This window comes from Labrus mixtus, chromosome 20, assembly GCF_963584025.1.
Source record: "Labrus mixtus chromosome 20, fLabMix1.1, whole genome shotgun sequence".
In the NCBI taxonomy this organism is placed as follows: Eukaryota; Metazoa; Chordata; class Actinopteri; order Labriformes; family Labridae; genus Labrus; species Labrus mixtus.
The window spans coordinates 10,802,058-10,924,766 of NC_083631.1; the positions used below are offsets into that span (position 1 = coordinate 10,802,058).

A 122,709-nucleotide genomic window follows, 5' to 3' on the forward strand; every position below is an offset into this window, starting at 1 on the left:
ACAAGCAAGGATCTAGAAAGGAGAAAACAACGTCAGAGGACGTTTAAGGACTGCAGGTCACTGAAAGTGAAGTCATTTTGAGCCTTTTTTTTTAAAGATCCTTATACCTAAAGATTATAACCATTATAACCTTATAACTACATCTGATGTCAAAAATAAATGTATGAAGCCATTATCCATATCCCCTCTTCATTTATCATGTTTTTTTACAGCATCATATCAATAGAAAGGTTAAGTATTGACACTGTGGAGCAGGTCTGGGTCATAATGCGTGTTTGGTTCCGTCTGCATTGGAGTTGATAGGTTTTTACTTTATTCAATGTGTGTGCTTCCACTGGCTCCGCTGTGCTGCGTCTCCAGAGCCCTCCGTGGCAGACGTACAAGGCCTCAGTTTTTGCCAGATGTCGGCTCATCAATTTACCACGGAACAGATCAATCGAGTAAAAGAGTGGCAGGCAAAAGTAAAAGTCAAAAAGCCAACGAGACACAGGGATTATATACACAGAAAATCAGGGGATAACGAGACACAGCAGGTCAGGAAAGAACAAGGCGGGAAAGCATGAGAAGCAGCATCTGTAAGAATGACACAAAGATATGTACAAAATAAAACAGGAAATTACTATAATCATGGACAGAAACAAAACATGGCATTAGGTTACTTTATGGGATGAGTCAGAAATGAGTGAAGATTCTCCTTCAATTAAGTGAACCAAACATTAATTAGTGAATCGGTGCAAAAAAATGTTTTTTTAATCTCTCAATTTCAAATAAGTGAAATTCGTTTTTTTTCTTCTTTAAATAAAATAAAGCTGAAAAAATGTTAACCATTTTTTACAACTATATATCCAATATAAAGGGTGTTTTCTGATAAAGTGCTACAGTCCACTGTTGTGAGGAGGAATATACTTTACGTTTGAAAATATTTCAGGTGCCCTTTGAAAATACAAGTGCATAATACTGATTAATGTATCTTTTTTTACATGAAAACTAAAAATACCTGCCTTCCTGTGTTCCAATGACTACACAGAGTACAGTGCAGTCAGGAGAGTATTCACACATCTCTAGAATGTAAGCACCGTCTGACATCTTATGGACATAAACTGTAATTACAGTCTGCAGTTTGCAAATCTGCAAAGCGAAGACAGCAATAAATGTTCAAAATGATCAATACGTGCTGATCGGTACTGTTCCATCAAAGCCAGGCCCTGATAACATCCATAGCCACCACTCTAACTCTCCTGCTTTATCTATCATTACATTTCTGAAGCAATTTGCTTTAGGACTATCATGAATATTTGAGGTCAAAATGTTTATTACTGACTATGGAACACCAGTTTATAGTACTAAAATACTCAGATATTCAATACCAATACAAAAGTATGTTTATATATGCAAAAGTTTTAATAATATTTTTTAATAAAGAAACGGTATTTCAAATGATACTAAATACTGAAATATTTTTGCATAAAGGTTGTACTTTCATTTTTCTTTAAGCAAAACCAACAGGAAACAAACTGTGTACATGTTGTCCTGTATGCATGGCAAGAGCCTGGACGATGTTATCAGGCATTTGATCACGGATGTGTCTAGGTCGTCGCTCCATTTAAATATACAAAATAAACATTGTGGTTGCTGAGATATTCAAATACATTAAAACAATACTGCCCGTCCATTGTTATCAAATGGCGTCGTGCTGTATCCAAGCAACTTGCGGTGTCATGATAGTATGTCCTATTTCTCTTCAGAGCCCACATGAACCCACTCACGCACTACAGCTGTACCACACAGGTGACTTCAATTAAATCTATAGGTGCTCAGTGCTTATAGGCTTTGGTGTGGAGATTGGGATCAATCGATCAATCTTTATTTGTAATTCACCAATTCATAACAAATGTTGTCTCAAGACACTTAAGATACTAAAGTCCTTACTCATTACTATATTACAAAGACCCAACAGCACTAAGCTACAGCACCCAGGAAGTCACAATTTTGGTGAAATGAGCCCGTATTCCAGGCGGCCCTGTCAACCCCCATTCTTTGCCTGTTGAACTTATGTGATCGACAATAGCGGGACAGTCTAGCCTTTGGTACTGGTCTACTAAGACACTCCTTGTGTAAAGCACGTAAAGAGTTGGCCAGTCACCCTGAGGGCCTCTGGAGCCCTGATGTAACGCTCTAACAGGGCAAAGTTGACCATCTCTGCCTCTGCTCTGCCTCCTCCTGTGGGGATAAGAAAAGAAAAGCTCAATATTTAAGATGTGACTCAAGAGCGACCCCTTAGGATAAAGGCTGAATTGGGACGTAGCGCTACACTCCTCCTGTCATAAGGTCCAAACCTGCAAAGCTCCCCGTGGACTGACAGAGCAATTCCCCCACTTGCCCTTGCAGATGTCACTGCCAATGAACACACCATCTTAAATGACAGTCATCACTTGTTTTACTCTGTACATCTGCAAAGACCTACATCTTAAATTGCTCAGTGGACATCAAAAAATCAGAGAGACTTATCTATATTTAAATTAACCCACACTCTCCAAAGTTGTCTGTAAAGTATCAAATGAAGCCAGAGTCCAAAAAGAGTTACAGAAAAGTTTTGGCTCGGATATTTTCTTGCTGGTGGCTTTGTCTCTTATATACATGTTGCAGATGCAAAAACTTACTTCTCTAAAAAAGATGAAAATATAATTTGCAGTTCAGGCCAACATTCAAATAGATACAAATCATTTGTATCAAAATCCAAAATGGGCCCCCATCATTTGTCAAATATGCAAAGTAAGGCTTTGCATCCTCACCGGTCAAAAAGTTTGCAAAAATGTTCATGAAGGTGCACCACAGGGATGGTTGTTTAAAAACAGGAAGATATTTGTTTTTAAGTTGTTTTTTTTCTTCAAAGAGAAGATCCGTCAAAACTGTTAACAATCTATGTGGATAACGACTGTTCAGTTTATTCACTATTTTCAAACTTTATATGCAAATCATGATTGAAAAATACTAATGAAATGTTTATAAACTGTTTTTAAAGTTGGTACAGGAACTTCTAAAAGAAGGAGTGAAATGTTGAAATGATACCATATACATGTATGGGCGATGTACGCTGGTAGATACAAACCAGACTTTAAATTAGAAAGCAAAGGTCATATTTAAAAAAAACAAACAAACATGAAACTGTGTTATTTTAGCTCTGATAAAGAAGAGCAATAAATTAATTTTCCAAAATATGTATACATGTCTGCCCATTTAAGTTAGGCTATATAATAGCATTTTTCTGATTTTGTTTTTCTGATCCATGTCCTCGTAAAAGCATAATTAAGGAAATAGACAACATGTTTGAAGCTTTATTTCACTGCAGTTTTCAGGTTTTCCATCCCCTAAAAACATCTTTAAAATGCCCCACATGCCTTCAGCCAAAAAAGAGAAACCAGGCTTTATAAATCCTTCTTTTTTATTTCAAAATTGATCAGCATACATTCAAATTATACAACATACATTCCAATAATGTAGCATTCATGTTGATATTTAAAAACTGATATTTGCTGTTGCTATGTAGCAAAATCCAAATGATGATTTTTCTCAGTATAAACACAGTTATCATTTAATTCTTCATTAACTGGCCTTGTGTTACAGGTTGTAGCATTGTTTTCTATTTGACATAATCTCTGGTAAAGTAGACAGTGTGTAAAGCCGGTTTACAAAGTGTAGTGTTCTTAAGAAATAAATCATAAACATTCATATATAGTATCTATAAGACAGATTTAAATGTAGTTAAATACATTTGTAATGTCACTCAATAACTCTGATTGCACAAAATTTGACATGAACTGTTGTCAATGATGAGGCAGATTTTGTGAGATAAAGGCATAGCCTTTCACTCCTCAAAAGGCCATACGTAGCAGAAAGGCTCTAGTGATTAAAATGATCTTCTTAAACCTTTGGCATTTGCAGTTAGTCCCTCCTGGATTTTATTCTGCAGTAAAGGATCATGGAGACAGCCATGGCGCATATCTGAGGAGAAAATACAATTCAGGGAAAAGTTCATGAACAAACTGTAGGAACTAAAATGTAACTGTTCATGGCTAAAAGAACAAAAGAACAGATGCTGTGTCATGATATGATGTGACATATTATTTGAACATTAGTTTTTATTTAACCATTTAATACATTAATCATTTTACTTCTACTACTACTTCCCCTCATACTACTAATATGAATAATAATAACTTATAATGATAATAATAGTAGGTATTAGTAATATCTACAATGTTACTGCAATGCAGGTTTAACTGTAACAAGATTTGTAGTTCAAGAGTAACAGTGAAATAAAATAAGGTTTATGTGTAAGTGAGACTTTGCTAATTAGCTAATGGAATATTATTGTTTAGTTTGTCGACAGAAAAAAATCGAGAATGTGGTAAATGAGATTTGTGACAATTTACAGACAGCTAATCGCAGTAATATCAATGCAGACGTGGGGTAAGACATGATGATAAACAATGAGGTCAATAGAGAAGAGGACTGTCCCAGATGTCCAGTTTATATAAGTTAGCTTTGTATATTAAAGATGTTACCTCTGTCCTGTGTTGTTTTCTATTGGCTTATGTTGACCACCTCTTGGAAAAAAGCTGCTATTTGACATGCAGGAATTGTGTCTTGCAATTTTCCTAGTAGCCTATGATAAATGCACTTCATATAGCCTACTTATCTTGAATTGTGACCTTTTGTGCTTAGAGCTACACTGTCTGATAGATATGCTTTTCGTTGTTGATTTCTAATTTGTGTTTGCATTTGATTTTTTCAAGCTTATGTAAGGAAATCATTATTCTTGCAGTCAAGCCCCATCAAAGCGCCCCTTAATGTAATTCTACAAATCTTCTTCCAGATAAACTTTCATTATCACAGTCTGTCATGCATGTCAAGAAGCTTAATTAGTATAAATCCAAATGATTTCCTCTCTCTAACACTTATCCACATCCAAGAGGATGGGGCAAAATGTCTTACCTCCAGAGCTGCAATTCCCAGGGCCACTCCCACTATAACAACTGTGTTTTCATCAATGAGCTGCTTGATCTTTGGGAAGCAGCCTGTGATCGTCTGAGGAAAACAAAGAGTAGAGGTCAAAAAGTAGGATCATGTATCAATTAAATATGGTTTTGTTTTTTATTTAATTTTTTTCTTCTACTTCCTTAGCCCATACCGTGGCACTGTCAGCTAGTGATTGATTACATGGGTTTTCTGTGCCAGGACAGCACAGTGGTGGGTACTGCTTGTCATGTTCGATGTAATACGGAGAGCCCACAAAGTCTGAGGAGTTGTAGAATCCACAACATTTTAACTAATGTGGACAGAAAGAGAATCAATGTTACACAGAGCATCAGTAAAATTGTTCAATCACATTTGTATATGTTCAGCAGCAAGTTCATACAGTGCTCATGGTGGTGTCCCACAGTCCTGTGATGTCAGCATTTTGTCCATAGTCCTTCTTGATGTTCTTGACTGCTGCTGTGCCAAACTTGGTAAACAACTCATCTGCCTGAAATGCAAGCATACAGTAACTCAAGTATCAAAGAGCCTTAAGGCAGCGCTCGTCAATTTAATCCAGCAATCAACACACTGTATAGGATGTTCCTCAGGTAACTTACCAAAGGTCTGAATACCAAGATCACCACTGCTCCAGCAATTTCTGCTATGAAGACCACCAGGACTATGATAAAAAACTGAGAAATTTGGAAAGTGATTTTTAACACCATTTCAGCTAAGGAAAACGTGTTTAATTTATTTCACTGTATAAATCCTAAAAAAAATCTTTAGCCCTCTTTAAAGTAGAAGACAACAACCTACCAGCAGTAGCATACACTTGCTCTCTTTGACTGCTCCACAGCAACCTAGAAAGCCAATGACGAGCAGCAGCGCTCCTATTGCAATCAGCAGGTAGCCCACATTTAGCACCTGACTGAGCTCTTCTGGTGCATCTTCAATCTTGCCGAGGAAGCTCAGGATGGAGCCGCTGTCCACTTTTACCCAGATCCCAACACCCAGGATGGCAGCACCTGCCAACTGAGGAAGAGTGAGCAGGGAAAGAAAAAACAGCGAATGGAACATTTTAGGGGATTCAATGAAATCTACATTTATTTTAACAGTATGGTCAGTCATTTTAACACAGAGGTCTAATCAGCCTGCAAAAACATGAATGGACATTTGGCAGGGATAGTCTTGAAAGAGACAACATTCATCATTGGGATTGAAGGGTCTGGCATATTAAGGCCTCTCGGCTTCTATTTTTGACAATACTTTAGTCAAACAAGACAAAAACTCTGCTGATGCACATCACTTAGATGGAACCTTTAATTAATATTTCCAATGATTCATTTCCACTAGGGATAGCAGCGTTGTATAAATAAGCCATTTGACTTACTATGGAGAAGAGAGTGGGATTATTCTTAAGTGAGTAAGTAAAAATAACTTTTGACCTTAACATTGTTGTCCTAATTTAAAAAAAAAAAAAAAAAGAATTGACAAATTGAATGAGGCTGACATTTTTGGAGTAGCAATCATGAAATACCTTTCATAATCTTACACTTCAGCCCCCTCCGTCCTTCGTTAGAGCAAAACTGGTCACCCGATGGGCTTCTGGCCCATGAAAGTCCAAGAATGTAAGAATGTCATTTAACTGAATACATTTGACTAGGATGGGCCCTTGACCCTACCTACACCCGGTTAATCAATTTGAGTCTGTATGGAACTAATATCTGACAACAGTTTTGATATCGATTTGTCCCTAATTTTGGTAAGTAAAAAATAAATCAATAAATTGGTATTGGTATAAAATAATTCAACTCTGAATTTTCAGATACTTAGAATCAATATCAGGGAAATGCCCCATTCCTTGCATGTTTATAAACTTCTGGCTGTTGATGCACATCTGGAATAAAATTGAAAAGTGACTTAGTTTTCTTTTGAAGAAAAGTGTCTCCCAATTAAGCTTTAAACTTACAAAAATAACGCCGTTAAAAAAAACCATCATGGTTTTGAGGAATCCAAAGCATCCCATTTTTCCTGGCGACTGTTGTACCTTTAGAGGAAAAAAGGAAAATACACGGTTAACATTGGGCAGCCATTGGAACTACTGTTCAGAACTCAGATGTGAGTTTAACTGCTGTGTTCATTAACTGTTTTTGTTCTTGTTTTGTTTATTAGGATCCCCATTAGATGCAGAATTTCTGCAGCTATTCTTCCTGGGGTCCGCAACAACCATTACAGTGTGACTGTGTCGTCTTACAACTTAAAAACCAACATAACACTCATTAACATACACAACATTCAATATGCAGCTTACATCCTAACACATAACATTACATTAGAAAACATGAACACACTGAACACAATGACAGGGTGAGGACAGCTTCTAACAAATAATGATAATCAATTGTTCATTTCATGGCAGTGGCATTTGAACCTGTTCAGTTCCTCTGTACTCATCCTACTGATGAATTGAAAGAATACATGTAAATATGTATAGGCCTACATGTACCTTCAAAATGCATCTGCCTAATTATATACACACATAAATAAATATGCAAATACAACAATCAAACAATTGCAGGAGGAAAATACATCTAATAAAATATGTAACTTGTTGTACGGCAATAGATGATATTACTCTGTCAAAAGATACTGCTTTAATAAAAATTAGAATTTAGTTTTATTGTTTTCTTGGGTTATGTAACTTGGCAGTGAGTTCCATTCCTGCATTGCTCAAAACATAACTGTTCGTTTAGTTCAGTTCGTTCTTGCTTTAGGTAAAATGAAGGTTGCTCCTGTTGCATGCCTGGTTGAGTAGTTATGAGTTGCTGAAGTAAACTTTACATTTTTAAACAAAATAAGTGGGATCTTTGTTACAATAATGTTTCTGATAAATGTACAAAAGTGAGTTTCGTAGTCTGTTTTTACCAAATAACCAAGACAAACAGCTATGCACTGCAACCTCATTTGTTCTGTATTTACAATGGAGTGCACTCATGCGGCCCTGTTTTGTACCTGTTAGACCAACTGAACAATTTCCACACATGTATTTGGGGGCTCAATGTTTGGTTGGAGTTAGTAACTGCACCCTCCGTGACAATGAACAAATGAACTGTGGGATTTTTCTGTTTCCTCTTTGAGATGGGAGCGAGCAGGAGAGTGAAAACACCTGCCACTTTCCCAACCACTCACCTTTTGTTAGCTTTATAACTTATCTTTCTCAAACACTCATGAGCCTTTCATTTCGACTCCAAGGACATTTGCTGTACACTTATCACCTTCCATGGAACCTAGGTAAGGGCTTTTGTTTAGAATTAATGGGAGAGGTGACAACTGTGATAGGGTGCCTCTGTGTTTTTTCTATACACAGCATATCACTGAGCCATCTGTATGCAAAGGAACCAAACCCAGAAAGTTATAGATTTAATGATGAGGTGGACAAAAAGGCACAGACACAAATGCAGTATACTAACAAACAAACATGTATTTGCAAATGTTTATTTGCATAGAAAATTCTGTGGCAAGCTGACACCCATGACTCTGGAATGAAATAGACTTTGAGGTGATAATACTAAGGACCAGTGGAACCACAGCACAACACATCAGCCAATGAATATGTTTTCTTGTTGACACATACACAGCTCTTTCTTGCAAAAGTTTGCTTGCACAAAAACAAGAACATTTGTCTTACTTCATCAAACACAGGAACACACACACATCACTTGTATCCTATCTCCACATCTTCTTCTCCCACCCCTTTTTTTACAACCCACTGTTCTGGAGTCACTTCAAGACTGTCACTACCAAATGTGTGTGAATGTGTGTGAATGTGTGTTGCTAGATAGGGAACAGTGCCCTTTGTGTGATGTTACAAAACAGACAAATTGTTATTCGCAACAACAATGACTGAGCTTTTTGAGAATTGGGATATCCCTCGTGGCCTCTCCTTACTAGTATTACATTTCTTTTGATTGCAGCTTTAACAGTGGTCCTATTTTTCTAACACCTTCCATAAACATATCAGACAAACACCTAACAGGAAGTGGCTTTTCAGTTTATTAAGCCCACCTTTGCTGTGTAAGTAGAGCTGTGAGACATCATGTTAATCATATATTCAGAGACCCTCCATAAACAGAACAAGCCGTTGCCTAGACTCCCAAAAAGTCCCTCAGCCGTTTCACTCCTCCAAGCTTTTCTCACTTCCTGGTCAGTGACTGCACTCTGTAACTGAGATGTTATCCTCGTGACATATTAACACCTAGAGTCACATGCATTATCTCAAATTGTCAAGAAATTATACAGGTTGCACTTCCGTTATGTCTTAGAAAAGATGTTTGACAAAGTCTTGTTTGGAAGGAACGCACTTAAAGGTGTACAATAAATAAAAACAGTCAACAGTTACACGGTTAGTAATTGTTGTTCTAGAATTTAAAAAGGAAAAAACCCTTCATTGTCTCCACCTTATGAACTTCCATCCAAGACACAGACAAATCTCAAAGGGCCCAATTGAGCAGAATAATTACAGGCAGGTCTAAGGAGACAAAGGATCATTGTTTGATAGATCTTTCCGTATGTTGATACGCCCATTCAAAAATGACCAACATACCTAAAACTCACATTTCAAGCCTATACCACCAAAGTTTAAATCAGTCAGTCTAAAAGAAGCATTTGCTTACCTCTCACAGGAAATATCCAGGGACGTGCTCTGAGGCTGGCCGGCTAAGAGTCCCTACCTTCACTCTGGTGATGGAGGCTGTTGCTGTGGGAGCAGACCGGCTGTGAGATAACAAGAGTACAGGGGTGTATTATTCTTCCACACTCTTGTACTGGAAACTGATAAACAATATATCCTCTGTCTCCCACTTCCTCTGTCACAGCCTCTCTGTTCGATATGAAGAGCTTCTAAGGGACTTTTTCTGCTTTCTGCTTTTATTTTTGGGCTACCAGCTGGTTATAAGTGCTGGAAAGGGAGGGTGGAGGGGGGGGGAGAGAAGGTGGGCGTGACCAGAGCTGCTCAGTAATTACAATTATCACCATGGAGTTAGGCTGGCTGTCCATGGGGGAGGGGGAGGGGGAGGGGACGAGAGAGAGAGAGAGAGAGAGAGAGAGAGAGAGATCACCTGTGTGCAGTCACACCTGCACTTTGTTTCCAGGTGTTTATAGAAACAGAGTTTGTCAATATTACAAATCCATGTCAGTACTTATGATTGTTGTCGTTCTGAAGAGAGAGCGTCGACAAATATCTGATCCACATTCTTTATTATTAACTTTTAATCTACTAAGTAAAATTCTTGGATGGTTCCTGAACTTTTAGTTTTGTGGAATGTGTTTTTGATACAATTAAAAGGCATCAAGTAATTTCTGTGATTTTCTTGTCTTTGAATTTAGAGCATTTTTTTTTTACCCGCTGGGCAATGTAGAAATGCATTAACTTCATTTTTGTATTAAAGAAATGATTACCCAACATGCACTATAGGAGTGCCTTTTAGTCTCATTGTGTTTTGGGGGTTTTATGACCTTAAACATCACAGTTTGGCCTGGTTTTGGAGCTAATCTTAGCCCAACTAATCAAGCTCTGTGTGCTCTTTACTTGCACCAAACAACCTACAGACTACGTAAGCAACCAGATGTTGAATATGGAGAATTTTGCAGCTAAAGAGACCGATAATTCCCTCGTGAATTAATGGAGACCTAAATGGTAAACGGACTTCAGCTTGTTTTACACATTTCTAATTGTCTGACTACTCAAAGCGCTTTTACACCGCAGGTCACATTTACCCATTCACACCACATTCACAACCTAATGGCAGAGGCTGCTATGTAAAGTGTCCATCAGTATTAACTAAACCCATTCATACACATGCACTCACCACCGCCTAAGCACCGGGAGCAACTTAGGGTTAAGTGTCTTGCCCAAGGACACATCTTCATGTGGAAGCATGACCTGGGGATCAACCTTCCTTTTGAGAGATGACCAAGTAGTGGATCTGGGCCTTGAATGAATGAATGAATATATTTGACACACTGTATATGGTAATATCCATTGTTGCATTAACAAAAATACATAACTTAATAAAAGACAATAACGCAGGTGTCAGAGTCACAGAAAGGTCCCTTTACTGGGGCTTTCTCTCATTGTACACTGCCCTCAGCAATATTTTTGAAAATTAAGATGTTTACATTTCTAGTTTAAAACATTTTCATTGCCGATTTTTCACATGGGCATTACTACTGCTGAGCTGAATTTGAGCAACCATGAGCACACAAGCTGTGCTTGCAGTGTTTTTACATAGCATGGTAAGGTAAAAGGAGAGGTTTATTTGGATGACGTGTTGAAGAGGTGCGTACTAGTGCAAACCACAATAGGGTAGAATGCTCGCTTTGATGATTACCCACACGAACAATAAGAATTCAAAATGCTGCAGAGTCTTCTTGTTTACATGCAAACACAGACAATATTCAAGTCAGCAACAAGTCTGAATAAAATATAAAATTCTTATTTACTTTTCTGTCATTTTTCTTGTTTTTTTTTGCACCCATTCAATAACTACATTTCAGTCAGGGCTTTGAGATATTCAGGTGGAGGGGTCTGTGTGATTTGTTTGTTGGCTGTAAGTAAGCTTTGTCAACATCTGTTTGAGCTGGGAGGCTGGTATTTTCTCCTTTTTTCCCTTTATATTATTCATAGCTGCAATTCAATGCAATATGGAACACTGTGTCATCAATGGGTTGAATGCTGCTCAAACTTTGGCCTCATATTTCCCTCATTGGACACTGTGTCAACTGCTTTATCTGAACGTCATGTTACTTAAACAGATGGACATCGCTAATGTCAGTCCAAAAGACGCAAGTGGGTTTGATGATTAACAGGAGAGGAACACTGATCACTCAGATCATTTGGAGCAATAACATTTTAATTATAGCTTCTATGAATAGGCATGGAAAGGGTCATTGTAAAAAAAAATCAAAACATACAAATTTTATATAAATAGCTGTTATCATTTCTTTGTAGCCTGAAGTCAAACTGTTTTCTCTCCAAGCCAAACCTTTATACAAACATTCAGAAACCATTTTATCGTCCAACACTTTGAAAGGGTGCCGTATCTGTGAAGTCATTCAATGACTGTGTGTCACGACACTTATGCTATTCATGCCTTTTCTTACTAATTATGCACACCCACACTTTGTCACAAGCACACATCCTTAAGTTATGTAAGACTCAAGTACACGCTGCATATTATTAATCATTCATATCAAACAAATGTCCTTTAGAAAATCTATACAATACAAATATGAGTCATTTTCACATACTTAAGTGAGTCATCAGTAAACGGAGGTGACAGGAGAAAGAAAAAAGTGCATTTGCCTAAAACTAAAACACCCACCAGAACAACATAGCAAGGGACACAAGAAGAACTTAAATGAGCTTTCCTGAGAAATTGTCACATAAAACTCACAGGACTTTTTTTTTTTTTTTATCTGGGCCTGTGAGTCAGGACTCAGTTAGTGGAAAATGTAACATCCAGGCAGCTCTCTTGGCTCTCCAACAGACGCAACACAAATTTAAAGAGACTGAAATGGAAGGGCCAACTTCTCATATTTAGCCACAGCACTGGCTAAATATGAGAAGTGAAATATGAGATCATCTTTCTTTTTGGTGTACAGATGGACTACAACAATACACCGGCTGCATTCACACTGCAAGCCTTTTAAATCAAGGCACAGCTGTTTTCATGGTGTTCAAAATGGATTTGTTAAATTGATAATACTTTATGAAGACCGTTTACTTGACCATTTACTAATAACCATCAATATTTCTGAAATGACCCACTTCATTAGGAGTAAATAATAATATTAACTTAATCACTGCATGAAAAGAAAAAAGATAAATCTACATTTTGAGAGTTTAGAGCTGTAGTTAGAACACGTTTTATTCACTTTGATGATGAAAGAGTGAGAAGACTCTGATTTGCTCATAAAAGCTATTTAGCTGTCACACTCATACAAGCAATAAATTATGTCTTATTTTCAACAGTATGTATGTATTTGTTTGTGACATGAAAAGGCTTTAAGGATGTAAACTAACCACTGTGTTTGTGTACACAGCGTTATCTTTAATAAGAAGCTGGGCTTGCCAGAATCTAACTTTTTCTGAAGCCCACAAGGAGCAAAACAGAGAACCAATGTTAGTCCATGCTGCTCTAGTAGCATTGTGGACCAGCTCCCACACAGTGGGGAAATTCAACAGAGTGGGCGTGCGATCACAAACAGGACTATCTTATTCTAACAGTAACTATGCAGTTTGAAATGATGTTACCATTGGATATAACATGTGACCTAGTTGACCATGGTGTTTTTCTATCTTGTGTCAGAGCAAGTAAATATAGTTTAATCCATTCTTTATCTTTTTGCTCTCATGATTTTTGTTTTTTTTGGTTTGAAAAGAGTCTTTACACAGAGAGCATCTCTCTATGCATTGCATCCTTCTTCAACATGTATGGAAATCCAAAGCTCAACAGAACAGTGTTTGGAGGAGGGTTTAGGCAAAAGGTCATTGGACACCATAGACAAACAATATGTAAAAAGCATGTTTGGGCACTTGATTCTAAAACAGCTGGTGTCCTGCACTGCTGTCAGACATTGCCATGTATGCATTTATCAACTGCTGGTGTGTTCACAGAGTGATGTTCATATCCTCCTGGACACAAGAAGCAAGACACACACCGCAAAGGAAACTATGTCTCTTCAATGGAGGTCGTCCTTTGGTTTCTGAAGGCCAACCAGTTCTTGTTGGTCTGACTGATGTTAGCTCCTAACACCAGGTCCTATACGTCTCAAGTTGCCTGCTTGTCCGGGTGGCTCTTTAGCTTGTGGAATTTCACACTGTCCAGCTTCTCGAACCTCTTCTCGCAGAACTCACAGGTGAAGTTGTAGTGCGCCTCTGAGGTATGCTTCTTCATGTGCCAATTCAAGGATGCACGCTGGCGACACTGGTAGCCGCAGATTTCACATCTGAAAAGACGAGATGGAGAGAGCACAGAAGAACAGAAAGGGGAAGATCAATGTGTTGATTATTATGGGCCATGTTGTTCATGTTCTTTTAATCCTTGTTCAGTTTAATTTCTGCATGTACATCATGAAATGAACCCAAGTCCAATAACCCAACACTGACACAGTTCAAGTGTCACACACTGGAAATATCAGTCCAACATGCTATGAACAAAAAACTGCAACTTACTGAAGTGGTGTTTCTCCTGTGTGGGTCCGCCTGTGAACCTCCAGGTGATTCTTACGCTTAAAGGATTTTCCACAAGTCTCACAGATGAAATCTCTAACCCCTGAAAACAGACTCTGTTAGATTTTACGGTTTACAAAAAACCTAGATTCATTCATGACAATACGAAACGCGTGTCCTTGTTAGCAGCACACCAGAGTGGATGATCATGTGGCGCTGCAGGTGGTTTGATAGGTAGAACTTTTTTCCACAGCCTGGATGGGGGCAAACTTTTGTTCTCCCTTTCCTGTGAACCAGGTTGACATGATTCTGCAGAGATGAAAGAGGGATTTTTTTTTTAAATCATGAAACAACTGAAACTGAAAAATAAGGCATAATTAAAGAGCTATTGCTCACCTGAAAGCTGCTAATAGCTACATAGACTTGACTGCAGCCCTCATAGGGACAGTGGAACATCTTGAGCATCCCATCTGCCTCAATGACAGGGCCTCGCCTGTTTCTCTTGGACCTGACACTGAATAAACAAACATTGCAGACTTAGTTCACAGTAGCAGTGGATCTGAGTTCAGTAAATCAGTTCAGCTCATTGGCTGACTTACACTTATTAATATCGTAATAGAAATGACCTTCATGTGACTCAAAACCCTCGGAAAGTAGTCAGCGCTAAATGTTTTGATTTCCTGTCGGTTTGTAGTTCTCATGAAAACACTGATTAATGTACATCTTTCAGATAAGACATAAAACTCTTTGTAAGGACCTTGCCATGACCTGGTGTAAAGGACAATGTTTGTTTTAATGTTTTCTGTCTGCTCTATTTAACCTGTATTGTTATGTGTTGTATGTACCTCGAAAAACAAATTTACCTAAGGTAAAAATAAAGAAACCTTAACCTTAAAACTCAGGAAAGCAGTTGTAGAAGTTTAGTGTGGTGCTAAACTGAAAAAAAGTGAAAATAGTCAAAGCTTTGTCTGACTGAGCCAACAAAGCAGCTATTTGACTGACAAAACTCTGTGTCTGTCACAGCCATAAAATTCACCATGTGGAGAATGCGGGGCACCCACCTGCTAAAACTACGCTGCAGCCCTCTGTCACTATCCAGCTCCAAAACATCCACAGCAGGCTGCAGCAGCTGTTTGTCACTCAAGCCTGCAGAGAAAGAGTGCAACAAAAAAAAAAAAGGATTACAAAGTGACTCAAGCAGGTGTTGGATCAATCAATAAGGCACACTCTGAAGGTGAGGACTGGATTTCAGACTTTCAGAACACTAATCTAGTCAGTGAAGACGCTGTACTGAGAGGCCATTACAGCATGGGATCTTATTTTTTTATCTCTTCAGAGGACTCTTCGAGTGATGCTTCGATCACATTCTTCATGTATGCCATGAATTGTTTACTAAGTCTGTTTGCAATACACTCTCTGTCCCTTTTTTTTTTTTTTAATCAGCATGTTTTCCCCCCAGCTTTTAACCATATTAAGTAAAACATGTAAATTCCCCATTATAGGCTCTAAAAGCCAGTTGTTTTATTCATAATACAACAGACATTTTAACATAAGACTAAGTCTGCTCTTTTTGTAAAGTGTCTTGAGAATACATTGTTTATATATTGGTGCAATACAAAGAAGATTGATTGAGCTATAATATTTAACATAGAATTCCCCCTTTTCTTGGGTCCACCTGCAACCAAAAAGATTTATAGAAAACCGCCAATAAAGCCCACACCTAAATGTTAACCTGCAGTCCTATTCTGAGATTCAGTCAGCATGTGCTCTGTTTTGAAAGAGGGTGCAAAAAAATTATGGTGATTATAGTGCACCTGTCATGAAGTCTTCATCCTCTGACGTTCTGAGTTTTGAGTCAGACCCGCAAACCGGGTTGTAGGTGACACCCCCGATCACAGTGCAGGTGACTTCCTCCACATTTCCACCACCCATGTTGAGCTGGATGCCCTCTGAGGTCAGGGTCTCATAACTGGGGCCGGTGATGATAATCAGCTAGAGAGGGAAAAAGATGGCAACTTTTGAGCAAAATACATTTTAAATTACAGATGAGTACTGACAACGCTGCGAGGTACTCCTTCATCTACCTGTGAGCCTTCCAAAGCCGTCCTCTGGTCAGGAATCTCACAGCTGGTCACCATTGTCTGCAGAGTCTGCCGGTCAAACAGCTCGCTCTGCTGCTGTACGGGTGGAGGAACTGGCAGCTCTGGCTGAGCACCCAGTCTGACTGAGCCACTAAAGCTCTTTGATAGCACCGAGCACTCATCTGTCTTCTTCAGTTTATCAGTCAAAGACACCGTATCAGCAGCACAGTCATAACGTTGGGGTAAAGCCCTTAATTCTTCTTCTTCTTCCTCCTCCTCTTCTTCTTCTTCTTCTTCTTCTCCCTCATCTCTGCCTTGCCTCAGATCCTGTGCCTCCTCTGCCTCTTCCTCTGAGGATGCAGAGTGAAACTGTGCTGCAGGGGAGCTTTGCTCTGGTTCCATGACCATCTCCATTTCCCAGGCAGGCTGTCCTGTAAGTGGAACATCCTTGGAGGAAGCTTCCATACTAGGAGGATGGTTAAAAGCTGCAGCATGTTCTAATGGGCTCATGGTGGCAAGTTGCAATTCGGAATCATCCACATTCTTTTCCACGTCTACAGAAAAAAAAAGATCAATAAAGATGCATTGATTATTAAGGGATCCGGAAAGCGACAGATAAACATTTAACTACGCCTACCGAGTGAAACAGTAAAGTTGTCTTCTTGCACCTTTCAAATGACTGTTAGCCTCCTTTTTTCTCCTCCTGCTCACTAAGCCTGCAGCCATAGGCACGTCTGTTTTTGCTGCATCCTCTTCATAACCATCCCCATTCACTTCCTGCTCATGTTCAGAGTCCCCTGACTCCCTCGGAGGAGAGAAAAGGTATTGCACGAATGAGTGGTCTGAGTCGCATTGCCAGATAGCAGTGGTGGAGGAGTTGTGCTGGTGCTCCAGGGCTCTCAGCTGGGGCTCATGAGGGCAGGAGATGGAGTGCTCCTGGTACCAACACACCAGGCTCTGCAGGCTGGACACACGGGCCTTCCTGTCTAGGTGACAACAAAAGTCAGCCAGTGGGAAGACATCAGATGAAGAGCGAAGTTTGATTAGATTTTGTAGGATCTTCATTTATTATTTATTTGTTGTTATTATTGTAACAAAAAATGATAGGACTTTTGCTTTTGTTACTGTGTTTTTTTCAGGATTCAACATTCTCCACAAATTTTATACAAATTTCAAAACAAGACAAACCAACAACAAACAAACAAACAAACAAACAAACAAACAAACAAAAAAGGCATGCACATTCATCTTGGCAGTATCACAGTGCCATGAGTCAGAAGTGCTCAGATCAAAATATGACCTATTTAATGTGTTTTAAAGTTTTGATAAGTCCTCTATTTCAGCCTATCACAGAATTTTAAACATTAACTTACAGTTTTTATAGTCATCACCTGTATGTGCGGTGCTTTACAGAAGTGTAACCAAGAAAGATAGGGAACGGGACCTTTTCATAGAAATTGATTTGGCAAAATGTGACAAAAAAAAAAATAAATTACAACTTTTACTTGCAATCTCAAAACTTCTGACTAAGTGTCTCATTAAATGATTTAACATTAATTTAATTATTTTATTTTTAAACTGATGCTTTCTTATACAGTCAGAATTAGAGAGTTGCTTTTTGAGAACAGTTAAACAATTTCATCTTTAAAGTCCCCCCAGGCTTACATTTCTAAAAAAAAAAACTGCAGTAAGTAAAAAACATTTTCATTTTACCAATCAATAAGAAACTATTTAAATGAACCTTTACAGTTGCTATGGCACACTGATAAAAAGTATTTGAAAAATATTCCCACACCTGTCGATGTCAACTCTTACCTTTTTTCTTTCTCTGTTTTGTAGAGTCTTCTGAAGTTATATTCTTCCTGGTACTGGAAAAAAAAAAAACAATTGGGGAAAAAATGACTCAACAACTACAAATGAATAAAACAACCTGCTCAATCAAACAGACAGTTTACAGGTTAAATCATCTATGTTCACAGACGTGCAGAAGGTACTACCATGTGAAAAATGAAACAAATACAGTGTTGCTTTGGCTCACCTGCAGTCTTCCTGCTGGCATTTGTCTCCATAAGTGGAATTGAGCAGAATCAGATACTCTGCAAGACCAGCATCACTCAGACTGGTCCTCTTCCGGAGCTCACTCCACAGCTTGTGTGACTCTCCGAGGTACACCCGTCTCACGTCGTACTTCTTACGGGACTCAAGCCGCCTCTTGGCTCTGTCGGAGTCTGTTAGCCTCGGTCGTCCTCTGCAGCGCCTCAATCCACATTTCCCATGGTCCCCGGCTTGGTCAGAGTACATGGAGTCTTCTAATTCTGCCAGGCTATCCGCCATCTTGGCACAGACAGCTGATGTTATGGTTCGGCATCCCGGAAGTCGTCATATCTTACGGGAAGCATAAATAATGAAGCCTTCTCTGCTTGTCTGTCAATAGCACTGTTTTTTTTTTTTTTTTTTTAAACATTGTTGACTGAGTGCATACCACAATCGTAAATGCATGGTTTACTTTTATTGAAAAATTAGGAGACATACTTTCCGGATATACAAAAGAACTAAGCGGAACGGTACTCCACATGTAGTCTGTTTTCAAGGACTGAAACAAGATGAACACCACTGTGCAACATGAAAGCGTACGCGGGTAACTGTGCACAGACGAGGGTAACTCCGCTGCTTTAACTCGAAGACATTTGTAGAGAAAACTGTGATGTATGGTACTGTTTGTCATGGCGGATATTTTAGCACTCGTGTTTAGGACGTTCATGTCAAAAACAGGTTTAAAGGAAGACCTCAAAGTCGCGCCTCCATCACCCACAAGCGTCGGCACGCTGTTGCTGGGAGACCACAGCGTCAGCCGCTCTGTGCTGCTTCTCGCGGCCGTGACGGCTGCAGAGACGGGCATGAAAGTGATGTTCTTCACCGCGACACCAATTCAAAGCCTGCCAGCGTCTCTGCAGAAACGTATACCCAGTGTGAGCCCAGAGAGTCTGAAGGTAAAGTTCACTTTACTCACTCTCTGCTTGAGAATTAGTTCCATATTCGCTTATCAACTCAAGGGCTTTTACGTTTTAACTTACTGTTTTCATGGTGAATTTACTATTAACTTACATTTTAGACAACTAAACCATTGATGTGGATTTCCGTTGTTGTCGATATGTTTGATGATGAAGAAATTCGCCGTTGAGACTGACTTGCTTTTAAACAGAATTATTTATTAACAAGATGCAGAATCACTGAACACGTCTGCCCAGGAGAGTCAAGAAGCCAATAATGATCCCCCCCCCCCCGAACATACATTGAGAGTGCCATTTGTACATAATGTCACAGGGCACATGAGGACATCTGTTTCTTGTTCTTGGGTTTCTCTCTGGACTCAGGGGTCCCTTTGTTCACATTCCACTGTGGGGGGATCCTTATCTTAGATTTAGGCATTTCCTGGCAACTCATCACTCATCCTGCCAACAACACCTCTGAGCAAACATTCACACTGAAGGAGACTCCTTTATCAGATACAAATTCTTTACAGATGTGTGCAGTATACAACTTAAAGAGCAGTATAATATCTCTGTCCTAGATATTTAAGACACTTCACCATTATTTGAGAACATTACTTAGCTCGCCAGGTGGCTGACGTTTCTCCCTCACCGGTCACTAGCAATGTCTCATAATTGAATTGCCCCCCGGGGACAAATAAAGTTTTTTGAATTGAATAATGTTTTAGTTATGTTTAAAGTCTTACTTAGGATTTTCAACTGTCCAGGTGTTTTGTAAATCCCTTTTTTTTTTAAATTCAACAACAGCAAGAACATGATTTTCCATTTTTATTTTTTATTTTTTTTTTTTTTTACCATTATTAGTCAGTAAGTGTTATAATCAGAGATGTTTGTGAAAACCAGGGCCCATACATCTGTACCGATGTTTGAAATAACAATTTAGCCATTCCGATTATTAATCAATAATAAATCCGAATAATTCACGACCAGTTAATCCAGTGCTAGAAATGATGACAACAAGTACACTGGATATGTTTTTGTTTCAAAACAGAGACGTTGATCGCTGTTTGCTGGCTATACTGTATCAGATGAAGATAAGGATGCAGAAAATTAATTAGAAAGTATTTTGTTGATCCATTCATGTCAGTCATTTTTAGCAACAAAAACATGCAGGCTCGCTCTTTTCTGACAGTGAAATGTTTTCTTTGTTGTTGATAGAATAAGTCTACTTTTTGTAGTGATGGTTGGTTAAACAAAATACTTATTGATGCAACATTAAACTGGTTGTGATGGCCATTGTCCATTTTTCCTCTGACATTTAAACTGAATAATTTATCACATTTTTACCAGGTACCATAATTTAAAGAGTTTGTGTCACTCAATGCAGTTTTTCTTTTTCGTCTTTTCAAGAAAATCAAGTTTTGCTATCCCTGCAGAGTGGAGGAGCTGCTTCAGCAGTTGGCCAGCCTTCACGAGTCCATCAGCATGTCTCCTACACCTCCCTCACTGATCATAATTGACAGGCTGGAGGGCTACTTGTGCAGTCCTGTAGGCGGCCTCACCACTGGATTTTACCCAGGAGAGCTGTCCTGTGCAGCACACCTCTCTGCATTGCTGTGTGACACTGCTGCCTTCCTCACACAACTCCTGAAACAACGCTCCTCCAGTTCGGCCCCCTGCCGCTTCATAGCCTCCTTTCAGTCAGAAGTGGATACTGGGCAAGCAGGTGGAGAGGCCGCTGCAACAGATCCGATCCTTGATGTCCTTGATCGCTATTTCCAGGTTCGTTGTACTCTGGACAAAGACAGAAGCTATGAAGCTCCAGCAGCTGGACTACAGGAGGTGTGGCACATTTTCCTCTCCGGGACAGGGAACACACAACCCTCTTGTACCACAGACCATAAGGACAGGCTAAGTGAAAACCAAGAGTGGCAGCTGTTAATTTTTCCTGATGGATTAATGGAGTTTAAATTGGTTTGAATATGTTTGCCCCAATCACTTGAGCAGTGGGGGAGTTTCTGAGAGTCATTTTGTTCACGCAGGAACTAGTTTTGTTCTGAAAAGTGCTGATAAGTGTTTGGCATGGCTCAGCATTGTGTTAAAGCAGTTAGCGATTTCTAACAGTAATGCTTCAGTATAATAGAACCTGCTGCTCTTTATCTTGTCAGTTTCTCGTCGTTCCTGCTCAGAGAGCAGTCCTTGCCTTTTCTATGGCTGATATGATACCTCTGGTATTTCATCCAACCTTGTTGTCTTAATACTGATAAAATATGTTTTTATATGCCCTCCACCCTTTCACATATCAGTTAACAGGACCATGGTGGTTGTACATGTACAACATTTAATGAGTTGAAATGTGAAATAAAAAAGTACATAGACACAGGGTAATGGGTTTGTCGTATATTCAACAGTTGCTACAAAAGAAAATTCCAGGGCCCAAAGCAAAGTCTCAGTTTGGGTAAAAAAAAAACTGTTTATAAAAAATAATAAAAAATGTGGATATAATATTATTGTTTGTTCTTTTTCCACATATACATCTTTTTAGTGGTCCTGGCCTTTAGGTGTGGAACTACTGATGCTGAAGTGAGGGAGACATTGGACTTCAATGGCTGATATCAATGTTAAAGTACTGTTACATTGTTTAATAAACAACAAAATCAAATGTACAGAATAACATTTGGGACGACTCTTCAAAATGAAAACAAGGAGTAAAATATAACTACACTCTAATGCAAACTAGTAAAATAATATATGAGGGGAGAAAAAGTCTACGAGAAATCATCACTTGTTGCTGTTTAAATCATGAAAGAATTTGTTAGAGACAATGACTTGGTTGTGAATATATATTTTTTCTGGTGATGCAGTTCGATATCTTTTGACAGTTGAACATTTCCTCCAGCAGCTTGACAGTTTTTGGTAAATGTAAGTCAAACCATAGCAATGTTCATTTGCTGGGGACAATTTTTTTACATTGGACTGATGTAAATGTGGGCGTTTGTATAGCAATACAATGGTGGGGAATAAATTCAGTACCTATGTTTGTTTTAATAGGAACACAGTGCAGAAGTTTTTAACCATGTTACATGTGCAGCAATAGGAATGCACGTGTTCCAGACTGAAATGTTGTGAATCGTTTTAAAATACATTTAGGGTCCTCAGGATTTCACCTACTATCATCATAAAGGTCTAAGTCTGGATTCCTCCCATTCTTTGGTTTAAAGAGATTCCAGTTACCGATTGTTATGAAGCTAGCACTGTAAACTTTGACATTTAAAACTCAGATGGGGAACACGATTCACATGCTGAACATCAAATTCAGCATTGTCAAACCCATTGTCACTATAATGTAAGCATTTATTTAAAAAACAAACAAATCTGTGCTGCCTTCACTCCTCGTTATGGTAAGAGTTCACTTTGTCAAGTTGTGATTACTACAGAGGTGGTCATGGGCACTGATTTCACGATGGACAATATAACAGCATATCCACTGATCTGTGGTCAGGGATTGATGTGATGGGAGACAGGTAGACTGTAAAGTTAGATAAAAAACTAGATTCTGAACCAGATTTTTACATGGAAGTTGAGTTGAACACTATTTACAAGTCAGATAGGAGCAATAAAGATCATTCTTATAACATTTTAATAACATCAGTATAGCCTCACACTGATGCTAGCATGGCTGTAGACAAGGATTAAGCTATATCAGGCTTTGGCTACACGGTCAACACTAAGGCAATGAGTCATTGTTATTTTTGGTCTTTTCTTGAGATTTTCTTAAAAATACAGAAAATATTGAGTATCACCAGTCCTATACTTAAGTATGCTTCTGAATCCTTCGTACACCTTATTTACAGTTGACCTATGATAACATACTGTAGCTTAGGGGTGAATTCACTGCTCTGAACAGAGTTAATTTTTTTAAATTAATTTTTTTAAAGATTTCTTTTGGGCTTTTTGTGCCTTTATGTAGAGATAGGACAGTGGATAGAGTTGGAAATCAGGGCGAGAGAGAGGGGAATGACATGCGGGAAAGGAGCCACAGGCTGAATTCGAACCCGGGCCGGCCGCTTTGAAGACTATAGCCTCCATACATGAGGCACGCGCATTAACCACTGCGCCACCAGTGCCCCGAGAGAGAGAGAGAGAGAGTTAATTGTTTTAAGCCCCAGTCCATGTTCAAACTGTCCAGCCTTACTGCCTCTCAGCTGTCAACATCGTGGAAAGGATGCTGCCTCAACAAGAATGGTCTCACATGAGCAGGGATGTCATTCTTGTAATCATTGGCATAGATAACCATTTTTCCAATGTCATCTGCTCTGCTCATGGGGCTGTAATCCATAGAGACCCCTGAGTCAGCCACTGCCATGTAGGTGCATTCTGCAGGGCCTCTAGGCATCCAGGTATGGTTTGGGTACTCAAAGCTGGACTGCGATGATAGTCGACCTGACCCGGAGCTCTGCTGAACAGATCCCAGGTCAGAATGAGATTGAGAAGACACTGTCTTTCTGGAGGCAAAAAGCGCCTCAAGGGGCGACGCCTCCTCTAGAATGTCATCCAGGTGTTCATTGTTGCTGCAGTTATTGGCACTGAGGGTAACATATGCATCTTGAGATTCCAGAATGGAGGACTGGGAGCTGGGAACTGTGTCCTGTTGGAGCGCCCGTAAACAGTCCATTAGCCAGTGATCATGTGGCGGGGCTCTCCATCCCTCCGTCCCAGCTGAATCAACCATTTCAGCTGTCTCTCTCTTCTCCAGCCTTTTCTTTACATCCATGGTGTGCTTTGCTCCTGTGGTCAAAGCCCTCGAGGCCTTTGGTGGCAGAGGCGGGGAAGGCAGTGAGGGGCACAGGCTCAGCTCTGAGAGGACTTCCAGGGGAGAAGGGCATTCTTCTGAGTTGAAAAAACCTCTAGTCAACCTGAAGCCTCCATTGGACTGGCCCAACCACTCCTGTACACAAAATAACAAAGGATTGTGAACACTGTAGAAATGTCTTTTGTCCTTATTTTATTACAGATAATACTCTTATCATTTCCCAGTAATGCCTTGGTGTTGTCATTTGTGAATAAATAATAAATTGTAATATCTTACAAAGCAAGCCCTTAATTTCTCACAAAATGCCATCTTCAAATTAAGGTCTACTTCATTAGTTCATGTTCATCTTGTGCAAATGTTAGCATGCTAACAAACAAAAAAGTTAACCATACAGCAATATTTTAAACTACTAAAGATCAGTACGCATGTATTTTCACTGTGGTTATGCATGATGTTAATATACGCCTTTGTAGAGCCTCTAGCAAGGCTGTGCAGTTGTCTTGTCTGGCTTACCTCAAAGTCTCCACCATAGACAGTAAAAAGACCTTGGAACTTGCGGTCAGGAGTTGGAATATTTGGCCAAATTTTCTTTGCAAGAAATCTGAAAAAAAAAAATACAGATGCAGAAAGTTCAGTTTCTCTTTTTTTTCATCAAACATTACTGAAAAGTTTCTAGCAGCGGCACATAGAGTGGTAGATCTGCTATTTTGTCCTGCTTTATTTACCTGCGATGGTACAGGAGTATTGTGAGGGACACCACAATGAGGATGAAAGAGATGATGAGAGTCAGGGACACGATGAGTAGGTCAAGTTCTGGTGGAGGCACAGCATGATCATAAAACAATTAACTCTGATCATAAAAAAAATGAATGCAACAGATTGAAAAAAATGAAACCAATGTGTATTGGAATAATACTGTTCTGCAAACTTTCCTCCAAAGGAAGCCGCTTGGAATGAATGCCAAGAAATGTTGCTCGAAGGTCAGGCATTTCTCACACCTTTGTATCCGATATCTGAATCAGTACCTACCTGCAGGCAGTGTTTCCATGTACACAGGATCACTCCAGGCACTCCAAAAGCCGTTGTAGCTAATCCCATCCAGTTTCACACGGACTCGCACCTTGTAATTTGTACTTTGCTGCAAACCTCTCAAGATCATGCTTGAGCTGGCTTTTGCCACATCTACCTGCGAAACAGAACTCAGTTTATCGGTACAGGTCATTGGAGACACCTACCAATCAACAATGAATTATTTAATCAGGCATACCTGCCACACGTGGCTGTCAGCTGTAGCATAGCTGACCTCGTAGATCATGCTGTCATCCATGTACTTCAGAGGGGGGGGCATCCAGCTAACATATAGCTGGCCTTGATGACCTGGGCGGCTTATTGTCACATTAGCTGGAGGGTCTAGAAGAACTACACCGAGAGAGACAAGGAATTGCAATTTGTTTGCCAGGTACAAACACAATTTGGTCCAGACATTCCTCCAATACTGAGCCCAACTAGCGTTCATATGTCAGGTTTGTGTCAAATGGATGATTATGAGGTCAATAGTGAATTAAAAAAAAAAATTATAACACAAAAAAGCTGCAAAATAAGATATACTTTATTAATCCCATTTGGGGATTATAACAATTTTTCACTCTATAGTTGAAAATGCTACACACACATTGGCTGAAATATACACACACATGCACAGGATCCTATGGAGTTGCACTAATGGAGAGATGTCAGAGTGAGGGGACTGCCCAAAGAAAGCGCTCCTGAGCTGGTGTGTGTTTGTGTGTGTGTGTGTGTGTGTGTGTGTGTGTGTGTGTGTGTGTGTGTGTGTGTGTGTGTGTGTGTGCAGTGCTCAGGAAGTGATAAAAAAACAAAACCTTATTGTCATACAGAACCTCTCACTCAGTTCTGTCTTAGTGAGATTTTGTGTCTGCTTACACAGTATGCAGGAAAATAACTTACAGACAAGCTCAACAAGAAGGCTGCGGTTGTGGATCAGAGTTCCCTCTCGGAGAACCTGTATGTCCATTTGGACAAACATCTGGGTTCGGTTCAGATGGCACATGAACAGTCTCTTCCCGCCTGCTGCATGTAGGACTCTCAATGGGCATCTGTTGCTGTGTTCATTTCTACACAGAGCAGAGGAAAACAGAACTCTTGGGCTTAAGAACTGGCTTTGAACTTCAGTATATTGATCATATTGGGCTCCTCAAGGTTTCGTCTTAGACTATGTCCTATCCTAAAAGTGACTTACTGGTAGGTGTATGTGAAAGAGTACTGATCCACAGATCCGGCCCTCTCCTCATCTTCCTCCCAGAAGCATGTGAAGTCTTTCCTGCCCTCAGCAAAGCACTTTGGGTTTTCTGGCACCTCGTTCAGTAGCGTAGACACTGAATAAGTGAAGTTAGGGGAACAGCAGATGAGTGAGCAGGCAGTCAAAACATTTTTTTGACATTCACGCTATGAGTAAGATCTTTTACCTGCTCTTTTGTAATATCAGATAACAAAGAGTAAGGTATTTTACCCACTTTTTGTAAAGTGTCTTCAGATAACATGCGTTATGAAATGGCGCTATACAAATAAAGATTGATTGTTTGATTGATATTGCTATTTAAAAATACATTTATTGAACCAACAGAGAGGGATTTCATCTGTACCTAATGTCTCAAGATATTTGAAGCTTAAATTTTCTGTTTTCTTTTAAATACAGGTAGGCCAAAGCAAGGCCCCCCAAAAAACTTTATCTTACCTTTTCTTTCGAAATATCGTGCGCCATGGACGATTGAAGATGCCAGCATGGCGCAAAATATCACATAAAGTGTCCCAAACCGGCTCGGGTGGTTGCATTTCATCCTTTTTGTCTTCTCTGTAAACAGAAAGACTCTTGCTTTCTGATGTCCGACTGCATACCTAGGAACAAACACGCCACAAACGCTTGTGATGCAGCTCTCGCCTGAGCTTGTTATTTCTTTAGATACCGTGGATAGCGCAACGTGGTTACGCGCCTGCTCGAGAGCGATAAGGTGTGTAGAGACGAGCTGTTTACTTTTTTCCAAAAGTAAGTGAAAAGGAGGTGGGGTTAGAGCAGTCTTAAGAAAGTTTTTGCTCCCTTGCTGATGGGCGGGAATTAAGCGTTCATTGATGTTTACGACTTATTTGAGGACGACTAATGTCGTGCGTAAAAGCGCACAAACGTCCCCCGCCAGCCAGCAAGCCAGTCAGCCATAAAATAATAGATAGATAGATAGATAGATAGATAGATAGATAGATAGATAGATAGATAGATAGATAGATAGATAGAAGTGACAAAATAGTGATTGATTACATAAAAGTAATAATTTTATGTTTCGTTATGCTACTGAGCACCTGCCTCGCAGGTCGCCTGTAGGTCCGAACCAGGAGTTGAGGAGGCATACACCTAACAGGATGCGATTTCAGAAGGTCTGACCTCGGCATGTGGCAGCCCTGAGCCAATTTTCATTTCAATGTTTCGAAGTAACCGAAACCGCAGAGTACTCACACACATAAGAAGCAGTGCTAAACGGTTTCTTATCTTCTAATTTCACCCGCGTGTTTTCTTCGTTTGACCTGCGTTATCAAAGCTGCAGACACGCCTGCTTCTTCAACTCTGATAAGTAGCCGAGGAGGCGTAGCAGCCTCTCCCCCTCAGTTCATATGCAATAAAGCCCCTCTTTGCATCACATGGCGAGGTGAAGACAGCCTGACCACAGAGAAGTGTTTTTTTAATTTTTAGTAAACATAGTTCAGAAAATAGCTTTCAATTATGGAAGATGGAACTTTTGACATCGCCTAGTTAAATACAGCGCCACATATGTACAGTAGCCTATGTGCCAAATAGGTTATAGTTATGAGCAAACCTAACAACATCTCATTCATGGACTGGACTATGAATTCACTACTGTCTGAAACAACCATCATAACAACGTGTTAACCTTTTCCCTCAAAAAGTTAGAAAGTTATAATTCAAATTGTGTAATCTTGTATCAATCTTTATGTAATGTCATTTTTTTTTTAGAATGTTTCACTCAAATTTGGGTCAATCAGTGTGATGCTGCTGTCTTCTTTAAATAACAGAAAGACTGGCCTTATCCCCTGATAGGGGTATCATATTTTAATATAAATCTCAGGACAATGCTTTTCCCAAGGTAACCTAAGGAATCAAATACATTGATTTAGTAAAAAAAAAGATCATATTTAAACAATATGAATTCATATGGATTAAACACAAACATCGAGGATCTGCAGGGAACCCAGGAAAGATCAGGGATAAACTCCAGATTCAGTCAGTTGAAAAGTATTGGGGCCCTGCAAAGAAGAGGTAGTTGTTTTTAACTGACCACTGTGGCAGGATGAGGAGGATGGAGAAACACGCATTGTTGTGGAGGACCATGGCAGAGTGTGGTTTCTCTGTTTTGTCAGATAAAACGTGTAAAAGCCTGATCAGATGTTTTGAGGTTAGGAGGAAGGATGGTCATAAATTGCACTTTAGATGCTGCTGTCACTACACATACAATTCACTCGTGCTGAACCATTGGATTTGCTTTTGAAAAGAGGACACTGATTGGCAATAACACTCTCCCTCTTGTATTGAATATATCCTTTATTTTCATAAACACATTTCAACATATTTGGGTTTATACGATGCATTTATTTTCTTCCAAGTCTTCTCTTTGTACAGTCAGAAACTAAAAAGTGGATCTGGATAAAAAATCCTATTTCCCCGCTTTTTAGAAGCAACCATTCAGAAATTGAACACATCAAACAAATAGACCGCAAATATGGGAAATAACAGACACACCCCAGACACACAGCTCTACATGCTACAGGCTTACTGCTACATCAGCATCAGAGGCAATAGAAGTAATATGTCAGAAGCCAAAATGGTTGGTTCAAAATTCAGAATCAGTGGAAATTTCAGCACACTCAATATATGTTCAAGCAGCAGCTGCCAGTGTAAGCTCATTCAGTGAAACTATCACAGACATCATATCATTGTGATGCCACTGCCATTCAAAAATGCAATCTTTCCTAGTGCATTAAAGACATACTCAATGGTGTAATACATGTGTACTGCCTCCCTTTATTTAACTCCTCCATTATAGTTCAATGTGGTTTAGATGAGATAAGGAGGGCTTTCTGATATCTTAAAAACAGTATCATTTCTCAGCAGCAAACATTGATAGAGATATATGGGACCGCATGCTTCTACAATAGCGGGGAGTCAACTGACCACAAGTTGTGACCTAAACCCGCTGACCTGTACGGAGCAACAGTAGCTTTTGTAACGGCACAGCCTGACTGCTGTCAAGGTGCCAAAGCTTTGGTTGATACAGACAGTCAGAGGCCAGCAAATGCACAGGGATGGTAAATGGCACTGTAGCAACAAATAGGAATTAAAAACATGAAAAGTAGTATAGGTGGAGGTTTACTGTTCAGTTCTGCATGTGGAAAAACAAATGGACAGAAAAAGCTATTCAATATGTAGTGTAATATAACTGACGGAAAAAAAGAACATAATGTGGAGTGAATATAAAACCTATGAGATTTTACATGTACAGTACTGTGGGACATGCGACACAGGCCCTTTAGACTTACATTCTGCAACAGTTCATTGTTTTTCCTGACAGTTAAAACAGCACAGTTGAGGCCCAAATTAATGTTTTTAAGAGATCAGTGTTCCTCCCTTTCTGAGTACACACACACACACACACACACACACACACACACACACACACACACACACACATTCACTAATTAATTATGTCAGAAATAGATTATAGAGATATAATACCAATATGTAAGTACTCTGTTATATTAAGAATAGTACGTTTGCCATGCAGTGTTTTGCCATGTTGCAGTTGCAGGAGCAGTCTCTGTGGGTGTTGTTTGTGTGTGTGTGTGTGTGTGTGTGTGTGTGTGTGTGTGTGTGTGTGTGTGTGTGTGTGTGTGTGTGTGTGTGTGTGTGTGTGTTGTACATGTCACTGGTTAAAGGATGCGTGAAATAAAAAGACTGGCATAGAGGGGTGAGTGAGAACGTAGCAGGAGGCTGGTCATGTAATGTTACCAGTCTTACACAACTTCCTCGTACAGTCACACTCAAAAAGAAAAAACGACAAAGCTAATTATTTACCTTAAGCATCAGTCTGCTGTCTTAGTCGTAGGCATACAGAGAAAAGGGCTCCAAATTGGCCTTGAAACAGTTCTAGATTCTAGATTAGCTCACTCTTCTCATCTCCTTTATAAACCTCAGATTCTTGCAACAAAGAACACATCTTTCAAAGTGGCCCAAGTCCTTGACTTAAAACAAACAGAAAAAGCCAATTAGATTTACTAACAGTTCATATTAAAATTACATTAATTATTGAATTGTTTTAGGAAGAAAATTAACTTGTACCATTGACAAGCTGGGATATCTTAGATATCATGAACCTGTTACAGTACATTAACATTAGCATAATGCAGTTGGATTCAAACTCTCATCTTGCTGATTAAAGCAGATTGTCTAAACTAAAATTATTTTAAATCTATAATTATGATTACTATGATTCATTTTTAAAATGTGAGGGACCTCGTTATGTTGTCGTTATCTGAAAGTGAAACTTGAGAAATCTGGTGTGCTTCACAGTTGCACATGGTTCAAAAAGTTTGGGCACCTCTGTTCTAACCTTAACAAGATAGTGAATACGGTTATTTCCCAAAGTGTTGATTTGTTCCTGTAAGCCTTGCAAAGCATGATGTGCTCTTGTCTGAGACATTCATAATTTCAATGCAGTATAAAACTCGTTTTTCTCTCCCCCTTTCTATTTGACATGAACATGAAGTGTCCTAAATGATCAGACAAGCAAACCTCTCTCTGAGTCCTCCAAAAAATAATATGTTCACAAGCCACCAAAACTTCTTTCTGATTAGTCTCAGGTGAAAACACAACTATCGCTGTGGAAGTGTTGAATACGTATTCTTGGGATTACTTACTAAACAAAATGAAAAAAAAGCTGTTATTCTTTTAAGCTGAACAAATGTTTCATCTTCAGTCCATTTGAATGAGAGTAGGGCAGCAGTGGTCAGGCAGTTGACATCAGAGGTGGACAGAGCAAAAGGCAGGCTTTAGTGTGCTATCAGCTTATCACAGAGCTGATGGGTCGAGACCACAGAAACAGAGTGGGCCTCTTTTAAGTGAAAAATAGAACAGGGGGGTCTTAGGAGGAGAGGGGCCTGGCACCACTGATGAAGATGATCTCAGCTAGCTGTCCTTTGGTTTGTGCTGCACTGAGGGGACAAAACAGAGCTGATTGTGTCCAGAGTGAAGACAAAGGAAGAGGCACTCTCTGTGGTTTAGGCACAGATAAGGTGTTTGTCTTTATGATTATCAGTGCATGTGTTGAGTGTGTGTGTGTGTGTGTGTGTGTGTGTGTGTGTGTGTGTGTTGGGGGCTTGACAAAGGTAAGAAGGAAGGTGGTCTTAGCAGGAACAGCCCCCCTGGCTCTCTGAAGGCAAGTCTTTGAGGCTCTGGCTCCCGTGGTTGGACATGAGGTTTACATCTCCCTCCATGCTTTCATTCATCTTCTCACAGATGATGTCCACCAGACGCTCAAACACCTGCTTCACACAGATGTTGTCCTTAGCGCTGGCTTCAAAGAACTGGAAACCTGAGGGAGAATGCAAATAGCAAATATATGCATAATAAAATAAACACAGATACGGTGCATAAAGGCTAGAAGTTTGCCAATAAGACAAAACCGCATGAGTGAAATAGTTGTTACCTAGCTCCTCTGATAGTCTCTGGCCATCCTCTGTTTGAATGAGCCTGTCATCCTCCAGGTCACACTTGTTACCAACCAGGATCACCTGAGCGTTGTCCCATGAATATGTCTTAATCTGTGTTGCCCTGTAGCACAACAGAATGATCCACAGTCAGTATGATTCGCAGCAGTTTGAAAACAAAAGGATTCTTAAATCACTTTCTCAAAGCATAAATAATAACTAGCTGCTGGTCAACAAAAGTCTCTGATTAAAAAACAATAGTAAATATGCAGTGACTTTGTGTTGGTGTGTGCATAACATCGAACTTTTGGTTTGGTTAAATCTCCAAAATAAAAGCATGTGGCAATCACTTATATTAAATAAGAAGAGAGATGAAAGCTGGATTATTTGAGATCTTGTTACTCTATGTTACATTAAGCAGCAATATTTCCTGGTGTAATTAACCACAGACCAAGGTGTTGATGTCCAACTCACCAGTCCTGAACTGCATTGAAAGAGTCCTGGTTAGTAATGTCATATATGAGCAGGAAGCCCATAGCACCTCTGTAGTATGCTGTAGTGATGGTACGGTAGCGCTCCTGCCCTGCTGTGTCCTGCAGTCACACACACATGCACACAAACACAAAGTATAATTCAATAAAACTATAAAAAAAAAAAAAAAAACAGAAACTCACAAGTAATCTTTCATAAATGAATTTGACCACAGGGGGGCAGTATTGTCAAAACGATGACCAGTTGCTGCACCACATACCTCTTACCGTATTAATGAGCTCTACTACATGTCTACTCCTTAAACACACTCTTTTTTCAAACATACAGCAAAATGCAGATGGATAGTTATTACATACGACATTTCACCACATTTGTCATTTTTAAATTGAAAATCACTTTGTTGTTCTTAGTTGATCTATGAAATAAAATGTCTAAAGAACACTTGTTAAAATGACAGTCTATTTCCATCAGGATGGAAACCCTTGAACAAACTGATTTTGCATTGGTTTGCCTTTGTTAAAAACACTGCATGTTTTAATTCAATTCTATGCTCTTGAAATAAATATACATGCACATGCAAAGTTGATCGTGTCACCTTAGAAACAAAAGGCCAGGACTCGATTGCACCCTGTATAACCTCTACACTTTCTCTCCTTCCAAACCCCAAACGGCTCCCAAACATGATGCTCCATACTAAATCTACCAGAAGATGGCATTCGATAGCAGCTCCTGCCTCAATCATCCCTCATCAATCCAGGACCTCTGTTGTGCGTCAGGCCAGCAAGAAGACAAAAACAGAGATAAGAGAAATTGCAGGCCTCACAGAGGAGGCGTGGCAGCTGTGCGTTGGTGCCTCTTAGACACAGCGAGTTTATCAGAAGCATCTTCTACTAACTCAATGAAGGCTGTGTGTGACGTCACGGACGACAGCTCGCGCAAAAACATCAAACAGGGTTGTTGGTAGAGCAACTCCCCTCCACTCTCAGGGTTACTCTGTAACCTGTCCAAGTCCTTCTTCTTGGCATCGGGGCCCTGTGTATTCCTCACAGCGAGGAGGAGGAGGAGGAGGAGGGGGGGTAGTGGGTTGTCCAGGTAACTGGAGGCCATTGAGGGTTATGAATGTTCCATTACAGCTGGACTGCTCTGTTTGGATGGCCTAAATTGATCCTTCTCACTTAACGGAAAGGGAAAGAGGGCAGTGTGCTTTGCTTCTGTCTGAGAGAGTGAAGGAAAACATTGCATTATTATTCTATTTCTTTTCAGATTTTTTCAGGTGCTATTTTTATATCAATAAAGCCTCAAATATTCCAGATCCATATTTATCTGATCCACACAGAAATGAACAAATATTTGGCAGGGTTGGATGGGATGTTTAACCAAATAGACGGTCTACAGGGTTGCTATAATTAACCCCAGCGGGGAAACAAAAGCTGCTCCCTCATGTTTGTATATGTATAAAGGGAGATGGGGGTGGGGCGGGGGGTTAACTCAGGCTTCTGCACGCTCTGAGACGTCTCTGAACGTGGCGTCACCTGCTGACCCAAAGCAGTGTCCCACTCGCAACAGGATATAATCTACCTGCGTCTGTGCTTGTGGATGTTATTTTTTTTAACCGAGTATGCTAAAGGTGTGTGCCTGTTCAAAGATGAGGAACATATTTCCATGACAGCGACAGGAGGGATGTAAACAACATGTGCGCACAGTGTACATATACTTGATATACTTCATGTTCGCAGCTCAGGGGCCATGTGGGGTTGTTATCAGGCCAGCCTGTTTCCATGACACATAAAGTGGGGCTAGCAGATGGCAGAGTGGAATCATCAATATTACTCTTTGTCTTTGGACCTGGTGAAACCGCTTACCGATGAGGTTCAATGGGAGCTAACACGATTTTAACAGGCAGCCTTTCTCACAGTTGATTATTAACACCACATAAAGGAGTGCTCAGAGACATGCCTGACGGTCCCACACCCTTTAAATACACTCCCACACAAGCGCCGCAGTAAATCCTTGTTACGTCTTTGTCAGATGCTGATAGAGAACTTCCTCTACTTCCTGAGTTTAGGAAATACCATGTTTCTTTGTCAACTCAACAGCACCATCAGTAGTTAGGCTAAGGCTCGGCAAACACCACACAAAGTTTCCGCAGCTGTAAGAATATCAAACACCGCTAACAGTGCATGCCATGTATTACATACACATGTTTAGTTAGGTAAGTGAGTGTGTGCTTTGGTGTAGACTCCTTTCCTGCTGATTCATCTGGGTTGTTCTTTGTGTATAAAAACAGTGGGATACACACTGTTGACTCAAATGAATCATCTGTTTGAGCAGCTTTAACAATGTGTATCAATGGGATTTGTAGTCTACAATGAGGCATGTGGGGGTGGAGAGAAAAGTATGGATACATGTTATGGAGCACATCAACGACATGCATTGTAGTAAATACTTAGGGTTATTGTTTTACTGAGACTATCAGAGCTGTTGATCCGGCTCTCAGGTTTTAGTCTCGCTGTTTCCCTCTGACAGTAGTTTCAAAGCATGGACATGTGTACTCTGCATCTATGTGGCGTCAGAATAATTCTAACAAACATCTCTGAATGTCTATGACAATCTTTTACAATTGTTTTCCGCCTGCAGACTTGACAGACTTTTGGCTCATATACAGCATGGCTTACAAAAGTACATTTCACAAGTTTGGTTGATTTTTGGAAGACTTTTGTTTTTTTTAAATTTACACATCAACAGTTTAATGTGAAAAAGAATCACTTGTGGTGACACACCCAAAATAGTATCTGCTGAAGCTGCAAAGCAAACAGCAAAATAGCATAATTAGCAACCTGTGGAAGTCAGAATAATGTTTAGCAGCTTCAGAGCAACAAACTTTCTTAAGAGACCAGAGCATAATCACAACTTAAAACAAGGACTTATCTATAGGATATTACAGAATTGTGTCTGCTAATGGCTCTGCCAAATCATTGTGTTTCCAGGTCTTGTTTTAGCTTCTTCCTTCTTCCATTGCAATAAATAAATACATAATAACAATAATAATAATAATAATAATAATAATAATGCAGGCGTAAGGTAAGACAATGTATCTTGTTTCTTAACCCTGACCCAATTGACAGGTTGATCCAACCTTCTTTATACATTGACAGTATGTTCAGAAACTACACATTTAGTGCTGGATAAGTGTAGGGAGGAAGGATATGTGTGAAACCATGAGGAAGTAATGCCTTGTGCACTTGAACAATTTAAAGTCTTAACTTGCACAAGGGCCACAACCCACAATTCTAGACATACCATGTCTTTAAAAGGTCTTCTGGTAAAGCCTAAAGGGACTTCTCTGCCAGAAAAGGATTAAAAATGGGCTTGCTTATGTTTTTTCAATCTTTTTTTTAATCAAGCAATAATATCTCAACAAGACTTGCACAAGCATTTTCCCAAAAAGGGAATGGAGTTTACACTAACATTATTTATTGGCCGTATGATTTGGCAGCTGACAACTGATACTTGTTGTATGCCCATTGTTTACCTGCTACAAATGCCAGAGTGGTAATACAATGTAACACAAGAATTGAGAAGCACAGTGATTGCATCTTTGATCCACTCACCCAGATCTGCAACTTGATCCTCTTGTCATTGCGGAACACAGTCTTGACCTTGAAGTCGATGCCCACGGTGCTGACAAAGGCAGAGGTGAAGGAGTCGTCTGCATATCGGAACAGGAAGGAGGTTTTGCCAACACTGCTGTTTCCAATAATCAGCAGCTTGAACATGTAGTCAAAGTTCTGATCGGCGGCGTCCTTCTGGGAGGGTTGCTGCTGGAGCCGGGAGTCATTTGATGCCATCTGGAGAGGGCAAGAGGAAAATGAACGAAAACATTATTCCTGAATGTAGCATTTGGTCGTCAAATGTTTTATTCATATTTTTGACAAACATTTATACGTTCTTTTTGTTTTATAAGTGACTTAAAACAGTTGTAATTATCAAAAAGGTATTCTTTATCTTTAAATTGGAGATTCTTTTTTTTTACATAGACTGAAGATAAATGAGAAAATATCAGAGAATGACTTGGAACATACGTCTCTGAGATCTGCAACTTGTAATAACATTGCCTATATTGCAATGACAACAGGTAGCCCACCTGGTACCAGAAGTACTGTTTTTGATCAACACAGGGGTTTCATTAAACACCTTTCTGTACTCTTTGGTCCTTCCAGTTAACCTCATAGTCACAACCAAACTGACACCAATAGATTAGCTGACAGCCAACTTACAATTATTCTTAATGGCCAAGCATTGCCCGTGTATCAAGGCCTGACAGGTCAGACATTCAAACAGCTGTGATGTTTTGCCATGTTGTCTTTCTTTCTGGTTCTTTGGTCTCACTCCTTCCTCTGAACAACCTCAGCGCAATTTACACTCAGCGAGAAGGAGGGGGATTTATAGGTGCAGGTAGAGGACAGAAGGGGATACGTTTGTACCTGCACACACACACACACACACACTAACATACACACTGGGCAGCCTGTGGTGAGGAGCATTTAAGTTTATTTCTCTTAGCCAATCATTTTTTAATTCCTGGGTTTTATTATTTTATTTCTGGATGGAGATCACTGCTAATACTCTTTTTTGGTATTTTGTTTTACTTGGGTTAGTTATATTTCTTAGGTAGTTTTAGGGGAAGAACCACCAGCTGAAGGAGGGAGAGCAGCAACATTTTTGGGTGTGAAATGGAGAGCAGAGAGGTAGCCAAGTCTATCACTCCAAACAAACACACAGACTCACACAGCTTATCATTCCCAGCATCCAAGCCTGCCTTTATCTGCTGAGACTTGTCTCCGTGGAGACCAGAGTCGGAACCAGTTGCCGGCAAGCGCCGTTAGTGGCCAAAGCCGTGAGTTCACGTAGCGTTTGACCAGCCAGATATCTCCACAGCAAGATGAAGATATCACACAACCAACAGGCTTTATTAAAAAAAAGGCGAGAAGAAGAGGCTCATTAATGGGACATTAGAGAAGCCTTGTCACACCATTAACAGGGTGAAAATCTGTCAAATATCAAAAGAACTGCAGAGGTGTAAGAGGACGGGACGCTGTGAATAATCTACAACAGCTAGATGCTAGATGACGGCATCATTAAGGAAACAAGTAACGCAAACACAATTAGCAATTCATTATTTAATATCATTAATATTTAATGCATACAGCAAAGCTTATATTTTGCTGCAGTCTGTTGAAAACATTGTTTATATGAAACGTATTAAAAATCATGCGCTGTTGGAAACCTCCTGAATTGCTTTGAAAGCAATAACCCAACATATTCAAAAGGGTGACCATCTGCAGGAATCTCAAATGCTGCAGGTCCTTGTTTAAATGCCAACTTTACAACACAACTAAAAGTGTTTCAAGCCTGGTTCAAAACAACTGTTTACAGCTGATTTCCCCATTCAGCAATCTGGGCTGATATGTGTCTGCTAGGTGTCACCTCAGCTAAATCCAGACAGTTTGACAGCTCAGCGTTGTTTGTGGTCCTGGTTCCCTCTGGAGGATTTTTTTTTTAAAATCAAAATTTCAGACTTGTGGATGAATGTGTGGTTATCTGTGTAACAGACTTTCAAAGGCGTCTTTGCTCCTGATTTTCATGCGAGTTCATTCTAGTAGGCCTATTAATCAGTTAACACTTTCAGCACCAACAACCCATGAGATCGGTTAGTTCAGTGGTTGTCACACATTCATTTATTTTTCATGAGTTAAAGGCACAGTATGTATATTTCGCCGCCAGGGGGCTCTCAATCAAAACAAGAACAAAAGATGACGTTGAGGCTGGCGGGGGAATCATGATGTACCGACAATGTATCCAAGTATAATTTAGTTTTTAATAGAGCAGCACATACAGCAACAGTACTGCAGCTTTCAGAGGAAATTCCCTCTTCCTTATGTAGCGCCCTTTGACGTAACATCTGGTGTTTCCACGGCAACGATAAACATGTAGTGTTTTGTCATGGCGGCCGCCGTGACCAGAAAAACTAGCTGATTAGCATAATCTTAGACTAAAAAAAACTTCCATTACTTTTTATTATTATTATTATTATTATTATTATTATTATTAATAATAAAACGTTCAACTCAATCCAAGCAAACTATACAGTTAGCTTTGAATTCATAATGTGCAATACTACCTAAAAGAAATGTTGGTCAGGAGTTGGTTGAATGCAGTGGTGGCTGTTGTAGAAAGGAAGCTAACAGGTTGTCAACAATGTTGTTGTACCTTGAGATATGGCCTGATTTTCACTTTCATTTGCCTTTCAGTTGGGCATCCACCAGAAAGCATACCAACAAGAGTTGTCTGATTTCCAATGTTTTGACAATTTGCAAACCTGGATCACTTTTGAGAACAACATTTGAGTTTCCAATCTGGTATGCGGTCAGAGGAAAGTAGCCAGTGATTAAATATTTAGAATTATTCCGCTTTTTGGTTCAAGTAAAAAGTTACACCTTTCATGGATTTAGAAATATTCGTATACAAGCAGTGACACACATACCGCCCTGCCCACTGAAGATGAGCATGGATGAGGCAAGATTTCCACATTCTGTGCAAACTTGCATGATGCTATATGTTGTAATGAAATGCTGTAGTTCATCAACAGGATAAGAACAATTTCACAACTTGTCAACAACAACCCCTCCAGACACAAACGTGCTCTGTCTGTGTTATATGTTGTGTTCAAGTCTCAAGTCTTTCTAATCTCTTGAGACACCGGCTTTGAAATCACATGATGCCTGTGCTGGGCAGGGGTCTCCAGGGTACATTTTTCTACTTGTAGATCCCATAGCATGATGTTATTTTCTTACTCCAAGGGGTTTGCTCAGTAAAAGCCTGAGGTAACCCAGTCACATGTTGCTCATGGTTGCTGCAGCTCACAATGTCTGCAGGTTAAAATAAGTAGACTGGTACAGTTTGTAAAAACATGTATTGAATGGTGTTCACTTGTTCTCTGAAATGTTATTTAATGATGTGAGTTAAAATAACAAGATTTGTTTGTGATTTGTTTTTACTTAGATACATAATAGAAACTTAAGTTTTCCAAATTCACACTGATAGGAAAACATTTTGCCTATGAAAAATATAAACTAAATTAGGTCAAATATAAGGAACGCAGCCCTATGAGTTCCTTTTGCAAGTCATTGTGGAGCAAAATTGGAGCACAGTCCACATAGCAAAGGTCTTATTTAAACCCAGCTATCCTATCAATGATCAGTGAGTTTCCCCCCTTTAAACCCAATATTTGTGGGTCTTAAAGGAAATATTCTAAAAATTACAACTGACTGTCATTAAAAAAAAAAATCCTTCTTGTGTAATGAAAATATGATGTATGCAAATAGAGCAACGCTGTATAACAAAACAGCATACTGAGCAGCAGCCTTTGTAGGTGGGCCCTCCCAGTACCTGTCATGATATCAGCAGTGAGAGAAGACAAGTAGGCTACTGAGGATGGATGAGAATGAGAGCTCCTTCATGGCACACTGGAGAAGCATTAAGCGCAGTAAAACAAATAAAGGTCATTAGGCTGAGCAGGGCCTGATGATGGACCTGGTCCCTCATCTGTCACTGTTTGACGAGCCAGGAGCCACAGCAGCCTTCCTGACCCGCAGGAAATGACCACTGGGCTGTTTGTTGATTAGTAAGCAGCTGTCACATCAGTTCATCCAAATGATATGATAGACAAGAGAAGAGCTAGGGGTATTTTCAAAACTGAAAAACTTGCAACAAAAAAAGTTGTGACAAAAACCCAATTACAAGGTAGGGTAAACTAAATTCTTTAAAGATAAAGAAACCGTGTTGACCCTGAAGGGCTCCCGGTATGAAGGAAGTGTGAGGCAGGAAATCGGCTGCATTCAACGACTTGAATTCACTTACCTTCTTGAGGAGGAAAGCAAACGTCCACCTCGGTTCTCTTCAACTCTTGGTCAGTGATGATCTAGGCAGCTGTCCTCCGTCCAGCGGTGATGATGTGTCAAGTGTTGTTACCCACAAAAGTAGAGCAAACAACTAAAACATCCCGTTTCGTTCTTGCAACAGCGCCAGCAGCAACACACGCTTTTCCTCCTTCGTCAGCCCCGTGTCGAGTTGAGCGGCTCCCGGATCTCGATTGTATGTTCAAGCTGACACTGTAGTTGGAGCTCCCTCTATGACAGAGTTAATGCGGCAGCTTCTGAAAGCTCTGATGGGGCTGTGCCAGTCAACACAGCTCGAGGAAAGGGCTGTCCAACGTGTGCGCGCACATGAACGCGCGCATGATTCACTTAGTCCTAAAGGTCCCACTACACCTACAATATATAGTTTTTGTTGTTAAAAAAATATATATATAAATATATATATATATATATATATATATATATATATATATAGGGATGAATATGGATCAATTTGGACAGTTAAGCCTAATCATATTATCTTTATATGTAAATACTTACATAACTTGATTGACGTGATTAAAAAAGCAGTTTCTGTGGATATGACATCACTTCCTGTGGTTTGTGTTGAACGTTTGCTGCCTGCTTGTTTGCAATAAAGTTTAGCACGTGTAATTAATCTGATATTTTAATGCTGGTTCCTCTTTTAAATTTCAAATTCAAATGAAATTAAAAAAATACATTATTATTGTGTTTTTAATTCAAAAACAGAATGTGTTTTGAGAGTCACACTTTACCAATTAAAGGTGTGTGTGTGTGTGTGTGTGTGTGTGTGTGTGTGTGTGTGTGTGTGTGTGTGTGTGTGTGTGTGAGAGAGAGAGAGGAAGAGTTAACCATCCTGTATTTAATATTTCTGTCTTTTTTCTTCTGTATAGTGTAGTAGAGCTCTAAAGCTATTTACAATATTATCACATGAGTGGCTATGACATATAAATCATAATAAAAACTGACACAGAAGGTACATTTTCCATGTCCCACTTTACCCTTTTTCACCCTATATTAGCTGTATAACCTAAGTATGCAAAGACTCAACAGTATTATTATTCGTAGTATTATTATTACATCAGTATGGTCACTACTGCAATATTGTCCCTGTCTAGCCCCCCCCCCCCCAACCTCCCACCCCAAATGATCCCAATAAGATACTTCAGGGGGGTAAGGAAGGACATGGTATATGTAGCCACCAGACAGTTACAAATAATTGCATCATCTCTACATTAGAAAGAACTGAATAAAGCAGCTTCAGATTCCTCGACTCATTATTAATTTAACACACCATATTGCTGCAGGGCTGCTCTGCAGTATTATTGGTTTTTACAAATCATGGTCCCTGAATTTGAAGCACTTTATACACAGTTTGTGTGACTGCGGCAATGACTCTTGAATCTCTTTCCCCTTTACCGGTTAGAAAGAGGACCATGGAACTTCTGGTGCAAGCAATACATTTTGTTTCCCTACTTCCTTGTGTTTTACTTTGAACATAGAGACTTGAGGAATTTTAAACTCAGAAGGTTTTCCTCATATCTGGCATATCTGGCTGTGATATACAAGCTGGAGTTTTTACCCAGCAGTCCTACAACTTTCTGAGATCTATGGGTATAATATATATTTCACTTACAATCTCTCCCAGGTCATTCCATTAAGAGGATCAACTTGTTTTTTTGTTAGATAAGGGTTATTTCCTGATGCTACTACAATGAACAACCTGACAAGCCAGCTCTTGACCCAATGCATTCACTGTTGAGACTAACTTCCTTGTGCATTTTTCCAATACTACAAAGACACACATAACAAAAAAACTGTTTGATGGTTTATTCCATAATTTGTCTATTAAGCTAAAAACAAATCAATAAATAAGTCAAGTTTCAATAAATATATAATTTCTGATCACAATAATGGAGTTAACACCTTTAAAAGGACCAGCATTAATTGAATTCATAGGAACATCTCTTCATTTCTAGTCAGTCCCTGCTTTTTATATTGATAGACTACATTATAATCCATTAGTGCTAATGTTGTAGCTGCAATACTGACAGAGCCTCTCTCAGCCTGGAGCAGCCAACACAGCACTGTTCTTTGCATTCAAGGCATGTCCTCTTAACCTGATGTACGTCGCAGGTAAATAAATGAAAACCTGCCTATTCCAAATACAGGCACTTTCTGTTTGGCCTGGGTTCAATCACAAGCCTCTATCACTGAGGATTCAAGGACTTTGTTTCTGAATCAATAAAAACAAGTTTTATTTCAGAGCAAAAATGACAAGAACACAAAAACTGACCAAGGTGTAATGCAATACAACAGCAGATAGTTTAATCACTCAATCAGAACTAAATAAAGAAATAAAACATTGTATCATAACTTTATCAGACTGTAAATATTACAAACCCATTGCAAGCAAAATGTGATGGAACTTGCAGCTAATGAATGTATTTTTGCAAGTGAGACAGTGTGCGTGCACTTTTTAATGGACTAATTACTCTCCTATACTCCTGTTGTAATAGATGTAATTTTATATTTACATTTCGATAAAAGATTTAACAATATCTTCTGAATGAAGTGCAGTGTACTATGCTGCTGATGGACCAGAATATTCTTTTGTCTAAACATCGCCCCCTGCTGGGAATGATAGGACATTGCCCAGACAGCAGGTGAAGTTTGCTGATTACATTTTACCTAAGTATGTTTTCAAAGGAAAGTTTAAAAATAAATGATGTTCAAATAATTGTTAAGTCACATTTTCAAGCGCCAATTAGATACTAATTGACAGGAAGAAGAAAAGTGCTTGAGCAACATAAAAGTGACATTTTTTTCCACAGGTGTAATAAAACTTATGCACGATTTGTATTTACACTTTAATGTTGTCACTTACATAATTAAAGAAAATTATTTTACAGCATTGCAAAATACTGAAATCAACAGAGATGTGTTTCATATTTTGAAACATTTTGTTCTCTAAATAGTGGATAAATTCAAAGCTGTGTAGATCAAATTGGTTGTGGTGCAGATGACTCCGAGCAGATTGCAGAGGTTGGACAGCCCGTGGTAACGGCCAAATGTGCTCTTGTAAGCTCTGTACTTGGGGTCCTGCTCTTTGAGCTTAGCATATGCCTCTCTCTGGGTGCTAAGGCCAATCTGATTCCCCAAGCCATGTTCCTTCTCCACCTCCCTCATTTGGAACATCACCTCAGTGGCTGCTGGGCCAAACCAGCGAGCGTTTAGACCGGCCATGACCAGTGCCACAAAGTACAGAGCCATCTGGAAGACAAGAGAAATTCCTCACTGGAAGACAACATTGTGCTTATTTATGTACAAATTGTGTGATAATGATAAGCGTTTAAAATATTTAGTGCAGTTTGACCTGTAAACTTTCATGCCAGTCCAGCAGATCTCTGGGGTGGTACACAGCATACAGAGCTAAGCTGACACCACTACTCCCCATTAGACAATAGAAATACACAGGGAAAAGCTTACTCTGTACCAGGCCAAAGGTGTGCAGAGGAACCTGCCACACCAATGCAAAACCTGCAAGACAAGGAAGCAGACAAAAAGAGTATAAAAGGCGATACAATAAAAAGATAGAACATAAACTGAACTGTTTGGCCTTCAGCCATCACTCTTCTGTTTGTGTGCCTCATACCTGCTATGAAAGAGACCCAGACCTGCATGCCCCAGGAGAAAGAGAGTGCAAGAAGGTGTAGCACTTTCACCAAGTCTGTAGGCTCCCCCTCCATCACCATTGTGTCACCCTGCAAAAAAACATACATTATCAACATACTTCACCTGCATTATCCATTGACATATGGTTGACTTTGCATGGGGTATGTTTGATATTGGATTTTGTGGTATAGATTATATGCTCTAGTATATTTATCTTGTCTCTCAATTATTAACATTACTTTTATTCTACTTCTTGTGCTGCTGCTCGACAGGTGTAAAGGGTGGTGTCTTAACTGTGTTTTTTATATTATATGTGTTTAGTATAGGAATCATATAACTGATTTCAAAACATTTGACCTCAAGGTACAGGTAAAGGCAATTTAAAAAAAAAAGGTTTTCTGATTTTTACTCCTTTAATAGATAGGTAGGCATTTTATTGTCATTGTATTTAGGAACACAATGCAACTTTGTTAGCAGCAATCCTGTACAGCAGCATATTGATCATATGTATATATGATGAAAGGTTGTGCTAGATTGAAAGAGAGGCAGTGGCTAAAATACACGAGGCATAAATAACACTTTTTTGTTCAGCGGTCACAGTGCAGTGACCGGGTGAATAAATACATTGTTATAATGACTGAATAGATAAACAGTTTTAAAGTGACTGAGTCAATAAATAAACAGTTATAGTGCAGTGACTGAATAAATAGATGGATCCAGGTATCCAGGGTTGGCTCACAATCTGAAAAAGAAGATTTTGCTCGAGCATTTCTTGCTAATAATTTAATATCACAACAAGTTCAAGCTCTGACAAAAAATAGTTTCCAGTGTTAAGTGGTGCACATCTGTTTTAATTTTATGCCTCTGAAATGGTTTGCTGTCTTGACCAGATACCCCTCCATTGCAGAAGAAAGTTAAGTCGATCTTAATACACTGTTATTACTATAAATCGCGTTAAACATGTCAATGATGTGAACCTTTAATCTGAAGTCATGTATCAACTCTATAAACATTTCACCAGGTCATGCTTATATGCAAAAAAAAACAACAACAACAACAACAATGAAATGACATGTTAGATGTGTGTTCTTCCAGCTGTCACTCCTTAAACGATGTGTGGGATAAAAAGAAAACATGGCCACAGAGATAGTGGTCTTGTGTACGTTTTAAGCTGGTGCTTCACATGTGCAGTAGACCTGATAAGATGTGTCTCAAGACTGAGAAAACATTGCACTGCAGACCAGAGGAAACTAAGACTGTAAATATTGAGAAAACGCACTTTTATAAATGAGTCACAATTACAATGCATCCTAAAACCACCACTTATTAACATCATGCAAGAGGGCTGGGTGACCTGTCTGGAGCTACTCTGTCTTTAGCAGTTTATTTAAAGTGTTTACATTTTGTATCTGACATGCTAACCAGTGTTAGCCTCTGAGCAGCTGAGCTACATGAGAGTCATACAAGTTTTATGTTGAATGCGTTAAGCTACTTGTTTCATATTACATATACATGCACGTCTACTAAGTACACGTTACAATGACCTGCACTTACCTCAAGGTCCTTTTCCCGGTTTCTGGAAAAAAAATTAAATGTAGACTACTTTTTGTGACCGGTCCAAAGGTTCAGGCTTCTACTTCCCCTGACATATGAATGATTATTGGCTCCGCCCCTTTGACGAGATGGAAGATTTTCATTCATTAGATGTTTATTTTCGGGCTTTACAATTTGCTCAAGGCGACAGTTTCTATTATTTGTTTGGACTTTGTTACAAAAAAAATCAATTTAATTCAAAGTTATGTAAAATAAGAAAGCGGTAGAGAGTCACTCGATGACAATAGGACTTCTATGAACATATTGGAAATTATATATATTTGTACAAATAAAAAAAAATGGAAATAAAATCTGCCTTTTAGATATAACACACTTTTTGGTTCAACAGTCTGACCTAGTGGCCTGCAGTCTAATTCTGCCTATGAATATCATAGAATCAATCAAACACAATGTGTCAAGGGCTCTTTACACATCTAGATATTTGAAAGTCAAACAATTCCTTGTGCTTTATCAGCTCATGTTTTCGAAAGTGCTTTACACTGAAAATATCCAGTGACGTCATATAGGCCTAGCCCCTTGATTTTTAACCATGAGAACATGACAAAGTGTAAAAGTAGGTAATTATAAGTCAAGTCAAGTCAACTTTATTTATATAGCACATTTATAACAGCCGAGGCAGACCAAAGTGCTGTACAGTAAATCAGGCAAAATACATTACATCCAAAACATCATAAAGACACGTAAAAGCAAAACTTTAAAGTAAATTAAAACACAAAACAATATTAAAAGTTCTAGTAGACACTGCTGCTGTGATAAAACACTCAACTAGAGGTAAAAGCCAAGGAAAAGAAATGGGTTTTTAAAAATGACTTAAACTGCTCAGTTGTGGCAGCAGATCTTATTTTAAATGGTAATTTATTCCAAAGTGTCGGAGCTGCAACAGAAAAGGCTCGATCGCCCCTAGTTTTGAGCCTTGTTTTGGGCACGTCCAGGAGCAGCTGGTTGGAGGACCTTAGTGCTCTGGATGGAGCATGAACATGTAGTAGTTCACTTAGATAAGAATTCAAAACAACGATTGTAATACTTAAGCACAATGCCCTCCAATAATTCCGGCTTACATCTGTAAATATCTTGTTACTGAATTTATATTCAAATAATTTTAACTGTTACTGTTCTGATCTAACCATTTTACTTATATGGGGCATTCTACTGAATTAGTTCAAAGTGCAGTCCCATTACAAAAAAAGGTTGAACCAAACAATTAAGTATTCAGACATGGATATTTACTGAGATTATATTATGATCTATTTAAACCCAGGGCATTAAATGAGAAAATCATCATTTATAGGGTATTTTCTAAGTAGACAGAAGTAGCTGTCCCCAAGACAATCCTGTCTGAAAATCAGTGTGTAACTTTAAAAATTGTCACTACCGAACACACATTCTCTTCAATTAATGGTTAGTAGTTAAATCTCATTATTTTGAAAAAAATGTGTCCAAAAGTCTTAAAAGCAGTGAGTTTCTTTAAGTATCATCATTTCAATCATCTATTTACAGCAAATAAGCAATTGATAAGTAATATTTGTACTATAAATGTTCATGGATGAATATTTTTCTTAAAAAACTAATTATTTTATTGACCACTAAACATTTGTGTGTAATATTCCCAACATCAGGCATGTTATGAGTTAATATTAAGCAATAAGGTTGAGGGAATATTATACAACCTTGCAAAGAAAATACTGGTCACTTCCGAAACACTTAAAAAAAATATATATATTGAGTTATCAACTAAAATGTTATGATACTGATTGGTTAACTGTATGTTCCATCTCATAAATCATTAACTCTGAAATAAATCTGATCAGCGTTTTACATTTTAGAAAGAAAGATTGGACATAGAGTTTGAAGAATTGTATAAATTTAAATTTTAAATTTGTTTAAAAAATCATTTTTATTTATTTTATTGTGGAAACCGTCAATAAAAATTTGTAAAAATAATCTTTACATAAGGGAAGTAAACATAATATTAACAGGTTAACATAATATTGTTTTCATCATAGTTTAATACTATGTTTTGGTAGCGACAAATTTGGGGAGAGGAAAAACATTCCAAAACAGTCTAAAAATACAATATCAAATTTGACTGTTCTTTTACTAGATATGTGTACTTCAGATATGGTACAATATATATAGGGAAATAAATTTGGGAATAAAACTTTAAAAAATTCAAAATATTTCCAACCTGACTTTGAACCAATTCGGTAGAATGGCCCATATATGAGGGAAACTCAAACCTCATATAGTCAAACATGCTATTTACAGTCTCATCATTTTATAAAGGGAAGATATTCTTACAGGTTTCAGGGTATTCATCTTTATGTACACATGTGAAAAGCCCTACATTTTTAGTGTATATTTAATTTTATCTGGATATTTACGATGTTATGCTTTGTTAACAGATTAACCTGAAAATAATTGTTCATTTATGTTTCTGGCTTTTGATAGGAGGTTACATCATTTAAATTGTCTTCTTATTTCCTTGGGAATTCAAAGTGGTCATGAACTAGTAGCTATGGCAATTCAATCTTCAATGCTTCACCTAATGTTTCACAACCATAGCACCATGTAAAATGTTTTTAAGAACATTTGCATGCAACATTGGAAGACAATTTTTTTTTTGTCAAAGTAAGAACAAAATAGAGATTTGGGTCATTGTGTGAAGAGAAAACTTTAAAGTCAATTGATGTATTATTATTTAGTTATTTTATTACATTTTTATTGTTAATCGACTTAGAACAATCTCGCAAAGTAATCATTTCGGTTTACCTGGCCTACCGTCTTGTGTTTATTATGAAGCATCTTCTTCATATGGGCGTTTACTTAAAAAACGAGACACGCTATTGGAGACAAGTCTCCAGGAACGAGCCAATCGCAAACCGGAAAAAAACTCAACCAACGAATCAGAAGCGGCCACAGACGGATGCTGCATCCGGATAAAGTTGAATGCAAAGCATCTTCCATTGCTTTACATCAATTTGGTAAGCTAGATAAATGTCACCTCGTAATACAAATGCTATAAAATGCATGCTTTTAGTGATGTAACGTGCACTTCAGTTTCATTAAAAACCGTAATTTATTAAAAGCAATTTTATCAACTACGCCATTTATGCATCATGCAAGAAGTGATAACGGGTTAGCTTCCTGTCGACTAGCTTAAGCCTTATTGCGCCCCAAGTGCTGATTGTGACTCGGTTTGGCGATAGTTTTCAGCTGCATCCATGAGTCTGTCATTGTACTTCTGGAGGCAAAATGGACTACTATCCAAGAGGAAGAGATGTTACATTATCCAAGAACTGTGTTGGTTTTTCTACAAAGACTTTGCTTCCTGAAGTCACAGTCGTTTCTCACATTATATGGTTATTCCCTTTTATATTTCCCAAATAGTAAATGTTTTCAAGTAATGTAAGGATATGTAAACCACTCAGTGACTTCTTATCATAGGCTGTAGTTTAGTGAAACACCATAGTCTGTAAATATTCTAACTAATACTTAACATTAATTCAGCAGCCACATTTTGGCTGTTTTAAAGAGACCACAGTGACAGTGGTAATTGTTGAACTTTGTTTTTTCTTTCCAGCAGATATACAACATTACTAATGGGGCGCAGAAAGTCAAAGAGGAAGCCACCTCCTAAGAAAAAAATGACGGGCAACCTGGACGTCCAATTCACTTGCCCATTCTGTAATCATGAGAAATCATGTGACGTCAAAATGTAAGTGACTTAAAGTGCATCACGAACGGAAAGAAGTGAATCATGAGCAGTGTAACAACTACTTACTGTTTTCAGGGAAAGAACCAGAAACACAGGGATTATATCATGCAGTGTCTGCTTGGAGGAGTTCCAAACTCCAATAACTTGTATCCTTTTAAACAAAAAAAAACAAAACATTGTATCATCATGTTGGACAAAGAATGTTCTGTTTATTGTGTTTAAGGTTTACACGTATCTCAAAGTTTTGTGATGTAATTCATATAAAGGGCAGCAGTGGTCTGTTTGTGGTTAGAATCCACCAATATGATAATGCATTTTTTAACCCCCCCAACTACTGCTCTAGCATCAACTTAAAAGGAGGACTACACATTCAAGGCTCATTCATCCATGTGAAGTGTACGTACTGTACACTTTTACTAAGTGTAAAAAGAATCAAATGGATTTCTTAGTCATAGAGTTTAGAATTGTGTGTGTGCCTTCTCTTATCCTTAATTTGAATGGACCTTGACCTTTTTTAACAGATCTGTCCGAACCTGTGGATGTTTACAGTGATTGGATCGATGCCTGTGAAGCAGCCAATCAATAGTCATGTTGTCTTGTGAACTGTCTCCCTCTTTTCTCACTGACTCAGTTTATCTCTTGATGGATGATTGTTCCATACAATTAGGTCCTGTTAAGCTTTCATTGTAGTACTATGTTCACAATGGACAGAGTAATTATATTGTTACTGATAGTGCATGACATGCTTAGTTTGACTTTGTTACAGTGTGGTATGCTAAGTATGACATGTTCCCTGGCTGGGCCAGGGGATTTTCATGTTTGGCTGCATCACAGTTCCTATTTGTCATTGTTTCCTTGTTTTTTTTCAGATAAGATCTTTTGCTGTTTTGGTATAATTTTTATAATTTGTTAAAGTTGAACTGTATTCTTGATGTTTTTAACATTCCATGTTAGTATTCTTTTGTGATTGAGGATTAAGAAAATATCCAAGTCTCTTATCTTAAGGTTATTAGGATGAGTTGTATTTAGTACAGTATGACACAAAAGTCACCTTTGTTTAAGTTTTTTATTTTTAGTTTCTTACCCTGTCTCTAGTGCACTGAAACCGTTGGATGACATTTCTTGACTGCCAAAACATTCCGATGTTTCGTTTTTTGTACCAGTTTTATCCGAACTGTTGTATTTTTAGATCACCATCATGCCGTTTTTTATTACACTACTCCTATGTACTTAACACTGACTGTTTCTTTAAGGTAATGACCTTAATGGGAAAATTAAACCAGCATCATATTTTTCTAGTGTTTTATTGCACAAATGTCATGTTTAGTGAAAGGCATGTGGGATGTGTGGGGGGGGTAAAGTTTAAACACTGTTGAAACAATGCCAACACATCAAGGTGAAATGTTACCAAACAGTTACTCAACATAGAGGACATTATTTAAATCAAAGGGAAGAAATTATAAATAAAAACTTTAAAATATAATAATTTCTTTATATTTAAGAGAATAAAAACTTTAGATGTTTTCTTTATTGACCAAACAGTTAATGTACATGCACGTTTACCTCACTAGATGGCACACCGGTACTAATCCTTAATCATTGCTGGAAAGCCTTTGTTGCTAAATAAAAATGAACAGTAGGTGAGCTCCAAGTAACAGGTCAGTTAGTCACATTATCACAAACAAGCTTATGACAGTAATTCAGAGACAGTTACTCTGTATGCTTTACAAAGAAACGCGTGATTCTCCATCTGTTTGTAACTTTGAAATTGTTAAATTCTGCCTTCCAATGTGTTGAAAATGAATCCTGTCACAACAAATAAGGCCTCTGAATTTATCATTACATTACATTCAAGACATTCGGTGGGTTAAAAGTTTGACACAGACGTTCCAAAACAAGAATCTCACCTTGTTTTTGGTATGATTCACTAAGCAATTATTGGTGTAAGGGTCTACTTTAATACTGCCATCTACGTACAGTGGATGGATATTAAGCTTAAGTAAAGTATTTGCAGAATATATTTGAATTATGAAAAGTATGAATACTTATTGCAAAAACATCCTGTTCGTTGTAACACTATCATATATCTTAACTTATAACAATGTTAAAATGTGTTCTATAAACTTTATCTTGTACTATGTAAGTAAGTTGGCAGAATTAAGAGTTACCATCTGAATAACAGTGCTGTCAAGTAAATTATTATTTCAGAATTGTGAACACGATATCTGAGTTAATTTACTTAGTAACATTCCTATTTTGTTAACTTTAAAAAAAAAAAGGGGGGGAAGGACAAAAGGCAAAGTTTGCTAAACGGGAACGGGTAAATATTTCCTAAAGTATCAAAGGCATCAGGACAGAAAACTATTGGGGACAAAGTTAAAACCAATATTTACTCTTTATAAAAGCATCGTCTGAAAGGACTTTTTCTAAAAAACTTAATTTAAAACAAAGAGTTGTTCAGCACACAAAGCGATGAAAACTAGCCCAGTAAAGTGATGTGATGAATCATTTTGTAGCTTGTGAACACGACACATTTGTTATTGCAAAACAAAGCCATGTCCATTAAACGCTACATGTCCTCCTGCATTGTCTGCCTGGGTCACTCTATGGACCAGAAACTGAAATCGTAGGGCCTGTGGAGCTCCAATGTGGACATGGACTCAGTTCCAACTGGGCCAAAGTTCAATAATACCAACCCACTATTGCATCCATTTAAGGAACTTTTGAATTCTGTTTTATCAGTGTTTAGGCTGGATGAGGAGGGTAGAGAGGTGAGGCTGTTAAAAAACTATTGCAGGTATAAAAAGCTGTAAAAAAACAACTCATACATAGTAAAGGAAATGTAGTGGAGTGTTCGGCTATTTTAAGCAGTCATAACATTCTTCAGAGCAATGGTATACAGAAGTAGGCCACTGCATCAAATCTTTGAGGTAATGTGAAACACTTTTTTTCCTTTTAGTTTTGTAAAGACAAGCCATAAATTGTTAGGAGCATGATTAGAAAAAGCTGGGGTATGTTAACATCAAAGTCGTAAAACAGTGTTAAATAAGAGTCTGGAAGGTTTGCTCGTCACAAACACAGTTGTGGTTGGTTGTCTTTTGGCAATCCGTGTTGTCTTAGTCAGAGTACTGGTAGCCATCAAACTCCACCTCACTTCCGTTGTCATAGAAGGTCTCAGTGGGGTTGGTGCAGTACTTGTTGTCAAAGACCTGGCGGGGCAGGCCGTAAGTGGTCATGCCCTGCTGAGAGGCCACTTTGTTGGTGCCCATCTGCAGAGAAATGGTGGTAGTGTCACAGTTCTCCAGCTCCAACTTCTTGTCAAAGATATGCCTCCTGGTCCCTGGGGCTGTCATGCCAGCCTGGAGGACAGAAAGCATCATGAAGGGTTTATGAATTCTTATTCTACAGGTAAACGTATAATTGAAATCAGAGAAAAGGCTAATATAAACAAACCTATGCCCACTCCAAAACCAACAATTGACTGATCTTATGAGGAAGAATTTTTGAATACAGAGTAAGTATCTGGTTCCTTTTTTGTATCCCAATCCATCAGCAGGCCATGTGTTGCCCAAAAGGACATGTTCCCGCTTTGGAACGGAAATGTAATTCTATGTTTCTGTGTGGCAGACGCTTTAAATTTCAATCACCCAGTTAGTTTTTAAGCATGCATCGTTTCTCTGGTTCAGAGTTCGCTGTCTGCATTCTGTGTGTTAAAGGCATTGTTTTTTTTTTTTTGTTCATTAGATTTGTTAGCAGCAAGAAAGTACAGAATAACACCATCCATACTGTGTTTTTATAGTAATCACCTCCATCAATTCATACATATTAATATGTGATGCATCTTTAGATCGGAGCTTTTCTTGAGTGAAACTGAGTAAACCCGTCATTTTAAAGTAAAGTGTCTCCTCACTTGGCTGGCTCCCTTATTGGTGCCCATCTGTAGGCTGATAGTGGATTGGTCTACTGGGTTGTCCATGGCCATCTTGGCATCGTACAGATGGCGTCGTGTGCCGTACGAGGTCATGCCCTTCTGGCTGGCAAGCTTGTTGGTGCCCATCTAGAAATAGAGCAAAGAGCGAGTTAAATAAGTGAAACGGCACACCTGGGATAGTTTGGGAAATCTGTTTGGCATCCTACACACAGCCCAAGGGGTTTCATGTGTTTCAGATTGAATGCAGCTATTTCTGTCTCCCTATCTATCTACCCCTTAACAAGTGAGACAACTCCTTACTGGGAAGACTCTTGGTTAAATAAAGGTTACATAAAGAAACACAGTAGCTGCTGGTTGAGCTGTATGAATGACAGAGAGAAATTTCATTCAGCATGAGTCAAGCAGGAGGCCTAATAGAAATCCACAGGGAAGTGTCAACAAAACATATTTCTTCGATATGCAAGCATAATTACATGAAGAAGATTACATAGGTAAATATTTTTTTGTGCCCTGACCTGCAGGCCTATGATGTTACGTCCCTCCCTGAGCTTCTCTGGAGCGAAGCGACGCTCCTGTTTTTCGGCGTACCTCACACCCAGGTCGTACTTGGAGTGGAACCCTTTGGACTTGGCCTAAGAGAGGGAGTATAGGCACAGAAAAAAAGGTGAAAGGGGGGGTGATAATAGTGTATTTTTCATACCCATATTGTCGTATTAGTCCATGTAACAAAAACATAAAAAACCTCACACAGGACAGCTGATGGCTGCAACATGGGTATACATAACAAGTACTTCACAGTATTGTCAGTACATGATTTAAAGATTCTTTGTTGAATGCACCTGATTCTCTAATTAAGAACAATTCATTAAAGTGTGTGTGCGTGTGTGTGTGAGAATCTGCCCTCACCATTCCAGCCAGAGCGATGAGTGTGCTTTGGACCTGAGTGTGGTTGACATTCTCAAATAGATCGTTGGCCTCAAAGATGTCGTTTGCCCTCAGGCCGTACTCTGTTATGGCACGAACAAAATTCCCAATGTTTTCCAGCTGAGGAAGCAAACAGACGGAGGGAGAAACTCACTGAGAAGTTCATCTATTTGTCATTCATCCTTCATACAGCCCGAGGAGTATCTTGTGTTTCGCATTGAAATCAGCTATTTCTATCGACCTTTTTACTCACTTGACAAGAGCAAGTAGTCAGAAGATAGGCAATACCCGTCAACGGGAAAATGGCTTGTAAAGCGAATTCCCAGTCTTTTGACGGCTCAAAGCGCTTTTACAGTTCATGTCCCATTCACACAACGATAGTATTGGTTAAATGCTATGAAACAATGACCAATTGCCAATCAGCACCATTCGATACACAAGCAATCACACTGCAGTGACATAGTAGCTGGAGAAATTTGGGGTTCAGTTTCTTGCCCAAGGACACTCTGGAATGTGACTGCAGGCGCTGGGATCGAACCCCAAACCTACTGGTCTGTACAGGATACACCAAGCTACCATTAAGACCAGTTAGCTCACTATTACTGAAAATTAGGAACCAGTTTTGCTTAATATAAGGGTCTACCACACAAAGTTGTAAAACCGTAGTTGGTGAGGCCCCCAATCATAAGGTCCCCATATCAACCAGGCTTCTAGCTTGTTATACTTTAAATGTCAAGTGTTGAGCATCACTATATGCACAATGAGGGTATGGAATACTGATTTCAGACCAGCTGTCATTTTATGCACTAATGTTTTAAGCATCAGTCGCTGGTGACCTCTCCAAATATTACACATATGTTTCCAACTGTGCTGCCTTACTGTAAATGTAAATTAAAACACATCCTAAAAAATACCCAACAATTCCTGACGATTCCAGGTTGGTTCTTCTTACCAGTGGCATCTGGTCCGTTAAGGCACCGCCACCACTCCCAGCAGGGAAAATGATATGGTGTAAGGGCAAGGTAAATATTATGTAGTTATTGAGTAAACTGTAAAAAAGGGCTTTGTTAGCCCTGTAAAAATGATAATACAAGTCAAGAGCTGGGCTTCATTAGATATGTCAGCTGCTTCATGGGGTGTTAATAAGCCCTGTATTGTCAAACCCAACCGTTGATAAAACAAAGTTTCACATGCTCTGAAAAAAAGACCTACATATCCAGGCTATCAGGGCTTTGGATATTTTCTTTCCAAAGAGCTTGTTTATTACCTGGTGCCAGTTTTGACCCGAGTTGTTGACCTTTCTCACTGAACCTGGCTGGAGAACATTAATGAGCCTACAAAGAAACAGACACAACATTTCAGATAATTCAATATTTCAAAATGTTTCTGTCCAACGAAATTCCTCTTCGTGTCCATCGACTCACTCGCACAACAGGACACCGTCCTTCAGACTCTCCATGAAGCCGTCCCCGATCCTTTTCCCAGTCACATCCTCGATCCACAGCCTCAGCTCCTCTTCCTTCTGGGGGTCGTACTTCCCCGCAAGCTGAAGTGGGAGCAGAGGTCGGAGGTCAAACATAAGATTGGAAAGCATAGCCTCGCAGATTGAAGACAAAATTCATAAGAAGCATGAAAAACAAATTTTAACAGAAGACCTGTAGATATCCTATGTTATTTAAACGTACAATATGTAGAATGTTATGATTTTACATTAAAATATCTAAATTGACTTAACCTATGTTATATATATATATATATATATACACACGTATTTACTTACATTACCTACAATTTTCTGAAATTTTATATTTTTATATTTGTCTTGTCGTGGCTGCCGACATTACAGAGCTGCCATGACAGACAGAATGTTTATTGTTGCCGTGGAAACACCGGATGTTGTCAGAGACCGCTGCTTTATGTGCTGCTGTGATTAAAAACATCATGTAAACTATGCTTGGTTACATCGTCAGTAATCATATTCTCTTCCTCAGGTCTGTTTCGCCCGTTCGTCTTCACTACGGTCAATGCCGGGAAAAAAAAGTGGAACTGTTACCAAGGTCTAGGGAAGTATAAATTCCACTCCCAGTTTGAAATGTGTCAAAGGAAAATATACTCATTTCCTTAAAGAAAGGGTTAATTAAAAGTTCATTTTTATTATTCAGAACTAAAAGAACATTTTATAAATGTACTCTCTATATTTGTTTTTCACGTCAAGCTAATGTACCTGTCCTGCAAAGACAAAAAGACTGCCAAAGAAATACTGTAGTAGAAAGACATTCACATAAACTGAATAATCGGCTGTAAAGCATACACCATACCACACAACATATGAAGAATATCCTTTAATAAGTAGTTAAAATAGTCAACCCATAAAGTACATTATTACCCCTTTAGATGTGAACAGAAAAATACAGTAAGAATAACGACAGATGGTATAATAACAGTAGAACATGACAACGTAATGTAAAACAGAATACACAGCACTCAAACTTGGAGGTACATGCACATACATATGTCTCTTCTTCATTTAATGTTTGTTCCGTGCCTGATGTTAGGTCATCAGCTACTACTATAAGTTTGATTTCACCAGTTCTTTTCTCATAACCGTTCTGTCTTAGAAAGTCTTCCTGTATAATAAAAAAAAGTATTTGAGATGAGGGCTATGAAGAGAACAGGAAGACATTTCTTAAATTAAAAAAACAATGGACATTCCTGCATGCAGAAACACACTTGGCTTCTCTCTTCTCTCCTTGTATTTCCTTATTGGCACACACACTTTGCCCTTAATACTTTGAATTCCGGCATGGGGTTTTAGGTCTGCTCCCCCCTTGAACACACGCACTGCCACTTTTCCATAATGTTCTGCAGATAAAGTCTTCACAGTCTGGGATCAGTAGCCAATACAAACACATATTTCAAAGTAGCGGGGAAAGCGTAGCTCCCAGTCCATCACACCAAACTTGGGAGAAACAGCTCTAAAAGACACTCCTCCCTCTGACTGTCCTGCCCCCCCACCCTCCACCCCCTCATTGGTCCAGCTCATATTTCTAAATTACTTTCTTTGCCTCTCTCTCCCCCTGGTTTTCCAGAATCTGCCCTTTTACAGAGGGTAGACTATTCAGGCAAAACACGTCTGATAAAGATGGGCCAAGATCGACAAGCCCAGCTTCCACTTGACGTAGTTAAGCTCAGAGGCTGAGCAAGTTGTGTTCATTTTCACATTGTAGAGTTCAGGATCACGGTTAGAGCTGAAAGTGTTCTGAGTTTTCAGAGGGTGTGAAGTTTTATGTAGACTGACGTACTGTGTAGTATTACTGTTACTTGCCATAAAACTTCAATAAAATTGTCCTTAGCACTCACCATCAAAAGCTATAAAATGGCCATTTGTGAAGGAGGATCTTTAATTTAATGCAAGAATATTTTTAAATAGCAGTCTCCGTGGGTACAAATGTCAGTCAACTGACTTTCAAAGCATTATCTAGCTAAAACTCACATACATTAACCACCAGAAAATACTGGTAATAATAGACAACATTAGACTGAAGTGGGCAGAATCTTTTGCTAATGAAGTATACTGTATTATTTATTTTCCAAATAGTTACAATAAAAAAGTGCAAGCAAAATAACAATCAAACATTTTTTTTTTTTTTTTTTACAAACAAAGGCCCTGTGACTGATATTTTATGAAATATCTTGTCTTATACTGATTCATTTAAGGTGTAGGCAGCATTACTTGTTGGACTTCTAGCTGAGTGGTTTCCTATCTATAAGGGAAGAGACCCCTGCAAAGGGCCACGGATAAATCTAAAGACATAGTAGTCATGCTTGGTGGTATAGTCATAAATAAATAAATGTTTCTATGCAACTATATCTTTTTTTATAATGTATTAGGCTTTAATGTCTTATTTTATCTTTGTATTCTTGTGATTTATCGATTGATTTCACCTTCTTTGGCCCCCCATCATACAGCACTGAGCTAAAACAATGTCAGATGTTTGGAGAGGTCTCTTTAGTTGGACTGTTAGCACATGATGGCCCTCATCCAGACACTGTTGTGTTTTAAAGTTAGGATTAGAAACGTTTTTTATCTTATATAATCTGTCAAATGTAAAGGTTGTACAGTACAATGATTGACTCTGAAAACAGTATATAAGGAAAAAGTAAATGGACAATATTTCCATGGAAATACTACTTTACTCCAGAACTTTTGCATTCGTACAAGAATACCTGGTCACAAGAATGTGACCTTTTCTGAAATGTAGCAATTCTACAATTCTTAAATGTATTAAGCAGATGCTTAAGACCAAAGCAAGATCTGAGAGTAAGTACAACACAAGCAAGGATCTAAAAAAGAAGAAAACAGCTTAGTCTGAGGGGACGCAGGTGCTGACAGGGTGTGCATAGTCAAGTAGCTCTCACATGATTAAAGCAAATGCTACTGCATAGTGTATCAGTGCAGAGAAAAGTTATTTTGCAGTGGCAGACAACTCCCCGAGAGTATTAAACATACCGCTGTTTTCATCTGAAATTAAAATTCTTCTTAATGTGCTTGTACTTTCTTCTGTTAAAATTAACATAGTCCCACTTTAGGAATTAGTCAATATGCAGAATCCTCATCAGGTCATTTGCAACACTGCATATTACCATGTGGGGTTAGTCAACAGAGAACAAAAACACATGCTGACAAGTGATAATAGAAAGCTTACACAAACAATGAAATGGTTCTTTGATTGATTGAAAGCTTGCAAATGAATTATGTCAGTCTTCATTTGTACAACACCAATTCACAACAAATGTTATCTCACGACACTTTACAAAACAGTAGAAGTGGAGGAACAAATTGATACAGCATAGTATCGCGATATTTAGTGTGGCGATATTATATTGTCGCATAGCCGGCAAGTTTAGATATTTTTATTATATTAATAGCAAATACGCATGTTTAATTTTTAATTACTGAAGGGGTTGCACAATTAAATTTGAACAGATTGCATTGTTACAAATTCATGTTCAAGTTCCATAAGACTGAAATACCAACAGTTCAGATTGTGAATTTCATGCAGCCTTTCACAGGGTTTTACTTTCATCACAGTCGGTCAGTTTGTGGGCTGGACTCCCATTGTGTAGAATTAAAAAGAATGAAGTGAGACGAACTGACTGAGAATCTTTTTCTTATTTGACAAAACAGTTCTTGATTTAGTTTAAAGGCTGAATATGCGACATTTTACACATAAATGTAGCAGAAATCCAGTATATCCTCTGTAAATAACTCTGTGAGTCATGACTGTCTACAATGAGTGTGACACCCGAGTCCCACTGTCTGTGATGTTTTCCAAGCCATACCTACATCGTGTTTACATGGACGGGACGGCCGGCTGACTCCTCCCCTCATGTATAAAAGTTGTTTAATTGATGGACTAGAGAAAAGAAGAATAACATACTGTACTCACTGCTTATTTGAATGTCACGTAAGCGTTTTTAGATCACGGTAATTTCAGGTAAATTTACATGCAGTGTTAAGATACGAGCATAATAAAGATCGCTAGCATTAGCATGCTAACAACAATGCAGCTCGAGTTGTTTTGGTTTCATGCTCGTGCTAAAGGGCGACATCTACTGGATAAAAAAGTTGCACATTCTTCCTTTAATTTAGTGGACATAATATGCAGTTAAAAAAAGTTTAAAAATTGCAATATATTGTATCGCAATTCTTAGTATATCAAAATTTTTTTTAAATCGCAATGATATCGTATCGTGGCTCAAGTATCATGATATCGTATCGCATCGTGGCTCAAGCATTGTGATATCGTATCGTGATATCGTATCGTGATATCGTATCGTGATATCGTATCGTGATATCGTATCGTGATATCGTATCGTGGCCCAAGTATCGCATCATGGCTCAAGTATCGTGATATTGCATCGTGGCTCAAGCATTGTGATATCGTATCGTGATATCGTATCGTGGCTCAAGTATCGTGATATCGCATCGTGGCTCAAGTATCGTGATATTGCATCGTGGCTCAAGCATTGTGATATCGTATCGTGATATCGTATCGTGGCTCAAGTATCGTGATATCGCATCGTGGCTCAAGTATTGTGTTATTGTATCGTGGCTCAAGTCATGATATCGTATCGTGGCTCAAGTATCGTGATATTGTATCGTGGCTCAAGTCGTGATATCGTATCGTGGCTCAAGTATCGTGATATCGTATCGTGGCTCAAGTTGTGATATCGTATCGTGGCTCAAGTTGTGATATCGTATCGTGGCTCAAGTATCGTGATATCGTATCGTGGCTCAAGTATCGTGATATCGTATCGTGGCTCAAGTTGTGATATCGTATCGTGGCTCAAGTATCGTGATATTGTATTGTGAGGCCTCTGGTGATTCCAACCCCTGCACAAGAGCAGGTAAAAAAAAACTATATTATACTATTTACACAGACCCAACATTAATCCATCATGAGCACGAAGCAAAAATAAGCAAAGTTAGAGTGGCAAGAAAAAAACTGCCTTTTTAGAGGCAGAAACCTTGAGAAGAACCGGACTCATGTTGACCAGCCTGAAACTGTGTTGGGCTTGGTAGGTGGGATAGAGGGAGTTGCTGTCCTTATGCAGTGTGACATGCATCCACTGTGGGAGCTGCCGGCATGTTTTTCTCTCCACCATCCATCTCCTGTCGACCTGCGTTCACTCAGGACGCTGTTTTGTCGCCGGTGACTCTGATGTAAACTGTTTAGAACAAGGACACTTTCTCAAGTTCACAGGCAGAGCCCAGTAACTCCTTAAAAGGCCATAAGACAATGCTCATGAACCTGTCAGTCTTTGTGCTGCATCTCTGCTGTTCTCCAAGATCATGGTGCTGGAACGTAACCATCCCTGCATAACCCATGAAGCTGCTGGAACGTAACCATCCCTGCATGACCCATGAAGCCCTATGGCGCAAATAAAAAAAGATATTTGTTCTAATCTACAGGAAATATACCTTATTTTCTACAAATCCTTGTATACATAATCAATAAGACAATCCACAGATAGCAAAAACACAGCCTGACTATCGGCAATATTCCAAACCTAAGCTCCTGCAGACTGCTGAATAGCAGTAATGAAAGGAATGTTTAGTGTCATAGAGCGCAGTGCACCTCAGTGAGAGATCAAAGCTCTAATGAGAGATGTCACTATTCAGGGGAGAGGCAACACCCCTCTAGGACAATGATGATGATGATGACGACGATGATGATGATGATGATGATCTGGAAAAAGTCACAGGCTGACCTTTCAGACTGTCAGCAGCTCTGACTCATCCCACTGCACACAGTCACTTCTCTCATGAGCAGCAAAGAGTGAAACATTTTTCGGGACTAAATGATTTGACAGTCACTGTACTTTTGAGACTCCCTGTCAGGATGGTGACAATTAAATGTTTAGAAAGTGATATTGTAAAAACTCCTACTTATGCAATATCTGCATTTCTACACATCAGAGATAAATATTGTATCCTGAGTACTGCAATACTTAAATGGTTATTATTTAATGTATGAACAAATCATCACAATATTCTTACTGGATTATTATGCACTACAGAAAATCTGACAACAATATGTGAAGTAGTTAAAAGGTCGCTACAGTTCGACTCAGAGCGACACCAAATGTTGCTTCATACATTTTGTTTGAGTCAAATACCATGAGAAAGCATTCCACTTAATTTGTTCAAACAGCTGATAATACTTCACTCATACTTACAGAATGCAGGGCCTTATCTGACATATTTCTGAACTGCTACAACTACTTTTAAAGATTTATTTTTGGGCTTTTTGTCCTTCAATGGAGAGATAAGAGATCAGGGAGAGAGAGAGAGAGAGTGGGGAATGACATGCGGGAAGGGAGCCACAGGCGGGATTTGAACCTGGGCCGCCCGCTTTGAAGACTATAATCTCCATAAATGGGTCGCGCACTAACCACTGCGCCACCAGCTACAACTACTTTTAACTTATTTATGTAAGTGAAGAAATATCTGAGGATTTCTAATCGTGCCAATGTTGCTATTTTTTATAAATAAATAAACTTAGAGCCGCATCTTCACTCATTATGTCAGCTTAATAAAAGGGTGGATGTAAATCCTAGAGCCCGACCAATTTATCGGCCAGCAGATAACATCGGCCGATATTGGCTTATCCTGTGGTTATGGTTATCGGCTAGTTTTACCGCAGATATGCACAAATTTGACTAAATTTATTGAGCAGTCATATAGCATTTAATTTGAGTTTCATTGCATCATACTATACAGTTTTCCTTTACCAGCAGAGTGTGCTGTATGGATTACCACACGCATTATCACTCTCCAAAAGAGAGCCAAGCGGTGATGCACGTACTGTATGCGCAGCTACTCTCCAGTTCAGTTACCATCGTTGTCTTAGTTGTACTCTTTCCCACAAGTGTTTCATAACTGTAATTGAGGGATCAACACAATACATGTGTACATTTATATCTATCTATCTCTACAGGCTTCATAAATCTAAGAAGGATATCAGCATTAGATTTTTTTTCTCCCAAATATCGATATCGGCATCGGCCCCACAAATCCTGTAATTGCCCCAAAAATCCATTCTGGTTGGGCACTCGTAAGTACTGTGCAAAATGTTAACAGCTACTGTCAAAGCAAGCAGTCAATGCATGACGAGTGCATGTATCCTAAAACCAAGAAAGTGATTCATTTGAACAGTATAGACCTTGTCTCTGTAGCATTAACAAATCAAAGCAAAAGATCACATTATGTTTTTTTTTTTTTACATCTTATACTGCAACCAAATGTGGAATTTATGTTGTGGGCACCTTAAATATACAAATAAAACATTAGGCTAAGCCTTATTTGAAAAGAAAAACGACCTTCATATGCCTCTTGTCCTCACAAACTCACAGAATAGTAACATATCTCGTGTTTTCACCAGTGTTGGTTTACTACTGACAAGGGGATCAATAAAGAAGACACTGGAACATGTGCAGTACAACACAAACTCTCATAACATTCTGATTTTCATTTCTCAAAATGACTTGAGTCACTTTAAGGACTCATTTTCATTCACTTCTCTCACGATCAGAAGTCATGAGTGTGTCGTCGCCACATCTCGATCGATCAAGCAATCTCTATTTGCATTGTGCCAGTTCATAACAAATTGCTATTTCAAGACACTTTACAAGAGAGCAGGTTGAAGACCTTACTCTTTGTTACATTACACATCTGTTTCTGAGGCACAAAACCTGAAGTCACATAGCTGCGTAACACATTCAAAACCTGTTTGATACCTCAACGTTAACAAGGAAAAATAAAACAGTATGCCATGTGTGATGACAGTCAGAGCCATGCAACACACTGGTGATCAGTTTGTTAGTCCTACATGTTACTCAGGTAGGTAAGGTAGGCCTTACCCAGATCTTTCCAGCAACACCCCATACCTTCTCCATATAAGGAACAGCTGTATCATATCAACAACCACTTGACTCACTAGCACTTCCATTAAAAGTAACTCAATTGTTACGTTGATTGTAAAGGGGTTAAAATATTCAAATAGTATTCAAAGCAAATGTCAACATGCTGACTAGCCTCCCTTGACCCTTGACATAGCCTGAGTAAACAATAAAGCAGCCACATCAACTAATTCCCTTTTAACCAGCACAAATGAATGCAAACCTACCTTACTCTTGACCTCTGCAGATAGTCCGAAGGCTGGGCCGCTCCTGAAATGCGTTGACATCCTGCTTTTTTGGTCTATTTACAGTGGAGCTGCTGAGGAGGGCTTTAAAAATGGAGAAAATTGTTACAGCTCTCCGTTCGAGGCAGATGAAGCGCACACACACACACACACACACAAATCCCCGTCAATTCCTTCTGTGTTTTTTTTCCTCTCAATTATTGCAATAGCGCTCGAACCTGATGGTGTGGCTTTAGAACAACCTTCCGACACTTTTCTGATTCTTTTTTAAACTCTTCCCATGTGTGTGCTCTCTGATTTGCCGGAGCCGCCGTCCAATCAGAACACAGCCTCCGCATCGAGGGGAGTGATGTCATCGCTCCGGTATTAGATGTAATCAGTGTCACTTTTTCCACATTCAGGCCAGTCGGGTTTTTTTTTTTGTGTTTTTTTTTGTAAGTTATGTCATTGTCATGTTCAGCTGAATTTCATTTTTCATCATAAGCATTCAACATGAGATGAAAATAATAAAGATGTTCAATTTTTTAACTTAAAAAACAATTAATTTTAGACTACAGCAATCTAAAGAGAAAACGTTTGTTTCTATTATTCAGAGGATAAAAGACCAGCGGAATATATAATTTAAAAAAACAACTCAAAATACTACATTTATGATGAACTACAAAAACAATAACATTATAAACAACAACAACAACATCATCATCATCATCCTCATCATCATCATTTAAAATGTTTTAAAACTAAAAACCCAAAGCATCCCTAAAATCAGCAGGCTTTATTCTCTGGAGACAATGAAGGTCTGTAAAATAAATGTGATGCTATTAGTGTCATTCACATTTTTTAGTCTGATATTGCCGTTTATTTAATCAAATCACACACGTCAGGCTAACAGTGTATTAATATAAGATGTGAGAGAATGGCGTGTAACCACTAGGCTATATGTTTGAATGTTGATCATATCATGAAAGAGCGGCCTTTCATCTGCTGTGCATCGTATATATTGACAAGCTATACTCTGGAGTGCCCCGATGGGAAACAGTGAGGAGGTCCTACTGTATTACTTTAGTGCGTATACTGCCTCTTACCTCACCCCCCCACCCTCAGAAGGCCGATGGATGACAAGGAAAGGAATGCAGCAAAGGGGGCTTGTGCAGCGAGAGTCAGAGGGGGACAGAAAAGGCAGCTCTCTGGACAGCATGCATGGTTCACCAAATGCCCCCTCTTTGTGTGGCAGGCATGCTGATGGATCCAAAGAGGAACATTCTGAAAAGCCAGGGATGGATGAAAGATAGCATGCAAGATTACTGGACATACACTTGTTACCCTGTGTTCACAGGGCTTATAGGACAATAGCCCAGAGAATGATTTTTACACACACAACACACACAGCTGAAAATAATAACTTCAAAGCAATGGTATGCGTGACAGACTATTACTTTCACCAAGTTGCGTTAGCATGCTGCAGCTGTGATGTTTCACTGTAATCCTGGATTCATAGAAACAGGTGAAAAATATGACTCACTTTAACTTTCGGTAGCAATTTGGATATTTTCCCCTCAGTTTCAGGAGTTCAGATTCTGGTTTAAGTTCAGCCTACAGTATCAAAACACACCCCAAACAATCAATTTAGATTTTGATGAATGAGCTGAAGCGGGAGAATGATGTTCATGATGTAGTAGGCCGCATCTTGGATTTGATATTTCAACCACGTGTGTTTTACAGCTACATATGTGACAATTTGTTATATGACAGATACATCTGACAACAGCCAAAAGTTTTTTCAGGGGTGGGGGGCTTTGTTTGCTCTGAGGTTGTCAATATTAGATTTAAAATCATAATAACACACCACTGGATAGTTTACATTAAGGTATTTTGAACATTTGTGTGCAGGCTTGTCCATTATTTAAAAAAGAAAACATGTTAACATGTTGGGCTTATAGCAGAAAAGAGACATTTATCAGTGATACAATTTAAATGGATGTTCATTTTTGATAGCTATGCATAACTTATTTCCGTGTGGGATCGGGGTGGGGGGCTCAGCTTTTCTTAGATTTTCAAGGCAAAACGTTTAGACCCAATTGTTCTACAGGGCAAACCAGTTGGATTGGAAAGAAAAGGACTCAACTTGCAGTTTCAAACTTTAAATTATTTTAAACCTAGAACAATGGAAGTGTTCAACACTTTGCATGACTCATCACTTGGGTTTTCTTGCACTCAATCATATTTTGTATTTTTGTTGAGCACATCAGCTTGAGTAATTTTTGTTGCTGTGTGTTTAATTCATACGTTTTACACCGTCTGTAAGTAAATATAGAAGATTAAAAGGTTTTTGTTCTGTTGTTGATGTTGTTGGATAGGTGCAGCTTGTTCATTTTAAATCTACAGTTTCTCATTCAAAATCTGGCTCAAGCACAGAGACATACTCGTCATACACACGCACGCACATGAGCGCACACACGCGCGCTCACACAAACACACACACACACACACACATACACACACACACACACACACATACTAAGCAAGGGTCACATAAACATTTCACAGAGAGACACGTGGAATTTGGACACTTTATTTGGGCATGATGCGAAAAGGGAAGGGCTTGAAGCGACTGGGAGAGGGAGAGAGATGTAATGTCTTGTGAAAGAGAAATCCCTCACTCTAAAAATAACAGACTACAGTCAGATATTTTCTGTGCGGTTGGCCGTGCTGTTTATGCTTACCCTGAGTTCATGTGACATTTGTGCTAAAAGGCTTCTTCTGGGTACATTTATGATGTCGCAAAATGTCATATATGGAAGCTTTTAATATTCCTCAATAAAAGCACCTCAAAATATCTTGATGGTGTGAAAATGCATGCGATATTGGAGTTGATAGTCTCATTACCCATCCACAAAACCAGAGTGAAAATTACATTTCTTATTATTTGATGAATTTCTTATTATTTAATGAAATATTAATCAACAGCTAATTTTGCTACTTTAACCATTTAACCCAAATTATTACGTTCCCCAAAATGGCTAAGGGGTGAGGGGAGTAACAATACGATAAAACCCAGGGGAAAGAAGGAGGAACAAAATATAAGCAAAGTTTTAAAAGATTTATTAACAAACTAAAGAAAAAGGAGCAACACAAAACAAGCTTCATCCACAAAACAAACAAAATAGAAACAAATCTAATCTTAAATAAATGTCAAAACTAACAGGCAAAATACAACGAGAACAGTAAGGCCTCAATCAAACACAACACTCCTTCCACAGAAGGATTCACTAAAGTTGCTCGACATCAAGACAAAAGCACACACGCAGCCGAATGACCCACTGGCCATAGAGACACAGTGGGCATGGCTGATCATGAAGTCATTGACATAACGCAACAACGACATGTTACAATTGGTGCTTTGTCAGCCGGAGCAGTTCATTGCCAAAAGTAAGAAAGCAAAAAGTTTGGCCATAAAGCTCAACTCCTCAATTTTAACAGATAGGACATGGGTCAAAATACAACTCAAATAAAGTCTACTCAAATGAAGTTCCTGTAATTAAAGTTAGTTATTCTCATGTTGATTTAAATACAAGTGTTCAGATTTCAGTGTTTAGATTTGATTAGTTATGGTATCGTGATTGACAGCTTTGTTGACAATGGTTTGTGATGTCAGTGCCCATCAGGGGAGGGACATTTGGCTTCACTTTTGTACAACATAAGCATGAGGAGGTTTGTTGTCCATCTTTATAGAAATGGTTTGAACAGTTTAGTTTCTTTAGTTACGTTTTGTTTATGATACTGCCCCCTCCTGGTTGTTAAAAAACACAAGCATTTAAGCAATTTCCCACAGAGCTACTTAAGTGTGTTGGGCTACAGACTACTTCTTCTCAGACCCCAAAATGACCTTTGACTTTGTTGCCTTGGACATTATTTTTTTAGCCTTTTAAATGTTAGAGGTGGATGGAGGATACATTGGGTTTTGTTTGCTTAAATACAAATGAGTGAATTAATAGCTGGCAGAGCTTTAAGCTAGTTGCTGTAACTAAACATTTTCAGTGCTGTAAATTAGGCTCTTACATTATGGGTGTTATAATATGAATTTTTCTGAATTGTATTTTCCCATCATCTGTATTTTTCCTAGTTTCTGTTACAACTTTAGTTTAGGTGCAGGAACAATTGACATCTAAAAAAAAATAAATAGCAAGAAAAGTTACGCCTTGTGCGTAATGCAGAACTTACAATCTTCAGCTTACTGTTTTCCTTTGAGCATCAGCAACTCATTTCAAGACATTCTTCACAGACAGTCTTTACAGTAACATAAACAACAGTATGTATAGCCCTCTATGAAGTTCATAAACCCTAAATCAGTTAGAAGCAGTGATGTAGAGCAGGGTATATGCAGGTTTACAGAGTATACGCACGTATTTTTGAGTCTCCATATGGTACACTCACTTCTAAACCCCCTCTGATTTACAATATTCAGTAGATGACTCGTCCTAATCTGTCTCTAAAATAATCATCTAATTGACTAGAATGCGTTCTCTTTTTTTGTGGCAACAAAAGGAACAGAGAACACACATTTTAAAGTGAGATTGCTTATTTAAAAGCGTGTCATTAAATAACAGATTACTTGAATTGCGAAACCAATGTGTCATATAACTTGTTACAAAAAAACAGTAATCCAAGTACAGTAGTGCATTGCTTTGTTATACATTACTCCCAACACTGTTTAGGAGAAAGGAAAAAAAATACTCAAAAAGGTAGTTGTCTCAGCCTATAGCCTGTTGGACAGTTAATGAAAAATGACAGAATCTGCTCCTCTTCTGTGGTTTATGTTAATCTCATAACAATCCCGACTCCGTTAAGCGGTGGAAGTTACAGTAAGTGTTAATGTGAAAATGCAAACGGCACCATTGTTTAGGTGGCCTACATATACAAGTGTAGTGTTACATGTCACTGTTTATAACTGAGGACGTTTATCCTGTGCTGGACGGGACACTATTTTGGGGAAAAAGTCAGAGAATACCCACTCCTTTAGGTACCACTACACCACTGGTTAGAAGGCTATGTGGACTCCATCTTCCAGGGGCTTTGAGGAAAAGATAGAAAACGTGTCACAGTTGTGTACAAATGAAGTGAGAAGGTCTGTGTGAATGTGCAATATAAGTTACCTTATGGTGTTTTATTAGAGTATGTTTTAGTATGAGCTTGTTTCACATTAGAACCCATTAATCCAAACAAAGGAGCAGTTTAACTGTTTGACTAGACTGAGAAATACTGTACTCACATGACACATTAGAGAAAGTATTTCACAGCGAAGGGATAAATCAGCAGACGAGAAATGTTGGATGGCAGGAGAGCTGAGGTTAAGGACAAATCCTGAGTAATGAAATTTGACAGGGTGTAGAAAGAGTGTTTCAAGACTGAAACTGTTTAGGAGGTAAGATTCAAACACACAGAGAGCAGAGAAGGGGAGGAGATGTAGACAGAGATTAGTGAAGTTTCAGAAACTCAGAAGGACATTTCTACATTAAGCCTCTCTCTCTGCCTCGACACATCCACCCCTCTCCTCTCTCCACTACGCCTGGCTATTTATGGTATAAGTTCTCAAGAGCCTACGCAACTCACAGAGGAGTTCTGAAGGCTGAGTTCATGGCATCATCATTTCAACCTGTAGCTACAGTAGGACAGGAAGCTTCAAACAAACCAGGATTTATTAACAAAACACAAGCTTCACCTCAGACCTGTTCAATCAAAACTTTGTGTGTGCGCTCGCCTTCAGTGATACAAGCTCATATTTGTCACCTTTTTGTCCTGTAACTGATGTATTTCTGTATTTTTTCAAACTGTATTGTCTTTTCAAACTTCTAATTCTGACAGTTCAAATTTAAGGAAAATAATATATGTTTTCAATGACATCAAAGCTACTTTCACCTTTAACATTTCAGTGTGGCACTTGAACTTGTTTTCAATTATTAAACAGTTCACCTACTTTCATATCACACACTTTAACTACAATTATATGCAAAAACTGTCTTCTGCACTTTCTTGTCAAATGTAAATTTGCTATACTCATTTTGTACTCTTAAAGTACTTTCACCACATATATAAACCTACGATTATCTTTGCAATGCTTAAACTTGATCAAAATTTTAACCATTTCCAGGTCTGAAGTTCTGCTTTCATCAAAAGGATGATCAAAATCAAACTTTGGCTCTTCAAGCTCCAAAGCTCTCACTATTCTATCACAATTTACTGCAGCTTCCTTTCAGCTGACACCTCAACTCACATAATTTTTCAGTTTATATATTTTTACAGGCACCGATTTCATTCAAGACCTTCCAGCTCTATTTATAAACCTCAACTTTGAATGACATTACTGATCTTCCTAGTACTCATACTAGCATGCACGCGTTAAATCATTCCATTTATAATGCTATACTTTAAATAGTTTCTTCATTTTGTCTGCCACTTCATGTATAACTTTAACTCTGAAGCTCTGGTTGTGTTAGTGTTCTGCAGAAAGCGGATCAGAATGATCATAAAAAGTGTTTAATTTCACATAAATCTCAATTAGTCAGTAATGCCATTTCATTGTCTTCTCCATCTGCACCTTGCTGCCCTCCGTTTTGGAGTAACTGTTCCATGCTTTATACATGTATTTGTGTCATGTTTCAATTCAAAGGGACTTTATTGGCATAGGAAAAATATGTTTACATTGCCAAAGCGAAAGTGAAAATGAAGCACAAATGATTATAAAGCGTGACATGAAACATTTTAATGAACAAGGGTTTTTTCATGACTTGTTTAATTTTGACAGGCAGAAAATGCATCATATTCCTGATGTTGAAAGTGCATGGAAATTCTTTTATGATGGTTTCACAAAAATGCTCCCCTCAGAAAGTACAGAGTTAAAGGCCGAAATAATGTTTGGTTCACTCCAGAGTTATCTAACTCACTTCATGAGCGAAATATAGCATGGGCAAAAGCCAGGAGATCAGGTCTGGATTCGGACTGGCTGCTTTACAGGCAGATGCGCAATGCTCTCACAGTTGCAATTAGGAAAGCCAAAGCTGATCATTTCCTCACAGAAACCTCAAGCAACCTAAACAATCCCTTGAAATTCTAGAAGACAATTAAATCCCTGGCTGGAAATAAAAATGGAATTGAGCTTCCTCCATGCATTGTTAAGGACTCACTTAAAGTCACCGATAAGTCCAAAATGCTCGGTGTCTTTAATGAACATTTTATAACCTCTGGGTCCTTGTTTGACTCTTTTAGCAATAGGCATATAAATTCCCCTACTGTTTTTTTCTGACTGTCATGTTACAGGTAGTCAATCCTTCAGTTTTCAAGTCATTACAGTCTCAGAAGTGCTCAAAGCCCTCAAACTCCTCGACACAAAAAAATCTGCAGGTCCTGACAACTTAGAACCTTACTTTTTAAAGTTGGCAGCTGATTTTATCGCACCACCTTTGACACATCTTTTTAATCTCTCCCTGGACACAAACAAAATTCCTCTTATATGGAAATCTGCATTTGTTCTTCCCTTGTTGAAAGGGGGGGACCCTACAGTCTTAAATAATTATAGACCCATCTCCAAATTGTCGGTCCTGGTTAAGGTTCTGGAGTCCATTGTGAGTGAACAACTGAAATATTTCCTGCTATCAAACAATATCTGACTTTCAGTCTGGTTTTAGGAAAAAACACAGCACAACTACAACGGCCTTAAAAGTGGTCAATGATTTTATAGAATTTTTAGACAACAAACACCACTGTGCAGCACTTTTTATTGATTTATCAAAGGCTTTTGATACTGTGGATCATGCAATACTAAAGCAAAGACTTAGTAGCATAGGACTATCAGACAAAGCGGTCTGCTGGTTTGAAAGCTACCTTTCTGGAAGATCTCAGTGCGTGCAGGCAGAAGGCATCACTTCTAGCTCCCTTGTAGTATCCAAAGGCGTGCCCCAGGGATCAGTCCTGGGACCACTACTCTTCATTTTATATATCAATAGTCTTGATCAAAATGTTATTAATGCAAATTTCCACTTTTATGCTGATGACACTGTGATATACTGCTCTGCACCTACACCAAACCAGGCCCTTTGTCAGCTACAACTTGCTTTTAATACTGTACAACGTACCTTGTGTGACTTAAAACTTGTGCTAAATGCTGGTAAAACGAAACTCATGATGTTCTCGAACTCCAAATCAAAGCCACTGAACCTTCCTGCTATCACCACCTTTCAGGGCTTTGAAATTGAGTCTGTATCTCAATACAGATATCTGGGATTTGTGATTGATGATTCTCTCTCATTAAAATTAGTTAAAATTAGGATTTTATTTTAGAAATAAGTCCTGCTTTTCATTTAAGGCCAAAAAAACACTTGTTGCTGCCACTTTTATGTCTGTGATAGACTATGGCGATGCTATTTACATGCACGCATCCTCGCAAAGCCTACATGCGCTGGATACTGTCTACCATGGGGCACTGAGGTTTATCATTAATCTAAAAGCCCTTACTCCCCAATGCTCCTTGTATGCTCGGGTTGGTTGGACTGCCTTTTCTGCATGTAGACTAAATCACTGGCATATTCTTATTTACAAGGGTATTCTCGTCTGCTTCCATCCTACCTACAGAGCTACATACTTCAAAAAAGTAATGGAAGTTACCATCTTCGCTCGCAGGATTTATACCTTCTAACCATCCCTAAAGCCTGTACCGAATTAGGAAAAAGGATGTTCAAGTATGCTGCTCCCTCTTCTTGGAATCGGTTGCAAAATACTTTAAATCTTCGGGAGCTGGTTTCCTTGAATGTTTTTAAAGGTCGTCTTAATGATCTGGAGGCAGAAATATCTGACTGTAGATGTTTTAGCTAACTCGTATTTCCCCTTTTGATCGCTTTGTTGCTGATGACTTATGACAGATTCTGATGAATGGTTCTTTTTGTGATTCCTGTATTTATGTTCATTGTTGTTAAGTGTTTTATGTCTGAAACCCTGTAATTGTGCTGCTGCCTGTCTTGGCCAGGACGCTCTTGTAAAAGAGATTTTTAATCTCAATGAGACTTTTTCCTGGTTAAATAAAGGTTAAATAAAATAAAATAAAAATTAAAAAAGTACAATAAAATACTAGAAATGAAATGTTAAAGAAACAGAGCTGTGCAGTATTACATAAGCTTACATACATACAAACAGTTGGTGTTTACCTTAAAAATACATATTGAAAATATAACTTTGCTCTAAAAATATGAATACAGTTAACTTAGTCAAATATAAAAAAAAGTAAAAAGAATGTAAACATGTTTTTGTGTGTATTTTTATTTGTCCATGAACAGTCATATTAAGAGACAGGACTGCAGATCATGGTGCAGTGATACACAGATGTGTCAACATGCTGTGCTGTTCATGGAGGTTTTAAGCTGCTGGACGCTCTGTTTTGGGTCACAGCAGCTCACACAAAGTGCTGCCGTGTTGATGTTCATCGTTGCTGTGGTCATTTTTCATATTGTTAAATCATTTTTGTGTGTTTGTGATGAGTGTGAAGTTAGTCTCTGTGATGTCCTGGTACACTGGACGTCTGTGTCTGCCTTTGTGTCCGTCTGTCTGTCTATAGGGAGAGGAAACCAGCACTATATTGTAATTGTGAATGCCTACAGTCTTTTCACACATCTTAATCTTGGCCTCTTACTCCCAGGCAGGGACAGGTCCATGACCACTCTGGATGAGGTAGGTGTTGAGAGCACTTGTTAACAAGCTGCTTAGAAGTCATTATCAACTTTCGCAAACTTAAGTCGTCTACGTATTAAAATTGGCCTCTTCAAAGTCTGTAATGAATATCTTTTATTGTGTTTTTGTTTCTCCAAGGCTGGGAAAGGTCTCCAGAATAAATTCCTCCAGAAATATGTCTATATCTCAATATAGTGACATGCTTGTGCTTACAAGGAATAAACTCACAAAAAAGATATTGGATTTTACAACAAATGAATAAGAGGACTTGACACATACAGACATGAATTCATTTAGTTAAAAGGTCTTGCAAACACGGCTGGCTGAAGGTAAACATTCACAAGAAGCTGTCTCTCTTTCAGAATCTGCAGCACAATGAAAACAACAGAAACACTGAAGTCTCCCGCATGTTTCTTTTATAATCATTCTGTTGAATCGAGTGAAGACAGACTTGGTGTTTTTATGACACGCAGGTGTGTTTCTGTGTGTGTGTTCACAACATGCAGGTGATGATATTCATCCTGTGACTGAGGGAAGTTGGAACAGTGAGTCCACACTATGAATGTGTGCTGCAGTAGCATAGAGGAGATTTTCATTGAGTCTCTGTAATGTGACCATGTTTGGTAAAGCTCTTCAGGCACAGACTCTGACCAAGCCCCTTGACCGACTGGTGCACACACTCACAGACGTTTTCAAACAGACCTTCTCTCTGATTGTAACCACCCTTTCTGTCTTTACTATTCACATTCATATCTGTCTTTCATCTAAATTTCTGTCAACAGACAATTTAAAAATGTTAAGAAACAACAGCTGGTCTTATCCTGCCTTTGAAACTGTCAGCTGAGGAATGACACAATCAGTTCAGTATGCTTCTGTTCTGCTGCATGACACACATAATGTATGCAGGTCATTACTATGCCGACGTGTACCTGACTGACAAATATGAAATGGAATGAGATTAAGCTAAACACAAAACACTGGATAATTATCCTTTTTTACTTTACTTTAACAACCTTTATGTTAGCCAGATGTCTAACTTTCATTATGAAATTTAAAGCCAGCTAACTTGTATGTTTCAAATGATGTCACTATAGTTGTTTGAACGGATGTATTTGGATCAAGGAGTTTACAGCCGCTCAATCCCCACTGAGAAAGAATTAAACAGAGAACAGTTTTCAGATTCAAAACTGCTACACTGGGAGATTATTTAGAAATGCTCCCCCCTCTTCATGTACCGACTTTAAAACATTTTATTAGCAATTGAACGGCCTCTTTCAGTCATGATTTGCATATAAAGTTTAGAAAAAAGTGAACACTACTCCTTCACATAGGTTGTAAATAGTAATAATGACACTAATATTTGAATAAGAAACAACTTTTACATGATAATAAACCAAATCTCTTCCTGTTTTATATTACCATCCACATGGTGCCCCTATATTAACATTTCACAAACATTTTGACCAGCGATGATGCAAAGCCTCACTTTGCACTTGTGAAAAATGATGGGGGCCGTCCATCAACCATGTGCACACTGGTTTAATCCATCACTTTCTTTTTAACAAGAACTTTAAAAATGTTCCTTAAAAAACATTTCCAAAAACAAAATCCCACCAAACCCTAATTAACATGAAAAACTAACAACACTACTTAGTTTCTTTGTAACAACCATTTCCTATTTTTATACGATGGATTTGTATCTATTTGAGTTTTGGCATGAAGTCACATGACCTGAGTACTTGACTCAACCCTCCCTTCTGTGTTTCTAATGATGTCACATGTCCGTATCTCCCAGGATACAGAAACCATTTAAGTGTTAACTGGCAAATTTTCAGCAGACTGGAGTCCATTTACCTTTTACATATGAACATGGTAGTAGCAACTGCTCAGCATCGAACAGTCTTGATTTTCTGTATCATCCAATATTTCAAAGAAATGCTGATTTTGATGAAATTGCTTTATTTGATGTGGGTTTTTTTTTTTTACAGGATATAACAACAGGCCAGTGTGTTTTAGAGATGTAGAGACCCATGGGAATAATTGGCTCAATGATTGGATTATTTAAATACACTTTATGTGACAGCCCCACTGACATAATTGTTCAAAAACAGATTCACCTGATGAAAAGTGCAAACGCATACATACAAATAAGAATAAATATTTGCTGTTGAGTCAAAATAAACGAGTCAACAAATCAGTGTCTCTCGTCTTCAATTTTTATTGAAGAGAAACACTTTCAAGTAAGTCTCAGCTTCCTGCACTACAGTTACATGATCATTAGTAGTGGTCATTGTTGACAACAACATCCAAGTCACAAGGTAATGCTCAGACAAGGACCCTAAAGCCTGTAGGCTGTTCACATTTAAAATCTCCAGGAAACAAAGAAAGATCAGAACAAGAATTGCATTGAATTAAAAAGTAGACAAAGGAGGGATGGACTGTCACCAACTGGCAAATCATTCACAGAGAAAAAAAAACTTGCAAGGTATTTGATTATCAGCTTGTATGCAATTATTCCAGTCATTCTTTAACAAAATACTAATGTTCAATCCACTTTGTTCATTGTACAACTAGGGTTACACTTGAAATCAAAAGAAGACAAATGGGGTGAAAATAATAGTTGACTAAGAACCCCAAGTAACCTCAAGAAACCCGGCAGAATATACAGTTGGAGTACCAGATTGTGGTGCAGCTTTGTTATAATGTACCAAAGAAAGACAACATATCCTGCAATCCTAATCAAACAAGAGCAAATCAGAGGTCTAGTTAGTCCAGTGCATATCTGGTCTTAACACTTGATTACAGATATATACACACCTGTAAATACCTTTGTGATACATATATTAAAATATATTCATTATTTATTATAATGAACATTGGCCTCCCCAAAGACAAAGGCAATGTGGTTTCTAACCTGATACAATACAGGTCATGACCTAACAATAGCAGCCTTATCAAGTTCCTTAATTTTAAATTCATTCAGTCGATTTTCAGCTGCAGTGTGCAACATACTGCACAAACGTCGGGTCTCCAGTCCATTGACAACCAGTCAACACACTTAGTTATCAAACTGTGTGCACTTGCACCCGAAAGTAGTGTTGGTCTAAACTCTACTGAAAGTATAGGGCGCTCTCACAACATGTGCATGAGCATCAGTGTTCAGCCAGTTCAAAAAATAAATCCAACACAGTTCATTCCAGGTATTATCATTATAGAGTTATGACCGAACAGTACGTCAGTTTTTACGACAACTTTTCACAGCTTTGTGTTTGGGAGGGCAGAGAAATGAAATGCTAGCTTCATATCAGCTACCTGTAAATCTTCAAAGAGTTTATGCCAAAAGCTGGTTTCCATTATATTCTGATCACATTTGAAACTGTCAGCTCATTTTAATGCCACTAAATATTCTGTCACAACATTCATAGAGACATGCCCCTGTATTCATTCAGGAGAGAAAACAATTCAACACAAAACAGGCTCCCCATGAGGGATCAGCTTTGGATTATAATACTTGGCCGGATTAATCATTGTGCAGGCAAATTACAAAAATATATACAGAGTATACATGTGGAATACAGAGACTATAAACGCTGGATATTACATTATAAAGATCATGCTAATCCAAAATCTGGCTGCATCACATCCACTATTTGTGTAAAGGCACAAGATATGTAGCCCCTCCTCTGTGGTGACAGACAGAAATACAGGAGATGGCTGAGTTATTGCTCCACGGGGAGTGTGCTTTAGAGTTCCACAGTGAAAACACCACTAGACATTCTCAGACTATTATATCCAGCTAGCCAGCTAAAGATACAGAGAATAGAAGGAGACCTCCACCAATATTTGCATGTCCAAATAAACATCCCGGGGAGTTCTAACTGCAAACAGGAGAAAAAAAAAAGTTGAATTAATCTCTGGAAAAATGTGGGTTTGAGGAGTTAGAAAGGCTCCATTAGCTGCTAGTAGTGTAAAACAATCTTAACCTCAACAGAACTGTCAGGGGATGAGTTGCATTATGGGTGATGTAGGCATTACATTTTGTCCAAAAAGAATGTATGGAATTAAAAAGGCAAAACGTTTTTCAATACAAAGAAAAGAGAAAAAAAAAAAACATGTTCACATATTGCAAAATGGTGTTTCAGCTTTGCTTAAAGATCCTGCAGACAATTTATTTTGAAATTATTTTTGATTATTGTTGTTACATTTGATTAAATTCTTTTAACATTCTGGCAGAAATCAATAAATGAAATGCTTCGACAATAAAGAACATAATCTGGAATCTGTATCCTTTAAAGGCCTGAAACTAACCTGCTTAATTTCCTGCCTGTTTACCTGCCTGCCTGCCTGCCTGCCTGCCTGCCTGCCTGCCTGCCTGCCTGCCTGCCTGCCTGCCTGCCTGCCTGCCTGCCTGCCTGCCTGCCTGCCTGCCTGCCTGCGTGTGGACACTTTGCCCATGCTTTCTAGCGCAGGATCATAGCCTATTCTACCTCGTTCTGAAGTTGAATGAATTAGCAGTTCCACTGTATAATGTGGATGTTCTTACTCTTTATATTTTCATCACAGTTGTGGACGACGTGGATGACAACCCGACCTACAAATCTCCGGTTCTGCTACATTGCTATTGCAGGTCTGACAATGTCTTAGGCTTTTAATGCTAAATTGGTGGAGCAATCTTTGAAGCTAAAAAGAAACAGACGTAAATGTGCGAGCCTCTTCTCTGTACATATCTTAGTTGTTTGACCAAAGCCAAGTCTAAAACAGCTCTTGTATCTCTGTCTGTCAGGATATCAGCTATGCATGTAGTCATTAGTGTCTGCTGACAGTAGACTGAACCACAAGAAGTATTCATGAATTTGTGAAAACGTGTTATGCCAACTGGCACAGGGACGATGTGGTTATGTAAAGCGAGTTATTCATACAGTATGCAGAGGGACGTGTAGCTACTGTTTGTGTGTCGACTGTACAGACATGCAGGGAGAGAAACAAAGGAATAAAAAAGACATGCACTTAGTATGCTCTAAGAGGAAAACACATTAACTGCTTTGGAAGACAAACCCCTGTTCTGCATTGGATTAATGCAATAAATATTTAGATGCAATACATCTACCTTGACTATTCACAGAAGTATGCCATGCACTATGTAATAATATAGTTCACAGTAAACTAAAAAAAACATGCAGATTGCCACACATTGCTTTTGACAGTGACATCCTATTGTTGTCGCACATTGGTACATCCAAATTCTCTTCTGATTTAAAGTGTCATATTACATCATATTGCACTCCTATTGCTGTCATTCTGCCAAAGGAAGAGCACCATGTGGGTGTTTTAGAAGGGCACCAAATAAAGTGTATAGTTTGCACACTATGCTTTGCAAGAAAGGTAGCAGAGACCGATCATAGCAGATGTGTTTGTATTTACTTTATAATGCCCACTTCCTCAATGAGTTTGTCAGAGTCGGTGAGGAAAGAGGAGCTCAATATAGAGTTCAAAAAGCCTGTGGGTTGTACACTAACTGGACAAAGTTTCTGGAGAAAAATGATGCTGCTCGGTTTGACTGCCTTTACTGGGACATGCTCTGAACATGGGAAAAGGAAGAGGGAGGAAGAAGTTCCTCCAAAGAAGTGATGTCACAAATGATAAGGTTTTCAAACCTGAAGAAAATCTTTACAGTAAAAAGAAAAAAAAAAAATATGAACATTTCCTTTTGATGAATTGATTGAAGAAGTCTGTATGAGACAGGAGAAGAGGTAGAACAAAATGAAAAGTTCATGATTGATATTAAAGCCCTACTCAGTGAGGAAGAGCGTTACAATGACTGTAATGTGAATAAAAGATGTTTCCGTAGATGCGTAGAACTTCAAGTTGTGTAAAAAAAGAAAAGAAAATAAAGAGTGCAAAGTACAGCACAGTGATGCAAACACAATGAATACTGAAAGGCAAAACTGTCTTGTGAGATGCTTAGGATGTTGGAGAGTGTTTCTCTTCCCCCTGCATGCATTCTCTTTTTTTGATATAAAATCATGATTGTAAGGAGGTTGTAGGGGCATGGCTGGTGATCTAGGCAGGCGTCACTTGTTTCAAGGAGGCCACAGCAGGTGATACTGTAGAAGAGGCATTAAGGTGTTTTATTTGTCTCTTTTAGTGAGGTCTGATGAGTTTAAGACAAGAGCCCTATAGATTCTCAAACACTGTCTGGATCTGATGAAAGAATATTTCACTCTGTAGGCCACGTCTCCTCAAGTGTGGACGGAGAATTAACAAGAGAATAAGAAGCCTCCAGTTGTTCAGAAGATAATAGTGAGCAGGAGATGGTTGTCTTCTGAAGGGGTGAGCTCTGATAGAACTGTGATCCTGCTCCTCCACAACTATTACCTCCCCGTCTCTCATAGGCACTTCAGAGGGTTGGGCTTTGGCTGAAGTTGAGCATGAGAGGGCATGAGCGATGGTGGGAGGAGAGGCGGGTGACAGACAGGGTAAAAGTGTGCTTGGGAGCTTTACCTTGTCGTCCACAACCGAAAGCTATCACCCGCCAGGATACTTCATCCGTCAGTGAAAACACTGAGGCTGCAAAGGCTGATGCTTCACTGAGTCAAAAAGCAGAGTCCTTGTCCTATTTTGGGCTCAGAAGCCAGGGAATCTTAGCCTGGAGCACTGGTCGACACAGCAATCAAGGAGGATTGGATTGGTGATTTGAGGGTGGAGATTGGAGGGACACTGAGGCTACAGCAAAAGAAAGAAGGCTGTTCGGTTCCTGGATGTCCAGCCTCCCGTCCTGCTTTCGTCTGTGTCTACATGTCCTCTGCTCGGCATCTTTAGTCTGTGTGGTTGTTGAAGTGCTTCTTATCAGAGATAGATTCTGCCTCTGTTCCTTCTTTGCTCTTTCTTCCTCCTCTTCCAGTCATAACCTTGTAGCACCCACGGGCGATCTTATACATCCAGACAGTGTTTAAAATATCCAGGGCGATGCAGGAGGTAATCCATGCCACCTGGGCGCCAAAGCCCAGCCGCTCAAAGTCTTGGGTGCCAAAGGTGGCGAATACACTGGCCCAGTAAGACGGCATGACAGCAATGCGAACCAGGAAGAACACCAGTGACATCAACATGCCGTTTAACACCACCAGCCGGTGTGAACGGGGATACTTTAATGCCTCAAAGAACCACCTGGAGAGAGAGAGGGAGATTAAGACAAGTCAGTGAAATGTTGTTTGAAATAAGAAATGCTATCTACCGACATAACAGGACATTTCCACTTTTTACATTTATTTTTAGAACTAGCTAACTAACTTTAACTATCTGGTCTTAAAGAACTAAATCAACTCCTACAACTAGTGCCACCAAACAGGAATGTACATTTCAGTGTAATTTAAAGGAAAGTTTAAAGATTGTTTTCTCAAAATGTCATCGAATCCTACTGCAATCATCTAAAAAAAACGACATACCCTCAGATTAACAGAGTACTCAAAATAAGTATTCCTGAATAAAAGTTCTGAAAATAGATTGGCTTGTAATTATTCTCAGACACACACATTTCTATGGAAAACGTATGTATAAGTCCATATTACCTTGAGTCATTTCATTTAATGTGAATTTGTCATCAGTGTTCCCCTGATACAAAACTTGACTTGAATTTTTTCTGTACATCTATCAGAACACATGATTTCATTACACCGGTGTAAGATGGACAATAAACTGTGTCATTAGCATATACTGCATTGCTTTAAGATCTTAGTAAGATTTTCCTTTTGCAGTGTTATTTTTTTAATCTATTTTTGGGCTTACGTATCTCCTGTATTTGGACAGGACAGTGCATAGAGTAAGAAATCAGGAGAGAGTGGGGACTGACATGCAGGAGAAGAGCTACAGGTTGAACTTGAACCCGGGCCATCAAGTCAGAGGATTGTCTCTGTACAAGGGATACGACCTAACCGCTGGGTCACCCTCCCCCTTCTTTTGTGTGCATTGTCATGTAGGCTGACTCACCTTTGGTTCACAAATGGTGTGGACAACTCTGAAATGAGACGAAAGTTGGCAAAGTAGGGAAGCACACCACGTGTCTGCAAAGACCAAAGACATAAACACATTAACCAAGGACATGATATATGAATAATGTATTGATATTTGACTTTAGGTATATAAAGAAGAATTCATTCACTAAAACATTTTCATTATTTGATCTGCAGAACTAGTCTATGTAAGGTTTAAAGCTCTGGTTCTTGAGCGATAGACTCACCAGCACATATCCGTATGCATAGAGCGCCGCCAAGTGGTGACACACAAAAAAGCTGTCCCCCATGGTGCTCCAGTTACATGCAAGAAGCACAAGGTCTAAAGGACAGGGGGAAAAGGTTGGTCAGTGAGGTCTGGCAAACTGATACATCTGTTTGATGACGAGGACAATTATGTACACAAGAGCCTTTGAAAGCAAATAGCAGAGAATGCACCACTGGTGAAAAATATAGAGAACATTAATAGAAGACTATGTGGAAGACATTTAAAGGCAGACTGACTTGTGACAAAGTCAATCGTGCTGATAAGCTTTTATGTTTTTATATTTGTCTTTGACAGCATTGAATGAATATGTACATATCAAAGTGCAGCCCTCTTTTAGCTGACAATGCACTACAGTACTGTTTATCACTATCATTCACTTGCTTTGGCTGCTGCTGAGAGATTACAAACCTACAAGAGAAAAATACATGTAACTGTGGATATAACCTTTAATTACTTAATCAGTCTGAGGTACATTTACACAATGTTTCTACATTACTGGTATAATATATATGTATGTAGTGTATACATTTTTCTTATTTTACTAGGAGAACCCCTTTGAGATTAAAAATCTCATTAACAAGTGTGTCCTATTACTCACATGTCAAAGTTTAGAATTCCACATGTTCCTCTTAGCTTACCAAATGCTAATGATTAGCCTGGCAATGGTGTTTCACCTCAGATTCAGATAGAAGGCTTTGTTTGTAATGAATACATTGACTGACATGACTCATGGACAAAATGATCAACAGGACTAAAAACATACAGAGCTTACCATAAATCAGGTAACCACAGGTTATGGCTACATTTAGTTTGACAAGATTGGGGTCGCCCCTGTGGAAGAACAAAGAACACAAAATGTCAACATTATAACAAATTGTATTTCAATACATAACTGTAACAGTATGATCCACATATAGACTGGAGGAGAAGCTACAGACTATTCCGGATCCTTAAAAGGCCTCACAATGAATGAGTGCTTGTGAAACAATTCATTAATTTGAAAAAAAATAAAAATACAATTTGCTACAAATTAAAGTCACTTGACTCTCCCATAAGGCAAGATTATTTATCTAGCACATTTCAACAACAAGGCAATTCAAAGTGCTTCATAAACAACGGAGTGGTCATTCAAGCATAAATTTCAAATGTTGATGACTTTTTACATGGCTGGTTCTTTATTAAAAAGGACACGTTTGATCAGCAGCTTGTTTTTCTGAACATGACTAACAGCTCTTAAAGCAACATGTAACAGGTAACCGTTAGGTGTCCTTGCAAATAACATCTGTTCAAAATGACAAAGAAGGTGTCTCTGCTTCAGTACACATCCAACCCAGGTTTCAGTTACTAGTATCGTATAGCCAATGACTCACTGACTACTTGTGTAACAGAACCCCACCACACAAACACTGTACACACATACACACACATCTAGTACTGAATAATGGCTCACCTTACTGAGCAGGTGATGAATTTTGGTAAACCACTTTGAAATGTGTCTATCTACCTATGCCAGAGTGACTTTAAGTGAATTGAGTTCTATGAAAATATACTATCCCTGTAATAGACATGTCTAAGACACAACTCAAAATGTATTATCAGTGAGTATGCAACTCCATGAACCAATCCGGTACCACACTTAACACCCCCAAAAAATTTGAGGTAACCAGCGACGTTAGGTTAAAACTTCAATGCACTCTTTAACAATTGGTCACCAGGCCTCTGTTAAAAGCCCCTAGCCAAAGGGCAAACAACATTTCTGAGGAAAACCTTTCTAACCTAAGAATAAGCCAAAACAGTAATAATAAACCTCAAGACTGCAACTGGAAACTAGTTTTAAAATGGATTCAATTGATGTGAAAAACTGATAACAGTGATAGTGTAGTTTATAAATCTGAATGGTTATCAGGAGATTTTTATTTAATGAAGGTACCTTGTGCTAACTTGTGCATATGCACGTGTGAGATAATGATTCTTCTCTTACATCACCAGTGGTCAGGCATCTTGAACAATCAACCTTGTACTTTCTCTCTGATAATATATCTAATCTATTGCCTGTTTCACAAAACAGCCCTCCTCCTGTTAACTGATCAGTGGGATCACTTGACCACTGCAGAGACAGAAATGCAGCAAGCAAATAAGAGCCTGAGGAAAACATCCAACCTGACTGATAGTGTGGGCCAGAGAGAATGAGTCCAAAGGCTCCTTGATAATCACATCAGTGTGACCCAGCTTCAAGTTTATCAACATACAGTGAACCCTGGCTCATAACTCAATGTGTGGTTAACTTCATAAGGAGCTTTTTACTCTGTAAGTAATGATAGCCTTGTCTCAACAGCCTCAAAACAACATCCAGTAGTGGAACATTTTTGTTACATTCACTCGATTACAGACGTTTAATTTTCTTTATTGTAGTCAAACATTCTTAAGGGGTCTGGCATAAAGTGTGTGTGCAGACTCAGAGTGTCTGCTTTTGTCTACATGGAGACATTTTTAATAGATAGTCTCTAACAATTGTAATACATTAGTTTAAATAGTTTCTATATTTGCAAATTCCGATTCTAGAAAAAAAAGCAGCAACATGCGTGAGTATTCAAGTCGTCATTTCAGTCATATTTTACAAAAATGTGCTACATAATAAAGATACTGCTGTTGTTTATTGTTTTCTATTACTAATGAAAAATGAACAAAGTGAGGCCAAAGCTAAATGAATTCAGCATTCCAGTGCACACATTTTCTCCACAAGTAAAACAATGCAGAATTCATTGGCTTGAACTCAGATTTCCATCCACTACCTCTGCCATGCGTTTCTGAGCATGTAAGTAAGACATGTTGTTTATGTTTATTTACCTGCTGTTTCTTGAATCTGTTGGAGTTAACTATGAATTTAATAATGATAGTAATTGTATGTTCTTAGTTTGGTGATGTGTTTATAATATTAATTTGGAATATGTGTCGTTGATACCACAAAAACCATGGCTCTGGATTGGAAATAGATCCTTTAAAGTTTAAACTGCAACCCTGTCATCGCTTCAATTTGGGAGTCTTAAGCGGTCAGCCTTAATAACATGAGAAGTTTTGTACTCTGTACTGTCCAGGTACGATTCATTCATTCATAGAAGCGAACACTTCATTGGTAGTGCAAAGTCACAGCTTTGGAACACGATTATTTTAGGCCCATTTTGTACAGTGTACTGTAAATGGCTTCAAACTTACCTAAAGGTGCACTAGGGAGTTTTTGTAGAGAAATGTGAAAGTTGGAGAAGTGTACAGATTCTGTGGTATATGTCCATTACTCTCTACACAAACTGTCCTCAGAGGAAAATGTGGTCGCTGTAAGACTGTTTAAAGATAAAATGATGGGTGTGAAGTTATGGGGGTGGGCCCGCAACAGTCAAACTGTAACTCTCCTGGTAGCTTTTTAGCTCCAAACAGTGTTCCAGGGACCCATTTTTCCTTTGAATAAAGTTTGTGTATTTAGTTCAGAAAACATAGCATAGAATTGTTTCACTTCTCCAACTTTCAGATTTCACCACCAAATCTACATAGTGCACCTTTAAAGATAGTCAGTAGCTTAACCCTAAAACAAATAAAAAGAAATGTCTTACAGAAAGTATTGCTGCTCAATCATCCCTTAAGGGCCTCCATACATGTGTGGTGGTGACTGTCTGCAGAAACACTGTCCTAGTCTGCCTGTATTTTGATGTTTTATTTCGGTTGATACAGGGCGTTTATGGCCAGGGAGCTGATGTGTTTCCCCCAGCCAATGACAGGGCGCAGGTGACTTCAGGAGTGGATAAAATTCAGTGACTGGACGTAATACAAACAGGCGCATATGACAGATGTGGACACTGTGCAAAAGAAGAGAAAATATATCATAGTGAGTTGAAACGCCAAGAAAATAAAGCTTATTCGAAAGAAGGGTGAACCTTGTGTTGGCTTTTACCCAGTGACGCAGAGTTTGTTTGCTTTCTGTTGGACAGGATGGTGCCAAACACCGGCGGTTTGCTTGAGGTTGTGTGCTGTAGCTTGCAGTGTGGGTAATAAAAACAAGCAACAATGTTCACGCTACGTCCTGCAGTGAGTGTGGTGATGAGCCCAGGAGGAGGTTCCCAGTTTGAATGCTGTGTTTACGAGCCGCAATGAACAATGATACTGACGCCACCTTTAATTGATGATGTGTTGAAAAGACACATTTTAAAAGGGATACTTCACCCATTTGCATTAAGCTTTGTATCATTAGAAACCTGGTAGTATTTTTGAATGGTCGTGCATCCCACCCTCATTTTCTCCTGAGATGGGAAATCTTTGTATTTTTAAGTCTGAAAAGGAGCTTCCAGTGACGCAAAATGACGATTTTTGAGTCACTGGAAGCTGTTGTGGTTAGCGGGGTGAAACTACGACGCTAGTTCCTCATATTTTCGACCCCTGAAGCTACAGACCAATCACAGATCAGTGGGTGGGAACTCACTCCCAGAATCCAAACTTAACGTCCGCCATATTGCTTGGAAGATATTCTAACAGGTTCAATGGAGAAAGCTGATAATGGCGAAAAAATATAAATATAGCGGCGAGACGGCTGCTGCCGACAGGCCGGTCTTGTGTTTTGGCGTGAAGTATCCCTTTAAGAGATGCTTAAAGCCTTCAAACTTCATGTCAAAGCCGTTTTACTTCACTTCTGTCCTTCTACAGCTCTGTGTTAAAATGTTGTTGACAGGTCTGTGATGAAATGTTGTTGACAGCTGTTGTACTGTGTTCTCATTTTTAAAGTCCTTTCATATGACTTGTGACACGGCAAAATCTGTTAATGCCAGACTTTGACAACAGGACTTTGTGTGGTGGATTTTTTTTTCTAGTTCTGTGGTAACATGCTTTTTACAATGAAACAGAACATTTTGCAATTTGCAATTTGCAATCGCCTCATGTGCTTTGGATCATTGAATAACATACATTTACGATTTACGTTAAGAGAGTTTTTTTAAAATCCTACTTGGAATGCACATACAGAAAGGCTTTACATTAAGAAAGTGTTTAGGATACATATACAAGAGTGTTTTGTATTTGGCCTTGTATCAAAGATTTTGACTTAAAAGGTAATACAAACATTCAAATGTTTAATAGAAACCAGTTCGACCTAAACTCAACAGGACCTTGAAATTTGGCCCCTCTCTGTCCTCCAGTGGCCCTGCTCATGTTCATGTTCAGCTAAGCCAATCAACAAATGCAGCAGCAGAGGCGGGACAGTTGGTCACGGTGCTTGTTAACTGAATGGATTATGATAACAGCCTGGGTTGCGCTGCCTGCCAGAGTGAAATGTTGAAATAGCCCAAGCAGCAGCTGAAAACAATGCTGGCTTCTCACAGTGCGGCCTTGGCCACTCAATCACTGTATTGAGAGCATCAGAGGGAACAATGCTGCTATGTGACAGCTCTTAATCATACTGTAATACAATTAGATTGACTGGAGAATTTATGCTTACACCAGTCTGGTGTTGCAATGGGATGGGCCTCAAGGCATTAGGAGACTGTTGTGGACTGCTTGTTGGCTCGTTTCCTAACCAGGGGTATAACTATTTGGTTTCCATATTGAAAATAGATTTTAAAAATGACCTCCTTTATCAATTTCATAACAAAACAAAAAAATGACAGACATTTCTCTCAGTATTTCTTTCACTGATCACAGCATATCTTTTGGACACAGCACTTTCACTACCAAGTCCACAAACAACAGAAACTAATAACTGTACGATCCTATACCCATCCTCAGAAGTCCAACAATAACATCATAATTACCACATTAAAATGCACAAAATAGGGGTAAGGGTATCCATCTGAATCGTTCAAATGATTATGGAAAATAAAATCTCTTGCAATATTCCTGATAACTTCAACTGTACAATCCAAGATAAAAAGCTGCTTGTTGGTTTGTTTGCTAAAATAGAAATGACTGTTGAAAGGCAAGACGCCAAGTGTTGAAAAACCCATCTGAGAGGCATATTTTGAATACTCTAAACTTGGCAAATGAAAGCCCACCAAACCTGAATCACATCAGCAAATCACACATCTTTATCTGTAAATGCTACATTTTACAACGGCTTTATTTGGGATATCCAACTAGTGTTTAAATAAGTTCATACACTCACTGACAAAACCGTGCTTAAATGTTTAAATTAAAAGACTGAATCAAATTGTGGACTTTCGTGTGCATGTGAACAACAGATGTAAAATACATGTATACACAAAAAGAGGCTTTGGTAGTAGGGCTTAGTATTTTTTGCACCTTAACACTCAGTAAGAAAGGCTGTTGATAGGGGGAGGAGGGAGGGAGCCCCAACTTTTGTCCCGCCTCTCTTCTCCCTCTTGACCCCCCCCCACCAACCCTTGCTTTCTCTTTTCTCGCCTTTTTTTTGCTACATCAGCGCTGCTTGCCAGGGCCGACAGACAGACAATAAGGGCGAGGGAGGTGTGCTGCATTGATTCGACAGCCTGGGATGTGGGGTACAACACACTAGAGGCTCATGGAGGGCTGGAGGTGGGGGGCACAAGAAGAGAGGAGGCAGAGGACTAGGCTACTGTTGTTTACTATAAAAAGGAGCCTTGTTTGAGGGTTTCTTGTCTGTTTGTAAGAGAGACAGAGAGGAAGTGTATCGTAGTGAAAAGGAAGAGAGATAAAGGAGACAGAAGGGCAGTGAAGAAGGAGAAGTGAGAGACAGAAAAGCTGAAGAAAGATATTTTTAAAAGACTGATTAAGAAGTATGAAAAGAGAGATAAATGGGAAGTGAAATTACCATTTCTCTTCCTCAAGATTCAATGATGCAAAAAACACAGTCAGCATGAGTAGAGAGAGAGAGAGAGAGAGAAGGAGGGAAGCTGAGAGAGAGAGAGAAGGAGGGAAGCTGAGAGAGAGAGAGAAGGAGGGAAGCTGAGACAGAGAGAAGACAGTAAAGACAATAATCAAACGCAAAATCCACTGGATCTACAACTCTCTGGAGGCTCTGCTGACACATTAGATCCATCCTCCCCCTCACATTCTTTCATTCTGATGAAGGGAGTGCCTTCGTCATCCCTCCAAAAGGTATTAACTACCAACCCTGGCAATCCCTCACTACCACCCACCTCTCATATTCAACCCTTCATATGTTTCCTCTCTTACCCTTGTGGGTAAGACATGGCTTTCGGTCTAAAAAGACAGATGTGACAAGACAGGTGTCTCCTAAAAGCGCCCCAAGCTTTCACACTTATGCCTGCCAAAATGATGAGGCATAATGTTAAAAAATGTTTTTGCCTATTTGTAAGTGCATTATTGCATTTGTGTTTATGGGGTTTAGTAGGAGGGGAAAAAAAGAGCAACACAATGTTTCAACCAATTTTTTTCTTGCATGTAAAGTATAATCTATAAGAGGGACCCACTTTGTAATGCAAAGCATCTATTTTAGATGCTGGTGGGAATTGGAAAGAAAAATGAGTGATCGACTCACTCCAAGACGATGAAATTGTTGACACAACAACAATTATTTACTGCTGATTTACTGAATGACTGGTACTATAGCTATCAGCCCCCTGCTGAGCCCGCATGGGAGAGATACTGATTTTTAACATCAAGGTGTTTTATTTGATGTTCTTACCAGTCTTAATTACAGGGTGTTTTGTTTTAAAGAGGAAACCTCTGTGAATAATCAACCTTTCAGTTGATGAACACGGAAGTAACCAAAATAAAAAACTGGCCCCTCATTAAAAGAAGAGAGGCAATTTTTTCATTTTGCATTTCTACTTATACATTGAATCCTCCAAGTATGATGTCAAAGGCACAAAGCAGGAACATCACATACACACGCACATGGAAAATGCGCACACACAAAGCGCTATTCCGTCTTGCTTGCCAACATGAAAAATTGCAGAGTCTCGCCTCTGTTACACACTGCAGACGAAGCATTAATATCCCGTCTTGACTGACAATATACTGGTGAAGTTCATATAATAAGAAAACTGTGAAAATGTTCTGTTTTCTGTAATTTAATTTAAAAGTGAAACTTTCATATAATTTAGATTCATTAGACATAAAGTGAAATATTTCAAGGCTTTTCTTGTTTTAATGTGGATGATTGGGGCTCACAGCTCACGAAAATCTAAAATTCTATATCTCAAAATATACAATAATTACATAAGACCAATTTAAAAAAAGATTTATAATACAGAAATGTCAACCCTCCTGAAAACTACATTAATTTATGCACTCAATACCTGGTCAGGGCTCATTTTGAATGAATTACTGAATCTATGCGGTGTGGCATGGAGGCAATTAGCCTGTGGCACTGCTGAGGTGTTATGGAAGCACAGGTTGCTTTGATAGCGGCCTTCAGCTCAACTATATTGTTGAGTCTGGTGATTCTCTCTTTCCTTTTTACAAGGCCCTAAAGATTCTCTACTGGGTTGTGTTTTTTATGTTTTTATGGACACATTTTTCCTTCTGTTCCGCTTACCAGACAGGGTCCGCGTTGACTGCATCATCAAACCGCAGGATGAACAGACAGAACAGCCCCACAATCAAGGCGTGCACAGTTGACACCAACCTAAAGTAAAGAATGAGACAAACAGACAGAAGTTAAAAATAATTAACATCAAGACAGATATACATGATTTTATTTACAGTCAGTACATGTCTGCTCATGCCTCCATACTGTATGTTATTATCACTATGGATGTTATTAATTGGCACTATAAAAATAAAAATTGATTGATTAAAAGGTTGACGTATAGACATGCTTATACATCCATGTGATGGTTTTTTCCTTTTGTTAATTAGGCCTGGTAAAGCAAACCCTTGACCTCTGGTCCCTGAATATGGACATATAAACTTTTTTTCCCCCACTTTCAGATGTCAGGGAGCCCATTTCTCACCAAAATGTATTGGTCCAAAAACTGTAAACTAAGCCGAGATAGAAAGGAATTATGTAACTCAATATTAGGCCGGGGAGGCAGAAGCCCTGCAAAGCGCACAGGAGCGCGGCCTCTGTACAGTGCCCATGTTAACCATTTGGGCTGCGAAGACAGAGCGCAGCGATCGTTTCAGCAACTTTTATTTTCTCAATGTGCCACGGGTGATTCTGGGAAGAAAACCCTGTCACTGCTTTGCACCCCCCGCTCAAACTAATTGTATTACCTGCAGCAATCACACAGCAGCAGAAACCAGTGTGAGTCTCATTTGTGCAATTACACAAGAAGCACATGGAGTAGTCATCCTCCCAATGATTGCAGAGATCCATCGCAAAATTATTTCAGAGGCTAGTATTGAATTCTGTTTCCTGTGGAGAGTTTCCTCCGTCCTGTCAAGTTTATATAAATGCAATTCTGCTGCTAAACTAAAACCGCTTGCTGCTGTGGCATAACTGTGCACATTGAAGTGTTTAAAATTCTGAAACAGCCTCTTAGATCATAAAAGTATATCATTAAAGAAAACACAGTATACAAGGGCTTCATTTGTTTCAGATCCACTTCCTGTTGAAGTTGAACTAATCAATAAAGTTATTTTTGAGAGGGGGAATAGTAGAAAAATGTTGATGCCTGAAGCAGTGAGTTTTGTTGACTTTACTGTGGCATGTGTCATATTACTGCATGTCACTATCTGTAAATCTTCATGTACTATGTAAGTTACTAGCCACATATTGTCCTGGGAGCTTCTGAGCGCTCGTCTCATAGGTTCCTCTGGATTGTGGTGGATACGACCTGCTGCCATGATTTTCAGTGATTTTTGTAAATTCTCTGGTTATTAAATGTAAATAAATATCACTGTTTGGGTTGACAGTTATACGTTTTGAACATAATGGAGGCCCAGAAGAAGAAAAATCAGAAGAGGAGGAGGAGGAGGTTAATGGGAAAGAGACAGATCTCAATGTGGACATCGGAGACGCATATTAATACCAGGTGTAAATGGAAATGGTCAAGCGCTATCCGATAGCAATCTTATCACAGAAAACTTATTTCCTGTGATATTTTCTGCCAGGTATATGAAGGGGGTCGACTACTTCTTCAAGCTGGATGTCCCCCCACTTCAAAAATCATTCAGGCACCACTGCTCTGGAGTGGTTATCAGGGCCACTAAAGAGATCCTCCAGAGGTTCAGTGGCACTCATTTCTCCTCAACCAGAATCACAGAACATTCACTGTCACCACACAGCCTCTTGGGTGCAGCACTCACAGTCCACAGGCTGCAGCTGCTGACCTGAGTTCATGTCTCTAAATATCAACTACTGTATGAGTAGATGTGTCCATCAATACTGCTGAATCAGAGTCTAATTACAGAGTCAAAAATGGACCAGACACATTTGGATGAACTGGGCTAAATGAAGTTGGGAAACAAGGTTTATAAATAGCTTTCTGTGTCATCAATCCCATAGCAACTATTTGGTTGTTGTTTTTAGTATGATGTTCAATTTAAATGTGGGTAAACAGGAACATACAGCTTAAAGGAAGACAATAGACAACAGAGACAACACTGAACAATCCAATACTAGAAATGCAGTCCTGCTCCTTCTTTGGAAATGCTTTCTCTCTCCTCTCCTAGCACTCAAGTCATAGTTACATAAACAACTCACTGACACACTGAGAGCTAGCTGTTATGTAACCCAAGTCCACTCGTGAGTGAACCATCAGTGTCTTGCCTGTGATGTCTTGGACTATTCCTTGGTCATTTAGTTCAACCAGGCTTTCAAATGTGTACGGAAAAAAAATACATAAACTAGTTGAAGTGAGGATAACCTGTAGGCAGAAAGAAACAAGGAAAGAGATACCATCTGCCAACTAAGTCAGTAAAAGATATGCAACAACAAATTATTGGCCTGTGACCCCCCCCCCCCTCCCTCCCTGAAAGTTTTGCTTGAAATTCAAAACCATTCTGTGATTCACTAGCCATTGAAATCACAGCTGTGAGCTATGTGGGATGATGACGGGGTGCCAGAGACATCAAGATCCTCAACATATATATGAGACACTGTAGCCTTAAGAGGTCACATGTTCAGGATGTCACAACTTTGTAATTATATACAGCCTGTATGGAGGCATTTCTCTGCACGTAATGTTCAAGCCAAAGAAACAAGCAATACATAACTAAGTGACACATCAAAATGTTGTGGTGTAAACAACCGCAAAAATGTCTCATCCATCCAATACCTTTGTTTATGTCATCATTTCTGAGCTTTTTAAACACTGTTAAGAATTGTGTGATACAAACATTTTTTAACTGGAGAGCAAAAACAGCAGGATCCCACAGGAGCATGAGCAAACATCATAAATCCATATATTACACATTAAAGTAAAATCAGAGATTTGCTTTCACACAGCAAATGTCACATTATGCATCATAGGCTAAAATGAATTTTAAGGCTGCATGTCATATCATGATTGGCTTACAGCCGCTGCCAAATATGAAATAAAGTTACATAGAACAAATGAAAATATATCCAAGGAAGGAAGTGGATTTTAACAGTTGCAACTAGATATCAATCTATTAGGCCTGTGACTGTGTTTGTATTAATCCTGAACTATCACTGTTTGGATGACTACAGAGAGGCTAATACATTTTAGGCTATCTGCCCATTTGAAAATTTTGTTTTCTTTCCCCCTCTTTTTGTACAATGTTTACAATCAGCTTAAGCCCAGTAAGGGGGCCACTTTGCCTAGTGTGAGTGCGCCCTAAATCAAGCTATTCTGTTTCAATTTTTTACTAAAAGGAGCAATATGCAAGTTATATTTACTTACTTAAATCATAAAATCACCTTACTATATGATCAGACATTAAGGAAACATGTTATGCTGACAACAATGCAGCAATCAGCATGTCCTCGGCTAATTTTCAATTCTGGTCCGGAATGGTCTGTATATGTTCTGAGCAGAGAAGGGAGGTTTGACGGCACCCCCACACAGCTGTTTTGGATGCCCCTTGGTTTGCCAGATATGAGACCAGTTATCACAGTGATAATGCAGCAATGGAAGCGAGCAAGCAAACTGGTTCAGATATACAGTAACAGTGACTCTACCCGAGCTTAAAAGCCTCTGCATTTTGTCTCATAAGCACTGTGACCAGAAACATAGTAAAACTACAATTATTTTTGGAGATGCTTTTGAAAAATGAAGAGAGGTTAGAGAGCACAAAGGTTTCAAGAGCTGGCTAAACACTAAAGCTTCCATGTCCATGACATGGCAACTCACATGAGCACAAACTCTAGGGAGGAGGGGGCAGGGGGAGAGAGCTCTCTACAATGTTTTGAATTTCAACTGCAGTACCATTTTTAAAAGCTACGTGTCAGAGTTACATATTGCTCCTTTAAGCTATGTGCCTTCTGTATTGTATATGTGCATACGTAATATCACCATCATACATACGGTAACCTTAAGTTGCAAAGGAGAATATGAATCAGTGAGCGCAAAAATAAAAACCTGCAACGACCAGTCGACTTCAGGCAAAATGTGAGTGATCAGATTCGACTATGTAAATCCTTAGTCTGGGACACCCCTCAAGGGTATTAATGCATTGTCCATGTATTAAGGGCTTATCTAAGAGGTCAGATATTGCCTGCTGATTGCAAATGCATGGTATAAGTACATACAATGACGTGTGTTTTTCATTACATTTCAGGCATTTTTTTGCAATTTTGTTTCTGCAAACCTTTATACCGTAAAGACAATAAAAATGTGATTTATTGTGCAGCCCTCTTATTTTAATGCAACTTTAAGGAAATGGGATGGAAGCAATAGTCTGGAAATACAAATATATTTTAACCCCTTTTCTTTCATACTCATCCAGACCTTAAAACTACTTAAATCAAAATCAACTGTTAGAATAAAATACTGGTATTTCCCATATTTCCTTGATTTGTTTTTGCTTATTGTAGAGAGCTTAAGAGCATGATATGTGAAACGTTTATTTGGCTCTGAGCTGGGAAATTATGAAAGCTTTTAACATATTAGAAATACAGAAGATGGAGAGAAAGATGAAGAAATGAATAGAGAAAGACAGAGAGAGAGAAGGAAAGAAAGAAAGTTACATTTCCGCATGATGATCAGATCAATCTGTTTGAACATGCACAGGTTAGGTGCCCAGAGCAGGGGAAGGATAGCATTCCTGTTACTCACCTGGAGTTCCACTCTGTGAGCTTTGTGGAAGGCAGACGTCCATAACCTGGTGTGATGGCTGTGGAGAGCAGTGGGCTGGCCACTGAGAAGAGAACCTGGAAAACCACAAAGCTGCCAGCTACCACGGTCAACTCTCTCGTCTCCATCACTCACCTAAACGCAACAGATGGAGGGAGGGGGAGGGGGGGAGGGGCAGGATAAAGCGGGGTGATACACATCGAAAGGTTCAATCAATGACTGTCAGCATTGAGGAGGAATAGCTCTAGGAGTGTGGTGATGGAAGTGAGGGTGAAGCAGAACCATCTTTGGTTCATGCTATCCAGAAGACAGAAAGGGGAAAAAAAATTGAGGATAGCGAGGATATGGGCTGCCTAATGCAAGTGACATGTGGGCTGTAGACAGGCAGGGCACTTCACACAGGTTAGAGAGAAGATGAAAGAGGGGAAAACTTAAGGTACATGTATTTAGGTGCAACACAGGAAAAAATAACTTTGTAGGTGTCATGAAAATAGCACAGAATTTAGATAAGGAAGAGAAGGTCTCTTAATTTTGCATAATTTGCAAGGGGATTACAGTGGCGTGTTTAGGAAACTCATCACTGAGGAGAAAACAAAGCTGAGTGAGGAAAACACAGAGTTTCATCTTATGAGACAGAGACTGTATAAGACAAAGAAGCTAACAAATTACTTTACTTAAACTAATTGATCAATTGTTGCAGCCCTGCTTGGCGTCATTCCTCTTTTCTTTTTCTATTTTGCTGAACAAAAAAATCTTCATCCACCTTTTTTTTTTTTTTTAAATTCAAACTTTTCAACTATTGATAACAGCAAACTATTCCACAGCTGCACAGCTACTATAACAACGACAGGGAACTCAAAAAATGTCACCAAGTTCACAGGAAATGCTAGACACTTGAAATGCACACTAACAATGACCTCTCAGTTTTTCCATTAGTAAAACTGGCTATTACAACATTCTCTATCCACACGGGTCTGGACTCTGGCCTGATAATGCACTGGATTTCTAAATCGAGGAAATGATGCAAGCCATTTTAAACCACTCATTACAGTAGAACCTGATGATTAGGATTGAACAAAGTACAGATTACACAACTGTTGATTAACAATGTAGCTACAGATATTGTAATGGGTTTTTCTTTGCAAAGAAACCTACAGAAGTATGCCCAAGGGAAGCACATGACACTTCAGGCATGTAGCCTACATTAAGTTCTATTTTAACTTGAACAGGTCCAGTGACATGCATCACACTCTACAGTAAAATGCAAGGAAACAAAAGCACGAGAAAAGCTTTTAGAGGAAACAGACTACCTTACGTCAAAGTGCCACAAGCAAAACCCTGTGAATTTAAATACTGCTATGAAGATAACAGCTTTGCTTAGAGGTCCTCGAGGCGATCTCAAAAACAATTCCCCGCTAAAACATCTGCAGAATAAAATCCAAATGGATTTGTTTAAAAAAAATAAAACATTGTGTAACTATCAAACACATATTTCCCTCATATCAAACTAGCAGAAAGAAGTGCCTCCCGATATGTTGTTTAGAAAAACTGCCATGTTCAGCTCAGGAAGCTGAGGCTGACAACTCTTCACCACTGAGTCTCTCATTGTCCCCAGAAGCAGCTCTGCACATTCCCAGGCCACGTTGATCATATGCAGCATGTGCCTGAATAATTCATTGGCATTCTTCACCTGGCAGGCTGGTTCACACTGCCCCATGAGAGGAAGAAGAACACAGCCTCTTCACTGCAGCTGACAGACAGACAGACAGAGTAGCCGGCTGGGACACAAGAGGTGTTCTTCCGTCCACGTTTTGACCTTGTTCAGCTGGAGTATCCTGCCACTGTCAGCAAACCACGACCCCGTGACATATCGACCAAACACAAATAATAGCGGTTCAATTTTCCCCCAGTTCTTTTGGAAAACTAAACCTGCTCCTGTCTACCGCATTGCAACACAAGACCATCGGATTTGATTCCCTCTGTAAGGCACAAACCTTGGCAAGCCACATCCCTGCAGGCAGGTTGGGTCATGACATGAATACTGATAAATAAATGGTCATTATTGTTGTTATAAGCCGATAAGAGATGTTAGCATTCAGCATAAAGACAATTGCATAAACCTAACACTCCCATTTGGGAATACTGTGCACAATGCTCATGAGCAAGTGGCGCGTACAGATCATAACAGAAGGCACTATGTTAACTAGAATTAGCTTACTCTCCTTAGCAAGCCCATTGACATTTTGCTTTTGCAGGAGGTGAATAAGCATTGTTTAGCACTGCGGACAGTTTGGCACGGCGAGCAACGTGTCAAATACGGAACACATCGGCTACATTATCGCTGTAAATAAAACTGTTTTACAATATAAAACAAGCTGGTTCAACGAGCTGTTCTCACATTTTACAGCAGGGAATTTCAGAGGGGGGGGGGGGGGGCAAAGTTGATGGCTGAAAGTCTTAAGGACTGCTACGTATGCTGTTGTTGTTGCCTCTGCCACCGAGCAGCCAAGAGGGGCTGTTGCAGTCTCGAGATTTATAAAAACCATACAAAAAAAACCCCGTGTACGATAAGCCCAAACCCGTGTTGTTTCCAGTTACGGAGGAAGCTGTTCGCATGGCCCATTTACCTGCTTTCCGTCGCATAGGTCTGTGTTGGCGGATAAGCTCCCGTTTAGCAGCCGTCTTCTCCACTTTCTTTACAACTTGACGTTAGCTAGCAAGTCGGCTAAAGTGAAACAGCCCCGCTGCTCTGGTTGTGTGTGTGTGTGTGTGTGTGTGTGTGTGTGTGTGTGTGTGTGTGTGTGTGTGTGCTACCCTGCGAAAAGAAAGGGAGAGGAAACAGGCTCCTCTGCTACGCAAACAGTGTCGTGTGTCTAAAAACCACTGCAGCGATGAAAAATGGCTTTCTTCGCAGTCTATTTCCTTTCGGCCATGTGTTTATGCTTATGAGTCCGGTGTAAAAGTTTTTTTTTTTTTTACTCGTTTTATTTTGGCGTTGACAGCGAGGACCAACCGGTGACGTCGACACGTACCCACCCCCCCCTCATGCACACGCCCCTGTAGGCAGAGGCTACACCCACGAGGAACAAAGGCCCCCCACAGCAATGACAATAGTAAAAAAAAAAAAAAAGAGAAGAAAGTGGACTCCTCCACTCAGCTCAATCACACATTAGCGTGTATAGATAGTAAGGTAAAGCTTGAGTTTACATTGTTATGTTATATGGGAGCCCATGTTCGTCTGTATAAAGGTGAGATGAAACCGTAACCTTGGTGATACCCGTTTGGAGCCATTAGTCATGAGATTAAAAAATAAACCATAAATATTACCAATTTAATATAGTCGTGATAATCAATATGTGATAACAAAAGGGTTTTTAAAGGCAGTCTTAAAACCCATTTATTCAGTCTGTAGTGTTTTATATCAATTCAAATCTTAACCGTATCGTCTTTTTTATCCTACTACAATTTTAAATATTTTCCTCTTATGTATTTATTTTAATATCTTGTTGCTTTTATGTGTCGTATTTTATTGTATTTTATTTTTATACATATATTTATTTTTTGAATTCTTATTGGTGTGCATTAGTCTCTCAATGGTTTTATCAATGATTTTATAAACTACTTTTCGTCAATAACTTTTCTGCACTCTTGTTAAGCACTTTGAACTGCAATTTAATTTGTCTGAAAGGTGCTATATAAATAAAGTTTGATTGATTGATTGATTGATTGATTGGTTGATAACAAGTCATGATAATGGAAAGTCATAATTGTATGATCATAATGTTATAAGTCAGAGGTTTAATATAATTGAAAGTAACTGGTGAGACTGATGTCAATAGGCCTATTATTTTTAGATGGAAAACCACATAGTATGCCTAATTCTGATTAAAAAAAAAACATGTATGTGATTTCTTTGATTAATTACACCAGGCATATTTTTGTCCACCTCCTTTCTAATTTTTGAATATAAATGGTCATCCTTCAGTTCAGGCTGAGAGAGGAGAAATCAGATAGCATGAAGAGATATTCATTATTTTTTCTGGGATTGTAATTTATGGAACTTATGGAACTGGATCTCACCAATCATATCTAAATAGGAGTTAGCATAACACACAGATGCCACTTAAGTCACCTATAGAATGTGGAATGCAGTGTGGGAGGAAATGGACACACCTGAACTCATGAGACACTTTGACACAGAGACAACAGACCAATCTTCCTTGAATGCAGCACTTGTCATAATGCTAAGAAAGTCGATGGGGGTCATTACAACCTTTAAATAAGTTGTTTTTATTCTGGTGTGTGTTGTTCTTAGTCATGTCTGACCTCTTTGTTCTTCTCAGTTCTGAGTCACTGAGAACAGTGATACGTTGAGTCAAGGTTGTCTGTCTGGTTCCAACACACACACACACACACACACACACACACACACACACACACACACACACACATGCACACACAAAGAGGAACAATTTTATCCCACTGAAACTAGCATTTATATAAATGTCTAGTTTTATTATTCATATTTTGTGCGTAGTGGAGAAGCTTGTTTGTGACACCAAGAGCTCAAATGGCCGGCTGTCCAAGGTTAAGATGATTACAATTCATTAGAAGACAGTGACAAAGACGGTGGATTAATAAAATGTTGTTCTGGGTCTAGCACTCAATGCAACATGATCAAAATTGGATTATGGTTCAATCCTATACTTGTTTTAAAAAAATGAACGATTTAATGTGAAAATTAGTTTTAAACAATTCATTCTGGTTTAGTAGAGAGGAAAGTTAGAAGTTAGAGTGTGAAAAGGCACAAAGAAATGCTTGAATTATATTTGTGTCGATTGAAGAAATGTGTCAAGACAGGATGAGTCTAATCCTGTCTCTGACAATGAAGAGCCTCACAGATTTACTGAATGTCAGCTGCCAATTAGAGCAGATCAGATGCCAATCATACATGCCAAAGTCACAGTGAACTAAGGGATTGAGGTGGAAATAATTCCCTGAAAATTGTAAATGGACTTGAGCTTGTATAGTGCTTTTCTAGTCTTCTGACTACCCAAAGTGTTTGAATGAAAGCAGGGACATACGTATATGTCATGCAGTATGATAAAGCAGGAGCACGGCTAAAAGAGGGAGGGATGTGCTGTCTCTTTGTTTTCCCTGTTGCATTAAATCTTCAAGTTGCAGGAATCTGTCAAGTTGTTTAATGTAAAACTAGCTTTCTTTTTAATGCTATTTCAGGAAAACAATCTTTGAAGATAATGTTATTGGCATATAGTTAAAACTTTGGTAAATACATGCATTCCCTTTCTTGCCTCGGGTTAGATTGGAAGATCAATATTGGATCATATAAAGTTGGAACCAGGAGATGGTTAGCCTAGCTTAGCAAAGCACAACGATAGTAAGCAGCTACTCTGATTCTATCTTCATGCTAGAAAATCCACTTAACAATGCATACAAAGCCAAAGCGTGAAAATGACTTGCAATGTTTAGAACTATTTCCTGTCAAGGCATGGTTACTTCTTGATTTCATTTGGTGTCATGTGATCAACAGGCAACCAGCAGACCAGTTTCGTAGATCATGTGGGTTTTTTTTTCCTTTCACAAAGCTGACTTATTGCACTTGTTGAACAGAGTTTGACTTTTTATTTTCTTCTATGAAAACACATGACTGGCTGGTTGTCAGTGAGAGGATACATGATTCTGGTACTGTCAAAGCAGCTTATCAAGTGGACTGGTCTGGAACAAGGGAGTGGATTCAGTGCAGCCAATAAAATGTGTGCAACAATGAAGAAAATGGTACAACATGGTTCAGGTTCAACGTGTTTGAACCCATGAGCGTCTGAAAATTGGATTGTTCACAAATATAACAACACCAATGAGAAGTGTGAACCAACCAGGTACTGGCAGGAGCTTGAACAGACATGAGAGTGGTGGTGTTCTAACTCTTGACATGTTTTTCCTTAAATGTCAAACATAAGAGTCCATCATATTGCGTCAATTTAACATGATAATAAATATTCTTGTACACTTGTTTTTTTACACTCTGGTTGAGTTCAGAAACTGAAGCAAATATTGACAGTTTTGCTTTGCAATTGGTGGTCGTCACTTGTGACCGAGTCTGAAATGGATTGGAATGAAAATACTTTACTTCTAGCTAATTGACTTTCAGGTAACAAAACAAACTAATAGAATCACAACAAATAGAACAAAAAAACAATCTCTGAAGCGTTCCAAAAGCTTTTGTTACCAAGTTGCTTTAATTAATTTGGTCAGACTCACTAAACACATTCTTAATTTACATTCTCAAGCATGAAAATTCCATGTCCATAAACACTAACTCTAATTAACCTGTAATGACGGTGATAATGAGAACAACAAGGACCACACGGTTTATTATATTAGATGGGTAATTTAATACAGCAGGCAACTTAATCTCATCGCATGCCAGAGGGCCTTTCTCATTAAGGTGCAAGACAAGACACAGGGCCAGCCACTGCAGGGCAGTAGGACATTTATGCAGGTCGACTTTGGGACAGTGCCATCTCTGTTTGTACTGTTTAAACGAAGCATAAAGTCTGTGTGATGTGGAATTTATTTTTTCAACCTTGAGGGCATATGCTGGAAGGAGAAAAGTGGCTGGCTTGTAGCCCAGGACAAAGAGGTATTTGGTTAAAGGTAGCCCTGCTGTTTATGTCCATATGCTGAGCAGTGCAGTAAAGTGATTAGATCTTTGTTGTGGTAAGGTTAACAGGTAAGTAGAAGGTGCAGTGAAGAACAAAACACCCTGTAGGGGTGAGGGTGATGTTCTTCTCTAGAAAAAAATAATAAAGTCACCCTTGTCAAAATCACACTTTTATTTATACACATTTCCAGTCAAAGCCTTAACCCAGAACAGCTTTCATTGATGTAGTTATCAATCATGAACTGGCACAGTCGGCCTCAAATCTAATCCATTTCTGAAAATGTTCATATATTGTGTATCCAAATGTATGAACCTGTAGAATGAATCAGAAACTATTCTCTGTTCCTTTAAGACACACAAAGTACTTGTGCGAAAACACAAGGCATGGACATTCTGTGTGACATAAACTTCAAACATTATCGCAGATTGGATAGTAAGCTAGACCGGGTGGAAGATGTTCCTGGATTCAGAGAGAAGTCCGAATCTGTCCTGCACTTTTGAATTGCGGGAGGTTTACCCCGCAGCAGCCAAAGTCAAACTTTATATCTTAGATAGAGTTGCATTCAGAAAGCGCATTGGTTCGTCCTCAGTTTCAGAGTTGAACAATATATTTGAAATGACCAACAATTTAGTTACTTGATTATCCAAGTACAGTATGTAAGCTCTGTAAGACGTCTGCTGTGGATAGCTTACTTTACTTTTCTTGGAGCTTCTGCGCCAATCTTAATTTTATTGAGCCATAAAGGGTTTTTGTTTGAAAGCTAACTGTCAGGTAAATAAGCCAACAGCAAATAAAATGTAGTAAAGACAATTGTCATTTAGGCCCCAGAGAGGTACAAGCAAACTTCAATATGTGTGGGAGTATACATTCTACAATCATAATCTTTATCTATAGTGTGTGGTTTTTTTAGGCTGGGTGTATTTCAATTTCACTGCTTCAGGACGGTAAATCTGAATTTAAAGGGGCTATGGTCTGTTCAATTAAATTACAGGTTGGCTAGCAATCAGAACAAAGCAAAACCTAAATAGGCTTTGAAAAACATAAGGACAAAAAAGAAGAAGTTATATTTCAGCTACAAATCATTTAGTAAAACTTAAATCACAACATCTTTACGTTCTATGTCTATGCCATAGAGTATATACGTAAAAAAAGCTTTTGTATGGGGCGCTGAACGGCATAGTCTAATGGTTATGTTTCACACACCATGTACACTGGCACTGGCTAGGTCTTCTTTGCAGCCGCTGTGGGTTCCAATCAGATTTTGCCCCCCCCCCTCCCAACATGTCCTGTCAAAAATGGCCTAAAAAAAAAAAAAAAATTTATATGAAAGCTGTTTTTCTTTGTCTCTGCACCATGAAGCTTGTGCAGTGAAAACATGAAAAGTTAAACAATCAAAGTCTTTGCTTCAGGGGAGGAACATTGGACACATGGGCCACAGAAGAGCAAACTGTCTGTTTGGACGCCATCATGATATAGAGCTCCAGACACACATGAAATGTCAACGGCTCTGCCCTCGGGTCAGAGGCTTTTGGAGCCTTGACTGGATCATTTTTCAGATAACCTATATAAAACACAATCAGGCACCAGGAGAAGGCCACAAGGATAATCAAATGATCTGAATAGAATACATATGATAGCAGTTTAAGAAGAGGAGAAGGGATTAAGATTTACTGAGAAGTGGGATGGATGGTATCTGTTCAAGGAGGGTCCGCATCCGTTTGAGAACAGGAGATAATCAGTAGAAGTCTCCATACTGAAATGTTGAATTTAACGTTTTTGCTGAATTAAACCCGAAACCATATTTTTCCCAATTTCAGATAATGGGACAAATACACACTCACTGTGAATTACATGCACACAATTATTCCTGTGTGCACATGCAAGAGTTAACACATGTGCCTTTTTGTCAGTGTGAGGTAATAATGCAACTCCTTTTTTCGTTTTGTTCTCCCTCTGCTCTTCATTTTATAAGGAAAGTTTGGATCTGTGTTCTTTTTATTAAACACCGGTAGTAATCCCAAGGAAACACTTGGCAAAATAAATGATTATGCTGCCATCTTAAGTCAATTACAGTAATTATTAACCTCCCCCGGGCCCTGTGAGTAATGTTGAACTAACAAAGGCTCAAAATATTTCATTATCCCAGGAGGAGACTAATAAGTACTTTATTGTCGGTAGTGAGTCCAAAACAGCTATTCTTCAAACAAATAAACAATCCATTTAAATCTGTCTTAAGTTTAATTGTTGTGTTACTGTTGATGGAAAAATATTGTGTGTATGTGTTCTGTGTTTGCAAGTACCACTTATATAATTATAAATTATATAATAATAAACATGGAGGGTTCATTTTCTGGAGAAAATGTGCGTGGTTGCTGCCAGCTTCTATTAATCAGAAGATGCATTGACAAATTTTTTTGGCACAAAGAGTAAGTCATTGTTGTTGATACATCCCCAGGCTACACCAACACATATTTTATCTTTGAGGTATTCAATTCAAGCCCTCTTCCTGCTCCATTAATTATTGTGTGTCCCCATGAGTGTCATTACAAGAAGATTAGATCAATAACTCACATAGAAACATAGAATGCGGAAAGTAAAACTTCTTCTAGACTATGACGTGTGAAACTTGATCTATAATCTTTGACCAAAGGGAGGGAGGCCACACCCATATTTATAGATTTGAACACCAATAGGCTGATAGGCACTATGATGGCAGGTGTGGTCAAATATTCAAATTGTCCCAAGGTGAAACACATCAATAATGATGATCATTAAAGATATATATATCTACTGTGTGTATATATATATATATATATATATATATATATATATATATATATATATATATATATATATATATATATTGGTATGGCCCCCTCCTTCAAAAATTCTCACCTGAAGAAGACCTCTGGTCGAAATGTTATTATTGTGATGAATTTAAACCTTTTGTGGCATTTGAGTAAGTGTGCAGGCCTATCTTCTTCCTCCCTTCACTAAGGGGGAATAAAAACAACCTAACCACACGTTCTAACAAAAATAGAAAAATAGAAAAGACATTACTTCTAAAATGTCCTTAACTTACAAAGAACAAATGAGAACATTTAGAAAATAATTTGAGAAATTGTAAGTGTAAAACATTACGTGAACAATTTATTTCCAAAATGGGCACTAGAAGTACAAGTTTTTTCCAGTTACTGTCAATGCCTTTAACAAAATCGTCTAACTGCTGAAAGAAGTGACTTTAAACACAAGTAGTGAACTGTAAACAGGTTCACCCTGTCACACAGGAAAGCTGTATTTGTGATGTAACTGATTTGACGTCCCTTTCGAATAACAAACCTCACAGTCCCAGAAACATTCAATTGGGAAATAATTGAAAAACAAAAGAACATTTATAATAATACAACATTTTTTTTGGTCCAGTGTTGAGAAGTGTTATTGAGCGAGAAAGAGCAATTTTCCGTCAATAGATTTTAATTCAGGGTAATTCTGATAATGAACACAAGATGGCATGATGGTAGATACTGTCTCCCAGTAACAGAAGAGGGCCCTGAGAGGCAGTCTGTTTGCCTTTCATCCTATGCCTGTTCGGTATACAAATCTAGGAAAGAAGAGATGAACAAGTGAGCAAATATGCTTCTTTTGTTGTTGTAAATCCCACCAGAGAGGAGAAATCTACTGCAAGTCTGAATTTGAGCATTTAGCTTTATGCCACATTGTGTAATATTGTTGCTACAAATGTAAAGCAGTTAGACTCCAACGGGTAGCAGAGCGGCCAATGCCAGGTCCCAGTATGTGTGTGGGGGTGTGTGTGTGGAGGCGTCACAGAGGGAGGGGTGGAGGGGTGCCATAAGTTTGTGTGATGCCATGCGCAATCTATTCCATTCGACACCCACACACAACTAAACTAAAAATGCAAAAGAGAAGGTTTTCAGAAGTAAACAGACGGACACACATTCATCTGCACCTGTCCTTATTTACCTACACAGGCACCTTCTGTCAGTATGAGTTGACCCCACTTGTCCTTCGTCCTGGGAAGTTTGACGAGCGCCATCAGTCGTGAAAAGCTGGTCCTCGTTTTTTTCTTGACATGTGAACAGCTGGGGTCTCCTGTGTTATGACTCCTGCTGCCACATCTGGTGAGTGTGTGTGCATGGGTGTGTTTTATGGCTGTATTTGACGAATGCTGCCACATCTGGGAGGCAGTCCAGCTGTCCGGCTCCTCACATGTCTTGGTGTCGTCCTGCAGACACTTAGCTGTCACTCCGGGTTACCTGAGGCCCACCTCACTGTTAGATGCGAGACACCTGCCACATCTGCCCCGTGTGTGTGTGTGTGTGGTTGTGTGTATGTGACAGATTAGAATGCTTATCAGAGCGTGCATGTATATGTGTGCAAGTGAGAATGTGTGTGTCTTAGTGCGTATGTGCTAGTGACACTTGGTACATGTATCTCCTCAGGGCTGAGGCTCCACTCTTCACACCTCTCAGTTAAAAACACATCCAGAAAGTCACACCAGGCACCATAAAACACTGTATGTGGGTCAACCACTCCGCTTCAGACGACAGATTTTGAAGCTAACCTTTCCAATATGCCTCCAACATGTTTAAAGGGGACAAAATAGGACCACAAAAATGTGGTTGAAGTTTATCTCTAAAGATATTATCAAATTAGTATCATGCAATAACTTTCACTAAAAGCAGCAATCTTTAAAAAAACAAAAAAAAACTATTATATCTAAACCCACTGAGCCTAATTCTCCCAATATTTCCCTCAAATAATTCATTTCAGGTTACATCTTTGTGCCGCAGTGCACAATCTCACAGAAACAGTACGTTCCGGATCTCCTTGTTCCAGTGCACTGCCAAATGTATTCTACTCTAAGTGAAATATTCAAAGTTTCAAACCCAGGGCTTAACTGTTTCATGGCTGCACTCGTGCACTGTAACTCCAAACAGAAAGCTATCTAAAAATATGTATTGTGCTTCATTTGAGACATGTTTCCATGGTTAAAGGCAATTATATTTAACCTCTGAAGTGAACTTAAAATATTGGAAAGGGCATGCATTTGTAGAGTTTGCAAGTGAGGAGGGTTATTTATTTTTGGTTTGAGTTTCTTTCAGTGTTTCCTGGAAAATGAAAGTGAGAAGGTGACCCTTTATTTATGATATCAGGGAGGTGCATTTACAAGAAAGAAAAACATCAAATTCTAAATTTGACTAATACATTTATTCATTTCATGAAGAGACTGTATACATGAATTATTTTGATGGGAAAAGCAAAGAAGACGCTTTACTACTTATTCCAAATTCACATTTTGTTTCCATCTGCCAAGCTACAAGTCATAAAAGTGAACATTGAAATACACCTCATGAAGTCTTAGTGGTTCAAACAACAACAACAATTACGCCTTTGTTTGACACACATTACCGTTTACATTCACTTAAATTGGCTGAATGCGACACCAGAGATGAACTGATGGGAACATGCTGCACACAGTTCTAAGTCCATTTTGTGATATGTGGAAGAGAAGCATTTCAATTGATCTATCAGTCAAAAGATTTTCTATCAGGGTTCAGAGAGAATGTAATTAATTGCGGGGATGGCCTTGGATTTTTCACAGAGTGGAACATAATGTTTGGCCCATCTCATCACCTTAATATTTTTTTTACCGTCCTTTAAACCTAATTTGATGATAAATTCCTGAATGAACAATTGTTTGCTTCTTTTTCAAAGGCAGCAACAACACGGTTACAGAGCCAAAAAGCAACTAATAAGACACACCACCAACTGAACATTTTTATATGTGACTATCATGGAAATTAATTACATTTTTTTCCTCAATTCCTCAAGCACTTTTCTCAAAAATATTTAAGCTCTCAGCACTGAAGAAGAATTACCTCAAACAACTTGTGCAAAAAACAAAAGTGTGTAAGTCACCAAAACCTTTAATACATTTATCTGAATCCCATGTTTGTTTCATTGAAATAATCCTAGCCGCCAAAATAAAATCCTTTTGACATTGTGTTTTAACCTCAGTGATCAACATGTTGAGATGTTTTGTCAGTTTTTTCATTTATGTTTATGGACATTGATTGGTTGATACCTTTATTTTGAACATGTAAAAAACAAAACATTAGCTGTACTTAAAATATGTAGAAAACAAATAAAAGAAATACACAACAAAAGAAAACAAAAAAGTCAAAGTCCTGCATTGGCTCTTACATTGTACATGCCTGAAAAGGAGTAGGAAGAAGTTAAGACATTTAATCCTACCGTTATATATGTAATATGCAAGGACCTTTAGATTTAAATGTAATGTTGGGCAAACCATTTTAAATTTAGCCTAAATGCTCACATCAACCAGAACAATACATTGAACTGAAAACCAGGTAGGCCTATTTAAACAGAACAGAAAACAACTTCAATTCTAACAATTTCATTGAAAACAATAGAAGGAAAAGAGTAAGAAGTAATAATTTAGAAAGAAAATAGACACTTTTTATTTTTTTATTTTTTATTTTTTATTTGTTCCGTCAAAAAAAAAAAAAAAAAAAAAATATATACAAATAAATAAATACTTTTTATTTACAAGAAAATGTTATTTCCAAGCCCTTAAAGGAACATGTGGGGTGTTGTAAAATGATGGACTAACCCAAGGGGACTTCTTTAAAGTCCAAATAAATTGCAAAAGAAGACATTATTATATTATATAAAGCGCAGTATTATCTCTGATCTTTCTGGCTCTTCCATTAGCTCTAAGTATGTGTCCCTCAATGTGTAAGAGGGAGATTGCACTACTGTATACACACTATTTTTGTGCCAGCGAGTGCATCTCTCTTATTCTGTCGACTCGCAGTGTTGCCAGTTCTGAACCTCAGGATCAGTGCAACATGCATCTCCCTCTAAGCACTCCTCCACTGAAGAATCTCCACTCTAATTAACTGAGATTACAGCAATTAGCAGACCATTAATCACACCCTTATTAGTTTAGCCAGGCAGAGAGAGGAGAAGAGTGAAGATCTGGATGGAAAGACCTAAAGTGCAATCAGATGGGAACGAGAGGAGGAGGAGAAGAGAAGCTAGAGGAAGAGAGAGGTTCTCCTGTTGGCACTGGAGCCGGCTGTGATTTCACACTGCCTTCTGTTTCACAAAGTGTAGCTTTAGGAGCAAAACAATGCCTCGCTGATTAATGCATGCCTGTGCTGTGCAGTGTGTGGTTAAACTTCCGTGGTGTGGTATTCAATGACTCTGCATGCAGACACACCTGCAGAGGAGATTCTACATGTGAAGGAGGAAGTGTAGATTTAGTGTTGAGTTCTAAAGACGACCGTATGTTAGTGTGTTTGTGTAAGTGTGTGAAAGTGAGTGGGTGGCAGAGTGTGAGTTTGGGCGTTTGGGCCGGCATGAGTACTGCTACGTCAAAGCATGGTGTGCATGTGTGCCTCAATGCTACTCGGTGCTACAGTATCAGGAAGTATAAATGTATCTGTATGTATGTGTGTCTGTATGTGTGTGAGAGAGAGATGGATAGAGAGAGCGACAGAGAGAGAGAGAGAGAGAGAGATAGCTAGCGATAGAGAGATAGAAAGAGAGAGAGAGAGGGATGGAAAGAAAGAGAGATAGAGAGAGAGAGAGAGCGAGAGAGCCATGGAGAAGAGGTGGTGTGTGTTAAGGAAAGGTTTGAGAGTGAAGCAACTTCAGACAATGAATTTCTTACTACACTTGATCTGATACTGCCTTCTCTTTATTATTCTCTCTATCTCTAGTTTACCCCCCCCCCCCCCCACACACACACACACCCCTCACCCCCACTCCCCCAAACTTGCCTCCCCTCGTCAGCAAGCAGGGTCAAATGTTATTCTCTCCTCGTTGTCACGGTTGCCAATCACCTCACTTTCTGTAGCAACTGTTTCCGAGGCAACAGAGGGATCCGGTTGCCAGGCACCAAGAGCAATGCATGTGATTGTTACTTATTTATTTAATTCTATCTTTATCTATTTGTTCATTCTAAATGTGTCTACACTCGCGCTCATGTGCGCGCCCTTCATGCACCAGAAATACACACACATGCAAACAAACACACGTGTACACACACGCACACACGCACGCACACACACACACACACACACACATACATGTTCAAAGACACATATTGTTATCACTGTTCCTGTCACACTCTTGCTATTGCTCTCACATGCACTCAGACATGAACTGGTGTCTATTTTTTCCTCGGCAAACACACACCATACACAGGCAATAAAACATACACACACACACACACACACACAACCACACAACCACACATACACTCCCTGACTGATATGACCCTGACGCTAACTAAATAACCCATCTGCATTTACCACAGGTGTGAAACGTGCGCATGGATGACAAACAGTGATTATCATAGCAATAAGGATCCAAATCTGAGCCATGCTCTCCTCCTGGCCTTCTGTTCCCTCCTCTCATCTGCCACGTCTCACATGAGCTGCACAGTGATAAAGAAAGGCCCTAATGAGCGGGATCTTAATGCACTGTGATTTTTCCTACAGCCCCCCCCCCCCCATCCATATCAATCCTTCTATACCTGCAGCATCCTTTCTCTCCATCCACCCATCAATCTTTCCATATAGTCTATGCAGTCCCTCCTGCTTGCATCGGGCCTTTTGTTTGTCTGGATAAATATAACACAGTAATTGTTATGGAGTGACCCATCGAGAGAGAAATTACCGCTATCACGCCGTGGTCAAATTCAAGGCACACTTATTCATTCAGAGTCTATTGTCTCTGTTTGCTTTAGTGCTGTTGTTATTACAGACAGTAGGAGAAGGGGCAGCTTGAAAGGCAGGATGGGGGGGGGGGGGGGGGGGGGGGGGGTTGGTCAAGGCAGAGGAAGAGAGGCTTCAGTTGACCATGGTGATTCTGACGAGGGGGGTTGTTTGATGTCATCTCCCTCACAGATGTTTCACGCTGGACTGTTCGTGGACCAATGTTTCAGTGCCTTCCTGTTGAGAGGCAGCTCGCTATGTTGTACAGATAAACACAAACGAGTCATTATGTTCATAACCGCTGGCTCCACAGAAAGTAAAGAATGAAGAAAAGAAGATCATTTGAATGTTGGACAGTTATACAGTTCATGTGATATACAGTGTAGGCAGTTCAATTGTGCCTCAACACACAATAAAATTGGAACAGATGTAAGAAATACTTCCCACATTAATGGACTATAGTCATGCAAGCAGAATGACACTCAGAATATCAAGATTGGTTTGTTTATATTCCAACAACTATCATGAACCCTACTAGTGTTGGTTTACCCTCTCCTTTTCCTTTAGCGTGACCTCCAGGTTAACGCTATTAGCTTAAAAAACATTTCCAAAACTGTTTTAAAAAATATTTTTTCTATGAAATTCATACGGTGGATAAACTTTGGTGAATTCGGGGATCCTGTAACATTTCCTGGTCTGTCATTAGTTGGTCCAAGGTGTTCTGTAAAATATCTCAACATACACTCCACTGTTATAAACACAATTAAGATTAAGATACTGTACATTCATGGTTCCCTCGACTTCTCCTCTATTTGCAGTCACGAGGTTAACATCTATTGTTCTGACTCCTAAGAACAGCTAAAAGCACAGGAAGAGGATGCATTACAGAAAATTGTCCAATATTTACAATGCCATTAAATATGAATATAATACTTTCTTTTTTAAATGGGAGGCTTTTATTTATCACCAACCAAATACTTTGTTGATCACTTTTTACATTAAATATCAGAAGTAACGTTTACAAAAAAGGAGCTGCTCACCTTCAACAAGCTGTAATGGGTATGTGCTTTCACTTTTCTTTTAAGGAAATCTGAACAATTGTTAATATTTATTTAAATGTAGTGTTTGTTAAATCTATTATATTACTTATTATTTGAACTTTCAGCTCATAATGTCTTATTTACAACAAGTAGGCAGGGAAATCAACTGCTGCATCTTTAATTGCAGTAAGGAAGAAGACAGAAAAAAATCTCACACACACACACACACACCCGCACACACACACACACACACACACACACACACACACACACACCCGCACACACACACACACACACACACACACACATGCACGCACACACGCACAGAGACAGTGGCACTGATGTGAGGGGAGTCTCTAGGGAGTGGCGTGGAGAATCCTCTTGGCTGGGTATTTCCAGGGTTTAGCACACAGACACAGTTTCTGTCAAAGGGCCTTTTACATGGATGAGCCCCAGCATCACATTCGCCAACTGTGAAATAGATGGATTTGAATAATCTTTTTACACCCCATTACAATAACACTAACATGATCCAATGCCCTGCAAATTATACTACAACGGGGAACTTTACAGATTTGACAACCCCACAAGACACAAGAGATAGAGTGAGATAATCATAACAAACAATGTGTGTTGTAATGCTATTCCTAAACAGTGACAAACCTAAAAAAAAAAAAACCACTTTATTTGTGTTTCGATCCAGCTCAAGTAGAACCCATTATCAATCTTTCATTTCAGTAAAAGTTGCAATACGACACGAAAAGAAACACTCCACTACATGTAGTAGTCCTGCATTCAAAACTGAAAGTACTGAAGGGTTGGAAATAAAGTTTTTCATCTCAAACAGAGGTGTTGTGATTTGAGTTGAATTTTTTTGCAATTTAAAACAAATCCATTATTATGTCTATATTTCACATTGTTATTGTATCAAATGTGTAACTATGTATCTCTAAGTGTGAAATAATATCCTATATGTTTCTTTTGACAAGAGATCCTTTTATTTTATTTTTTTACTTTATTGCGCAAGATATTATCAAAAAACTACATGGACTGATCATTAAGAGGAAAATATGTTTTCAGCTCAACATGGACTTATTGTATATCTTTTCTTATACACACAAAAGTCATGAAAAGTATTCGTATAAAGTTGTGTTTGCAGCACATTAGTATATAAGACCTATATTAACTCTCTTTTGGCTGATCAAATTATCAGGCTATCTAACTTTTGAATACTTCATTGTTCAGCAGCTGTGTTGTAACTCTTTTCTCTCTGCTCATCCTGGCTGAGCAGGTAGGGCATAGTGAGTTTTTAGAGCTTGATCTCTGCCTGTTGGCTGAAAATGAACCCATGAATCAAAGTAGACAAAGTATAACGAAATGCTATACACGTTAAATGAGTGTAATGGATTGTTAAATATGTTTTACACAGCATATTATATTTGAGCACCCACATTTTCCCTCATAATAATAGGGGCAAGCTCTTTTTTTTTTACATTCACTAAGATCACAGTAATCTGGTATGTATACATTTTTCAAGTTCACAAAATCCAATTACTCTACATATTGAACACCGGACATAAAATCATACTTGTACATTTGGGTTTGGGCCCTTTTTTCGATACGATTCTGAATCTACCCTTACTGTCAGATACATATAATGTACTTATGTTAAGTATTGTTTTTTTGTCATTGAAATTTAGTGGATCAGAAAAACACAGTATCAATATATGAAAAATATCTATGTAAATACAAGCACCATGGAAACTGCTGAACGCAATTATAGCCATTATATAAAGTTTCTTCCACCACTGAATCAGACAACTACTCCTCACTGATACTGAGCTCCTTTTGCTAACAGTTTGTCTTATTGTCCCCATCTCTAATATTCTGTCTCCTTTTCTTCCCGCCCCTTCTCCGGGCAGCTGAGAGTGGACTGAGAAATATGTCTGACTTTCTAAATTGTTTCTGCCTGTGCCCGTACCTGCCTGAAAGCCTGTTTGCCCGCCAGCCTGTCTGGATATTGAATTTGCTCTTTGACTGTGACCTTATACATGGCGAGCCACAGGAGCCAGTGCTACTGCTGGACCTACTGTCCTGTCGTGCAGAGTCATGTCTTTCTCCAAGCACCCTCCCCTTCCACAAAACCCTTAAAACAACCCCACCTTACCCCCCTTCCTGTATGTGCACTTATTGGATTCCCCTCTTCACCACTCACTCTGATAAGGGCATCTGTCAAGCGGATGAACAATCAGAGCTAAGAAGGTGTGTGATGCACGCTTGGAAGGGTCTTACTTCCTGCAGAGGCCAGGAGGATGCTGGGTAGAGATACCAAGCAAGTGTCAAGGCCACAAGCAGAACTTCGGTGTTACCTCCACCTGCACGGACGCTCCTCACATGAAGCTCCTGTCTGAGGGAGGGCGTATATCAAACTTTTTTTTTCTTGTTGTTGATGGTGATGGCTTCCGCTCAGCTACGCGTATTCTCAAGCAATAACATCGACATCTGTATTATCAACCCAAGAATACCCGTGGTCGAGACGGGAGCAAATGGTTACGCCACCTCACTCCACTCCACCTGCTCTCTCCTCTCTCTCTCTCTCTCTCTCTTACGCCCCCCCCCTTTCTTTCTGCTAGAGTCTTTGTGGCAGGAGAGAGATGGAGGGAAGGGTGGGAATTTGATAAGTGGCTGGAGCTGTCCAGGGTCCTGCAAAAGAAAAAAAAGAGAGGGAACTCAACTGGTTTCAGACTTGGTCAATAATTAAGGCTGTATTGTATTGAAAGAGCCTGCTGCAATTACAGTTGTTCCAGTAGGGTTTCCAGTAGCTGAAATTCCTCTGATATTGAATTAGATTTCACTACTTTGATTGATGAATACGCAATTTAATGCACCTATACATGATCATTTATTAGCTAACCTTTTATCACCTTGTTTCTTACATGCAATACAGTGTCCCAAATATATATGATCACAGCAACTACTAAATTCTGTTTAAGGCACACACAATTGAACAGTTGGTTTCATGTAAATTATTTTTTTGACAATTGCAAACAACAGTGTGATTCGAGCTAATGTTAAAACAAGCTAGCAAATTGTCAACAATCAGTATGTTTCTCCAAATATATGTTTTGTGGTCTTTCAGTCTTGTTTTTTTTTTTTTTTTTGCAGCGATTTTATTGCATAGACCAGTTTTCAAGTCTGAAGTTTGCTATCCGACCAGGAAGGAAATAATATTTCATGGAACATCTGCAGCTTCAACTTCTCAATGAATTTTTTTTTTTTTTTTTTATAGACCATGAATCCAAAAATAACCAGTTTAGGACAAAGTGTGAAAAATCACCCGGTCCTTACATTTGAGAGGCTGGAACATGAAAATACCTTTCAAATGTTTCCTTTCATTTGAATTAAAAAAGCAATTGAAAAGTAAATCACGTACAAAAAAAGTTTTTGAATACATTCAGTGGTCGATTGACAATTCGGTTAACTGGACAGTAAACTGTTTTAGCTTAACAAAAATATTTTCACTGGAGTTAGACTGCTGTCTGTGCATCCAGGTATTTTGTACATTAAGGTTCATTTTGGATTTGAGAGAGGGAAATACTTGATGAATACTTAACAGTCAATGAAGGAAAGGGCTTTAAATAATGTGTAACTTTTATCAGTCTAAATTCTTTAAGCCTGTTTTGTACAGTGTAGTGTTAACATCTCTTGTAAACTACAATACCATAATGAAAACTAGCGTTCCTTCCACTGTTGTAAATACTCTTTCCTCAGTATCTCTTTTGCAACACAAACTGTATCTGCAGTCAGCAGCAGGCAAGCAACACGAGCAAAAAGAAGAGAGAGAATGTGATGGACTGCTGAGCTTACATGAATAGTCATTTTGTCATCGCGCACTAGGCTGCAATAAAGTTTTGAGCTTTCATTTCTTCAACGCTTGGAACCCCTGACTGAGCGCGAGTAAGGAAGTGGAAGATGTGAGCTTTGCCACCCCTGTCCCTGTGTTTATCAGCGAGCACCACAGTCACACGCAGTACACATCTGAGGGAGTGAGGGCTGCCCCCGCAGTGCTGCCAGCCTGAGCCCCCATGCTGCACACATGAGAGAAGCCAGGAGAAAAGGAAGGAGAAAACGGAGCGAAAGGATAGAGAGGAGTAGGCAGTGAAACGGGGGAAGAAGAGGCAGACTCGGAGGCGGTGTGCGCATGTGTGTTTTAACATGTACGACAGGGATGAAAAAGAAGAAAAAGACATGCATTGTAGTAGGAAAAAGAAAAGGAGACGAGGAGAGGAATAAATAATAGAAGTTTCAGTTGAATGAGGAGGTGAGAGGAATAGTGTCTGATTTATATATAAAACAAGAAATGATAAATAGCAGGTGGGAAACAGAGAAAGAGAGAGAGGGGGTTGGGGTATCAGCTGGGTTCGGACTGTCATTCTACGACATGATTGGCTGTGTCAGGAAGAGATAAGCAGTCTTCACATCCCTCTGCCCTCACATCTTCAAGGCCCCGGAATCAAACGGTGGAGAACACCGCTGCACGCTCCTCTGCACTGAAAGAGACTACATGAAAGGAGTGATTCCTGCTATTATTCTAAACACCTCTGCATGTGAAATGCCACACTTTTTTTTTTCAACGAGATGGATGAAAATGCAGAGACAGAAAACGTTTGGATTGAGAACGTTCAGATTCTCTATATGAGGTTGTCGTTTGATAGTACTCATGTGGTCTTCTGAGGCCCTGAGATCTCAAATCCCTTTGTCTTAACAATGCTTCTTCCTCTTCCTCTTACCATAAGCTCTCACATTAGACTGCATTAGGGTGAGGGGGGGGGATGGAGCGAGGAAGAGCAACTCCCAGAGGTCTCAGGACCTGCAGGACTTAGGACTTAACATCTCCACATCAGCTGTCCTGATGGCCTGTCCAGCCGGTCTCCCTTGACTCAGTCATCCGTTTCCCATGTGTCAACTAAGAGAAATCCCCAAACTAATCCTTCACCCATTACTTTAAGCTCTGACACTCTTGTATATATCTGCAGGATTATGGAATAGGTAGGTATTATAAGGTATTACTAGGTATTAGTTTTAAGTAGCAGCATAAACCTTCATGTGTGATGACACAGAGGTCCAGTGAAAGTTTTAAACAGTCGTTCTATCGATACAAAGTGCTTTCTTGTAGCGATGGGACTTAGAGGATGATGTAAAATTCAGAGCACAAACCCTTTTATAAACCCACAGCTTGGAACCACACATCGAGGATTGATTGTGCAGATCTAAGAGTATTGGGATAAGAGTAAGTGTTGTAATGTTGAAGACCCTATGAGGATAGAATACACACACACACACACACACACACACACACACACACACACACACACACACACACACACACATTGCTTGTCTAAAACAGACAGACTGTCGGCGAAGCTACGCAGGCATCACCGGCAATCTCTAGTGTGCTCCCAAACAGCTCCCCACTATGCGCCGCATCAATTATTCAACATATTTATCTATGCAATTTGACGGCCTCTCCCCCTTAAAGCTCTGAACAAATTGCGGAAGCGGGCGGTTAATATCACTTCTGGGGTCTGTGGCTCAAATCAGTGTGCTACAAAAAACCCAGAGGCCAAGCACAAGAGGCTGTAAACAATCACTTGACAATCAGCACTTATTTCCTTTTCATCCGTCAGGTTGAATGTAGGCTGTGCACTCATGAAAACGCCTGCTCAGAGCCACTCATGCCGCGGATCGGGCGGCGGTGGCTCAGTGGTAGAGTTGGCCGTTTCGCGACCGGAAGGTCAGGGGTTCAATTTCCTCGCACCTGGCGTCACATGGAAGTTGAAGTGTCCTTGGGCAAGACACTGAACCCCCAGATTGCTCCTGATGCTGCTTCAGCACGGTGTGAATGTGTGTGAATGGGATTAGTTAATACTAATAAACACGTTACATTGCAGCCTCTGCCCTCAGTGTATGAATGTTATGTGAATGGGTGAATGTGACCTGCAGTGTAAGAAGAGTTCACAGAGAGTTACAAGCTCAAGTCCATTTTACCATATGAAGCAGGAAAAAGAGGTAAATGTGGACAAGAGACCTGTGGAGCTTCCACATCACTTAGATCTCCAAGCATCCCTTCCCCCCTGCTACAGATACACATCCCAATCTCCACTCATCCCTTTCTTCCTCTTCCTCTCCACCAAACCGGCATTTAGCATGACACACTCTGAGGAGCCTGGGTAGCCAATTATCAAACAGATGTCAATGTATGTGTTACAATACTAAGGGGAGCCCAATTACCACACAGATGTTTTGTTTTCCCTCTTCTTACTCCTTGTTTTTTTTTTCTCTCTCTTTTTACCCAGCATCCTCTCTGCCCAAGACCCTCTGAGGATGGTCCAGTCTCTCCCTTGCTTGCACCTCTCCCCCCCCAAAAAAAACATCATCCACCAGTCCCACCAACTGAAGTGCGCACATGTACTGTATAGACACAAGCGCACAAATGCAGCCTTTAGCGAGCCGAACGGAGAGCATGTGGATGTCAATCAAACCAGGGTGGGGAGAAGGAGGGGAGAGTGGAATGATTGGGGAGGGAGTAGGAGGGAAGGAATAATGTGTGTGTGTATTTGTGTGTGTGTGTGTGTGTGTGTGTGTGTGTGTGTGTGTGTGTGGTGTGGTAGTGGGTTACAGACTGAGCAGAGTGGGGCCACAGATCAGAACCAAGGACAGCTCCCAGTGGACAGATATGTGGCGCTTTCCTGCATTACTAAATGGAAGTCTCCCCTCTTTACACACACACACACGCACGCACACACACACGCACGCACAAACACGCACACACAGAGTACACACACACATGTATTGGTGCAAATAAAAAAAAAAAAACTTACACAAACAAATAGCTTGCCATCAAGACATTTGAGCACACACAAATGTATATACGGTATGTGCAATTTAGCAATCAACTATTTCCCCTCTGCATCCATCTCTACTAATGGATTCCCAAGGCTTCAACCAATCCTATTTTCTCATCCTCATCCTCTTCTCCTCTTTGCATCTCATCTTTCCTCCCTTATCCTCTTTGGAGGGGGAGGGGGGGAGGGGGGTGGTGGGGGGGGGGGGGGGGTGGGGGGGTAGAGAGCCTAAAACATAGAGAAAGAGCCCGCTCTGAGCCAAGCCCACATGAAACTGAGGAGATGGAACTTTATGTCTCTCTCTGCTGCTTGATCAATAGGAATTTAATGGACAAGGATTGAGTTCAGGGAGTTCATGCTTGCCAACGTGCCTGGGGGCTGAGCACACGCACGCTGAGAGGCAGGCAGGGAGGCTCTCTCTCTCTCTCTCTCTCTCTCTCTCTCACACACACACACACACGTACACTCACACACACACATTCAAATGTATGTTCCTACTCCATGCGCACACACAAGTCTGCTGCCACATGCTCTCACAAACACACACATAAGCTGCCAGAGGCCAGGGATTGAATTGCAAATGTTACAATCTAAATCAATTACGAGCTATAGGCAGAATTTCCTTTTGTTACTGAAAATGAACTAATCATTCACTGATTGTTGAAATGAGGGGTGGTTGTGTTTGTCTGGCAGTGGGGGGTGTCTATAGGAGAGATCTTGCATATTTCATTCAAGTGACCCGAAGCCAATCAATTGAAGAGCACATCACATTCTAAGAGCACTTGTGTGAGAGCAGCTCGTGGAGTTAAAGTGCAGTGTTTAGCCCACATGGATGCTGACAGAAACCAACAGGAGACTGCTGTGCAACATAAAAGAGAATGGTGGAAGGAGGCCTGAGAGCCCGAAGTACACATACATCCACTAATACACAAGCCTTTGTTTATTCTCAAAAAAACATTCAGTAGCCTAAAGCTCAAATGCACAATGAAACACTGCAATTACTCAATTTTCTCTTACAAGTATCAGCCTTATTCTAGTTTTCAAACACTTTTGATTTCTGTTGGAAAGGGAAATAAAGTCACTCACATCCGCAGTACAGTGCAGGCCGTTCACTGTGAAGGGAGGACGAGGGGGGAAGTGGTTGCAAATGTAAGCAACAAGCGGTGCCAAACTCTTTGATATCACTTTAGTCTGGCAGTGATTTAAAAAAAAAAAAGAAAGAAAGAAAAGAAAAGGAACGCTCCAGAGCAAGATGAAAAATACTATTCAAGGAAAGTCATGAATGAAGGAATGGAGAAAAAAAAGGTAACAAATAGAGTAAGAAGGCAAGCCACGACACGACTGTTCAATGCGACTCAAATACAGTGAGCGCTTTTTTTTTTCTCTCCTCTTCCTCCTCCTCTTCCTCCTCCTCCTCCTCCATTCGGTGCTCTCACAGAGCGGCGAGTCTTTATGGACGCTGGTCAAACATTTAAAGAAAGCCCACCTGACAGAGCTGACAGCTTTACATACAGCACTGTAGCCATATTGGCCACACATTTCTGCGGACTTCCAGTTCTTCGATAATTCTATTACACAGCATTTAAGTCCGACGGCAGCAGCAGCAGCAGCAGCAGCATCTCAGGGAAATGTATTCCATACTCACCCCTTTGTTGGAAGTCTGTCAATCCATCCTCTCGCGCTCAACTCGATGGTATTGGCAATATCTGGCAATCACACAAAGTGAGGGAGTGGGGGGGGGGGGGGGGGGGGGGGGGGCGCCCCCTTTCTAACTCTCTCCATTTCCCTTCATCTCACCACCCTTCTGAAGAAAAAAAAAAGCCTCACCCTGTTGGAAAAAAAATCAAGGTAAAAAGGAAAAAGATCCGAGACGCCGACACTCTACACCCTTTTTCCTCCCTTCAAATCCTGGAATCTCAAGCTCCGCTTCTGCCCTCTCTCTCTCTCTCTCTCTCTCTCTCTCTCTCTCTCCCTCTCTCCCTCTCCCCTATCCTCCCATTGTTGCGAAGCAAGCGTGGTCAAAGGGGCGCGGCGGAGGCGACTCAACGATCGAGTCTTCACAGAGGAGAAGCAGATTGAGGCTCACACATCACGATGATGGTGATGCACCCTGATCGGGATGTAGTGACAACCCGGATACTTGAGGACGTATCAGGTGCAAGTCTAATTATAATAATCAGTAATCATCAACGTAACAAGAATGTAAAATGACATGTGAATTTCAATGTAAAAACGTGTTGAATTGTAGTGACATGTATTTTTGTTTTATTGAACTATACTTTTAGCCTCAGCTTTCTCCTTTGTCACAATATTAGAAATCTATTGTGCTTTAATAAGCACATTAAACAATATTCTCTAACTAAGGCTTGGAAATTATTCAAATGTAACCTTCACCAAAGTGTTCAAATGATAAACCTGCACACTGGGAGAGACCCATTAGGCAGTGGCAGGCTGCCTGGAGAGCTCTGCTTTGGAGCCGTTTGCCCTGAACATGACCGCGTGGCGCATCAGGCTAATTAACTTTTCAAAATTACAGATAGTCCCGCATTAAAATTCTGTCATTAATTCTGGGCCCCGCCTCCTTTGCTTCAAAAAAATCACCATTGTGCTTAAAATTGGGCCCATCTAACGTATTTCTGTTCTCTTTAAAAACGGTGTTCTCCAGAAGCAGCAGCGGTAGCACATAATAGAAGCTGATGGGGCAGACGGTAAGTGAATTACCGCCTGATGCACAAGTAAAAGAAGTCTCACCACCAGCCCATTCAACAGCACAATCTGTGCATGTGTACTGTGGCCCACTGTGAGCGTTGCATTTCGCTAACATCAACTTCTCAGTGACTGGCTCTATATCCATCCTAATCCAATCCCACGGGATTTCCACCCGTTGAATTTCCACAGCGAGAGGACTGGCAGCTTCAGCAGGATCTCTGCTTCCCAAATCTCCCCAAACCTCGCCTTATCCGCCCAGGGATTACACAGCTCAGCTCCCTGGGTAGCAGGGGAAGTAGCTAAAGGTAGTATACTCCAGTAGTAGTAGTAGTAGTAGTAGTGGTATTGATGGCGGTGGTGTTGCTACATCATTGCATAATGGCTCAGTATAGCTGACTAGGTGGGCATATCGTGGGACTGCGCCACCATTCATCATAGTTTTATCATGTGTCAAATAGCATCAGGATGCAGGGTTTTACCAGGGCTGACACTGAATGTGGATTTACTTTATATCTTAGTGGGGTCGGGCAGAGGGAGTTCACACACACACACACACACACACAAACACATTTTTGACCATATATCACTCTGCGGCTTGTACAGCTGTAGTACAGTATTACATAATACTGCTGCATGCTGACTGTCAGTCATTCAACGGTTGCATTTCCTTACTTAATCCTTACATTAAATTTGATAAGCATCATAGGTAAGTCGCTCCCACATCATTCTGATGTCATTTTTTTTTTTAAACAATATGACTCCAACTGGGCCAGGAAAACATTAGAGTATGAGTTAGAAGAACAGACAGGGTAGTCCAAAGCCCTGTTCCTGTCCTGCTCTTGTCTGTTTGTCCATTACGTTGTCTAATTTCTCTTCTCTGAGTCTTTCCTCTGTCTCTCTCCCTCTTTTGCAGTCTGCTCAGATCCCTGTGGTATGAGCACATTTCTCATTCCCTCTCCTTCTCTCCCTCACCCTCGCTCCCTCAAGATTGCTGCTTTATTAAACAGACTCTCCCTATCTTTCATTTGCCGCTCTCCCCACCATGCTACCCACTCCCAGACTCTGTGTTTTTTATTTATTCTCTCTTTTGAGTCTGAACGCACACATCAAGTCGGCTTTGCATGCATCAATTGCTCAGCAGACATTTCTGTATAGACTTTCTAGCTCCGTCTTTACCCACCCTGTTCCCTTAAAACCAAAGGCGATAGCAGAAAGAGAGTCTTCTCATTTCTCTGCTCTAAATGTTCCATGCTCTCTTCACCCAACCTCATCCCTCTCTTTGTTCACTCTCTACATCTCTCCTGCCCTATGAGCTCCCTCCATCTCTCTCCCTCTGGCAGTGCTCCCTCCATCTCTTTCAGACCCAGGGCAGCTATATTTAGCGGCAGGTTAACTGCTCCTGTCAAAGGTCTGATTTGTATTCTCTGCATGCAAGTCTGACTCGGGCCTAGCAGCAACACAAACAAAAGGCCCTAGTTTGAATATGCACTGAGCCCACTGGCTTAGGAATCAAAGCCCTCTCTCTACCCTGCTGC

The 122,709-nt window shown here is 39.3% G+C and overlaps 9 protein-coding genes across 10 annotated transcripts; 2 read left to right on the forward strand and 7 right to left on the reverse strand.

The window, feature by feature from the left end:
• Nucleotides 1-3,564: 3,564 nt before the first annotated feature.
• Nucleotides 3,565-9,971, reverse strand: tspan34b (tetraspanin 34b). The gene is made up of 8 exons (XM_061026625.1): nucleotides 9,693-9,971; nucleotides 6,989-7,066; nucleotides 5,836-6,051; nucleotides 5,637-5,711; nucleotides 5,420-5,527; nucleotides 5,192-5,329; nucleotides 4,996-5,088; nucleotides 3,565-4,002 (listed from the first exon to the last, which is right to left on the reverse strand). Exons 2-8 carry the CDS (start codon nucleotides 7,043-7,045, stop codon nucleotides 3,943-3,945), a joined length of 747 nt encoding a protein of 248 aa, XP_060882608.1. The 5' UTR covers nucleotides 7,046-7,066; nucleotides 9,693-9,971; the 3' UTR covers nucleotides 3,565-3,942.
• Nucleotides 9,972-11,904: 1,933 nt separating this feature from the next.
• znf653 (zinc finger protein 653) lies at nucleotides 11,905-18,691 on the reverse strand. 2 transcript variants are annotated; one of them, XM_061065780.1, is made up of 10 exons: nucleotides 18,371-18,691; nucleotides 18,148-18,200; nucleotides 17,001-17,318; nucleotides 16,336-16,886; nucleotides 16,066-16,243; nucleotides 15,313-15,397; nucleotides 14,648-14,765; nucleotides 14,446-14,560; nucleotides 14,255-14,354; nucleotides 11,905-14,028 (listed from the first exon to the last, which is right to left on the reverse strand). In XM_061065780.1, exons 1-10 carry the CDS (start codon nucleotides 18,664-18,666, stop codon nucleotides 13,851-13,853), a joined length of 1,992 nt encoding a protein of 663 aa, XP_060921763.1. In that variant the 5' UTR covers nucleotides 18,667-18,691; the 3' UTR covers nucleotides 11,905-13,850. The 2 variants fall into 2 exon arrangements, with proteins under 2 accessions (XP_060921763.1, XP_060921764.1); XM_061065781.1 differs by having other exon boundaries at nucleotides 17,001-17,314; nucleotides 18,371-18,537.
• A 340-nt stretch (nucleotides 18,692-19,031) lies between these two features.
• On the forward strand, nucleotides 19,032-21,518 carry swsap1 (SWIM-type zinc finger 7 associated protein 1). The gene is made up of 2 exons (XM_061065784.1): nucleotides 19,032-19,322; nucleotides 20,733-21,518. Exons 1-2 carry the CDS (start codon nucleotides 19,041-19,043, stop codon nucleotides 21,300-21,302), a joined length of 852 nt encoding a protein of 283 aa, XP_060921767.1. The 5' UTR covers nucleotides 19,032-19,040; the 3' UTR covers nucleotides 21,303-21,518.
• A 1,727-nt stretch (nucleotides 21,519-23,245) lies between these two features.
• On the reverse strand, nucleotides 23,246-27,171 carry epor (erythropoietin receptor). The gene is made up of 8 exons (XM_061065782.1): nucleotides 26,888-27,171; nucleotides 26,393-26,528; nucleotides 26,101-26,267; nucleotides 25,403-25,554; nucleotides 25,165-25,321; nucleotides 24,861-24,948; nucleotides 24,649-24,736; nucleotides 23,246-24,270 (listed from the first exon to the last, which is right to left on the reverse strand). The coding sequence occupies exons 1-8, from the start codon at nucleotides 26,988-26,990 to the stop codon at nucleotides 23,524-23,526; spliced, it is 1,638 nt and encodes a 545-aa protein (XP_060921765.1). The 5' UTR covers nucleotides 26,991-27,171; the 3' UTR covers nucleotides 23,246-23,523.
• A 1,570-nt stretch (nucleotides 27,172-28,741) lies between these two features.
• On the reverse strand, nucleotides 28,742-40,671 carry rab3db (RAB3D, member RAS oncogene family, b). The gene is made up of 5 exons (XM_061026259.1): nucleotides 40,333-40,671; nucleotides 36,024-36,260; nucleotides 32,395-32,513; nucleotides 31,920-32,044; nucleotides 28,742-31,805 (listed from the first exon to the last, which is right to left on the reverse strand). Exons 2-5 carry the CDS (start codon nucleotides 36,258-36,260, stop codon nucleotides 31,618-31,620), a joined length of 669 nt encoding a protein of 222 aa, XP_060882242.1. The 5' UTR covers nucleotides 40,333-40,671; the 3' UTR covers nucleotides 28,742-31,617.
• Nucleotides 40,672-42,611: 1,940 nt separating this feature from the next.
• tmem205 (transmembrane protein 205) lies at nucleotides 42,612-45,731 on the reverse strand. Its single transcript, XM_061026564.1, has 4 exons — nucleotides 45,600-45,731; nucleotides 44,026-44,134; nucleotides 43,747-43,910; nucleotides 42,612-43,643 (listed from the first exon to the last, which is right to left on the reverse strand). The coding sequence occupies exons 2-4, from the start codon at nucleotides 44,123-44,125 to the stop codon at nucleotides 43,341-43,343; spliced, it is 567 nt and encodes a 188-aa protein (XP_060882547.1). The 5' UTR covers nucleotides 44,126-44,134; nucleotides 45,600-45,731; the 3' UTR covers nucleotides 42,612-43,340.
• Nucleotides 45,732-48,577: 2,846 nt separating this feature from the next.
• elof1 (elongation factor 1) lies at nucleotides 48,578-50,668 on the forward strand. The gene is made up of 4 exons (XM_061065334.1): nucleotides 48,578-48,640; nucleotides 49,240-49,374; nucleotides 49,450-49,520; nucleotides 49,896-50,668. Exons 1-4 carry the CDS (start codon nucleotides 48,606-48,608, stop codon nucleotides 49,958-49,960), a joined length of 306 nt encoding a protein of 101 aa, XP_060921317.1. The 5' UTR covers nucleotides 48,578-48,605; the 3' UTR covers nucleotides 49,961-50,668.
• Nucleotides 50,669-50,884: 216 nt separating this feature from the next.
• Nucleotides 50,885-64,194, reverse strand: cnn1b (calponin 1, basic, smooth muscle, b). Its single transcript, XM_061065333.1, has 7 exons — nucleotides 63,922-64,194; nucleotides 55,654-55,775; nucleotides 55,497-55,563; nucleotides 54,212-54,349; nucleotides 53,821-53,937; nucleotides 53,285-53,431; nucleotides 50,885-52,733 (listed from the first exon to the last, which is right to left on the reverse strand). Exons 1-7 carry the CDS (start codon nucleotides 63,979-63,981, stop codon nucleotides 52,491-52,493), a joined length of 894 nt encoding a protein of 297 aa, XP_060921316.1. The 5' UTR covers nucleotides 63,982-64,194; the 3' UTR covers nucleotides 50,885-52,490.
• An 11,401-nt stretch (nucleotides 64,195-75,595) lies between these two features.
• On the reverse strand, nucleotides 75,596-98,050 carry tlcd4b (TLC domain containing 4b). Its single transcript, XM_061027337.1, has 7 exons — nucleotides 97,697-98,050; nucleotides 95,052-95,204; nucleotides 90,404-90,493; nucleotides 82,700-82,758; nucleotides 81,887-81,981; nucleotides 81,637-81,710; nucleotides 75,596-80,817 (listed from the first exon to the last, which is right to left on the reverse strand). The coding sequence occupies exons 2-7, from the start codon at nucleotides 95,195-95,197 to the stop codon at nucleotides 80,469-80,471; spliced, it is 813 nt and encodes a 270-aa protein (XP_060883320.1). The 5' UTR covers nucleotides 95,198-95,204; nucleotides 97,697-98,050; the 3' UTR covers nucleotides 75,596-80,468.
• Between the last annotated feature and the right edge of the window lie 24,659 nt (nucleotides 98,051-122,709).

What these genes read in the sequence shown, in the direction of transcription:
- tspan34b (XM_061026625.1), bottom strand. Translation starts at nt 7,045, where the DNA reads ATGGGATGCTTTGGATTCCTCAAAACCATGATGGTTTTTTTTAACGGC. An exon ending in TTTTTAACGGCGTTATTTTT is followed by an intron (nt 6,052 to 6,988) that starts GTAAGTTTAAAG and finishes ACTCTTCCTCAG; the next exon opens with TTGGCAGGTGCTGCCATCCT. An exon ending in TCTTGGTATTCAGACCTTTG is followed by an intron (nt 5,528 to 5,636) that starts GTAAGTTACCTG and finishes CTTGCATTTCAG; the next exon opens with GCAGATGAGTTGTTTACCAA.
- znf653 (XM_061065780.1), bottom strand. Translation starts at nt 18,666, where the DNA reads ATGGCGGATAGCCTGGCAGAATTAGAAGACTCCATGTACTCTGACCAA. An exon ending in CGGCTTTGGAAGGCTCACAG is followed by an intron (nt 16,244 to 16,335) that starts GTAGATGAAGGA and finishes TTCCCTCTCTAG; the next exon opens with CTGATTATCATCACCGGCCC. An exon ending in CCACATGATCATCCACTCTG is followed by an intron (nt 14,355 to 14,445) that starts GTGTGCTGCTAA and finishes GTCTGTTTTCAG; the next exon opens with GGGTTAGAGATTTCATCTGT.
- swsap1 (XM_061065784.1), top strand. Translation starts at nt 19,041, where the DNA reads ATGGTACTGTTTGTCATGGCGGATATTTTAGCACTCGTGTTTAGGACG. An exon ending in TGAGCCCAGAGAGTCTGAAG is followed by an intron (nt 19,323 to 20,732) that starts GTAAAGTTCACT and finishes CGTCTTTTCAAG; the next exon opens with AAAATCAAGTTTTGCTATCC.
- epor (XM_061065782.1), bottom strand. Translation starts at nt 26,990, where the DNA reads ATGAAATGCAACCACCCGAGCCGGTTTGGGACACTTTATGTGATATTT. An exon ending in TCTTTCACATACACCTACCA is followed by an intron (nt 26,268 to 26,392) that starts GTAAGTCACTTT and finishes TGCTCTGTGTAG; the next exon opens with AAATGAACACAGCAACAGAT. An exon ending in CATGGAAACACTGCCTGCAG is followed by an intron (nt 24,949 to 25,164) that starts GTAGGTACTGAT and finishes TGCCTCCACCAG; the next exon opens with AACTTGACCTACTCATCGTG.
- rab3db (XM_061026259.1), bottom strand. Translation starts at nt 36,260, where the DNA reads ATGGCATCAAATGACTCCCGGCTCCAGCAGCAACCCTCCCAGAAGGAC. An exon ending in GGATCAAGTTGCAGATCTGG is followed by an intron (nt 32,514 to 36,023) that starts GTGAGTGGATCA and finishes GTGTGACTGCAG; the next exon opens with GACACAGCAGGGCAGGAGCG. An exon ending in TTCAATGCAGTTCAGGACTG is followed by an intron (nt 32,045 to 32,394) that starts GTGAGTTGGACA and finishes GTTGTGCTACAG; the next exon opens with GGCAACACAGATTAAGACAT.
- tmem205 (XM_061026564.1), bottom strand. Translation starts at nt 44,125, where the DNA reads ATGGTGATGGAGGGGGAGCCTACAGACTTGGTGAAAGTGCTACACCTT. An exon ending in CTGGGTCTCTTTCATAGCAG is followed by an intron (nt 43,911 to 44,025) that starts GTATGAGGCACA and finishes CTTGTCTTGCAG; the next exon opens with GTTTTGCATTGGTGTGGCAG. An exon ending in ACTGGCATGAAAGTTTACAG is followed by an intron (nt 43,644 to 43,746) that starts GTCAAACTGCAC and finishes CTTGTCTTCCAG; the next exon opens with ATGGCTCTGTACTTTGTGGC.
- elof1 (XM_061065334.1), top strand. Translation starts at nt 48,606, where the DNA reads ATGCAAAGCATCTTCCATTGCTTTACATCAATTTG. An exon ending in AAATCATGTGACGTCAAAAT is followed by an intron (nt 49,375 to 49,449) that starts GTAAGTGACTTA and finishes TACTGTTTTCAG; the next exon opens with GGAAAGAACCAGAAACACAG. An exon ending in GTTCCAAACTCCAATAACTT is followed by an intron (nt 49,521 to 49,895) that starts GTATCCTTTTAA and finishes CTTTTTTAACAG; the next exon opens with ATCTGTCCGAACCTGTGGAT.
- cnn1b (XM_061065333.1), bottom strand. Translation starts at nt 63,981, where the DNA reads ATGTCAACGCATTTCAGGAGCGGCCCAGCCTTCGGACTATCTGCAGAG. An exon ending in TCATCGCTCTGGCTGGAATG is followed by an intron (nt 53,938 to 54,211) that starts GTGAGGGCAGAT and finishes TCCCTCTCTTAG; the next exon opens with GCCAAGTCCAAAGGGTTCCA. An exon ending in GTAACATCATAGGCCTGCAG is followed by an intron (nt 53,432 to 53,820) that starts GTCAGGGCACAA and finishes CTCTATTTCTAG; the next exon opens with ATGGGCACCAACAAGCTTGC.
- tlcd4b (XM_061027337.1), bottom strand. Translation starts at nt 95,197, where the DNA reads ATGGAGACGAGAGAGTTGACCGTGGTAGCTGGCAGCTTTGTGGTTTTC. An exon ending in ATGCATACGGATATGTGCTG is followed by an intron (nt 81,711 to 81,886) that starts GTGAGTCTATCG and finishes TGGTCTTTGCAG; the next exon opens with ACACGTGGTGTGCTTCCCTA. An exon ending in ACACCATTTGTGAACCAAAG is followed by an intron (nt 80,818 to 81,636) that starts GTGAGTCAGCCT and finishes CTCTCTCTCCAG; the next exon opens with GTGGTTCTTTGAGGCATTAA.